The 131949-nt window shown below is 36.1% G+C and overlaps 1 protein-coding gene across 1 annotated transcript; it reads right to left on the minus strand.

Annotated features, from left to right (window-relative positions):
• Positions 1-25719: 25719 nt before the first annotated feature.
• On the minus strand, positions 25720-121579 carry Nrk (Nik related kinase). The gene is made up of 29 exons (XM_035450262.1): positions 121523-121579; positions 113958-114023; positions 79151-79207; positions 77934-78005; positions 74175-74300; positions 72549-72659; positions 71313-71403; positions 68897-69027; positions 66680-66734; positions 65277-65355; positions 64291-64466; positions 62498-62561; positions 60918-62082; positions 58348-58446; positions 55538-55605; positions 53623-53717; positions 51266-51363; positions 49495-49862; positions 48139-48359; positions 48050-48102; positions 46098-46275; positions 45093-45164; positions 43448-43591; positions 40267-40425; positions 36251-36351; positions 34223-34372; positions 30970-31105; positions 28555-28694; positions 25720-25815 (listed from the first exon to the last, which is right to left on the minus strand). The coding sequence occupies exons 1-29, from the start codon at positions 121577-121579 to the stop codon at positions 25720-25722; spliced, it is 4428 nt and encodes a 1475-aa protein (XP_035306153.1).
• Between the last annotated feature and the right edge of the window lie 10370 nt (positions 121580-131949).

The following is a 131949-nucleotide window of genomic DNA, read 5'->3' on the forward strand; positions in this document are numbered from 1 at the left end:
GAATCCTCCTCCTCCTCCTCCTCCTCCTCCTCCTCCTCCTCTTCTCCCCCCCCTCTCTCCCCATCCTCCTGTCTCTCTTTCTCCTTTGCTCCCTCCTTCCACCCTCTGTCTCCCTTCCTCCCTCCCTCACTCTCTTTTTGAGGGTGTCCTAGTTAACTGTTTAAGGTTCTTATTTTTATGTAAATGCTTAACGTGGTATGTTTTGATCATACTCTTTACAGTCCCTCAACTATTCCATGTTAGACCCCCGGAAAAACTCAGGTCTCTGGGGTCCCAGGCCAGGACCTCGGTCACCCCAATCACCAGGCAGATTTGAGAGCTTGATGCAAACTGGATGAGGCTTTATTGTTTTTTTTAACAAGCTAACCCCGTGTTAGCTTGGGTCTTTCACCCACCCACCATGGTGGATGGCTAGCAAAGACCCCTTGAACCGGCTGCGGAGTGATCTTGCAGGGCAGCGTAAGGGGAGTGTCTAGGGGTACGCACAGGCTCAGGATTGGTGTGCCTCCAGGCTTGGAGGGCTTGCCCTGTGTTGATTGGCCAATTGATTGTAATGGCCCATAGGCCCTCCCAGGGTGGTTGCTATGCTCTGCGCATCATTGCTGTGCTCTTGTCCATAAAGCACACCCAGAGTCGTAAAGCATAGTGCCACCAGCTAACTTCTGATTGGTTCCTTGTCATGAAGCAGGCACCTAACCTCTAGTGACTAAGGCAAGGTCATAGCAAGCACGTGTTACTGTCATGGCTGCCAAAATGGGGGCCTGGTCCCTTCATTCCCCCATTTTTTTTTTGAAATTCCAATCATGGAATTGCTGTCTCTCCAGTGCCCCCATGCAAGGGAGTCCCTTCTGACTTAGCATTTTAACCAGGGAAAATGGGTGGCGAATTCTTTCTCATGCTACTTCCTGCTGACTTTGGGATGAAGTTAGGGACCCCAGAAGGTTGAAATGCTAGTCAAAAGCAAAAAAAGGAATTTGGGAAATGGGAAACCCATCAGTGGCTGTTGGCAGACTTTGTTGCAGAGACAGGGGTTGTCCACATCAATTGGACTGGTTCACATCCACAGCAAGTCCAGGGTTCGCAGTCTACTTAGAACAGCCTGTAGTCAGCAACTGATACTCCGATGTCTGCCAGAAGCAGAAACCTGTTTAAGATATGTTTAAACTAGGAACAGAGGTTAAAACTTATTTACTGAAGCCCACAGTGCAGAAAAAGCCGATATCTGGATATCTGTTCAAACAGCAGGAACATATTTATAACTTTGAGTCCTAGCAAAAACTACAGATTTGGGCTATAAGCATGTACATTTTTCTTCTGTCCAGAGAGCCAGGTATGGATTGGACAGAGGTGCTTTTGGCCTGATTAAAAGCCCTTTAACTTTGTACTTAGATGACAACCAAAATAAACCTAAATACCTTGAGCTTGTGCCTGAACAATAGATAGTCACTATTTTATCAGCTAACATGCTGACTATAGTCTATAGTGGATCTGACTGTCTGATGCTGCCAAGTTGACAACCATTAATACTTCAGAGATCTGAGAAGGGTATATTCTATCCGAATCTACTAAAAAGTGACAGAAGCCAGTCCATATACACTTAGCCACACCCAAGTTTCTCCATTACCGCTGGAGGCAAATGTCTCAAAGAACAGCAATCTTCGCCAGGCCTATAAGATGAGAGGTTTTTTTTCCTCTCTGTGGAAGAAGGGCATGGAAAAGACTGACCTTGTTTTGTCTAGGCAAAAGGGGTGCAATCAATTTTCCAGTGTCCAGCAGCTTTGTCCACAGTCTCGGCCAGGTCCTGGCAGGTGGCAGGTATCACATCTGAGCATCTCGCTCACTGGTCCAGGTGCAGGAACTGGAGTGCCTCATAATCTTCTTTGGAGACTTTGTGTCACTGTCAGGATCTGGCAGTCTGTCTGATATTATAAACTTTAAAGATAACAATTTAAATGCCATATTCTGCAGGTCTCTGAAGCATTAGAGGTCTGTCTGTCTGTCTTAGTTACTTGCCTTAAACACAAGAAACATACAGGTGGCTAGGTAAGGTCTTATTTCTGTAATTAATTTTCAGCCTGACTGTAACTGGTTTTAACTTAGTAAAATATTTGAAACTTAGAACAGCTGAATTTAAAACTGCATAGACTTACCTTATAGTCCTTAAACAGTAGCTACATGTACACATTTTAGCTGCTTTGTTTAAACTTAACTTCTTTCTGAGACAGGGTTTTTCTGTGGCTTTGGAGGCTGTCCTGCAACTAGCTCTTGTAGTCCAGGCTGGTCTCATACTCGAGTGCTGGGATTAAAGGCATGTGCCACCAATGCCCTAAACTTAACTTCTGAAAACAAAAACTGTAACATCTTATAGTAGATTAGCATCTTTTATAAGACAAGAACTTTACATTGTCAGGCTTTGCTTAAAAATGATTCTAAATTGAAGCTCTTTAAGTATAAACATTAATAAAAAGACATTTAAAAAATAAACATTTAAAAAACTGGTTTTTAAAAGAAACTTAAATTCCCTTAATGTCTTTCTGTAATATGTAGAAGCATTAACATTTTAAATCTTAACTGAAAAACTTGTTTCTAAGATGGTACCTCTAATTTCCATGCAGTCACCTTTAGTCAAGATGGCGGTTTAAGTATCTTTTTTCAACTTTAGCAAAATGGCTACCAGTCATTTTGTGCCACGTGGCTGACTACAAAATGGCAGTGAACCTCACCATTTGTTTTACCTACATGCTTGTAACAGAACTTAGTTATGCCAGGAAACAGAATATTTTAAAACAAGTATACATAAATCGCTTGAGAAATAAACAGGACTTTTTAAACAGAATTAGCTTAATATGGTTAAAATTTTAACTTATATTACCATTTTTTTAAAATTTATTATTTGTAAATTAGAAATCATAACAGTTTACATTTTTCTCTTTTAATAATCTTTTCTCTGACCTTCTATGACTTGTTTTAACCCTCTATAACTTTCTATATACCCTTGGTTTGTTTACTCCTCCGATTTTCTTAGATATTCTTAGACAAATTTCTCTTTCCCTTTTTTCTTTCACTTTAGTACATTCTCTCTCATTTCTCAGTCAACATAAAAATTTTTATCGAAGTCCTTTCCATAGTTTTTAATAACTTTAAGGCCGTGTTTTTTTTTTTTTTTTTTTTTTGTCATCCAAATCAGATGAGATAGCTCACCTGCCCGAGCTCCACATGCTCAGGGAAGAGACCTGGGGTGGGGGTGCTGCTGGTAACCCCAGACCCTCGGCCAATGCAGGGGTGGGAAAAAGACACCCCCCCCCGCATCAAGAAAAGACCCCTGACCCATGCATGCCATGTGTGTGGGCAGTAGGGACAGAAAGAGATGTTTAACACAGACTAGGGTCCTATTTGGAATTTCAGATGGCTAGCCCCATGGAGATCAACTTGGTCTGAAACCAAGCCTCCCGTATAGATTTCGGAAGGCTGCCGCCCGAACCTCTGCCCTAAACAATTTTTGTAGGCCTACTCACAGATGTCGCCAGAAACTCCAACATAGGACCTCCACATCCACAAAATTAACAGAAATAGTAAAACTGACACACAAGCAGGCGGTGAGGGCGTGGACTGCAACAGATCAGATAACAAACCTGCTCAGTCACCCAGCCTGTTCCAACCCTCCAGGCATACAGAAACCATACAGAAACAAAGACAGGAAAAGAAAGTTACCTAATGTGGTGCCATGTGACTCAACGAAAGGGGGTGTCGGAACTTTAACTGACTAACTATAGTCCTTAATGTCCATCCAATGGTCAAAAGTCAGACTGAGGGGGCATGGTTAGTACGGAGACAGACACAAACAGCAAAAACAGGACAGACATCAGACAGGACAAACCTCGAGGCAGAGGAATGGTGCCCCAAACCAAAATTACAAACAACCCTTGGACTTTTGTCCAGGGCAGAACCAAGGGTTCCAGAAACACTTCTGTTTCTGTGCACGTCTGCTTTCCCTATGGTCCAAATCAAACGACCCTCGGACTTTTGTCCAGGGCCGTACTTCAGAGTCTAAACAACACGTCTGTTTCCCCCTGAGGTCCAAATTACAAATTCCAAATGCAAGTAAATAAAAGTATATGTCCTGCGCAGGTACAGATCAAATTCAAGTCATGGCACCAAACCAACAAAACAGCAACAGGCATACAGAACATTGAACATAACATTGAACATATAAGTTGCAAGCTTGAATCATCTTACCTCCAAGATCAAATCCACTCTGCTGAGGGGTGGTCGCAAATCCCAGACGAGCCCCCAAATGTTAGACTCCCGGAAAAACTCAGGTCTCCGGGGTCCCAGCCCAGGACCTCGGTCACCCCAATCACCAGGCAGATTCGAGAGCTTGATGTAAACTGCATGAGGCTTTATTGTTTTTTTTTTTAACGAGCTAACCCCGTGTTAGCACGGGTCTTTCACCTACCCGCCATGGTGGTTAGCTAGCAAAGACCCCTTGAACCCACTGCCGAGCAATCTTGTAGGGCAGCGTAAGGGGAGTGTCTAGGGGTATGCACAGGCTCAGGATTGGTGTGCCTCCAGGCTTGGAGGGCTTGCCCTGTGTTGATTGGCCAATTGGTTGTTATGACCCATAGGCCTCCCAGGGTGCTTGTTATGCTCTGCACATCATTGCTGTGCTCTTGTCCATAAAGTACACCCAGAGTCTTAAAGCATAGCGTCACCAGCTAACTTCTGATTTGTTCCTTGTCATGAGGCAGGCACCTAAACTCTAGTGACTAAATCAAGGTCATAGCGAGCACGTGTTACTGTCATGGCTGCCAAAATGGGGGGCTGTTCCCTTCATTCCACATCCTCCCTGCCTCTCTAACCTCCCAACTTTACATTTGTTCTCTTTAAAAAAGACACACACACACACACACACACACACACACACACACACACACACTATAGGAACCAGAACAAACTCAGTAAACAAAAATCAAAGCAGAAAATCTAAAGAAAGAGAAAAATCAATAAAACAAAATAAGAAAGGAAAAGAAAATGCATTATAAACTTAAATACTCTGTTTTGTGTTGACCAACTACTCCTGGGGGTGGTCCTGCCCTTGAGTGTGGTTGATAAACCCAATGTCACTGCATTTGAGAAAAGTGATTTTTTTTTTCCTATTCCAGAGGATGTAAACTGGAAATAGCTTCTTGGTTAGGCATGGAACTTTGTATCTACTTCCCCTTCTCAGTCCTGGGATTTTGTCTGGTTTGAGTCTGTGCAGGTGTCCCATTTGCTGTCTCAGCCTCTGTTAGTTCATATGTGTATCTGCCTAGTGATATCTGGAAGATGCTGTTTTCCTGGGGTCATTCACTACCTCTAGCTATTCAGATCTTTCTACCTCCCATTCTGCATCCTATTCTGTAGGCTACCATGTTGCTGGGATGACACTATACTTTGCTGTTTAAAAATATAGCCCATGGAGGCTTGAGATGAAGGTGGCTCAATATTTAAGAGCACTGACTGCTCTACCAGAGGACCAGGGTTCATTTCCCAGCACCCACATGCCAACTAACAACTTTCTTTATAACTCCAACATCTGATAGCCTCACACAGACATACACACAGGCAAAACAACAATGCACATAAAATGAAATAAATTATAAGAAATATAGCTCATGTATATAGACAGACAGAAGTGTGAGATATTTAAATTGTTGGTGAAAAAAAGAACAACAAAAAACTTAAAATTCTGTAACCAGCAAAATAAGATTAAAGTAAAGCTCAGCCTGTTGGTACAGGTCTGAATTTCTAATTACTCTGAGGCTGAGGCAGGAAGGTTGTAAATCCAAAGCCTGCTGAGGCTACATTGTGAAATCAAGACTACTTGAGAACCTTAATGAAATCTTGTCTTAAATAAGTTAAAAGCTATGGATTTAGCTCAGTGGTATAGTGCTTGCCTACCATGGGATAAGGCTTCAATAAATCTCAAATATCACAAAATAAAGTAAAATAGAAAGGTAAAACAAAAAATGAGAGAATTCATTTTCACTCGAATTTCATTTCGAGTGGTTCTCCCCCTGTGAGTCACAACCCCTTTGAGGGTAGAACGACCCTTTCACAAGGGACACCTATGAACACCAGAAAATACAGATACTTACATTTCAATTCATAACAGTAACAAAATTACAGTTATTACATAGCAACGAAAGTAATTTTATGGTTGGTGGTCCCCACAGATTGAGGAACTGTATTAAAGGGTCCCAGCATTAGGAAGGTTGAGAACCACTGCTCAAAGAACATAAATATGTTTTCTTTAGGGACAAAGGATTTCTAAAAATCAAAAACCTGTTTTCATATGAAAATGGGAAGAATTTTAGAAGAATATATTAAAATGATAAATGACAAAATCTTTTGTTTTCCTTAGCTTCTCTAAAAGGCAATAGATTGATTAAATAAAGACAGCACTGTATTAACAGACTTGTTGTATATGGAGATGAGAAAGGAATGGTACAAGTGCCATGAAGGACAGGACTGAAGAATTTGATATACTCTATGCCAAGGTATGTGTGAAGTGGCAAAGTGTTGCTTAAAGGCAGACTTAGGCTACTTAAGATGCCTATTGAAACTTAAGGTTACGACTTAAAAGGTTTAAAAATAACTGAAATATAAGCTCAAGTATAACCAGAGAAGACTAAATAGAGCACATGCAATGAATGGAAGATAAACATGGAAGTTACTACTACTAATCGAAATGTACCAAATGGGATAAAGGACATGTCCTGAATACACCAATTAAAACACATAAAGTCAATGCAAAACAGGTCCTGAGTACATATTGTCGATAAAAACTTAACTAGTTTATTAAGCAGGTCTTCACAATGTTGCCTGGACTGGTCACATACTTCTAGACTCCTCTGGTCCCAGCATGCTGAGGAGCTGATACTATGGGGCCTGCTCTCACACCCAGCTAACAAGACTATCTTAAATATGAAGACAGCCAAATTGAAAGATAAGGGATGATGAAGATGTATGTGAATAAAAGAAAGCTGTACTTTCTATTAATTTCAGTAAAGTGAATTTCAGAATCAGGATGATTATTATAGATAGAAACAGGCATTACAGGTAATAAATGTGTCAGTTATCTAGACATAATAATCCTTAAATTGTATTCACTTAACAACAAAACATCAAAATAGGAGACACAAAACTGCTAAAGCTACAAATAGCAATAGATAAATCCACCTCTATTTTTGGAGATGTCATAAAACTGTCAGCAGTCAATAGATTAAGCTTCCAGAAGGTTGGTAAGTATTCAGTAAATCTGAAAATCACTAGTAAAATCAACTTGAAGGAATTGGCATTAATGAGATAGTCTCTGCAGTATCCCACATTATAGGCCAGAAAGTACGCCTTGAACTAGTACCTAGCAAAACAAAGATGGCTGGGAAATTGTCAAATCTAAGGAGATTAAACAATATATGTATAAATAAAACATGGATCAAAGAACTCTAGAGGGAAATTAAACATAGCTTGAATTATATCAACATGAAAATAAACCTATATTATTTAGTTAAGCTTCAATATCAATGTTCAGGTGGCATTCGATAGATACATATTGCATGATGTAATTAATATCTAAGGATGGGACGTTAGGGAACAGGAGATGATGGGAATACTAACAACCTAAATGGAAGATGTATGAAAATCTTTATGAAAATTGACTATGTTGTAAGTTAATTTAAAAACATAATTTTGCTGGGTATTGTACCACATGTTTTTCAACTCAGGACTTGGAAGGTAGATGCAGGCAGAATCTGTGAGTTTGAGGCCAGCCTGGTCTATATAGCAGTGTTCAGGACAGCTACTGCTGCATAGTGAGACCCTGTCTCAAAACAAACAAACAAACAAAAAACAAAAAATAACAACAACAAAACCCAAACCACAAAAAGTAAAACAAAATACAAAACTTAAAAGGTAACCTGAATGGAGGTACCTTGCATAGGTGGAAATGTCAGAAGCCTTCATAGACTCACTTGTTTTTCTGCTAACTACAGCCACATCTAAAAATACTGACTTGGCTGATTGCAACTAAGGTTTGGTGCAATGTTTTGAGTATTCAGGTTGTAACTTAAAGCTCAAGGCAACAGTAATAAGAATCCAGTATCAGGCTCTATAAGGATAGAGCAGCTTCTAACCTAACTGCTCAATTAATTTACTTCTTGGTTACACATACATGTAAGCAGTTAGTCATTCTCTCTCCCTCCCCCATTTCCTCTCTCCAGAGCATTGACATCCTTTCCTTTCTAGATACAGTAACTGTTATGGGAGAGAAAATATGAGATAAGATGGCAGTTAAGAGCATGCACTTGATTCCATTCGATTTTGCTGTGACTTTCAAACTATTCTATACAGTATAACAGTGTGATCTAGTAATACTCAAGGAAAAGAACATTTAAAGGGATGGGATGTAGCTCACGGGTCCTTCTCATGAATAGCATGTGGAATTCCCTGAATTTGATCTCTATAGCCACATAAAGAAAGTAGCCCCTGAATTTGGGTAGCTGTAGTGGCACGCACCTTAAATCCTAGCTCTTCAGAGGCAGATATAGGTGGATCTCTCTGAGTTCAAGGCCAGCCTGGTCTACAAAATAGCCAGGGCTACACCCCTTCTCAAAAACAAAACCAAAATTGACTTCAGAATTAAAATTGGATGCTTCTCATCAAATTATTTTACTTTTGCAAAGCTTATTTTGCTCACTATGAAGCTGAAGTTACCACATAAACTGCAGAGATTAATTTGCTGTAATTTTGTCACAGCGATGTTTATAAATTAACAATTCAGTTTCAATAAACAGGAAATTCTCTATTATATGTATACATACTTATTCACATAAAACAAGGGGAGAAGGGGAGAAGGGGAGAAGGGGAGAGGGGAGAACAGGAGGACTGAGACAGGGGAGGGCAAGAAAGGAGATTCCTTGATAGAGAGAGTCAGTACAGGTTTGGAGAGAGGTCTGGCACAGGGAAAATGTTAGGGGATCCACCGGGATGACCCCAACTAAGAATCTAGGCAGTGGTGGAGAAACTGCCTTTGATGCCCTTCCCCTATAATGAGATTGATGACTACGTTGGTTGCCATTCTTAGAGCCTTCATCCAGTAGCTGATTGAAGCAGAAACAGGCACCCACAGCTAAGCACTGAACCATACTCCTGGAATCCAGTTGCAGAGAGGGAGAAGGGATGAGCAAAGGAGCCAAGACGGGGCTGGAGAAAACCACAGTAACAGTTGACCTGACCTAGTGAGAGCATGGAGACCCTAGTCATAAAGCTGGGGAAACACCATTGGACTGGACCAAGCCCTCTAAATGTGGGTGCCAGCTAGGAGGCCTGGGCAGTCTATGGGACCTCTAACAGTGGAGCCAGTGTTTATCCCTAGAGCACAAATGGACTTTGGGAGCCCATTCCCTATGGAGGGACACTATTGCAGCACAGATATGGGAAGGAGGGACGGGGCCCTCCCCCAAATGATGTGAAGGACTTTGATGGTAGACGGCCTCACTATCCCTGCGGAGTGGGTGGGGGTGGGTTGGGGAGTTGGTGGGGAACATGGTAGGATGGGATGATGGGAGGGTGAGGGAATGGGGAGAATGATAGATAACTAAGAGTGCTTCTAAATTAAAAATATTTAAAACACATACATGTACTCATATGTGGTGCTTTACAGTGAAGAGATTCAATATGTTTGTAGCATAGTGAATATTTTTTTAGAACATTTGGCTTTCTAGAGGGACATTAAAATCAGGAAAATTTATTTAAAATCCATTGCCTTTGGGCATTTATATTAATATCCTTTCTTCATATTGAGTGTATTTTGGAGGAAGGTCTATGCAATCCAGTAGACATAGCTTATAATATTAACCTTTTAAGTAGCTGGGATGACACATGTATGTGACCCTCTGGCTGAAAACAAAATCAAGCTTTTTTTTCTAATCACTGGACTCAGGAAGCAGAAGCAGGAGGAATAGAAGATCAAAGTTATGGCAGGCTCTAATAGCAATACCCTGTGTCAAGAAACACCACCTACACTACCAAAGCTTCTTTTTCTTCTCTTTACTTTTTATTCTTATCAGTCAGGTATATATTATATAATGAGCAATACATAATATTGTATAATGTGTTCCCACCACATCCTTCCTCTTTTCTCACCCCTCCTAATTCCACTTCTTCACCACTTTCCATTCTACTTGTGCCCATTTCCCCCATGATATTTTCATTTCTACTTTTGCTTAATATATTTGTTCATGATTTTACTTGACTCTATGAAATCTACAAATGATGTATGAGAGAAAAATATGATGAATGTCTTTTTGAGACTGGCTTAATTCACTTATTCTTTTGACATTCTTCCCTATCTATATATATATATATATATATATATATAATATATATATATATATATATGAGACACACATACACAAGCATGTGGATATGAATGTATACTTGTGTCTGTGTGTGTCTTTGTATGTATGTGGGTAAGTCAGAACTTCACATTGGAGAAGCCAAAGATTGATGTCCCTATGTCTTCCTCAATAACTCTGCAACTTCTTTTTATTAAAACAATTTATTAACCAATTATATGAGATTAGAATTACCAAGGTGCCAGTAGTAGAGATTAAGACAGAAGCATTGCTCAGTGTGTACACAGTACGATAGGAGAAATATATATATATATATATCATCAATCAGTAAATGGAAATATACATGGTATCAACAAGGGAACAGACTACATTGGTTAGATGCAAGCCAGAATAAATGACTAAGAAGGGAAGATCAAGACTCTAATAGCATCCCCATCAGAAAGGCCACCTCTGCATGCTAAAGAGTGGATACCCCCCTCCATATGCTCTGTTTTCTTCTGTATTCTATGTTCTCTGTGTCTGATTCATATCCTGTATTTCTTTTTCTCTCTGTTAAGCATTATCTTTCTTGTTCATTTGTTATGATAAATCTTTTTGCCAAAAGCCGCTGAGCCCCACTGCCACGTGTGCACTTTACGCCAGCTGCCCACCCAAGTTAGGGCCCAAATTAATACACAGAGAGACTTGTATTAGGTTCAGTGCTGTTTGGCCAATGACTAGGATTCTCATCTGTTAGCTCAGTCTCAATTACCTTATAAGACTTATCTTATTGGACACCTTATTGGCATCCCTCCTTGCCGGTGGCTCACATCCTGCCGCTGGAGGAGGAAGGGGAAAAGGGGACACTTCCTGTTTCCTCGCTTAGATATGAGTCTCCTTGCTATGTCACTTCCTGCCTGGATCACCACTTATCTACTACATTTCCCAGAAGCCTCTTTGACTCCTAGTCCTGTCCAACTTGCTGCCATTGGCCAAACAGAACTTTATTTAACAGTCAATAAGATAAACATACACAGTACATTCCCCGTCATTCATTTTTTATTAATTTATTTTTTACATCCCAATCCCAGTCCCCACTCCCTCATTTCCTTCCACTCCCTGCATTCCCCCCTCCTCCCATCTGCTCTACTGAGAGGGTAAGGCCTCCCCTAGGAAGTCTACTAAGTCTGTACCATCATCCAGTTGAGGCAGGACCAAGGAACCTCTTCACCCCCAGACCCCTGTGTCTTGGCTAGGCAAGGTGTCTCTCTGTATAGAATGGGCTCCACTAAGTCAGTTTGTACATTAGTTCAACTTCTTTTTTGAGACATGGACTCCCACTGGACCTGGAACTCACTGGTTCAGCTAGAGTAGCTGGCCAGCAAACTATAGTGATTTTCCTGTTGCCTTCTCCTGTGTTGTGATGAATTCAGGAACTCAGGTTTCTGAAGAAAGCAAGCAGTTTACCAACAGACCTACCTCCCCAGTGCCCCTACTCTTATTTACCTCCCTCCCTAGAATCCTTCTCTCCCTTGGTCCTACTCTTGGATATCAATAGCACCACCTTCATCCAGTTGTGGCAATCAAATTCTCCCAAGAGTAAAATGCCTGTGAGACAATCACTAACTAAATAGGAAGATACTGAAAATTGAGATGAAAAATAGAGCTTTCAATTACAAATCTGAGGGAGTTAACAAAGACTTAGTAAATATAATATAAATTTCAGGCATTTATCCCTTCAAGTCGTCTATTATATGAAATTTTTATATATGTTTTCAATACCCATAGAGCATAAGAAAATTAAATGCAGTAAGAATTAATTTTAAAATAATAAGACAATATTCTTTAATGTTGCAATTATATTACAATCTTGCAGTTATTCTTAATAATGTATGCAATGGGATCATGATACTAAATATTCCTTGTGTCTTTCACCCCTAGGCCATCTACATGGTGATACATACTACTCTCAAGCCACAGCCTCTGATTACTCATTTCAAACAAGATGGTGATATTTTGGGTGGAAACCAGCCTATGGTTTTCTGCTATGCCCAAAGAAGTCTAAGTATCATTATATGTAACAGAAAAACTGAGCTCAGGATTCATGTTCCTCAAACATGAGCTTATAGCACCACTTAGTGGTTTACATAGTTCATAGACGCAGGTCTAAGAATGATTTGAAAAAGGTTCAAGTGGTGCTAAGACTAAAGACTGCTTCTATCTTCTACATTTGGTCTAACACTACTTAAAACAAGCTACAGTAGAACCATAATATCCAAATAGCAAATAGTTGTCCCATGAGAGCCCAGATGAGAATCATGTTCACCCTTGTCAGCTATCAGTTAGGTAACTTCTCTGTATTGCCCTATACTACACCATTCCAACAACTAGAATTAAACCAGTAGGGGAGTTATAGAAAGGACCATCAAATATTTGGATAAAGAAGCTTTGACTAAAGAGACATTCTTCAATCATACCATGTAGAATACAGAAGCAGGACTTTCTCAGGAGATAGGAGTTTCCCAATATTATATCTAAAATAATACTTAGGTTTTGGAAATAATTTTGAAAATTAAAAACAATAAGAAAGCTACCCCTCTGCCCTCTGCCCCCTGCTTGAGGTGAGTGTGGGTTTTGCTGGGGCCCAACTTCCACCATCCCCACATTAGAACTTCCTGGACCTGCTCCTTGTGTAGTGGACCTACCCTGGTAGGACTGACCACCTGGAGTCTGGGCACACCTCAGTCTTGCCCCACCCTTCTGCCCTCTGCTCTCTGCCCTCTGCCCTCTGCTCTCTGCCCTCTGCTTGAAGTAAGTGTGGACTCTGTTTGGACCCAACTCCTGCCATCTACCCATAGAAGTTCCTGGGACTGTTCTGCATGTACTGGACCTGTCCTGGCAGGAAGGGCCACCCAGAGTCTGGCCACACCTCAGTCTTGCCCCCCCTCTGTCCCCTGCCCTCTGCTTGAGGTGAATGTGGGCTCTGCTCTTACCCAACTCCTGCCATCAACTCCTGGGAACTTCATGGGTCTGCGCCAAATATAGTGGACCTGCCCCGGTAGGACTGACCACCTGGAGTCTGGCCACACCTCAGTCTTGGCCCCCCTCCGCCATCTGCCCTCTGCCCTACTCCCTCTGCTTGAGGTGATTGTAGACTCTGCTCAGGCCCAACTCCTGCCATCCCCTCCTTGGAACTTGCTGGATCTGCTCCACCTGTAATGGACCCACCCCAACAGGATGGACCACCTTGAGTGTGGCCACACCTCAGTCTTGGTAACCCCTACCCCTTCACCCTCCACTTGAGTATTGGTCTGCCTATGCCAACAGGAGACAAGAGGAAGGGGAGAGACCTCACCTGTACCCACTCGAGGAAGGGATGGGAAGACAACAGCATAAGAACACACTCAACAATAGAGAGAACAATATGATACCACCAGAATGTAGGGACTCCACACCAGCAAGATCTGAACATTCCAACACAGATGAAGCAGAAGAGATGACTTAAAAAACAACTTTATGCAGATATTAGAGATCCTGAAAGAGGAAACAAGAAAATCCCTTAAAGAAATGGAAGAAAAAACAAACAAAAATACAGGAAATGGAGGGAAAGACAAAGCAAAAGAATTCAAGAAATAAAGAAATCGTTTAAAGAATGCAAGAAAGCCAAGAAAACACAACCAAACAAGTGAAGGAAACAATTCAAATAGTTCAAGGCTTGAAAGCTGAAATAGAAACAATAAAGCAAATACAGAATGAGGGGATGTTGGAAATAGAAAAGGTGGGTAAACAATCAGGAAGTACACATGTAAGTATAACCAATAGAATTCAAGATATGGAGGAGAGAATCTCAGGAGTTGAAGACTCACTAGAGGAAATACAGTCATCGACCAAAGAAAATCTGAAGTCCAACAAATCCCAATAACAAAATATCCAGGAAATATGGGACACCATGAGAAGGCCAAACCTAAGAGTAATAGGTATAGAAGAAGGTGAAGAACTACAGTTCAAAGGTACAGAAAACATATTCAACAAAATCATAGAGGAAAACTTCCCCAACCTACAGAAGGATATGCCTATGAAAATACAAGAAGCTTACAGAACACCAAATAGACTGGACCATAAAAAGAACTCCCCTCAACACATAATAATCAAAACACCAAACTTACAGAATAAAGAAAAAATATTAATAGCTGATGGGGATGTCCTTCTGTGGGGATCATGACAAAACACAGAATTCTGGCAGTAGTCGTCTATGACTGAATCATCTCAGCTGTTTTGCATGTAGGATGAGTTGGGTCACTTCTTCAGGGGGTCTTGCTTGATCAAACCATATTAGTCTACAGTTTTTCATTTTCTGTGAAAACACAAGCAAGAAATCTTTTCCCAAGTAGCCTGTCTTTGACTTCAATTTTGAAGTCAAAGCATTTTTAAAATGTATAAGTTGGATTACTTCAGCAGCACTTATAATTAAATGTATTGTAGCAGCTGTAGCTCTTTCCTCAGAAATCAAACAATTTAAAGACAACAATCTAGCATATAGTATCCAGACTCTCTGTGTATTTTCCATCTTTATGTGGCTTTCTTTATTATTCTATTTCTTTTACTTCCTTGTGTTTTTTCCCTAGACAGGGTTTCTCTGTGGAAATCTGCCTGCCTCTGCTTCTGGAGTGCTGGGATTAAAGGCATGTGCCACCACACCCAGCTACTCTATTTCTCCTCTTTTTAAAGAACACTTTATCTTATTTCTTTTTCGATCGCAAGCCTAGGTATATTTTTAAACACACTGTAAACCTTTAGAGGTTTTTCTTCATCTTAATCTATCTTTATTGTAAATCTTTACCTTTTTCTGGCCCCGGAGTCTTTTATCTGTTAAACAACACTGCTAAAATCAAAGAAGCGATATTTTTAGCTGCTGTCTTTCCAAGATGGCGGCGGGGGGGGTATGCTTACTACCAGCACTGAGAGCTGTGCTCACTGCCTTGGTCTATGCTGCTATCAAGAAGCAGGCTGCCGGCTTGGAGATGTGGTCACTGCCACAGCCAGCCACTCCAACACGCCATCCAATTATCAGCAGGGCATCTTAAGTGCCCTGCGGTTTTTGCTGCTTATGCTGAGTCAGGAAACCTCTCTTAAAGGGGCCACTCAAGTCTCTGCTTGTCTGTAGCAAAACAGAGCCCACCTGAGAAAATGCTGCTACCAAGAAGTTGTGCTTGTCTCTGTTCTTTTGCTCTGTTCTTTTGCTTTTATGAAGTTTATGTGGAAGTTTGTAACATTACTGCCAGCGGCCTGGGTTCTGCCACCCCTTGACTAGTCTCGGGAAAGCAGCTCGAGGTGCCTGGTGGCTCACAGTGGTGAGATTGCAGAATCCTACCCCCTAGAACTCTCAAGGGCATGTCCCATGAGCATGGGACAGCAGGGGCATATAGGAGCTGCTTCGATGCTGTGCAGCAGCATGACAGGGTGGGCTGCGGAGGCAGGTTCTTCGCTTCCTCTGGGAACCTTGGGGCGTGGGGTGATCCCGCTCACTGACACCATTTTCCAACGATAAGTCTTTCCACCTTCTGTGTTTTATCATGATCTCTATAGCATGGACATTGCCCCCAAGCAGCAGGAAGCAGTTTGGAATGAATGACGCCCAAATCTCAAATACTGTTTATAAATGTTTATTTTCATTTAAATGGAGTTGGTTATACATGGTAATGAAAATCCTTTTTTTATTTAGACAGAAAAGAGGAGATGATGGAGGAGGTCCTTCTGTGTATATGTTTATCTTATTGGTTGTTGAATAAAGCATTGTTGGCCAATAGGGGAGCAAGATAGGTGGGGCTAGGAGTCAGGGAGAATTCCGGGAAATGTAGGAAAGAGAAGTCTGGTGATTCAGGCAGGAAGTTACATAGCAGGCAGATTCAGAATTTAAGCAAGGAGAAGCGGGAAGTCATTCTCTTGCTCTTCCTCTTCCTCCTACTCTCTGCTCTGGAGCCACCATGTGATCCCGGGAAGAGTACACCAGCGGAAGGCATCCTTGATAAGATAAGTTTTATAAAAATATAGATTTATGATAATTAAGACTGAGCTAGCATATAAGAAATCCTAGTCAATTGGCCTTCTAGCAGCATTGTAAATAATATAAGTCCCTGTGTATTATTTGGGGCCATAACTCGGTGGGCAGAACTCAGGTGGCTGGCAGAAAGATTTATCATTACAAATAGCAGCAAAGGAAAAAAGGAAAAAGGCCAAGTAACATATAAAGGCAGACATATCAGAATTACACTCGACTTCTCAATGGAAACTCTGAAAGCCAGAAGGTCCTAGATAGATGTTCTACAAACTGTAAGGGAACATGGATGCCACCCAGACTGCTATACCCAGCAAAGCTTTCAATCACTTTAGACAGAGAATACAAGATATTCCATGACAAAACCAGATTTAAAAAATACATATCCATAAATCCAACCCTACAGAAAGTACTGGAAAGAAAACTCAAACCCAAGGAAGACAACTACACTCAACAAAAATATAGGCTATAGATAATCCCACTTTATCAAACACCAAAAGAAAAAAGGGGGGAAATCCACACACAATAACACCACCACCAATAACAAATCTAAAACAAACAAGAATTAACAATCAATGGTCATTACTATCCCTCATTCTCCATGTTCTTAACTTGCCTATAAAAAGACACAGGCTAACGGAGTGGATATGAAGACAGAATCCATCCTCCTGCTGCATACCAGAAACACATCTCAATGTCAAAGGCAGTTGTTACCTCAGAGTAAAGGGTTGGGAAAAGATCTTCCAATCAAATGGACCCAAGAAATAAGCAGGTATAGCAATCCTAATATCTATCAATTTAGACTTGAAACTAAAATCAATCAAAGGGATGAAGAAGGTCATTTCCTTTTCACCAAGGAAATGTCCATCAAGACGAAGTGTCAATTCTGAACATCTACGCCCCAAATACAAAGGCACCCACATTCCTAAAAGAAACATTACTAAAGCTCAAATCACACATAAAACCTCACACAGTTATAGTGGGAGACTTAAGTACCCAACTCTCATCACTAGACAGGACCACCAGACAGAAACTTCACTAAAAAACAAAGGAATTAACAGAATTTATGACACAATTGGAATTAACAGACATCTATATATCATTCCATCCAAACACAAAAGAATATACCTTCTTCTCAACACCACATGGAACCTTCTCGAAAATCAACCACATTCTTACTCTGCAACATACCAAACCTCAAGAGATACAAAAAAAAAAAGACTGGAATAACCTCCTGTATCGTATCAGATCACCATGGTTTAAAGTTAGAATTCAACAACACAAATTGCAGAAACCCTACAAACTCAGAGAAGTCGAATAATGCACAATTGCACCATTCCTAGGTCAAGGAAGAAATAAAAAAAAAGAAATCTAAGACTTCCTAGAATTCAACAAGAATGAAGATACAACATACTCAAAGTCATGGGACACTTTGAAAGCAGTGCTAAGAAGAAAGTTCATAGAACTAAGTGCCCACATGAAGAAACTGGAGAATAGTCACACTAGAGAATTAACTGCACATCTGAAAGCCTAGAACAAATGGAAGCAAACTTTCCCCGGAGGAGTAGACGCCAGGAAATAATCAAACTGAGGGCTGAAATCAATAAAGCAGAAATTAGGAAAACATTACAAAGACTCAATGAAAAAAAGAGTTGGTTTTTTGAGAAAGTCAACAAGATAGACAAACCTTTATCCAAACTAACCAAACAGAGAGAGAGAGAGAGAGAGAGAGAGAGAGAGAGAGAGAGAGAGAGAGAGAGAGAGAGAGAGAGAGAACAAGTTCAAGAGCATGGCTCACCTGGTGCAAACCTGAGAACCCATGACCCATGTAAAGATGGAAGGAGAAAATTTGATTCCACACAATTGTCATTTGATCTCTACAAATGTCATACTGATATCCACAAATGACATATCACAGGGGTGTATTGGCACACTCATGCCCCCTACATCATACAAAAAATAACAAAATCTTTTAAAAGGATAAACACTCATCATAAAGACCATAGCAAATCAAATCATTATCCCAACTCTAGTTCTTGAACGGAATGAGAGAAGACTAGCTTCTTCCCTTACTCTGAGCTGAACTGTGGCCGTCCTACATTCCACGTGCTTATAATAGGGGAGCCTAAAGAGGGGCCATGCTCCAACATTTGAAGACAAATGCCCTCAGTTTCTGGTGTTAAACAACTTGTTATTTTAAGCAGTTTAGACAGGTATTTGCATATACAAGCAAGCACATTCTTTGAAATGAAGCCCATTATATAACCTTACTTAACCTTGTAGGTGATAAACAGTGACGAATGCAGAACTGGATATGTCAAATGTTACCAGTGTGTGCACATGCATAGAGACCAGTAAGAAAAAGATGTACTTGTTGGGGAAAATAGCTACCTTCCACTTCACTTGCCTCTCATGACTTATTTCTGCTCTCAACTCTAATTCAAGAAGAAAATACCATATTTCCTAACTCACGCTATCTGGTAAGTACCAGGAGAGCTAATGACAACTAAACATGTCATAGAGGCATGTGTGGCTCTGCTGCAGCAATGGAGGATTCTGTGCTCTCTTTTTGTTCCTCACCATACCCAAGGCATTCCATTCCATTCCATTCATTCATTCATTTGGTCAGTTTTTTTTTTTGAGGGCATGTGATTGTGTGTGCAGTGTTATGTACCTGTGTGCATTCTATCAAGTGTGCTCACCTATGTGCTTATGGAGGTCAGAAGAAGGTCTTCTTGTTCAGGTGTCTTGTTCTAACATTCCCCACCTTATTCCCTTGATTCAGGGTCTCTCACTGAACTTGGAGCTAGGCTGGCATCTAGCAAACCATGAAGCTACTCCTGACTCTCCCCGCCATGTCTTGATTTTACATGAGTGGTTAGAATTTCAACTCAGGTCTTAATACTTGCACAGTATGTGTTCTTACCAACTGAGCCATCTCTTTAGCCCTCACCAACCATACCTATGGTTTTAATATTAAACAGTGGGATTTAATGCCAAGCGAGTATAAGCTTATCCTCCAACAACCGACAAGTACATGAAAACTTGGATTTCTTAATGATTGTTCTGAAAATGATGTTTTTGAATAGTATTGATCTTCATTTCTTTTCAGTTCTAGGAATGCCACACTGATGGGGAATGTACTGTGTATGTTTATCTTATTGATTGTTTAATAAAATACTGTTTGACCAATGAGACAGCAAGTTAGATGGGACTAGGAGTCAAAGAGGATTCTGGGAAATGTAGTAGAGAAGTGGTGATCAAGGCAGGAAGTGACATAGCAAGGAGACTCATATTTAAGCGAAGGAGAAACAGGAAGGGCCCTTTTTTCCCCTTGCTCCTCCTCCAGCAGCACAATGTGAGCCACCGGCAAGGAGGGACGCCAATAAGGCGTCCAATAAGGTAAGTCTTATAAAATATATAGGTTTATGATAATTAAGACTGAACTAACAGATGAGAATCCTAGTCATTGGCCAAGCAGCATTGTACCTAATACAAGTTTCTGTGTATTCATTTGGCCCTAACTCAGGCAGGCGGCTGGCGTAAAGCACACATGTGGCGGTGGTGCTCAGGTGGCTTTTGGCAGAAAGATTTATTGTAACACCACACCTTTTGAATTTACAATCCCAAAAGAATCCACAGAAATGAAGCTGGTTGCATGATCACCCACATCCAGTAACTCATCACTCAGGTTTCTGTATTCAAGATCAGGAAAGTCAATAATTCATAAAGCTGTATGGGGTAGTCTGTCATTGAGGTTCTAATGGAGCGAATATATATTTATTCATTTTCCCTACAACTCATGGAGAGGTACTTAAAAATCTTAGGCATTTAAGGGGTTATATATTGGAATATGAATCTTTTTAAAAGTCTAAGTCCATTGTCATGATTATATTGGGTTATTCTTAAAAGTGAATAGAAAGAGATGCTTAATTGTACATGGGATGGGATGGGGTACAGACAGAATTAAAGGATTTACTGGAGAAAGCTTCATTGGGAGTGGGAAAGACTAAGAGGAACTGCAGTTTGCAAAGCTGAAGGAACCCATATGTCCACAAGACCCAGGGAAGCAGTAGGGCCAATTGGATCTGACCCAAGGTATTTGGGCACCTAGCCCAAAGACTCTCATGGATATTCATGCCCAGGAAACCCCCAAACCACTTAAAGAAATCAAGTATCTATTTGGATGAGTGCAGATAATAGACCAGTGGGGAAATAACAAATGTAGTCCTTATTTTACCAGCTTGTCTTATAATTTAATTTTGCCTATGGAAAAGAAGTATATTCTGGTAATTCAATCAGTTTTGAACTCCATTATATTGGTTGCTATTTCAACTCAAGAGACTCATCTTTCACATATGGAATGTTTGTTTTAGTGGCTTCCTCATTAAAACTAATTTAGTTACTAGAAAGGAACCTTCAATGAATGCATGGAATATATTTGTTTATAGTAACATAAAATTTGTGGATGAAAACGTATTCAAAACATACTGAAAACTTTTGAAGACACTTAAACATATCTCAGGATGCTACAATATAATTTGTGACAAACACCACATACAAATGTTTGTATGAAATCAGAAATTAAATGTCTTATTTTTGTGATGTTCGATGTAGCAAGTCTTGAATTATATAAAAGTTTAGTGGCCTCCCTTTTGTTTCTTTTCAAGGTAAATAATAAACTAAGAAATTAAATAGTGACCTATTTAAAATTGCAGGTTTGTGAGGATCTTTTGGAATGAACGAAAATGTGTCATATCCATGCAATCACTGATCGAATGATACATTGATGAAACAGCAAACACATCTCTGAATTTTAAGTGGTTGAAAATAAAAGAGGATGTAGGATAATCTCAGCCTCCCATGGCTGATGCCCCCAATTTTCCTTTATCTCATGCATTTATTGAGCATTTTCCCTGTGACAGGTACCAAATGAGGTACTTTAACTTATGGAGTGGTAAAGCTATAAGACAGCTCTGAATCTGATTTTTCCATTTGTCTACAGCATTGACCAGCTTCTGAAAACATAAATCCATATAAATTCATTTTATTTCCTCTGGACCTACTATTTGGAATCAGGCCAATATATTTCTGAATGTACACAACATGTAACAATGCCATGATTATGCTGTCATTTGTTTTCTATTATGAGCTTTTACAAACCCCTTTTTGATTGCTAATTAACTATAAATATGTACTCTCCTCTTTGGATAAGGTTCCTACTTTTCATTCACCACCAGACATGAAGATACTGGGATGAAATATGAGGGAAGGTAGTATTAAAATTTGGCTGGGTTTACCCATACCAAATGACTCTATATATGTGTGTCCACCAGAGTTCCATGTGTACCCAAAATGTGTCATACTCTATCCTATGTGATTCTATACCTACATGCCCCACATACCTAGAAAAAGCCCTATTAGGTTCTAATTTCACAGATTATTTTGCTAGGATATTGTGTGTGCGTGTGTATGTTTCCTGTATGTGTCCATGTGCACTTGGAGGGCATAAATCAACACTGGACATCTTCTTCAGTTGCTTGACACCTTATTTTTTTGCCATACTGAACTGGAATCTCTGAATTGGCCATACTGGCTGGCTAGCAAGCTCCAAGAATCCACTTGTCACCCCTTTCCCAGCACTGGGTTTGTACCAGTTTTATTAGTGCTTTGGGACTCTACACTGACACTTTCATTCTTGAAAGACAAGCTCTTCACTGACTCATAGTCCACTCTACAGAAAAAAAACCTCTTTATTAGATAAATACGTCTTTCCTTAACCAGAACCATACAACAGAGAGACCCTTGATTATCTCCTAATGGGTAGATTCTTACCTACTTTAAGGAAATTATTCCTGAAATGAGCCCAAATTCCAAGACATTGTGCTTGTGTATACCAATAATGACACCAATCAATAATTGAAAATTTTTATTTAAGAAGCCAATCAATAATTCATTACAGAGTTTCTGATCAAACAATTAGTCCAAAGATGAATTCCATACAAGTTGAATGTAAGTGATTCAAACAGGCACATATCTTGAAACAAATCAAAACATATGTAAAAGATCCCATTGAGAGTGTGTGGCATTATTTCTTATCTTGTGGAGACTGTCTCAGATGAATGAATTGTGTTCTGTGTGTTTGTGCATGTTTGTGTGTCCCTGTGTATGCATGTGGTGTGTGTGTGTGGATGCACGCGCGGGCGCGTATGTGTGTGTGTTATGTGTGTTACATGTGTGTGAGAGAGAAAGGGAGCCTGATGGTGGGAGGGAAGGTGGGAGGGAGAGGAAAAGACGAGAAGGGAGGAAGGGAAGGAAGGAGAGAGGGAGGGAGGGAGGGAAGGAGGGAGGGAGGGAGGGAAAGAGCAATCAGAGGATAACATCCAGTGTCATCCTTAGCAATAACATCCACCTGTTTGGAGACAGGGTCTCTTACTGGCCAGAATCTTTCCAATTAGTTTTGACTAGCTGGCAAGCAAGCTCCAGAAATCTACTTGTCTACCTTTCTTCAGCACAGGGATTCAAAGTATCCACTACCATGACTGGAATTTTTATGTGATTTCTGGGGATTGAATTTAGAGCATCTGGCCTGGGCTTTACTAATCTAGCTATCTGTCCAGCCCTCAAATAGATGAAAACATCACTTGGTTTTCAATTTATCTCAAGAAGTATTTAATCTTTGCATTCTAAGTTTTGGGTGAAGGGATGGGAGTGTATGAGAGATACTGCTTTGCTTATTTTATTGCTTTGATGGTTTTTGCTTCTTGCTCTTGCTCTTAGCATCTTACTTTGAACTCATTCAGAAATTTTGTTATCAGCCCTATTCTTTTAGCACTTTCTAGTTTCCAAACATTTCACATGATATCATTTATTACAAGTGATTTGGTAACAACAAAACCGAATCCACCATGAAATCAAACCATATTCTCACCAGTGCTGCTTATAACCTGCCAGAATGTTCATGCTTCAAACCATAATTCTAGTTACACTGGCTTTCAGGGGTGCCTCTCCACACTTTTGTGATGTGCTGGGCCTTCTAGGTACAGTTCCAAGGTATAGTACATAGTCATTCCTTCTATTACAACGTATAATGACTATGAAATGACATTGTTCCACCTTTCTGATTCACCTGCCGATGTTATATAGAGACCACATAGATTAACACCTAAATTGGAAATATTCATTAGTGACACTGATTACTAATGAATTACTTCAAATATTTTGTACCTTCCTACTTGACCACCCAAGGTTTAAAGCTCCCTTTTCCTTGCTAGGTGCCGAACTTTTTCATTAACACACTAGCCTTCAAAGCACGGGATTGCATTGGCAATCTGTCCTGTGTGGTTGCTTTGGGACAACTTTGTAGATTCTGATATTTCCTGTGCTTGCTGGAATAACTGCCACAAAGAACAATGGGAGTTGAGTTGCTAAAATAGTTTTTAAAATGTATTACTGCCTTAAACATATGTTTGTAAGATAAAACTTGTTATAAGCTTAACTTTGAGTAAATATTATGAAGAAAAAAATTCTTAAAAGGCTTTTCCTACATACTACTTAAATGAGAAAAAAATTCAGAAATTCAAACATAGCAAGCTCCATTTGCTCAGCGATGAGGTACTTGCACCAGGTTCCCCATGGCCTTTGGTGTACAATTTTTTTTAAAAAGAAAACTACTTCTAAGGTATTGATTTGACATTAAAGTTTGTTTATTGAAAATAACTAGTGAACTTAAGAAAGTAATTTGAATTGTAAACACTCAAGGATAAGCCAGTTTTAGGATCACATTATGGTGTCACAGTAACAGCAATGTGAGTCACATTTAATTTGTAGACTCAGGTTCTCCTATAATCTCAACACTGAGCCACTACACACTTGATAGAAGCCATAAGGAAAATCCAAATCTTCCTTTCTGGCACAAAGTTTCCAGGAAATGATGTACTATAAGGAAATCACACGAAGTCAGCTGCTTTCTGTTTTGGTTAACCAGGTAGTTTAAAAATCATTATCCCACTAGCAAAGTCTTCAGACTTTAGAAACAGAACTAGAGGACTCACTGAGGTATACTTTGTGGTTGGTTCTGCAGCTTTTTCTCTTGCCCCAGAACTAACCATGGCATTGAGGATGGATAGGTATAAATCATGCTTTCTTATCAGGTAGCGGTTACCATAGGTGAACAACTATCACCTATTTTTTTGGCGTCTATAAAATATTTGGGTATGGACTAGCATGAATTTCACTATTCCAATTTTGTAGACTTTTATATCCAATGAATGTTATCTTTTAAAGACTTATGATTTACTTGCCTACAACAAATGACTAAATTTGAGATTATTGCTTGATTACTTTCATTTCTGTTTGTAGTGATAGAAATGTGAGAATGTATTAGCTATCAATGTTCTTTTCATTTTGCCACATTGTTTTGTTTAATAACTGGAAGGGCATTTTATATAGTTTAATATACGACTGGGAAATATTCGGTGCTGTCTGATGGTAATAGTATTGGCTAGATAATAAACTTCAGAACTCAGCCAATCATGGGAACAGAATTTGACGCCTACTTTGAAGTATTGAAAAAAATCTTTCTACAGTACATGTGTATTGGAGTTCAGTCCTGTATTCAAATTGGTAAATATATTGTTTGGTAGATTGTAAAAATGGCTATTGCACACCTTTGGGGCTTCAGGAAAGGGGAAGCAAACATGTGAGGTTTTCTTCTTTCCTTCTAATATGGAGAAAACCAGTTGAACAAGGGGTAGAAAAAAATCACAGTTGGTCTCCAACTGTGGATTCATTGTGAAAAAGAACTGGATGACATAACCCCCTTGATTACTGCAATTTTCCTTGTACATGCAGGTTGTTCAACCTTAGTCTGGGCAATAAAAATCATTAGGTTTCTGTGTCTTAATCTAACATTTGCTTGGAAATTACATATTTATTGTTTTTTTTTAAAGCTTACTTAGGGCCAATTCAATTGTAGTGTAATTTATAACAGGTTTCTTTACTCCATGTTGTAAATCTGAATACAGATACTGTCCAAACTGTCCTAAGAGTAATGTCTGAATTCACAGTAACAAAAGTTACAAAGTTAGTGCAAAAGATATTGTACACCATTGGAGTACATAGAGCTTGCTATAGTTAACTTTAGTTATAAAGCTGAATTTCTCATTGAAACTATTATGTGCTACATTAAAAGCCTCTGGTTAAAGTGTTTCTAATGGTAAAACTGAAATGTTAGGATGCAATTGCATGTATGTGATGGATGCAAATGTAGGAAATCATCGGGACCATTTAAACAGCATAACTTCTTTGGAGCTCTTCAAGTTTTCCAAGGGTCATAAAGTAAACCCGGCTGTGGTGATTGTTCAGTATGGAAGTAAAGAACAGCTTTAAAAAAGAGAGAAAAGCATTATCAGTGAATTTGTAATCCATTTTAGCTAGATAATTCATAAACAAAAGTGTACAGTAATAAAAGTATGATTTGGTATAATTAAAATATTAAGCCATCTTGTTTGGAACAACTTTGCTCTATTTTAAGGAATATAAATTTGATTAGTTTGGAATTTACATTACATATTTCACAGCAACCCTCTCACCACAGTCTATGTAATTAGTTTGGCTTTGTTTTTACTTTTAAAATCTGTCCTTTGAGACTTTCGTCCATCCACACAATGAATTATGATCACATGATCACTTGGTCAATTCCCTCCGGACCCCCTCAACATGTTCCCTCCCATCTTCATGTTCTCTTTTTAAAAATTATAACCCACTTGGGCCAAGCAGTGCTGACCATATGGGCACAGGTGGAAGGCCATGTACAGAACATTGGAAGCTACCAGTGCCCTCCACAAAGAATAATGATTTTTCTTCCCTTAGTGACTACTATATTTATTGTAGGTAGTTTTCACCAGCTGAAGTTGCTTATTAGTTTTGGTTAACAACACTTTATTTTAGTTGAGCAAAGGTGACACCAATGGACATGCCACATTGGATTGGGGAAATCTCACAAGACCTCAACTCTACACACAAAACTACAGGCAATGGAGGAAAGCTGGGAGCTGGGATCAGGAGAGGTGGTCTTCCCCAGGGAAGAGCACACCAATTAGCTGTCCAGTGCCAAAAGGTCAGCCATGGATATCTATATACACACAACAGTATGTGGAATAAACAGGTTATATTTAGGAATATATGTGTATACATATATGCATTGCAATAACAATTACTGAAAAAGGGACTATGAATTTGAATGACTGGGATGAGTATACTGGAGAATTTGTAGGGAAGAAAGGGGATTAAATTTTCTACTTTATATGATGTCAAGTCATTTCACTGAAATAAAAAAGAAAATTTCTATATCTTCTTAAATATAAGCAGAAGTGGCAAGTGACGGAAAAAATGTTTTCTTGCATTAAAAAATTTTGAATTAGAATAAATTTGTTTTTATTTTTTGAGATTATAATTGAATTGCAACATTTCCTCCTTTCCTTGGTACAATGTGTTAAACCCAATGGGATAGAGAGGAACATGTATGAACATGTGTTTTTCCATAATAAGGAAAATCAGAACAGAGCACAGACATAAATATCAAAAAGAAGACAAAGATTTTTTACACCATCAAAAGTTATACTTAGTAGGCTATTCTGATGGTGATGAGTGTAAAATAAATCAACTACCCTTAACACATTTTATGTGCCAAGTCCTCTCTAACATGCTTACTGCACACATATTATGTAAAATTTTTACCTTTGCTCATCCAAAAGTTATTAATTGTTCCACCTTAGAGATAAAGGGATTAAGTGGTTTTTTTATTTTTAAATATTAAACAAGGGTTGGTAATGTGGCCCAATTGTACAGTGTTTGCATGGCACATGTGTGCAGTCCAGGGTTCCATGCCCAGAATTCTCCCATCCCCTGACAAAAGAAAAATACTAAAGATCCATTAAACTTCTCTGGTTCTCACATCTTGTTAGGTGACAGAGCCAGAACTGCAACCCCAAACTCTGACCTCAAACTCTGGTTCTTAGCATTACATTGCAAAATTGGGCAACTTTCCTTGACATGAAGTGATTTTGCCATGATTTCTCTTATATTAGCTTGAATTCTGTGTAATCCTTAATCATGATGCTTAATCCTATTATTTCTTTCAAGTATTATTTCTTAATATACTAACTTAGGTGATAAACTTTCCTACCTAGCTATTTTAATAGTTAACACTGATCAAATTTCACAGAAAATTTCCAAGTCTCAATTTTAGTTTTCTTTCCTGTAAAATAGTCATCATTATAACTATGTGTGAGGATAAATTTAGACAGCTTCTAAAATAGCAAGCATAAAGCCTAACATATAATTATATATTCAACAACATTGGTCAGAACCCTAATAAAATTCCCATGTATTCTGTCTCTCACATATCTTGGTATGTATCATAGGAATGGTACCAGCCTACCCAAGATATCCATATGCCATGGTTATTGGAGCACTATCTGCAATAACTTTTGAGTCAATCTAGGTACCTGTTAATCAATGAATAGACAAAAACAAAACAAAACCCCAAATCATTCATTTGCAGCAAAATACGTAGAAGTAGAGAACTTATGCTATCAAAATAAGCTAAAAAGAAAACATTAATGATTTCTTTCATATATCAAAGCTAAAAGAAATCCATGTAGAGACTAGGAATGACATTGGGATTAAGGTAGATTAAAAGGCATTTAGATCTGATTAGTGCACGTGGAGGGCATGCACTGAAATATCACAAAGAATGTCATTGATATGTGGGATTAAATTATGGTAATCAAAACCAAAATATTTAAATCATCCTAAGGAGGCAGATATGCTCTCATATTTTTCTTAAATTTCTTGGTATGAAAACAAAAATGATTATGGATCAAAAAATAATGCAAGTTCTTGCCATATAAAATATCGATGTTTAATTGGGATATAACTAGATTTATATTTAATTTATATTATATCTATCTAAAATTGGGGTATATATTGTTTTTATTGATACTGTGCTATTTAAAAAATATAATCTAATGTATTTATGAGCGAAAGGAAATGGTCAGAAAGTCTAATTAATGTCACTGCCTAATTTATTTCCCCTTTACTGAAGGGTGTAAACTGTACCTTGTCACCACGGGTACACAGGAATCTCAGTTTCTTGATTGACCTGCGCTTCAGCTCATTCTCGATGATGCTGGACTGCAGGGACCGCACTTCAATAGCCTTTTGGTCGCACCCGGTGATTCTCTGTGTACACTCAAAAGCTACAATACAAATGGAAACGTCAGCAGAACATTTCATTTTGTCAGCAGGGGGATAAAAATCATAACCACAGTTAACTATTAAGAAGTTTATAGTTACAGGAAAGGTTAAACTCATCTGTTTTTAACCTTATTCTAAAGTGTGCCATTTTGGACATTTTGCTGCTTAGGCCTGGTTTTCACAGTTGTTACCTGTAGGTCCCACAGTGATCAACATTGACTTGCTAGGTCTTCGTGAACGTTTGTGTTTATATACTGTAAGACCACAGACTAAGCCAAGGGTTAACGACTTTGTAAACATTCAGATCAATCCATGGCTTTAAATAAAATGTAATAGTGTAGGTAAAGTACAGTGTCACATCAAATATGAACTGAGGGGTCCCAATAAAGAGCTGTGTTGTAACATACGTGGAAAACTGACTCCAGAACAAATTAAAACAGGGTTTGCGATTTAGTTCAGTGGTAGAGTGCAAGACTCTGGGTTCAGTTCTCAGCCCTGAAAATATTAAACTGTTACATAATGTCTTATTCAAACAATGACTTTAGTAACACATTTAATTGAGAAAGTTTTCCTGTTACAAGCAGACCTGAGCATAATTTTATATAGTTAAAGCCTTTTCTTGTTGAGGGAAATTATAACCATTTTAAACTTTTTTTGTCTGTTTTATAATCCTTTGTGATGATATCATTTATGAAAATACTATCTGAAAGCAGATTTATTGTTATGAGAAGTCCATCTCTTTCACTGACTCTGTGAAGTATGTTATGGCTGAAGTAGTAATATTCGTAATTGTTTGACTTTCAACTTCCTATTCTTTATGAAATTTATGGGGAGAAAATTTCCATATATAAATTAAATTGTAGCATTTAAAATGACACAAATTTTAACTGAAATTAAAAAACAAAATGTGGCACTTTGATGACTGAAAGCAGAATTCTTTAATTAATCTGAATCTTGGTTTTCCTTTATTTTATAAGGGAAATTGGCATTAGTATAGCTATGTATGTTTGTAAATTACCCATTTTTATCAAATGTTCTCAGGTACTCCTATTTAAACTAAAATTTATCTTCAGTAGTTTACATTAAATTTACATAAAATAACTTATGGAATACTATTTGATGTAACTATATTACTCTTCATTTAATTGTCTCTGTCTATTTATCATCAAAACCAACAGCCTTTACTCTTATGATCACCTAGTGGCTTGAATATTAAGGTTATGCTCAGTTTCTCAGTTGAACTTAGCTACCTGATTTTCGTTTCTGGGTTCACATACTTTTTGACATTCTGGGGATGCATTCTTTCCTTGGGCTGCTTAACATTATTCCTGAAAGTATCACTATAAAAGATATAACATGACTCATTGCTTTTACTTTCTTTTGCCCTAGATCCATCAATTTGTACCATAAGCATTTAGTGTCTATCATTTATAATGGCTTTAAGCCCTCTGTGAATTCTTAGCTATTTGAAGAAATTAGAGCAGGTTTTCAGGACAGTCCTTAACATTGACTATGTCTAAAAATTTAAAAGATTCTGCAGATGCAATGGAAAAGATTATCACCCCACAGAAAAATAGTTCAAAATGAGTTCTTTCAAATTTTTTATTAAAGTAATGTGGGTGTTACTTTTCTACCCACTGTATAGACATTTTAGAGGATGCTGGCCTCTGTTTGGACAAACAGCTTTTCCTTCCCCTTCCCTTTCTTTTGTATAACCCACTGTCTCTTTAAACACACACACACACACACACACACACACACACACACACACACACACACACACACACACACACACAAACGACAGGGGGGTTGTCATTTATGTTGTCATTCTACTCTTTACCCTGACTAATAGTTAACTATTTGCATATATTCTCTTTTTCTAGTCACTACACATTGGAAACATAAAAAAGAATCTGAATTTATTTAATTTCCCAGACCAGCATCCCTAGACTATTTAGAGAAATTAAGTGCACTAACCAGAAAAAAAAATGTAATTCTCCATGTTGCCACCTGGGTGGCCACTAACAGGTATTTCAGGCAGTTCTATCTATCTTTTTATATATAAGTTACTTTACACAAATACCACTCTCTATATAGAACACTGATGACTAGACAAAATAGAAGTACTTTTTTAAACATGGAAGACCTTAAATTACCCATCCGTGATTTAAGAAAAAACAAAAAACCCTAAATTCCAGAAACCCTATTTTAGGTCACAATTTCATTCTCTTAAAGCTTCTCTGGATCATCTGGGAGGAAAAAGAATTTAGTACGTACCCACGGAAGATGGTATGTCTTTCCACACATCAAGGATCTTCTTGAAGAGTTGTTCATTTGCTTCCTCGGAGGCAGCTTCAGCATTGAAGGAGAGCATCACGCCAATTCCCAAGCAATCAGGTAAAATGATGATGTTCTGTGATGTAATGATTACCAGGGACAGGGATTATGTTTCATTAAGACTTTTGTGTCCAGAATTTTATTACTATTACATTAACCGCAGCAACTATTACTTTAATTGAAGACCAAAAATGCTCAGCATGCAGGGAGGAAGGTAATCTCTGTTTCTAAATTCAGCAGACTGAGATAAACTAAACATTTGCGAAGAGTTGGTTTCCATTATGTCACAAAGCCATAAGTTTTAATATTCTCTATTTTTGTTTAGATAATAATTTTGGAAAAAAAATTGAGCTGTATGTACTTCTAGCACAGAGAAATTTCTTGGAATGCCACAAAAGTCTTGTGTATTATATAGGAAAAAAATAATATAGCCCTGAATTTAGGATTCATTTCAGAAATTAAGCAATATTTTCATAATGAATGTGTGAGCCAAGTAACACATCATATACATAATTCTTGGTCATTAGCAAATTCATGTAAAAAGGAAAATAAACCTCAAATAGCTTGAGCTTCAAATATTTTAAGGGTCAACTTTTAATACTGTTCATAATTTGTTTTATTATAATTGTCCCCCATTCAAGAAAACGTAGACTATCTCATTCAAGTCACATCATGTTAACACAGACTCAATATGCACATTAAGAAGTATTGATTGGCAGAATAAGGAAATACTAAGAGATAAGTATGAATTTGTAAATTTTCAGGTTCATAAATGGGACAGAATCTGTTTAGAGCACAGATATTATGCCATTGACAGTATTTCTCTAATAATTTTTAAAAAGGTGTGTTTTACTGTTTTTCCAAATTAGCAAGTTACGGGGGTGAGGGGAGGAGAGGTCAGAAGCTATACTTGCCAAAGCCAGCGTACTCAGGCCAGTTGCTTGAGGCCATGTCTCAGCAACAACAATCCTCAAAACTAAAATGGGAATCCAGAGGCGAAACGCAATTTTAATGTGTTCCCTGGGTACTTGCATGAGCAGTTGAATCAGAAAACAGATAAAAGAATGAAAGAAAATGCAAGAAATAAGGTTGTCTCAAGAAAATCTGTTTGTAATAAAAAGGGACTGCTGTGAACTCAGACAGCCTCTGAGGTAATTCCCCTGCTTCTTGGATGCTTCCTTAAGCAACTGGGTACTCTTCAGCATGCGTGGCTCCCCAACACTGTGAGAGCCTTTGTAATCTAGCACTTTGGAGAAAATATTATTTTTAGGATATTCTCTTTCAGAAGACACCCTCCTCTCCCTTATATTAGAATCCTTTCTATTTTAGTGGGTCAAGACACTAGGGAATTTGTCTAAAAATATGTTTGCGTACATATGAGGTATCCTAATTAGGTCAGAAAATGATTTTTGAAATCTCTTCCCTCATTCTCATTTCTGTAGTAAATAATTTCCATGCTTATTATTTAGATTTAAACATCTTCAATGATTTTATTTTCAAGCCAGTGTCTAGTGTACCCCAGGCTGGCCTCAAATTTGCTAAATAGCCAATGCTGGCCATAATACTCCCAAACATCCTGTCTACACCTCCAAAGTTATGGGTTTATGTGTGTTATGTGTGCACTAATATGCCAGATTGGGTTTTTCAATAAGTGTAGACTTAAATCAACATTCAAATATTCCTTATTGCACTGGCTTCTGAATAAAGGTTGTCTGTTATGATGATAAATAGAAGACACATGAAGCTACAGAGACAACTTAAATAAAGAGTAATATAGTTACATCAAAATTATTTTGTTGTTTTGGCTGAGAATGTGTTTACTATTACCACAGTAGAAACAGGGTAAATTGTATATTTAGGCAACTACTGGGTCATTAGCTACTGATTGTTAGTTTCACCAAAATATGTTGAAAGACGTCTTCACCAATGTTCTGCTGTTTTATGTCATTGTTTTAATTGCATTATTAGAGACATGGGCTATATTTCTAAAACTGTTCAAAATATCACACAAATTGAGTGATTTAAAGTACATAAATTATTGTACAGGGATTTTACATAATGATAAGCTGCTGAAAATTTAATATTTAATAAACTGAGTATCAAGAAAGGGTGAAGCAAAAAGCAAAAAGAAACTGCTGGTAAAGGCATTCCTTTCAAATATAACTTTCAACTAGGAAACCATCAATTCTACCATCAATATTTTGTATGATAAATTGGGAGTTGTATGATGTTATTGCCAAGCTCTTTGTATTTTTCTTTTTCTTTTCGGTTTTTGAGACGGGGTTTCTCTGTATTGCTTTGGAGATTGTCCTGGCCCTTGCTTTGTAGACCATGCTGGCTTAGAACTCACAGAGATCCTCCTGCCTCTGCCTCCGGAGTGCTGGGATTAAAAGTGGGCACCACCAACGCCCAGCTTAAGCTCTTTATATTGATGATGAGTGTTTGTACAAGCATTCATAATTTAAATCTTGGGCCTTATTTACATGTAAAATTGTAGTGAATTTACTGTAAAAATACTGAATCTTTTCATCAGAAATTCTCCAAATTAATTAATGACATAAATGAATTTTAAAGTAATTTGCTGTAGTCTATAGATAATACAATAAAGAGGGGACTACACATAATTATGTAATTCTCCTATTTCTTAATAAAGTATATTAGTATATTACAGGATATAGAAATACTAAAGCCAACTGAAAAAGCATCCTAGGGCCAATTAGATAAATGCACAAAGATGAATGGATAGTGAATGTAGAACACAAAAGTCATTAAAAGGAGGCAGACCTCAATTAGTTCCACTTGATAATGGCCAGATGGTGGTATGGGCTTGAGATTCTCAGGTCTGGTTAATCAATAGAACTCTGGATTTTAAAGGCTACATGTATTTATTAATAACAAAATCATTATGGCCAAACAAAATCTGTCTGCAGACTGCACTTAAATATTTGTAGAATGAAACCATTAGTGATTTTTATTTATGTAGCAACATTCTCTGCCATGCTAAACTTACCTGTTAGAACCCTACACCCTCAGGCATACATGCACATGCAGGCAAAACATCAATGCACATAAAATAAAAATAAACATCACTTTAAAAAGTAAAAGAAATGAAGGGAAGTTATACTTAAAACTTTTGAGAGTGTGTTTCAAAGTGCTTATAATAAGTTCTAGAGATCTGAAGGTATTATCTTACGTTATTTGGCAAGGTCACATCAGACATAACTTCAGATTCTGCATCAATCATGTGATATCCATGAGCTGAGCTGAAGAAAATCTTCAGTGTTTTCTCAGAACCAACAGTCAGGTCAACTGTCACCGGCTTAAGATCAGGGGTTGGAAACACCTGAAAATATAAAAGCAAATATGGCCAAAAGGCCATAATGACATTCTGACTAGGCAAAAATTTCCCTATTCTTTTGCTATATTTACAAGTTTAGCAAACTCAGGTGGCTGTTTGTGATTGGTTGATTAACTCATTTATGATCTTGGGAATTGAAAACTAGGGCTACCTACAACCTACAATGACCAAATTGTTATGACTCTCTGAACTGCATATGTCCTTGTTCTCTCTTTAGCTGTCCTTAGATTCCTTGCCTTGAGCTTCAGCAAATGAAGGAGCTCATCTGGTCTCTTAAACCGGTTCGCTGGATCAGCTGCCTGTATTTTTGCCAATATTCGTATATAGGCTTCATAGGACATGTAGTCTCCTTCGGAGTCTGCTGATTGGTCAATGCATACTTGGTAAAGAAGGAAAAAGGCCATACATATTAACCTATGGTAGACAGACTATTCTCTAAGACTCCTATGGTTTATAGTTCAAGGAAACAAAAGGCCAAACAGGATTCGTTGCAAAGATCAGATCATGTAAAGGACTAAGCATCATGGGATTCACAATGACGTGGTCACAAGGCAGGCATCAAGAATGGAAATGAGGACTTAGACAGGAACTAGTTAAGACACACTGTTGGTACTTATTTCTTTGTTTTCCAGTTCCATACCAGGTAGCGCTGACAAGTCAGCAGACACCCAAGAATTAACCATATCCAAATGTTGGCAGCTGAGCCAAGACCCAATTTAGGCAGATCAGATGAGGGATAGTGTGTCTGTCATGGTAGACTGATTGTCTGTATAGTAGCCTATTCTATCTAGAAAGAAGCTACAGGATACTGTGCAGATGGTACAAATAATGCTTGAGGAGTATTCACATGTATTTTATCATGATCAATGTATACATGTGAAGTTTGGGCCTAAAAATTAGAACATGTAAATAGATCCTGATCTAAGATCCAGATGTATTTCATGAATACCTTGAATTCTATCAGCATGTGCTCCCATTAGTGCTTTGGGAAATCTGTATGTGGACAAAGTAGTTCAGGATCATTGAGAGCATACATTTGTTAAAATATGATTCTCAGGCCCCACTGCAGACCCACTAATGCAGCCTGGGGTTGGGTCTGAGATCTAAACATTTAACAAATGTTCCTACTGATTCTGATGCCTATAAAAAGCATAGTCAAATAGCTACTTGGCTTTAAAAAAATACTGTCCTATTTCAATAGAACTCAACTTATGGGAAAGGAAAAAAATCAGCCGTAATTTATTTCAGCCATTAGATGATTAGTTTCCATAGTTAATCCATATAAGTTCTGAAGATCTAAAGTGTACCAGTGTACTTACCCACTATTGTCCCAGAACAGTTCTACCGAGAAGTGTGTTTCAGATTGGAAGAAATATAGACCCTCACTTCCTTCCCCCACCCATCTATTGTAATGATAGTTGGAGCAAAGCTTTTATCTCCCCCCTTCCAATGTGGCTTCCTCAGTATCTCCATCTCTCTTCTTACCTTCCCTCCACTCTCCACCCCCCACTAAGAGAAAATAGGGACTTTTCCAGCTTCAAGTCATTGGGGTGGCACCTGAAGCCTGTTTTTGGGCCTCTAGAAGAGAAGATCTTCATGTTGACTACAGGAAATGGGAGTGAGGAGCTGGTGGGGATGTCCTGTAAGGGGAGGGGTTGGGGACTTCCCTCAAACTCTCCCTTGCTGTGGTGCCTGTGGATTGTCTAAAAAAGGGTTAAATGATAATTATTGACATGATATATTCAAATTGCAATAACTGTCACCAAATGATATATATATTTCCACATCTACATTCCAAACTATTTTGTTTACAATGTCTTCTTTAGAGAAAAACGATATGATGCAAATGAAATGGTTACTCACTTTAATAGCAGTGCTTTCGTCAAAGGATTTTGGTGCCCATGCGTAAAGGTGAATTGATGATTTCAAAGCAACTGCAATGTATGTTGTTTCTTCATGTTGAACTATAAGGGCAACGTACAAAAAAGTCATATCTCAAAATTAACAAGCAGGTGTTTGTATTTATTATCACAGTTGAAATAAACACAATGTTAAGAGAAAAAGCTGTGTATTTTTAGAATGGCTACTTGGCTGGAGTTGTATTCTCTTCATTCAATATTAATATCTGTGTAATTCATGGATTGTATTTATTAACATTCAAGTGCATTTGATTCTTATTATACACTACTACAAAAACAAGGAAAAAATAAAGCTCTAGTAAAGCTGAGTGGCACCTAAATTTTATCTTAGCCCTTGGGAGGCTCAGGTAGGAAGACTGAATTTGAGGACATCTTAAGGCTACATACCAAGAGCCTATCTGAGAAATCCAAGGGTTGTGAGTGTGGAGTAGTGGTGAAGTGTTTTCGTACTATACACAAGGCTTGGAGTTTCATTCTTAGCAGAGAATAAGATATTTAAAAAGTCAAAATAAATGGAAAAACTTCCCATGTTCACAGGTAAGTAGATTTTCTCAATATGTAATTATCTAAAATAATCTCTACAGATGAAATGCAATCCATATTGAAATCTTAATGATTTGTTCTGTAGAAATGAAGAGGCTATTACTAAATGTCACACAGAATCTTAAAAATATTCAAACTCTTCAGAAAAGTCTTCCCAAATGCCCAAAGTTAAAGTACACCCATTTTCTGAGCTCAATGTTTACTATAAATTATACCAGTAGACTTACTGAAATACCATTCAGTCATAAATAAGAATGAGATTATGTCATTTTGCAGGAGTAGATATAGCTAGAGATGATTATATTAAGTTAAAAATCAGATTGCAGGAGACAAATAGTACACATCTTTTTCTTACAAATGTAACTTGTATTTAAGAAAAAGTAAAGGGGCTGGTGAGATGGCCCAGTGATTAAGACAGCAGACTGCTCTTGCACAGGACCCAAGTCCAGAGACTGGCACCCTACTTGGACATCTTAAAATTGCCTGTTAATCTAGAATCTAGAGTCTATCAATGGGATCTTTGCTGACCTTGTTGGGCACCAGATACACATGGTGCATAGACATACATGCAAGCAAAATAGTCATACAGATAAAATATTTGTAAAACAATACAAATACAGACAAACTGAATACATTTGAGCTTCAGCAAAAAAAAAAAGTCATTATATCTAAGCTCAATGACCCATTCAATAAAGAAAAAATAGTGCCTTAAACGAGCAGTCTTAGAACATATTGTAAAATATATGCAAAAGAACAGAGCAGCAGACTGTGTCAGAGCAGACACAAATTAAGTAAAAATGGATCAAAGACCTAAATGTCAGAGCTTATGCTGTAAAACTCTAAGCAATAAACAAAGGAATAAAAATTAATAACTTTCAATATGGCAATATATTTTTATATTTGACAAAATTCTATGTAAATGATACAAGAAAAAGTAACTTAAGCTTCATTCAAATTAAAAACTTTTCTGCATCCTAGGTTCTAAGAAAGTGAAATTGGCTCTGGTGGTGCAGACCTGAACACTGACCTATGAGGAAGTCTTACAAAAGACTTAGGATTACAAAAACAAGGCCAGTCTGTCCAACTTTGTGAGACCCTGTCTCAAAATATAACAATGGCTGGAAATATGTCTCAATGATAAAGTTAAAGCCTGATATGTACAAGGAAGCCTAAGTTAAGTTTTCAGTACCACAAAAAAAGGTAAAAGGGGAATTGAAAGAAGGAAGATATACAATCCAGGTACTAAAGAAAAGTATTTGCAATTACTTATCTGATAAGAGTCTAGTATACAGGATTTATAAAGAATTTCTACAATGTTATTCAACATCAGGGCAAAAAGACTAGAAAGTAATTTCTCTAAGAATAATATACAAATGTTCAATAAATACATTGAAAATATGGAAGGGCATTACTAATCAAGAAAAAGAATATTGAATTATGAGGAACTACTTTAACTCTGCTAGTATGACCAATATTATAAAGAGACACAGACACATATGAGTGTTCAAATGGATACAGAGAAAATGCAGTCCTTATATATTACTGGTGGCAATGTGAAACTCTGCATCTAATTTGAACAGAGTTTAGGAGTACTTCCCAAGAGAAAAAATGATGCACATAAATACAGCAGAATTATTGTTATAAGCCTGAAAGTAGCAAGCATGTACATGTCTACTAACTGATATGTGAATAAATACAAGTGGCATCTATATAATACATTAATATTCTGCAGTTTGAAAATATGAAATATTGAAACATGCTTTGTGATACAACACGAATGAACTTTGAGAACATTACATTAAGTAAAAGAAATCTGTAATGGAAGACTACATAATACATGGATGTATTTCTGTTAGCTTCTGAGATAAGGCAAATATATAGAGAAAGAAAATAGGTCAGTGTTTATCCAGTACTTGACAAAAAGTGGGAAAGTGGCCAGGCAGTGCTGGCACATGGAGTGAGTTACAGGCCAGCCAAGGCTACACAGAGAAACCCTGTCTTGAAAAAAACAAACAAACAAAAAAGTCGGAAAGGAGAAAAGGAAGGAAATACTGAAGACCTGTAATGGAATACTCATTTCTTTGGGGAGCAAAATCAGAACTTTTATGATCATAGCAATGGCTATTGAGTTGTTCACTTTTTAAAAATCTACATTTTATAGTATGTAAATAATTTCAATAGCAGTATTGATAGAAAGTAAAAGTTATGCAAAGCATTTGCTTATTTTATGTAACATCCCTTTTCTTTGGCTAGAATACTGTCTCTGTTCTGATTTTCTCCAATATTTTGTTTTTTGATCACATATTTTCCTCTTCTTTTATTTTACCTCTCCTACCATTCTACTTGTCAATGGAAGAAATGACTTTTGTCCAGGATAGTACTATCATTGATTCGTAATGGACTCAGCTAGGAAAATGGACTCTACTTGCCCATTCACTTAGAGTACAGATTTCCAAGATCTTTGTAAAGATCTGTCATTGAGGTAAATTGTGGCATCTCAGTAAGAGGTAGTTGTACAATATAAGCTCCTGGACTTATTTATATAATATGATTGCAGAACAGTGGTGGTATCTAAAGCTAGAAGAAAGAATTTTCTTTTACTGTAGTTTTCTAGATACTAACTGCTTCATTTAAAGATGTATGTGCATATATGTGCACACATGTGAAAGCAAAAACTGTCAGTTATGATGTAAATATTCTCTTGCAATTGATATAATGTGATTTCAGCAATCTTTCACCTACACTATCAATTCTGCTCTAAGGGCCAATTTCTTCAGTGTAAAAGGAAGCTGAGAAGAGAGGGGATTTGATCCAGAAAGGAAAGAGACTGGGATAACATTACTTTATAGTTGTCGACAGCTGAGAACAGTACTCTGAGGATATAGAGGGTTATTATTCTATTTTACAGAGATATTTATGGAGAAACACAGGATATGAATAAATTCTATAATGAAACAAACTATTCGTAGCAACAGTCAACAGATCACAGACATACTCAGATAAATTTCCTGGTCAGTATTAAATGGAATCATATTTTTTTGTCATTCAAGGGAAAAGAAATGCATACTTCTATGGAATCATATTTTTTGTCATTCAAGGGAAAAGAAATGCATACTTCTCAGCAAGTTGCTGCAGATACATCAAGAATAGTTATAGTAAGGGAAATATTGATTTCAAATTTTATGAGTGACTAGGAAAGAAAGAAGTAAACCAAATTTAACTTCAAAAGCTATTTCAGCTGATTTCTATATGATTATATAGAAAAGGCCCTGGAGACACCTCAATGACATTAACTCATCTTTTCATTCAAAATTGGAAATTCTCTCCTTTGCTTGCCTTGTCTTTTGCAATTGTGGACCTTTCTACATGAATGGAAGCATAAACTATACAGCAATATTAAATGTGAAATGGACGTACGGACACTGAAGTGTTCACAGCCAGTCAACTTATCAATGGATTTACAAGCCTCCTCTGTCTTCAGCATTTCCTTCTGCCTTCTCTTGCTTTCTGGATCATTATTCAGAATCTTGTTTCTCAGCCAAGTCAAATGATACACGCGAAGTCTGTTCTTGTGGCCTGGTAGGAAAATGTGATGGCATTTCAATTCTCTATCTCCTTTAACATTTTAGGAATACAAAGAAGTAGCAGTGTGCTGCTCTTTAAATCAAATGTTCATTAAACTAAAAGTCACCATTAAAAACATGATATTTCTGTCTTCTGTCTCAGTTCCAAGAGACAGTTGGATTCTATTGCTGCCTCTGTGCCTATCTGAAGTGGATCTAACATACTCCACTAGGAGAGGTTAAGAATGTTTCTAGTCAGTCAGCCCAATGATTATCCATTCATTTGAACTTTCCTAAGTCATGGTTTCTGTGTGGTTCCCAGACTTAGAGGCTGTTCCTGGTATTATGTATGAGTGAGAAGATGTCTGAGTGCTGACTGTTTGGGCATTCGGGCCAGGAAGATGGATCTCCTTAGTTCTCTCAACCTGGCATGTTGATAAATGGATTGGACACACTTATTAGTTCTTCAATAATTTTATCTTTAAAATTTTTATCTGTCTTTTAAGGCTTTTATTTTTATATATTTCTGATGTATAAAGTATTTTTATTCATGTAGACTTTGAGAAATAAGCATATTTATCACTTAAATTTTGAAATTTTATTTATGGTGAGTACATTCAAATTCCTCTCCTCTATTTTGAGATACATGTGTTATTTTTCTTATATTCACCCATTGTGCCATATAAATAACAACAAAATGTAGCACTCTTATTTAAATTTTACCAAATGTGTACCTGTTGCTTTATATTGCCTTTCTTCCCCCTTTGTACCTAGTCCAGATGCTGGCAACCACCAATCTATCCTCAACTTCTTGGAGGCAATGTTTGAGTTATTTCTTTTAGGTTTTGAGATCATAATAATATTTACATTATTTCCTCCTTCCCTCCAGTCCTTTCACATCCTCTCATATAACACTCTTTTCTCTCTTTCAAATCCATGGCCTCTACTGTCATTAATTGTTGTTACACACACACAGGTATATACATGAATATTCATAAATATATAAATATAATGTGTTGAGGCAATTTTTATATTCTACTCATGAGTGAGATAGTTTTTATTTTTAATTTAATAATTACTAATCGTATCATGTTCTTATAGTTTATTTAAATAATAAAGGCACTATATAATGACTTTATTCATTTTTTAAAATTGTTATAAAATCCCAATATTAAGAATCCCAATATTGAGACCAGGCTGGCTTCAAACTTGGAGATCCACTTTCCTTTGCTTCCTGAGTGCTGAGATTAAAAATGTGTGCTTCCATGCTCATCCTACCAGCCAAATTCTTAATGTGATTAATTTTACTGTGTTTTTATAGGGAAATTTTAAAGAAGTGTTAAAGACACTTATGGTCATTTTATCCTGGATTGGTAGAATAAACTACTGAATAACTTCACATTGCATCCATGTAAGTTCTTTTCAGAGTACCCTTTGAGGATGCTCATCTGAGGATGACATTTTATAGTATTTGACACAAAAATAATTTGTAGGCTGAGGTGTGCTTGCTTACCATGCACAAGGCCCTTAATGTTAAAACCCAGTACCAAAGCAACAACAACAACAAAGAAAACAAAACAAAACAAAAAAACTCCATTACATTTGGGTTAAGTTTAAGGGTTGTAAAATATCTACATGGTTTGAGAAAAATCAGACGAAAAAAAATCTCTCATCTAGGTGTGTATAGTTGCTAAGCTACCCAGATGTTTCCAAAACTAAGTATTGCTTCTGTGTAGCTGAAATCATTATAGATGATTGGTTATAAAATATGATTAAAATATTATGAAGTCTGAGTTTATCTCTAAATCGATTTGCCTTTAATCAAACCTTGAAGCCAAATCAATCTTATCCAATCATATGGCAATTTTCACACTAATATATATTTCACATATATCTTATATGTTATGAAGTACAAAAACTCATATAAATATCAGTGTTTGGTATGGTTTTATTTGATGGCCAAATCTTATGTTAACCATTCCCATTAATTCAGTAGTTGTCTTTTGATTTCCTGATACTATTTCCTGTTTAGTGTTAGATCTCAAACTTAGGACAAAGGGCTAAATGAGGAGCTTAATAACATACCAAAGCAGACACTGTCTGCCATGTTTTCCCAGCATCCCTCAGTCCCTATCTGTTACAGGGTCTTCCTTGCTGGCATATCCTGACCCTTACCCTGAAGTCTCCAGCCCAGGAGCAGGGCTGCCCTTCTCCCAGCTGCTCTTTCATAAATAACCCAGCCATTTTGGTTATACTGGTTGTTTCACTCTTTCGCCTTTTGGTCTCCTGGCCTCTTGGCTGCCACTCCAGGTTCCCATCTTTTCCCTGCCCTCTCTCTTCATATGGACTATTGGTCTGCTGGTCATGTCCACTCTGGACTCTCCCACATGCCTCTGGCTATGCTCTCCTACATGCCTATGATAAACTTTCTCCTCTACCATGCCCAGGGGCAGTCATGTCCTCCTTTTATTTATTTATTTTCATTCACTTAGTAGTCACAATTAATTTAACACCAAATCACTTGCTTTTTCATAGTCAAAGTTTCAGGCTCCAATAATGAAAATCTACTACTTTTTGGGAAAGGTGGAGATGTTTTTCCAGAATCCATTCTTGTAACTAATCTTGTCTGTTTGCCCTTGTAATATTAGGTGGAGACAAGGACAATTCTCTTTTACCCAATTCCTTATTCACTTGTGTTTTAGACACAGCAAAAGCTAGATGGTGGATATCGGTGTAGCCCCTTTGAATGTGAAATAACAGCTCTGAAGTTTTGGAGACAGCTCTGAAAAGAACTTCTAAGGATGCAAATGTAGTTTTCTTGATCTCTAACCTAGGTTAAGTGCATCAAGATCAAAGGGATTTTGTTTAGAGTGTTAATATACAAGAAAACACAAGTAGGAAATTTTGCTGTCCCAATTACAGATCATATTTAAAGTGTTTTCCCATGAATACTTTCACCTAAGAAAGCCTTTAACCTAGTTTGCAGTTCAATTACTTTGTATAATTACTCAGTTAATTTTAGGACTTAAACAAACCAGAGATGGTAATCAGCAAATTGAGTGGCTCCACGACTTGGATCTGGCGGAACGGTCTTCGCTTTATAAGTTTAATGATGTCTGCCTTTCCACTTCTGTCCATCAGGTACAGACTAGATCGGGTGCCCAGCAACAAATTGACTCCTGTTAAGATATAGAAAAGTGCTGTAGTAGCTGATAATTTATATTAGTATGTATTAATTTTACAGAAAGGGTTTCACTATGATGTTTTTATACTTATCTGTCACATAATTTAATCAAAATCACTCTCTTCACCCTCCTGTTTTTATACTTATCTGTCACATAATTCAATCAAAATCACTCTCATTACCCTTCCTTATTTTTCCTTCTCACTCTTTCTGGGTCCTCTTCCATTTCCCTAATAGTCTCCACTAGACTTTTAGGACCTTAAGAAAAATAAAACTAGATTTGGCATGTGAAGGGAACTGTGATATTTGTCTTCACATATTTAGTTTACTTCAATATCCAGTTGTAACCTATTTTCCTCATGATTATGCACTTTTTCACAGCTGAATAAAACTCTAGTATGTGTATTCCACATTTCTTTACACTTTAACTACTGATTTTCTAACTAAATATATATGTATAATTACTTTTGTTATTGCACTTTGCTAATCTATATAAATATGACTTTTATCATTTCAGGCTAATATTAGCCTTGTTAACATCATACTATTCAACTATGTACATTCCTCACAGAATACGTTTCATTAAAATGTATGAAGAGATGTTTATACATACTAGCAATATTCTATTGACTGCTCTCGAGTGTGCCATCTAACATAAAGAATATTAGGTATGTCATAGCACTATTTCTCAATTGCCACTAACATTTCCAGAATCAATCAGACTTTCTGAATATTGCCTTTAAGCAAAGTTAGTCTACACATTTATAGTTAATTTTGGTTCATTTTCTAGACATCATCTACATTTCCAGGTACTTGGAAGACTCAAGTGTTCATGCATTATTGTCTGAGCACTAAGTTAGAAAATTATTGAGGATGACTATTTTCTTCTAAGGGCTCAGTCCCTATAGTTAAAGTTGCTAATTCTTTGTATTTCTCTTTTAATACCCATCTTATGTTCAGTCATACATAGAGGCAAAAATCTATGAAGTATTAAGTTAGAACTTGGTGTTTACTTTGGACCCTGGTTGCATTAAGTTATTTTATAACAATGTACTGTGCAGACTAGCTTGGGACAACCTACATATAACCTCAGCCCTACTGCAATGGTCATAAATTTTCTGAAACAAAAGGTTGAAAAAAACCTGTCAAATTTATGACTTCACAGAGAGATCTTATACATCCTCTACACTTGAAAATTGCAAGATCCTGCAGAAATCTTTCTTGTACTAAGTATATACTTAGAAAATATTAAACTCAAATTGTCAAATAATAATGAAGTCTAATTTTTTACTCCAGTTAACACAAGTTAAAAAGCATACAAAAGTGCAAGGTATTAATTCAACATGCCAAATTAGCCTTGAACCAATTACTATATCTTCATTTTTAATCGATTGGCAATGCTAAAATATTTTACTCCTACAAGCTTCACACTTTTTTCTACACAAACATGGATTAAAAAAAAACAACAAAACTCAGTTTCAAGAACTCCAACTCACCCCACAAAGAACCACAGCAGATCTCAGATGTGAACTCCTTTTCATACATATGGATTAGTGGTTTGTTGCATGCTGGGGAGACACAGAATGGGTTAACATTTATTTCAGACAGTAGCTGAGGTGGTTTTTCAGGAATGTCAACAAAGCCAGCATATACTGCAAAGGGAAAGGCACTGCGACAAATCACTGATCTATTTAATAAATGTGTCAAGTATTTCCATAATGAAGATGACCCTCAAAGTTTGGTTTCCTTGTCCTTTATGCAAGTTTTAGTAAATTCTTAATTCATTAGAAAATACAAATTGTAGTGGTTAAATACATTGCTGAGTATGGATATAATTTGTGGTTTCATTATACTGCAAAACCAATAATTGAATGAAGCACTCAGTTTATGAGTTGCAGGCCAAATTTAGTCACCATAAAGATTCAATGATAGCGGGGTGTGATAGCAAGGGCCTGTGATCCCAGGAAAATAAGGAAGTCAGTGCCAGTAAGAGCTATAGAAGGCCATCCTGGTTACAAAAGACTCCCAAAAATCTAAGGAAAAAGAAAAGATTTTCACCGAGGAATAATTACACAAAATTGTATATTATTTACTTATTTAGGCACATATGTTGTGGTTGGCTCTTTCCTTCCACCATCTGGGTCAAGTTAGGCTTGGTGGCAAATACATTTACCTTCTCACTCATCTTGCCAGTCTAAGGAATACATTTTTTTTTGGTTCTTCGAGACAGGGTTTCTCTGTGTAGCTTTGGAGCCTAACTGGCACTCACTCTGGAGACCAGGCTGGCCTCAAACTCACAGAGATCTGCCTGCCTCAGCCTCCTGAGTGCTGGGATTAAAGGCGTGCGCCACCAACGCCCAGCGAGGAATACATTTTTAAACACATTCATAGATCTCATTTTATACCAAATGTATAAAATTCCTTGATTATTATGAAGCATGAATTACTGTATGAGCCAGTGGAAACATTCAGCATGGGAAGATCACACCAGAAATACTCACAGTTGGTACTCTCAGTGTCAATATCAGAAGCAGAAGCAGACCTTCCGGAAGGTGAGTCGATGATAGGAAAACCCATTGTTGTTGATGACTCTGATATATCATTGGGATTCTCACCATCAAGTACGAGGGATGTATCATCAAAGGCAATTGAGTCTGAGGTCTCAGTCCCACCATCTGACTCCTATAAGGAGAACAAAGGCCATCTCTTAATCTATTTGGTTAATAGCAGGAAACAAATGCTAGGGATGACCTGAAAATTTGAATGGAAAATTTGTAATGCATAATCCTTAAAACTAATATTAAACAGTCTCATCAGAGAAATAAGCTACTATTGAGATAGTATGAGGGATGAAAGAGAAGGAGCATCAAGTTGCCAAATGTACAATTTCAGATCTAATATTTGTGGCAATATTTCAGGTTCTATAGTAGCAATCTTATTTATGTATCTCTATGAACATTTACCACAACATAAAAAGTTCCTGATTTTGCTATAAGGAAACAAAAAACTTAGAGAAATGAAAAGTTTTCTGTATCAGAGAGCTGGTAAGTAGGGGATTTAGGGTTTGAAAGGAATCTAATCCCAAATTGTATATGCCAAATAGCCACTTTGAAAAAAAAGCACACTATGAGGGTATTTCATCCATTTGTTTAAGATACCTACAGAGCTGGGTCTTATGGGAAATGCATAAACTCATGGCACATGCAAGGCTCTGTTCATGAGTCTGGGCTGCATATTAAGTTTCAGGCTAACATGGGCTTACAGATATAGGCCCTGGCCCTAAAGTTGAAAAACAAAACAAAAACAACAACAACAAAACAGACAAAAACTATGACAAAGCAATACAGAACAAAAAAATGAGAATACAAGAAAAAAAGACGGCTTAAGAGAACTGATAGTAAGAAGAACCATGGGGGCTGTGGTTCAAATGATCAAACAAAAGATAGACAATAAAAACACCAACTTAAAACAATCCTAGAATAAGCATATTTTCCATAAATCTTACAAGCTTCTATTAATTGAATAGACACTCAAGGAATAAAACCTCCGTGTGTGACAAGTCTAGACTTCTTAATATGTGGGAAAAAAATATCAACTCTGTTGAGAATAATGAAGGTCAAGGGATTAGGAGTTAATTAAATCTATCCGCCTAGATGTCTAACAGATTAATTGGAAAACAGAAATATGCTGTGTACATATACACAACACAATTTTATTCAGCCACAAAGAAAAATGAAGTTATGCAAATTTCAAAATAGTGGATGTATATGGAAATTATTATATTAAGGGATAAAATTCTACTCGGAGAAAAACATACTTCTAGTTCTTTATGGTAGACACACAGATTCTAGATTTTAATGTTTGTGCCTGTGTGTGTATGTGTAGAGTAGAGAACTAGAAGAGACCATCAATGAGAGGGAGAAAGATTCTAATGAAGGAAGAGTAATGGGTCAACAGAATACATGTGACATGAGTTGAATGGAGGGAAAAGGAACAGTTAAGGGGTCAGGGGAATGGAAGGAAGAGGAGGACCAATGAAAACAAAGTATGTGTGACAATGCTGTAATATAATCCATTATTTTATGTGCTATAAAATGTAAATAAATATAAAATGCTAATGGTTGCACAATATTGTACATGTCTAAAATTCTAGCGATGTGAATACTTGGAAAATTTCAGTATGTATATTCTACATCTATAAATAATATTACCAGTATTTTGAAATGCTTCCCCAAGTACATGATCTTACTTAAAATAAAATAAATCAAGTTTTGTCCTTGGAGGTACATACTGAAGAATGTAGTGAAGATACCATGCACTTACAATTATATTATTTATTTCAGGATTCGGGATACAAGAATATAATCAATATTGAATAGTTCTAATGTTATATATCATGTGCTGATATAAGTTTACAAGAGAAGTATATTCTTGTCTTCAAATGCTTCATTACCTCTTGTTCATGTTCAAAATCCTGAAAAATGTGTTCATCCAGTCCTGCACCATCTTCCTGTGCGTGAGCTTCTTCTCTATAGAATCCACATGCTCCATTCTCTTCACTGCTTTCATTGAGTCCTCTGTATCTGTTTCCTCCATAGGCTCCATGTCCATCCAGGTCTCTAAAGGAAGCACTCGCTCCAGCAGCACTGTTTCCTTGATAACCACTGGCTCCACTGTTTTTATAGGCTCCAAATGCTCCCTGCTGTACATTATTTCCACCACTACCAGCTTTCTTCAATATTCCCTGTCTGCGATAGCTTGCACTGTTAACAAGGACAAATGAATGAAAGATGGCCATTCAATAAAAACACAAAATCAAAGCCAGAAAATGAAAGAGAAATCCGATTTTATACACACATACAGAGACCCATATAAGTTATGTTCAGGAATGATTTTGCTTTTTGTAAATGCTTTTGGTCTTCTATACACATGAAAAATTCCTCAATGCTTTGCCAATATTAAGTACTGAATTAACATGATAGCCACTGTCAATATTTTGTCATCATTATGGAGGCAAAGGGAAAAGAACTGAACTTTAATATTAGGTTCACATGACTGGTTAGTGCATAAAATACTCATTTTTATTAAATAACTGAATAATTTATCAATAAATTCTAGTCATATTAATGATCAAACTCATAGTGATATTAGAATATTTTTCAGTATTCTAGATTCTGTCAATTTTAACATGGGCTTTCATTTATTTACATGTATACCAACAGCTCTGCTATAGACCCTTGGTCAATATTCTCATCAAAAAGTCCAAGTCATATTGGCTTCATATGTTAGAGGACGATTAAGATAATCACATAATCAGGGTTTATAAATGTTAAGTTCTAAAATGCCCAATACTTCATTTTGCATGGAAGATAATATTGAACATTATGTCCCTATGGTGATCATAAATGAAAATCTGTGTGAAAATGGAATTATTTATAGATCTTCTATTTGGGGAAAAAATCCAAAAGATCTTTTGATAACTTCTCCACCAATTAAACTAATAAAGATCATCCTAAGTTGATGATATACATGGTAAAATCTCAACTCTCTGTGAAATTCTTAGCTATTTTTCAGATAGTGGTATAATACTTCATTTTGTACCCCATTTCTCATTGTGATTTTGTAGGGGAGGGAGATTTAGTGGAAATAATTTTAAGAGAAATACTCAGACAATCTCAGATATCAATAAACTAATAACTGAATTTAAATTGTATGTAAATAATTCATAATTACATGTTCTACATTAGAAAAATTGAAATTACACTACTGAATATTTATCAATATGGAAAGGCAATTCATTAATTCTTTTAATGTTGTTTTACATTTAAAAATAAACCAAACATACCAATAGTTCTGAACTTATAAGCACCTATGGGATAATAACAGAGACAAACTAACCTTGGCCCATTGGCTGCAGAACCAAAATTATCATCTATGTTACGAGCAGATCCATCTTCATAGTCACCTTCACCACGGACTTTATAGACATTTGCCTGATCACCCTGGTTATTCCAGTCACCATGGCCATTGACACGGTCATAGGTATCTTCTTCATAAGCATCGTAAGCAGCTGCCTCATCACCATCAATATTAGCACCAGCATCATAGAGTTCAACATAATCACCATCTTCTTCAGGTGGCTGAGCACCAGGTGTAGGAATTAACCAGTCATCCCAGAAGATTTCAGAGAGTGCATTGTAGCCTACCCATTCATTTGTCAAGTACACAGGGGGTGATATTTTTCCCACTTTAAATCCATCTGGAACCTGTGTGCACAAGAAAGGTTAAGGTAGTCTCTAATAGCTTCTCATTTTCTTTAGCTATTGGAAGTTTACAAAATGACAACACTTAAAAACATGTTAAAAGTATATTCTTTACTGAAACAAAGATGTCCACAAAGAACAAATATTTTAGTGAAGATGAGTTGCCCAAATCCAAGCATTAGTAATTAGCAGTAGACTGTGTAGATTACACAGCAAATTTACTCACTGTTTCATTAACTCTACTTGCCCGCTGAGGAGTAGATATTTGCTTTTGACATTGGAGAGTATGCTCTAGACAAAGTCTGTTTTTTCCTTTTGTTTTATCCTAACACTGAGATTAAAGTAAAGCTCTTGAAATGGATAGGTTATTTTCCCAGTTTTGTCTGAATATGCCATATATTATCTTAAATTATTTCAAATGCCCCCAAAAAGCAAATGAATACAAATGCAATTCTTTTTTTGTTTTGTTTTGTTTTTCAAGGCAGGGTTTCTCTGTGGCTTTGGAGGCTGTCCTGGAACTAGCTCTTGTATACCAGGCTGGTCTCGAACTCACAGAGATCCACCTCCCGAATGCTGGGATTAAAGGCTTGCACGATCACTGCCCAGCTACAAATGCAATTCTTATATTAGGCATAAACATATATGTGATAGAGTAAGGGTGTTATGAAAATAAAATGTGACCTGAAAGCACATTGTAGAAGTTTAGGGATGCCTTTTACTTAGACAATCAGAAGACACTATTTTCACGAATATTTTGTCTCATTATCTAAGGAACACTATTAAACAACTGTCAAAAATTTGACATATACATCTTGGTCATAGCTTAGGTTTTAAATGTATCTGTTTGTCAATCTTCATTCCTACATATTCTATCTCTATTTTGTGTGGTACTGGGATTGAGTATGCTAGGCAAGCATTGTACCACCAGATTATATCATCAACACCTCTCATCAACATATTCTGACTAAAATGTGAAAATACAATATTGTCTGACCAGAAAAGTACTTTTTTCCCATTTCATTTTTATATTCAAAATTTTATATTCTGAATACTTGCCCAACAATATGATCTTTGTAAATAAAGACTAATATGACACATTTAAACTCTTTTACTCCTCAATTTAAAAATATTTTCTCTGTGTGTATGCCTGTGTGCATATGTGTGCACCTTGTGCCTTCCTGGTGCATACAAAGGCCAGAATAGGGGGTTAAATCTTCTAGAACTGGACTTGCAGGTGATTGTGAGTCACCATATTCATTCTGAAAAACACACCCGAGTCTTCTGAAACAGAAACAAGTGCTGAGCTACCTGTCCATGCCTAGCCTCCGTGTTTTAAGATCAGAAACAATTGGCCAAACCAAACTGATATTAAAAATAGATAGAAACGCATCATGAGATAAACCTACATGGATGTCAATCAGTAACTTCTGATCAATAGTAGAATAAGGTGGTGATGATTGGGACTTCCTCCTAGTCACGGGACTGTCTTCCTCAGACGATGATTCTATGGATTGCCAAAAAGGATATTAGTAACAACAGAGATTTCACAACTACTTCAGTTTGTATAGTGTGTCAATCCAACACCTTATTGTTTTTCTTTTAACATTTGTCATCCTATTATGGGAGTATCACCTCATATTAAAACCTACTGTGGCTGTGATCCTGAGTTCTGCTTTCAAGGATACTAGCAAGCTCACATTTTGTTCATACTGTAGACCTACAGGCATTTTTATCTTCAATAATTAATGTACATTTGATAAAATCTATCAACCTGCCCAGATTTAACCAAGTTATAAATCCCCAAATATTTTGATAAAGATTAAGAATAATTAAAATTATCAAACTTAACTGTGTATCACACAGCTGGAAACTTTATAATAATTTGTGAAACAACTTTCTGAAGTGATAGAAATATTCCATTTCTTTTTGGCTAATGAACATTCCCGAGTACTGAATATTAACCACTGGACCACCAGAGTAGCTACTCAGCATTTAAATAGAAATAGACTGTTAAAATGTTTAGTTAATTTTTGTTTTGGTTTTCATTTTAATAATCACATGTGGCCTGGCTGTTTTTTGTCACATGGGATAGCACAATTCCATTAGGATGATATTTCTACTTAAATAAAATTATTTCAATTTGTAAGTACAGGTTTTGAAAACTGTCATGTGGTAAATAATAAGCTGCATTAAAAGTTCAGTGAGAATATTTAATAGGCTCAGAAATCAGTGGAGTCTAGGTGAACATATTTATTATAAAAAGGTTTCCCAAAGGAATACTGGATCCATGTTTATTTCTATGAATATTAAGTATAAATGCTACTGCCCTTCTTTTATCTGCAAACTATATATAGTCAAAGTCTAGATACTACATATTGAAAACCCTTATAATGTATACCTCATATCCTACAATGTGCATTCTTGCCTTCTAGTGTTGTAACTTTGGTATTTATTTACTTTTTCAGAAAGTAATACTTTCAGGTTGAGTGTCCGATGATTTCTCTGGCACATTGACAGTGAGGTGATTTCCTTTGAGGAAGCCTAATCTGCTGGAAATCTAAGATACTCTGTTTCATACACATAGCAGTCTCAGCCCTGAAAGATTTAGCTCTTATTTGCAGAAATAGTGTTGCTTCCTTCTATCAGTGGTTATGAATTATTTTATTTCAGAAAGGCAAGAGACTGAACTGTAAAAATGATGTGTTTGCTATGTATTAGCAAATTTGTACCCTACCAAACCAGAAGGAAAACATTCTGGGAATCCCTAATACTTTGCCTTATCTTTTTAGAACATCATTTCTGTGTGAGAGTACACTATGAAAAGAATTCCTTCCTACTCTCCTAAGCTACAGTAGGGTTTTAAAGTTAAAAAATTTGAGTATTTGGTTTTCTATATCTCATATATATGTATATATATATATATATATATAAACATTTTGCAAAATTCATATAATACATTTTTATAAATAATGTGAGGGCTTGGTCAGGAAATGTCCTCTAATTAAACTTATGTTGTATGCTTAAAATTGTGAATTGACTAATTTTGTGGCCTAATGCACAATTTTTGGATTTTCCCAATGTGTAAAAATGTGTAACAAATTAAAGTCTATTAAATGCACGCCATCACTAAAATACTTGATTGAAATTGATACCAAAATTTGAGAAGCACTCTTGGCATTACTTTATCAATTAATTTTTCATGTATTTTTGAAGAAAGCTATTGGTTTGCAGCATTTAAGAAATATTTATGTGATATCGTATATACCATATTTTGGAGAAATGAGAAAAAATGACAAGCAAAACCAGTGTAGATTAGAAGAAAGGACATATGATAGGTAAGATTTTAGTTGGGGGGTGGTAGAGGAGGAAGGGAGGGAGAAGGGAACTGGGATTGTCATGTAATTCAATCTTGTTTGTAATTCAAATAAATAAATAAATAAATAAAAACTTATTCTCACAGTTATTCTATTTATCTTATAAAGGTAGCCTAACAAATTTTGGCTAGTTAAAAAATTGTCTCTCAAGTTATTTAATATATTAAATCATGTTGTATAGGAACTAAATGAAATGATCACTTTCTGTTTCTCAGAGGTCACCACTAATCACTCAAATACCAAATCAAATCAACTGCCTGTCTTAATACTGCCTGGCCTCCTTAATAGTTTTCATTCATTCTTTCTAGAAACCCTTCTTTACTTCTGAAATATAAGCTGTTAAGTATTGGGCCTTTGTATGACTGTTCTAACTTTGAGTTTTGAATCACCTGATGCTGCTTCGTAATTGTGAAAATTTAGAGAACTCCTCTGTCTGATGTCCATCGGCTGTTGAGCTTCTTCGAAAATAGGCCTCTGAGAGACACTACAATGATAAAGAGACAAAAGGTTTAATGAAGAAATGTGTTTAATCATGATAAACAAACTGTGATGTTACCTTCATCTCTTAAAACCATCTGTGAAAGAAAGGCAAACCAACCCAAAGGAAAGACATGAAGGCATGTGACACATTCTAAAATGCTAGATAGTTTTATTTGCTTTTGGGTTTTCTATCTAGGAAGTAGTTCCTTTGTTAATTCAAGTTGATAACAGACAAAAGTATTAGTATGGCCCACCATTTCAGGAGAAAATATTCATTTACAGTAATTTTATGATTTTTGTTTGCAAGTTCATTACAGCTTCACACTTTTTATAAATTATAGAAAATGTATTTGTAGAAAATATATTTATTAATCAATTAAAAATCTGTAAAGTTACCAATCACTCTTAAGTTAACATTAAATTTAAATTGTATATACTGAATTATATTAAAATTATGTTCAATGGCACTAAAATTTATTCACAGCTAACCTGGTTTCTTCTCTTTGAGGTTAGAAGTATCAAGGTAACTCAGGAATTGAGTATAGAGAAAAAGAGTTCTCAATCTTACTTCCTAACTTTTAAAAGTTTCTCCCTCAGGCTTTGTGTGAAGATAGAGTCACAAGACTTAAAAATAGTGTTATATGGCTGTGATTATTATGTATGAACTCTCTGTCATCTGCCAATACTGTGCAGTCTCTTTAATTTTAAATTTTATTTCATTTGTGTTTTTTCTTGACTATTTTACTACATAATATGATGAGTATATAATTACTAAAATCCAAATTAATTTACTTAGGGGCAAAATTGTTTGGAACACTGGTTATGACATAAATTTTCAGGGTGTGAATGTGTGTATACATGCACCTGGAAATAAAAACATTTCATGTCACACATGTGGAAGTCATAGTGACAACTTGTGGAATTTTGTTCTCTCTGATGGTGTGGGTTATGGGAACTGAACTCAATCCATTAGGCATGATACAATGTGCTTCTGCACTCCTGCCCCCACCCAAGGCACCTCACTGTTCCTGTGTAATAATAATAGGAATGGTCAATAAGTATTTACTGAAGGTCAGACTGAAAAGAGGCTTACTTTTGAGTTTGATCCATTCTAAAATTGTCATTCACATCTGATGCATGGCACAAAACACCTGACTTATGGAACATAATCTTTGAAAATTACAATGAATAGTTTCTGTGTTGTGTATGTCATCTGTTTATAGGACAATGATTTATATATTTGATTTTGACCTCAGAATACTTTGAGGCTTCCCTGTTCTCTGGCATTAGCTTCTGTACTTGTGAATAATTTGTTTTATCATGTTGTATACATAAAAACTCACCTGACATCAAATCATACTGATAAATTATTAGTATCAGTTAAATTATTGTGATTACTTTTCTTACTATATTTTCAAAATTGTTAGGTAATTATTGAATTGAAGCACATGGAGAAGACTATGAAAGCTATTATTATTGCATCACTGAAGTTAGGTTTTTAAATGTAAGCTGATTGTGGCTAATTGTCATGGTGTGAGTGATAATTTTGTTTTGCCTAAATATGAAAATTAATTTCAAAGAAACAAAATTTTGTTGTTCTATTGTTGTTGGTGTTCCTCAAGACAGGATTTCTCTGTGTCATAGCAATGGCTGTCCTGGAACTCACTTTGTAGACCAGGTTGGCCTCAAACTCAGAGACATCCACCTACCTCTGCCTCCTGAGTGCTGGGATTAAAGGCATGCGCCACTACTGCCCCGCCAAAATTTTGTTTTTTTGTTTTTTAATCTCACAGTTACAAATAATTTGAAAATGGAAACACATACCTTGAAGAAAATTTCACACGATGGGTACGATTCTGGTTGCAAGGCATAGAAGCAGATCTCTCTTGGACCTTAGAGATACAATGCAATCAATAGTTTGATAAAGTTCTTGAACATAAATTCTTTTGTTATTTATTTGAAAATTACTTTCTTCACATATATTTTCACAAAAATTGAACTTAAAATCGCAGTTTTTATAAACCCATCTTATTTGTATGGTTTTTAACCTTACAACTTAACAACCATAATTTCTTATGGTTTCTTTGAACATTAGCATAGATGTAGACTCTGGAAATAATGTAATCAAAACTTTCCATTTTATTATTGAGCAATTATTAGCCTACAAAAAGATACTGGGTTTTCTAAAAATTTACAGGTCAAAATAAAATCTAAAACCAGTTTGATTTTCAACCAAAAATTAAGAATTTAAGTTCAAACTCATGCCCATCTAAACTAACTCTAGATTTTCACATGTAAAATTCAATACAGTTTCTTTGAGAGAGTATGTCATAATAAGTGTTCCAAATGATTTTCCCTCTAAGTAAATTATTTTGAGTTTTAATAACCATACACTTATTTAACATAGTAAAATATGCAAGAAGAGGACATGCAATGCTGGCTTACTTCAATGGAGTAAAATTTCTTTCTGTTAGCAATAGCAGGCAGATCTCTTTCTATTAGTAATATCAGGCAGATCCATTGTCTGTTGCCTGCTTAATTTAATTTTAAGTCACTAAGTTTTTACTTCCAGTAATTTTCTTCTGTGTCCCCCAGTAGGCCATTCTAACATGCAATAAGAAATTCACTAGACTCTCTAAAGAGGAAATGACATCGTTACACTTTTTAAAAATCTAGTGTATTGTAAAAAAAAATTCCTTTAATTCCTAGAAACAGTACTTACCCTTCATACAATAGTTTGCCTTATGAAGTGACTTATCACTTATTTATATTTTATATTAGGTCTCCCAAAATTTCCAAACTCTAATGATCCTCCCATCTCTGCCTCTCCTATAACTGAGACTACTGGTATGTACTGCCACCACAACAGGGTCAAGAACCTAAGTGACACTTATTAAATCAAGTGTCAAAAATCACTAAATGTGTATAATAGCAAGAAATGAAAAGACAAGGCTTGTTATGAATTGGCATTCTTTGGTATGAAAAATGGGAGATGGAAAACAATTAGCGAGAGTACATATATTATGTTCCAAACCAAACATTGCTATTCACTGCATGTCTTGCTTAGTGTCAAGCTAAATGTAATAAGTACCATCTGGGAATATAAGCAAAGCCAAGTGTTAAGGCAGCAAGGGAGACATTATTGACTATTCTAATTAACTGACACAATCCCACTTATCTTCCTTCTGTAAATACTTAGTATTTATAAAACAATAATCTTAACTAGTCAATCAGGACTTAGTATCTAAGAAACTATATCCCAAATGTCTTGAAAAATTTCATACTAGAATTCTGTGAGGTATCTTATGCTGATTAAGTACAATAATGTGACTCCTAAATCACCATCACCAGAGGAATGTTAGTGTTATTTATTTACATACTAGATAATTGCAGTGACCAAAAGGAATTTGGAATGTTGCCTGTTAGGAATGCAAGTCATGATAATGCTACCATGTCTCTGTAAGAAGTAAACTCACGTCAGTCTCACAAATATGTGTTATGAATACTATATTATTTGATGTGGTCATCTAAACAGAAGTCATCCTGACATGTAATCATTTAAATTTTTGTGTGTGAGAAAATGAGTCATAGATTAACTGACTCAGATCTGTGATAAATAGTATACCAGGAAGGGACATAATCAAGGTAAAAAAAGGGCATGTGGTTATGTTACACAGCAAACTACCCACATTTTGATATAAAATGGTATACTTTAAAAAAAACACTGAAAAGCATTCTTACTTGAGTTATGTGCATATGATAGATATTTTAAATGAAATAAGTTTGCAAACCTAAGAAAAATCAAAGTGATATCATTTTTCAGCAATGATAAAATCATGAGCTTTAAAGGGAGAATTAGAAATTGTAAATTAGCATCTGTTACAGAGTAGTTGACAGCTTATATGAATACCCAGTTACATTTATGGTAAAATTGGTAGTGATAGTAAAAAGTGCTGTTTTGATATTGTAAAATGGAATGCAAACTTTTGGGAGAATCTTTATATACAGTGAACTAATATTTCCCAATTGATGAATAATGAATTTGGAAATCATATATAAGTGAACTATCTACTTATAGTACAAGACTTAGCAGTGGATTGTAGTATCCTTAGTTCTACAAAATTTTATGAATGTAATTTTATATTCTATTTGTCTAGTTTGGGCATGCTACCAAAGAATATGCACAAGTATCTGAAGGAAAATCTACAATAGTTACAATTATCTGAAAATTTTATACAAAATTCCCCTTTCTAGCCATCTATAAGTAACAAGCCAGCTCTTTTCTGCAAAACACCATATGGCCACAGATTGAATTATGAACTAGATTATGAATCCAGCTGTTTTCTATTAAGCAAGACAGATTAAAAAGATATGAAAATATGAGACAATGACATCCCTATAATAATATTTTGGGCAAGATAAACACTTTTCATTTGTATTTATTTACCATGTTAAATGTATTTGTACCTTTTTGGTTTTAATTTTCAATAAGTTAGGGAGCAAATGACATAATGAAAAAGCTTTACAGAAGTCTGAATATTTAAGATTATAAAGGGATCCTGAGACCCTTAAGTTTAAGAGGCACTTTTCTAGGTACTTATTAATGTCATAACAACTCATATTGAGAAATTTACCTCATTTCCTGTAGGATTTGGAACGGATGGTTCTATTTGGACTTCAGCCTGTATTGAATGAAACACTTCATCATTGTCTGATGAGTCATCTTCTTTATCCTTTAAAACAAAAATCACAAATATTTAAATGACTGTGAGAGTGCAAGTGATAGGAACAACAGAATTATCTTAATTTGTAACCATAATGAATAATTTCCAAATGTTTAAAATTATTTAAATGAGTAACATCTAACAGCTTTTGTTAAAGACCCCTTTTGAAGCAAAGAAAAGGTACCAATTGGGCACATAAAACTGCATATAGACACACATATTTGCATAGATTTTCAGGGGAACTGTTGAGTTTCAGAAGCTTTTCTATGGGATCCAAAATAAGAATCTGATTTAATGCTTGATTAGCACATAATCACAACCTAAACTTTCACATTTGGTGAGCTGTTATAACTCCAACATTTGGTCCTGAGTAGAGGAAGATCTGTGATACAGAGGTGCAAATATTCCTCCTAAATTAAGTTCTCAGAGTTAAGAAATTGTTCAATCAAATGAATCAACCACCATTATCTCTTCCAATTATAAGGAAAATGTATGCAGTTTTCTCACTAGTATGGCAATGCACTCAGACATGTTTCCAAATTCTAATTAAATTTCATATCTTTCAAAAGAACTATGACTTTGATTTTAGTAGGAAGAATTTTCTTTCCTTTAAGTTGTTTTTAAGGAATAGATATAAAGATATGAATGCCTATGTAAGAACCTAGGCTCATAGGACAGTAACAATTGTTCACTGACTTATTTACATTTTGAAATAGTTTCATGTATATAAGATATTTGGATATTCACACAGACACACACACACACATATAAGTATACACACACACACACACCAATCACAGTATGTTTTCTGCTTCTAGTATTAGGCATATTTCCAGGATCAATACAAGTCTTGTTCATGGATGCAAATCCAATTAGCTCTAATTGGTTAAGAGAGTTCATTGAGAATAGTCATTAGCATAATAGATGCCTTAATTCCTGCCACACATCTCCATTTCAGACTCATCTCTCCCCTTCTGTGTATGATTTCTATCTCTATATTCTGGGAGTGATGATATCCATTTCCCCCTTTGAGTCATTCTTTTTTCTTGCTTTTTAAATTCTTTTCTCATGTAAATGATCCAGGGAATTATCAATTGTTTAATTGATTTAATGTGCACATACCTAAATAATTACCTATCTAGATACTCAGGCAAGGTTCATTTGTAATTACTACATCAGTTATTATTTAAGTGGATCTGGTTAACTGTTTAATCACCATATAATAGTTCCTTTTATATAAATGAATACTAAAAATTATTAGAAAACAACTATTCTATTTTTCCTGACCTGACTAATTTGTTTATCAGACCTATAAACTATTGATTATCAGATTAGCATTTCCAGATAAAATTCAACAAGGCCTGTCAAATTTTAGCCCCCTCTATATGAGAGTTTGGAAGTAGTGAAGTTTTATTGTTTAATCTTCAAAGAGAAGTTAAGTTCCAAATTGTTTCCTGGTCTGTGCAGGCACATCATTGAATATTTGCATAAAAATGTGGGAGCATTAAGAAGACAAGTAGTAAACATGACAACTATATACAAAAAGTGCTTTAAAATTAGTTCTGTTTGCATTTTTAAAAGATGTTTATTTTTATTTTATTTGTATATGTACTTTTGGCAACATGTGTGTCTGTGCACCATGTGTGCACAGTGTTTGTAGAGACCAGAAGTAAGTATCAGATCCCCTGGAACATCATTGTCAGATGTCATGTGATACTGGGAACTGAACCTGAGACCTCTGAATGAGCAAGTGCTCTTAATCTCTGAGCCATCTCTCTAGCCCTGGCTTTTTGTTCTTACTTTAATCTCAACTGAAATGTCCCAAGGTACAAATAAATGCAATTTACACAAGTATCACACACAGGTCAGCATTCTATGGCAAGCTAAAACAAATAAACAACTTCAAATTAAAATAAAATTATTTATTTTGTTTATGTGTTATATGCCTACTCTAACTCATTTGTACCACATGTGTGCAGAAGCCCATCGAAGACAGAAGGTCACAGGCAGTTATGAGCTGCCATGTGGGGTTCTGGGAACTAAACTTCTCTCTGCTGCAGGAGCAGTAAATTTTCTCATCTGCTGAGCCATCTCTCTCTAAGCCTAGATAGTTACATTTTAGAGGAATAAAAGTGGAGGCAACTTTGGAATTTTAAATTAGGAATATTTCAAGAGTCAAAATAATGATTTTAAGTGTTTGTATGTTATCCCTTCGCTGGTAAGCAAAACAAGCCCCTAATAATTAAGGTACAACTCGTACAGAGACACATTAAACCATTACTTGTATTATTAAAGCAATTTCTCCTCTTGATCTCAGTTATCTGGTGATATCAGAATGACTCATTTGAAGTGCGAATTAGTAAATGTTTGGTAGAGCCTGGGCTATTCATCTCATTGTGCTTCCCAGAGGAAAAATGTAAGCATTAACTAGCACACTTTATTACTAGTTTTCACTCAGGAAAAATATCAACATCTCTTACATTTCCAACTTGTCTCAGTTCCTCTTCATGCTGATTAAAGATTTCCTCCCATCTACGCTGGCGCCGTCTCCTGCTGGTTTCTAAGTCTGAAAGTTCAAACTCCTCAATTCTCCATAAGGACTTTGCCCTGAACCTCTTGGGTGATAGTCTTTTCGCCAGTGCTTTCTTTAGACTAGAAACTTTTGACTTTTTCTTCCGCGTCTGTTCTGGTTGAGTGTAAAACTCATCTGCTGACAAATTTTCCAGCAAGATTTGCAGTGGACCAAGTGGTTTTGAGATATACGCATTTGGTGCTTGAAGCAAGTCCCTTGATAGCCCTTCTATCAGTGCTTGAACTGCACCAATAGCCTGTGAGACCTCTGGAGCCCAGCCCTGAGCTTGAGGTGGCTCTTCATTTTGTTCCCCTACTGGAATTAGCACCTGTGTGTCCAAGTGAAGAGGCAAGAGCACGTGATGGTTCTGTGACAATAAAGGCAGGAACACCTGGGCATGTACTTGTATTACCTCAGGTTCCTTATCCTCAATCTCAGCTTGTGGAGGCTCCACAGCCTGTTCTTGCACCTCTGGCTGCTCAGGTGCCCTATTCTGCTCCAGATGCTGGTCAGGATCTTGATTCTGCCTCTGCTGTTGTTCAGCAGCCTGACCCTGTCTTTGCTGTTCAGATGCCCTATCTTGCCCCTGAAATTCTTCTGGCACCTGGTCCAAATCTTCAGGATGCTCTGGTTCTAATGCCTCAGACTGGGCCTGCTGTTCTTTGGGTATGGGGGCCTGTACCTCTGGAGAGCTAGGTTCTTTATCCTGAGTAGGGAGTGGTGTGTGCACCTGGACTTCTCTCTTTAGTTGGGGAGGTGCCTGAATCTCCATGAATAGAGGCGTAGATGCTGTAGCTTTAACCAGAGCCTGTAGTGGCTTGAACACCTGAGCTGCCCCATGTAGGCTCTGTGGTGCCTGAGCTTGCTCCTGTACATGCCCAGGTGTATTGTCCTGAGCATGTAGAGGCATGAACCCTCTGGCTGCCCCCTGCAGTTGCTGAAGTGCTTGGAGTCCTGGCTCTTCTTCATCAGGTAACCACCTTGGCTGAGGGGGTTCTCCATGCAGGACTCTAAGAGGTCTGCATCTGCTACTAGTTGGCAGTGTCAGAAGTTCAGGAGTGCAAGAAGGTCCTCTAAAATAAACACACAGATGATTGTCATATGGAACTAGGTCATACATGAGAATTAATTTTTAAAAGATACAGCCTTCCTCTACAAAAGATAAAAAGTAATTATGGAGTAATTCTTGCAATGTCTGAAATAGTCTGGAGGTAATATGTGCAATGCTAATGGATCAAATCCTTAATGTGGGTTGGTATTCTACTCCATCTTTCTGTTGCTATGTATAAAGCAATATTTTGGAATAGTAACAACAATTCTCAGTATTTTCACACAATATCTCATAGAATGAGAAGTCTGCTGGGTTTTTGGGTTGTTTGTTTTATACCAGAAAAGATTAAGTTGTCTTGAGCAGAAGGCAGTAGTATTAAATCTATTTCTTAGGTAACATGCTAATATCTAATTATATATTCAGTTTTCCCAACAAACCTGAATCTGCTCATGGTGTACTGTTGCTTAACAGCTTCTTCTCTTTCGAAGACCAGAGGTATGCCTTATGAAAAAGAGAAAAGGAAATAATGCATAAATAGAGTATGATTCTCCTTAGTCACTTAGCAGCTTCTAAGGCACAGGATGTAGAGAGACTTTGTGCAGGTAAGACAGTGTCAACACTCTAGGTATACTTTTGAAACCAGTAGAGATAGTTCAGGCAGATTGCTTTCTCTGGACATAAGAAAGAAAATTGTATCAATTGGATTGCTGCATTTCTGAAGAGACAAAAGACAGAATGAAATAAAGGGGTGGGGAGGGACAAGAACAGCTTTATGGTGTGGGTTTGACCAGTAGAGCCATGAACTATTCCATTGATGCTCCCAAGTCTGCTCCAGAAGAGGTTATTGTGCGCAGCATCCCAAGCCTGTAGTGGCATAAACACCTGACTGTCCCTGAAGTAGTTTAAGTGCTTTTCACTTAGGTAACCTCCTTGACTGAGGGAGTTCTTCATGCAGGGCTCTAAGTAGTCTGCTTTTGCTTGTTTGATACTTAATATGTAGCATTCAGCTTCTTTTCTATCAGCTGTGCTGTTTCTATTGAAATGTGGAAGAGTTTTTAGAAATGGAAGAGTTTTCTTCAAAATCCCTGTTCTAAATTGCTTAGGACAGCTATAATTACATTTGTGGAGTAATGTCCAAGAAAATGGGACTTCCCTGTATATAACACTTTTTTTGAATCCTTCTAACTTTAAATTTCCACAAATTATGGCTGATGTTCCTGTAGCAATTTGAGAATGGCTGACCTGTATGATACTGATCCCAATAACTTCATCATCAGAGGAGCATAAAGAACCCTGTAGCTCCCTATTTGGAAACAGCTCACATAATATTCTAAATGGGACAAGCAACACTGCAGTCACTCCTATGGTTGATTAGATCTTAGCATACTTTCTATCCTTTACAAGTTCCCTGTTCTTCACTCTATAGTTACTCGGGCCTCTGTCTATGCTCCCTGAAATTAAATGCAGAACATTCTAGAAAATATGAATTGCAGCTTACTGAGCATTTTCTCCTACATTGAGTAAAATCATCTTGTCACTTTTGGCATCAGTAAGTGAAAGCTTACCTTTGTGTAAAGAAATTAGCTTCTTTAATCACATCTCAGAATTTGTGATTAACACATAGAATTAACTTCACATGATATATACAAATTATTTCAAAACTAAGTCATTAAATGTGCAGCTATGAACACATTTATCTCTAAAGACTTGATTACATTTCTTTAGTTAGACGTTCACTTAAAATAATACAGCCATGATCCATAGTTCTATTTAAATATGAGGTTTAAGTCTTGCAAATGTGAATACTTGATATGTATAATAGGAAAAAATGAATAACCTTATAGGTAAATGATAACAAATGAGGTAATCATATGAATTAGTGATATACATCATTAAAAACACTAAATGTTAAAGGGCTTTAGGTTTTGAAGTTTCAGACTAAGGTGTGTGTGTGTGTGTGTGTGTGTGTGTGTGTGTGTGTGTGTGTGTAAGTGCATGTAAGTGTGGGTTATTACAGAAGGCAGATGTGTCAGAGCTACTTGCGGTGGAATGGAAGTTGGTTATGAGCCATCTGACAAGGGTACTGGGAACTGAACTCAGAACCTCTCCCCTGCTGAACCACCTCTCCAGCCCCCACCAACTAAAATCTTAAACAAATATGAAACTAAAAACAACAAATAAATATAAGGGCCTCTCTTCTCTGAATTATACAAAACTTTGTTGTCTCTACCTTTCTTCTGTCTCTTTTTAATGATTCCAGTAAGATGTTTTGTCAATGACTCCACAATGTGCTGTTCGTTTCTAATATTCTCAACAAATGGGTGATGAAGCATATTTCCAGATGTAGGACGAAATAGGAAATTCTTTATCATGCACTTTTCCATGAAATTGTGGAACTTACGGGACCTGAAATAAATGAAGCATAAAGAGGAAAGACATGGTCACCTGCTGCACTGTTCCTACACTACTACTGTGCTACATTCAAGATCAAATATTCTGAAAGACATGTTACATTTATATTTGTCTTTCAATTAGCAAATATCCCATGTCTTAACAATATACGTCATACAATGAGGTCATTTAACCTTTAGAAACAAAAGTCAACAGACTTTACTACTCAACAATAGAAATTTCAATGAATTTGGCAGCCCATACATGGTAAAGCTCATGTAATAAGATGTCAATTAAAAGATTAGTGTGGCCTACGTTGCCAAGGGAGTATAGACTGGTCATATGTTGTAACAGTCATTCTCTGGAGTTGGAAAGTTTTACTTAATATAAACAATTATAGCCACAGAGGCTTAACTATAATTCCAAAAGAAGGTATTGATAACCAGGACAAACTAAGCTTGTAAAATAGCATGCGAAAAGAGATGCAGTCCAAAAGCTTACATCTACATAAAGAGTTAGATTCAGAAAAAATGCCAACAATGAAATAAAATTTACACCTCTTACTAATCATAAACAAGAGTTTAACTGAATTAAACAGCTTCATGGTTGCCTGGTTTGCAGCACTATGGATGTTTAATTTAATGGTCCACCAATAGGACTCTATATAAGAATTATTGACTGCATGTCAGTAATTTAGACATCCAAGTCAACATACTGGAATACAGGAAATTCTGTCCAACAAAAATGTTGAAACAAGAATGACCAAATGAACGAAAACTTTGTTATTAAATACTAAATCAATATATTTAAGAAATTCATGTTTACCATCCACTGGATTTGACTGTGGGGGCAGATTCCCGTAGAATAACGAAAAGGGCTTCCAAGGGCTGAAGGTTACACAGAGCTGTTAATGAAAACAGAAGAATTTAGAAATAAAGTAAAGGGTAACTGCAGAGCCTACTGCTCATTCCATAGTCTTAGTGTTCATTCACATATCCCGTTAAATAGACACTAAGAGATGAACAGATATATAAATAAGTGTATAACTATTAAAAGTAAAAATTTTAATAAAAACATTACATTGCCAGTGTCTCCATTACCAGGCCTAACAGATCAATTAAAAATAGGCTACTAAAAATGGTCAAAAAATTTTAAAATACTTTATACAATATCTAGGAGAATGCAAAAATCAGGGAACATATGGCGCAGAAAGTAAACTGGCCTGGCATACAGGAGGAATTTGGTTCATATTCTGCTTTGCATCAATGGTCACAAAAAAAGGTGGAGCCTAAGAAGTACATCTCTTCAGCTTCTGGCCTATGGTGCTATGGTGTTTGAATGCTACTATAAATCTTCCAGCCTTGGTATCAAAATCCCATATAGCTTAAGTCCCCACTACAACTTAAGAACTAAAAGAGGTCCTGATAGCCAAAATTTTCTATTGTTAAAGCACCCTCTCCCTGCTAAGATTTTCCTCTTCTTTTTCTCTGTTTCTGTGTGAGAGCCTGATGTACAAAAGATCAAAGGATGATAATTTTCTTACCTAAATCTTGGAAGACATCATCTGATAATTGTGGTTTTGGAAAACTATCCCCTCTGAGATGACAATTATCATAACCTAAAAGATTGCTGCAGTTAAATTGACGAGTATCGTTTTCATGCAGAGTAAATACTCCAGGCAATAAAGGATAGTGGTAAAAGAGAAATTTTTGAAAGGGAGGCTATCTAGAGTTGCTTATGACTAAAGCAATTTTTAGTAATTATCTAGGCAGAGCGCCGATCTCCTTGTGAGTTCAGAATCTCCTGGCCCTTACTCATCTTTCCAAAGAAGCTCGCCATTTGCAATTTCTATGAAACTTCTTCTGCCCTCCTATATGTTTGTTCTTCAGTCCCTTTTCATTCTGTTACTTAAAATAAGATTAATGCCAACTATCACATTCTGAATTTGAAGAGATGAACATAGAAGTAGATATCAGAGGATAAGTTATAAGAAACATAAAATAATAAGATATATACCACATATTTACATATGGTGATTTTTTAACAAAAGCATCTGGTCATCATTGAAAACATGACCATGTATGGTTTGGTACATTATATGTCACATGTGTAGCCAGATAAAAGCTGACTGTTCCAAGTGTTAGCATCACATTTTGAGAGAGAGAGATTGTATAGTATACTTCCAAAATCTTTGAAATAGATCAACTGTATCAAACATTTGTACTTACGAGGAGCCCCTTCAGCCATTTCAATAGCAGTGATTCCCACAGACCATACATCACTCTAAAAATGATAACAAGAAACCTACTATTAAAATGGAAAATTAGTATTAAGAATCTCAAATTCATTTGTGCTGGGATGGGCTATCCATATGAGAGCCAATTCATGGATTTTCTAAAGGAAAGCTTCTTAGAGACTGAAGTTACAGAAAGGTTTTATTTGAGTTTGTAACCAGCCAGCACCTCACTGTACCACAGGTTCATAAAGAATGATATTCAGTGAAAAGAAAGTTCATCTTGGGTGCATTTCTATTGTTACTACATTTTAAATATAAAAAGTTAAATTTTTATTAAGAAATATTAATGAATACACATGTGATTTTGAGTGATTTAATTCTATGTATCTCAATTTCATTTAATGTAGAATGCTTTTGAATAGTACCCAGTTCATAAGATTGTTATGCATGTGTATGTACATGTAAATATATGAGTATATGTACATATAATATATATTTAATAAATGTAGATATGTTTAATAGTTTATGAGTTAAACAATAATATGAAAATTATACTACTTATAAGCTATATTCACTGATATATTTTACATAAATTATTGGATACGTATTTCAATAACTTCTGGGATATAATCAATTGAACCTTGAATCTTTATGAAGCTCTTATAAATTATCTTCATCACTATCAGCTATACTTGCTTTTTCAAAATATAGAAAAGGGGCTGAGATGGTTCAGAGGGTAAAGACATTTGCTGCAAGCCTGCTGAGGAGTTCAATCATCAGGATCCACATATTGAAAGGAGATAATTGACTTCTACAAGTTTTTCTTTGAACTCCTCTACACACACACAGCATGGAGGTGCATGCATACAGATACCATACTTGGAAGACTGTAAAATTTATACAGATATAAGTCAATATGTCCTGCAGTAAATGAGTGAAAGAACTTTGTTTCCATAGTCTTCATAGCTCCCAATGTAGTGCAGAAATTCCAATGAGCTCTCAGTAAGTAATTTCTTTACAGAACAAGCAAAGAGCATTGGAGGAAATGGCAAAGAAATGAAATGTATATTGATCAATTTCAAGTATTGAGTCCTAAGTTCTACAAGAGGAGAACTCAGTGAATTGTTTAGAAGATGTGTGATGTGGCAAGTGAGTGAGATTTCTCTAGTTTTTAGCAAATGTGGAGTTTTGTTCCTTTCCATGATGACTCTTTAGAATATGTGTTTGTATACATATATTATAGATGTGCACTTCAAATTGAAATTTCAGTAGAAATTTTAATATATACCACAAATTGTTAATTTGTCTATTCCACTGATTTTCTGTGGTTTTGGAGATGAGCCAAATGCCAAAGATTTCTCTCCAGTATTTCAAGTAATTAAATTATTATTTTTATTTTTGAATTTGTAAAGGTTAATTATTTGCCTTATATTTATTCTTTATGTGTGGAACTGATGATTAAACTTAGGGCGTTGTGAATGTTAGACCCACTAGCCAGTATCATCAACCCTATCTGTCACCCTTAATTTTGATACAGAGCTGACCTTATACTCATTTTGAAGCTCACACAGGCCTAATACTCCTGCCTTAGCTGCCCAAGTAATTGGGACTACAGTCTTGAGGCCCCAGTCCTGGCTTCATTTCATTAAGTTTAGAAATTCCTCTGTTCTTGGAAGTTAAATTTCCAAGTGAAGCCATCTAATATATTTTTACAAAGAAGTTGCCAACAACTTGAGCTAGATATTCCCTCCTGAATCTGAAAAAGTGCCAATGTTCTACTTTGTTTTCATTATTAGAAAATATTATTTTTATGCATACCATGAAACCACATATAGAAATAGAGTCTACTATTTCTGATTAGAGGGTACTTCAAAGGAAGACCTCCCTTTTCTCATTTTATCGTTAAAGTAGACGTATTTGGGGCTAGAGAGATGGTTCAGTAGGTAAGAGCACTTGCTGCTTAATCATGAGCACCTGGAGTCAGATACCAGCACTCATGGTCACCTGGCTGACAACTAATTGTAACTCCCACTACAGGACATTCCATGATGTTTCCTGTCCTCCATGGACACCTGTACACAAATGTGTGTGTATACTCACGCAGACGCATACATACATATCAATAAGATAAATCTTAGAAAATAAGATAAGATAAATATTCTCAACTTTTTTTTTCAAACTTGAATCCTCACTGAACTATCATACTCACTCTGTAATCATAGGAGCGGCTTGGGTCCTCATCACAACCAATCACCTCAGGGGCCATCCAGTATGGTGTACCAATGAAGCTATTCCTCCTTCCATTTGTTCTGCTCACTTGGGCACTCACTCCAAAATCCACTACATATGTCAAAATAATTCATCAGGAACACAAATCTCAATAAGTTATTGCTTTAACTTGGAAAGGCAATACAAAAGCCACAATGGATAACAAATTTTCTTTCTGGCCCAGAAAACTTTACCATGAAGTCTTCTCCAGGAATACTGGGAAATGAGCTTTAGCTGCTATTTCTGTTGGAATGAGACCCAACAGTGCTGTTATAAATTTAATGCAGGTTTGGATAAATGTTTATCATGAATATTAAAAATAAAGTTTCACTGATGGCTAAAATGTGGCATATGGCATATGTAGAGCCTGGATCTGCCACCAAGTTGGGGGATGAATAGCACTGTGAGCCACATCTTAGTAATGTAAATCCTGTTAACAGTTAGTTAGGAATCTCATGCATGACATCAGAAACTCCAGTCCCACTGATAAGAAAAAAACGAGCTTCCCGAGAGAAGTTTAATAAATATATAATCTTCTGAATCAGGTACAAATATTATCTGGACTATATCTCAGTTTTGTGCTATAAATTTTAGTTTCTAACTCATCTGTGGGATATGTTGTAAGAAAATATTTAGTATGGTATCCTGAGAAACAGACAGAAAAGGGCTGAAGTAGACAGGGGTTATTAATTCCAAAAACAATAAGACAGGGATGAAATATGAAGTAGATTTTCAAATTTATAATGGTTTCTGGGAATCTGGAAGATGGTGAACAAAATAACTGAAAAGCAGCTTGAATAATTTAGTGGAATCAAAGAAAATGAAACAAAATTAATAGTTTAAGGCAGTCTTTCAGGGAGTACCTAACAAGAGGGAATATTCCAAATATTTTTGAAGATCATTGGTCTCATTATCTACACTTTAAAAAGTATTTTTTTACATAATAGCTCAACATTCCCACTTTAATAGCCAACTTTAAAAGTCAATAAATAACTAGGAAAGCCATAAACTGATATATCCCATATATGCAGGGAAAGAAATTGGGCAAAATCTAGAAGAAATAATGACTAATACAAATTTAAAAAGACAACTGAAAACTCAACAATGAAGCTGGCTATGTTGATGCACACTTTTAATCCTTGCACTCAGGAGACAGAGGCAGGAAGATCTTTGAGTTCAAAGCTAACCTAGTTTGCAGAGTGAGTTCCAGGACAGCTGGAGCTACACAGAGAGACTCTGTCTCAAAATAACAGTAACAACAACAATTAGAACAAAATCAAACCAAAACTCAACAATGGAATAATTTGTATTTTCTTTAATGATACAAAGAACAGATTATGGAGATTATCATCATTTTACAATCTTTCCTGCTGTCACTTCCTGTGGCTATGATTATGTTCATGTAGGCTGCATAAAATATACTGTTGTCTGAAAAACTGAAGTCAAAATGTGTAAGGATTATGTGTCAAATAAGTATGATTAAGCTAACACTACTAGGTTTTGCCTCATGAATAAAGTACATCTACATTAGTGAATGTACTTTGAAATAGATATTTAAAGACACTTCGTATTTGCAATTTCTGTTTCATGTTAATGTTTGGTGTTACCAGCAACTTGACTCAAGCTTGTGAATATAGGATACATATAGCTTGGCAATGAGTTTCAATCTTGCATATTTGAATGTGACATCTATATGCATTTTATGTATTACAGTCAGTGCAGTTTATGTTGCTAGTTTTGTAGTTTATGCATATAAGTCATGATATGTTTTCTCAAAACTATTGTTATTTTGAGAATTAATGTTACTATCTCATTTGTTCCACAAATATTCAATAAAAATATTCTTAGCGACAGAATCTCTACTCTGGTTCTGCTTAGCTAGCAAGAAAATTCAGAATTTGGTTCGCATATTACTGCAACATCTCTTCTGATCAATATAATTTGAGAAATAAATGTAAATAAGCAATTTATGTTTAAGCAATTGAAAGCTATTTCATAGTCCTCAGAATATGGCTCTATTATGGGTAAGAGTATTTTTAAATGTTTAATAGTTACCATGATTCAATCACTGAATTAAGCGTGACAGCTATCTCTAACATAGTTTAAAGCTTTAAATGACCAAAAAGCACAATTCCTATTGTATTTAAATATTATTTATCTTCAGTTTCAAAGAAATTATTAGGTATTTCCTTTTTACTTTCATGCCAACTCCCTGCCAAAGTTTCAAGAAAATCCAGATAATATATGATATGATATGATATGATATGATATGACATGACATGACATATGATATGATATGATGAAAGGCATTCTTCTTCACTTTCTACCTCATCTAACCCGTGTAAGAATGAACTTACCTAATTTTACTTCAGCATTGTGAGTCAGCAGCACATTTTGGCCTTTGATGTCCCGGTGAATGACTTGGTGTGCATGAAGGTGAGCTAAGCCCTGTACATACATACACATTTTAAAAGTCAAGTTAAGTATAAAGATACATTTTTTTTCAGTTTTCTAGTAGTGCTTTTAAGTGCTTTTTGGAAAAAAATCTTTTGTTAAGAAAAATGGTCCACATTTGGCCTTTCAAACAAAATTCTTTCTTTAGGCTGGAATGGCTACAACCAATTCCCAGAAATACTACTTTTGGCTATAAGGAAAGGAAAATAAATCAGAATACTCATGAAAGAAAAAGAACATAAAAAAGTAATATTTATATAGATTGAGAAACTTTATCCTCTTTTATAGCCTCTATATTTCTGACTAGCCATGACAATAAAGACATGGACATCTTAACTATTAACTGTTTTGTTCTATTTCTTATCCAAATATTTGTTTAGTCAAAAATATTTTCCGGTGAGGTCTTTAGGCCTAGAATTTGAGTGAATATGGAAATTCATTTTAAAGTGCGTACAATTTGTGTTGGCTTACCATGTTGGCTCCAGCCCATTCACCGAACCCCATGGCCTGGCTAAATCATGACATGGTATGCAATATTATACTTCAGTGACATCATGCCAGACACTAGTTGGGCATTAATAATACATTTATTGAGCTTATATTCTGTGCCAGAGATTGTGCTAAATGTTTAGATGGAGTCATTACTAAGTTATCCCAGAATCCTTTTGTTGAATATGCTATCCTCCTATATCATGGGTAAGAAAAATGAGACCTGGGAAAATCAAGAAATTGATTAAAGGTGAGACAACTAATATGTGATTATCTGAAATCCAAGCCTGGTATATGATTTGCCCTCTTAAAACAGTTGTGTTATCATAAACAAATCAAACAAAATGAGAAGGATGGCATACTCAAAGTGGTGAGGATAATCTTCATTTTATTAATATCAATCCCAGTAGCATGAACACAGTAGCATGAATCTCAAATAGAGCCATTCAAGGCTATGATTTGAGCTTAGGGTCTTTGGGGATTCCTTATCCACTAAGGAATCACTAAAATTCTTAGTCAGATATATATATTATAAATACTTATATATAAGTGTGTGTGTGTGTGTGTGTGTGTGTGTGTGTGTGTGTGTGTGTGTGTGTTAAAGTTAGGTTCCTTTAAGATCAGGGGCAAAGAATTATGTAACCACTCACCTGAAGAACTTCTCGACAGATATAAGCAATCCAGTCTTCTTTTAAACTCTGATTTCTTGTCATCCTCACCACATCAGTGACTGAGCCTGCTGCACATAACTCCATCACCATCTGCAGAGGAGCCGTAAAAGCATGAAATATTTTAAAAATTACAACAGAGGAATGAGATTTGTGAAGGTAGGTAAACCAGGAAGCATATTCGCATGTTCCATTAGCAGGCAGAATTTGAACTAATCTATGACATATAGGCTTTGTAGGTTGTGGTTTGAGACACTTAGAAGGAAGATCCTCTAAGTTTGTATTAAAAAAAAGAACCAATGCCCTTGACATTGCAAAGGAGTTTGTGAGGAGGAGACAGCTGACTGTTGACTGGAGTGGAAAAGAAAAGAAAGAATATTTGAGATATGGAGGGTGTTAAAAGAATCGACAGATCACTGTTAGCATTAGATTTGTTTTCTTTTCTTAATGGGCTAGAATGATTGAATGAGTACTATTATATCTTAAAATGAGAGTCAATGTTTCTAATATGCTGTGTGAAAGCTAAAGTTTGTAATATTTTATGAAAATATGGCATACATGGAAATATTAAATACAGTAACCATAGAGCTGTGGAACAATATTTAATAAAATTTCAACTATGATTGTCAGAGAACAGAAAATTTAGTTACCTGGACATCCAAGAAAAATAGGGTTAATCTGAACATCTCTAAATTTGATGGTCCTAAGCATGCTGTTATTAAACTAGAAGCATCACTGTCATCTATGGACTTACTAGAGTGTAAAAACTTCACACACATTTCAGACCTACTTAATTTAAACGTCTGTGAAGGTGGCTGAACATTCTGTGCTGTAGAATGTTCTCTAGAAGATCCTGATTCATGCTAAATTTGAATTTCATTGTAATGTGTTGTAAGCATTCTCTGGCATCAGTTGCCCTAATTACCAAAATCCATTATGTAGATTGTAATAGGACTTTTTATTGACACTAGAAGATCCTGAAAACTTTCTGTTGGTACTCTTTAAAAAAAGCCATTATCCCAGTTTAAGTCCCAAATACTCTGTTTTTAAAGATATCATTGACTAAAACTCAGTATCTAAGATATTGAAGCATTGTAAAAAGTCTAGTAACTTAATTAGGCTAAGTTCCAGTTACTGATATTTATATTTTTTTTAAATCTGGAATTCATAATAGTCCAACCATGATGACAATTCAACAAACCACTTGGCTGTATTTATGCATAAGTGTACATATGTCAAAATACTTAATATGCAGCTATCTGTTCATGTTGAGTACCAATTCAAATTTATCCTCATTTCTTTATTATCTCTAGCTCATAAAGCCACCTGATATGAGCAAAAATAAAAACAGCAGAGCTATAATTTACAATTTGGATTTTAAATTAACAGTGTTCACTGTATCCTCCTTCAGCCCCACTGAAAAGTTCCCAGCCAGGCATTTAGCTTATCCTTTCAATTTCTTATCATGGTATCTCAAGGAGCCAGAATGTATTTTGCGATACTATCTTGAACAGTTGATAGCTTAAGTTTTCTAGTAGAAAAGCAAACATCACATCTCAACTTCTTAACTGTTCTTATGGAAAAAGATCAGGGCAAAGAAAAACATACCCAAAGTTGGTGTCTATGGCCAGGAGGACTCAGTTTGAAAAACGCACCATAGAAGGACACAATGTTTTTGTGGAAAGAATACTTCCTCAGCAGATTGAGTTCAGTCCTGAGATCCTCCTCTTCATCCTAAGTAGTAAAAGCAGACAACAAAGCTTTAAGCTATGTAAACTGTTGGCATTTATATAAATATACATAATATATTTATAAAGCAAAATCTTACAGTAACAGTATATTCTATAGTAATTCAGAATAAGATATCAAGAATAAACAATGATTGGAAATCTCTGATAAAATTACAATGTAGGAGCAAAATGAAACAGTAAACTAAAAATCTCTTAATTGAGAAGTTCTTAAAATTTGACCCTGGAACAGCAGCACTCACTACACCTTGAGAAAGTATTCAGTAAATGGTGTCCATTGTTTTTGTAATCTTACTGATGTACAGTTCACACATTATAGAATTCAGTTACTTAAAATGTAACACCCATTTTTTAGTAACTTAGATAAATATTAATGTCACCACAATCACAGAACATTTTTCCTCTAAAATGATACTTTACAAACTTGAGTTTGTAGCCTATCCCCAATTCTAACACACTCATCTTAGTTCTGAGAAACCACTGATTTATATTCTATCCAAAGTAAATAAATAAAATTTTATAATATGTAGTCTCTTAACACTAGCTGTTTCTGAGGCTTATACTTGAAATGTCCATTCATAAAGTATCAGTATTCCAAACATTTTGGTTTACAATCAATCAAATGATGGGAACATTGGTTGCGTCTACCTTCTGGGTACTGGGAATAATGTTTCTATGAGCATTCATGTGAAATTTTTGATGTACATATTTCATTTCCCTCTGATATTCTAGTATGTTTAATAATATGATTAAATGCCAAACTCATATTCAACAGCAACTGAATCACTTTGCCTTATCAACATAACATATAATGAAACTTCTGATTGTTCTGTTCTCACCAATAGTTGTTATATCTGTTCTTTGAGAGTGAAATGATAATATCATGTGGTTTTGATTTATAATACCCCAGTAAAAGTAGTTTCTGATTATAGTATTAATTTCTTATTGGCTAGTTTGTGTGAGGTGTGTATGTGTATTGCAAAATAATGAAATAAAAACGTTATTTTCATGTTTGAATGTTTGGTTGTCTTTTCATTGTATAACTGTAAGGTTTTTTTAGATACTATAGATACAAATTCTTTATTAGATGTTGGATTTGTAAGTATCTTCACCCATTCTGTGAGTTGCGTTAAACTTTCATGTTTTCCTTGAAACATGCATTTTTACTTCTGATGAAGTTCAACTTACTATCGTTTTATTGTTAGTACTTTTGGTTTTATATGTAAAGATTCATCATCAAATCAAAATCACAAGCATTTACCTTTATGTTATTTTCTAAGCATTTTATAGTTTGTAAAAACATTTTACAGCTCTCATGTTTAGGTATTGGATATATTTTCAGTCACATTTTTTCTTGTACATTTATAGAGTTAGTAGCAAAATGTTTTGATTAGCCTTTAATACATTTGAAAGGCATGGGTTCATTTGATGTTAATCTTGTAAAGCGAGTACATCATGTCTGGAAGACAAGTAATGATCTACTCTCACTGATTACTTTCAGATTCTCATTAAAAGGTTGTAGTATACGTTCTGTCAAAGTTTTGCATGCTAATAAAGTACCTAGAGACTGAAGAGATAAATACACAATGCATACATGTAACATATGATACATACACACTATAGCTACAGATATGCATATGTGGAACCGGTTTTAACCTAAACAATTGCATATTTTTCTTTTGAAATTTTTTTCAAGACATTAACACATCTATTCATAGCAATGCATACTTATATAACCTTTGGTGGCAACATAAAATGATAAATAATGGAGATATGGTTCTTGTGCTTAGGGGATGTTTAGGATTATCAATTTATTGATAACTGAATTCATCTGGTTAGTCAAGACTATTGGTTGAGGTGAGAAGCATAGTTTCAAAGGACAGCTCTATCAAAAGGTAAACTGATGTTAGCTAGAAAAGAGCAAGTATTCAGAATACTTCTCTTTTTTCCATTGATTTTCCATAGTAAGAACCCACTTACTCTTACCAAGGTTCCATTTACTTAAAAAATACAGTAGAAGACAGAACATTTTCCTGTCTTTAGAGAAGTTCTATGTATGTGCAACTAACACACTTTTTAGCCAAAATAATCAAGCTGATTTAGAGACTCTAACTGATTAGCTAGCAACGATGTTCCTTTACTAAAACATAATCACAGAATTCAAAATACATGACTTAAAAAAATAAAACTTCCAAGAGTGGATTTCCCACATAAATGTAAACTCTCCCAAAACAAATAAATGAAGATCAGATATGTTTGGAAAGCATTAGTGTGTTTGCCACTCTCAATTAACGGGAAGTTGAGCTTGTAAGAAACACACAAGTACATAATATCCATCAGGCCAAGTGGGTAATTTAAAACTCTCACACATCTCCCAGTAATATGATGCTCCAGTGTTTCCTGGCTCTGTGCCAGCTGATCCCAGACTGGCCTGAATACCCTGCTTTTTGTCAGAAGGCAGCTCAAGGATGCCAGAATTTCCTTTGTAAATTCACCAATGCTACAATCAAAATCCACTTTTTATATGGAAAAAATACCAAAAAGGTCTTGGAGACCTTAACATTTTTTATTAATATAGACTTTTGAGGAAAACAGAATTGATTAAATAATTCTAGTTTTCATTCCTTTTGTTTGGTGTGTTTTTGGTCTACCAAAGCCACTTATAGCTGCTTCCTCTGAATATGTTTCTACTGTTATGACATTTTATAAACAAAAAAGAAGCCTGTGTGTAACAGATAAATCATGAAGGTATTTGGCAATGGGTTTTTCATATACCTAGAAAGATTCTAAATGTGTTTGTGTGAGTAGAAAGGGCTATTTTTAATGTACATGATGCTATCTTTACTAAGGCAAAAAGGCTGAAAATATCTAAACTTTATTTGGCTGCAGAAGAAAAAATAGAGAAACTAATCAATGATTTATATTGTTATGAACAATAATTTTGGATTTATGCTCATATAATATTTTGATAGAAAACTAAGGTCTTTTGAAAACCATATTTCTGTATGCCTAAACTTATTCTAAAGTCAGTGATTATTAGGATATGGGAGATCTCAGAAATTCTGAAAGGAGAAAGTGTTTCATATTCCTTCTGAGTTCAAATATTGTTGACAAGTCTATGAAGAGTGTTAGGATAGATGTGGATACTGTGGGCTTTCTACTATTATCTTTGCAATATAAAAAGTGGGCAAAATTTGGCTAATATACAATGATATCTGTAATCAACATAATTGGACAACAGTGATTCATTCTAAAGAAGGGGTGCAACATGTAAAAAGGACATTGCTAAGGTCAATTTTAGAAAAAAGTTATTCTTGTTACAATCAACTCTTCTTCTGTTATTAGCCAATGAGAAGGTTCTATACTCTGTAGATATACTCAAGATTTCCCCTACAGCCAGTTATTGGCTACACAAAGGACCATTTCTTCCAGATCCTCTACTTTGACAGATGATAGCAATCAACTATGGTGAGTGAATCTATATGAATAGTAGAAGATATACATGTTAACATTTCCAGCAGGAGCATTTAGAGGGAGCCTATGTAGAGATAATGATGAACTGAAACCTGAAATTGAAGGAAAGACTATGGATGTGCTAATGAAGACATTTAGTACTCACACTGTATCTCCATCCAACAGACTTTTGATATTTATTCACTCGCACCCGCCTCCCTATTTCAGGCAAAGGAGTCTGGAAAAAAAAGAAGAGAGATATTATTGGATCTACTACCATAATTTTATAATCATTTATGGCAAAGTATTTTGTGCTACTTTAGAATTAAATTGTAGATGAATAAAACATCATTCCTTTCTTGCTTCCCAATAATAGTATTAATCTAAAAATTCAGTTTCTTATGACATGTGTAAACTGGTCACTAAATTCATGTTAATGTATTTGACCAAAACATTAATGGGAAATTTTTCTCTGACAAATGCAGACAATAAATATTAAGCATCTGTAGTCTTTATTTTTAAATATTTCAACAAAGATTTAATGTTTTTCTAGAGCTCCTAAACTAAACTATGGTTTATAAATCTACAAAACCCCAAATCCTTAGAATCTCACATTGATTTGCAACATTTGACATTTACTGGCAAAAGAAAAGTGCTTGACTCTTTCTTCACTAATTTTAAAGTAACATTTCACTGAAGGATACAGCAGTTCCATAACTCTACATAGTCTTTCAAGTATTATTCCTTTAGGATATAATGAAATAAAAATTTCTTAACTTCTGTTATGTTCATGTTAATATTATTTTGAGAAAGTGAATTACTCAAACTAAAGACAGAGGGCAGAAATCAGTCCTTTTCAATTCTTTGACAATAGATTATGAATTGTGACACAATTTTATGAATGTTAGCAGGAACAGTGCCAATTAAATTGTCTCTCTTGCTTATCTGTAAGGAAATATATGAAAAATGTGCGTCTCTGACAACTTCTTTCCTTCTATCTGTCATTGAGGATCTAATGGCCTCAATTCTCAAAAGAAATTATTGGAGAAAATATGACAGAGCAGCTCAGTATTAACACAATGCTAAAGGAAATATCTTCTTTGCTATCCCCAACAACAGATAATGAACTGAAAATAGGTATTTTCCCAATTGGCTTATCATATAAAATATTTAGAATTTATGGTGGGAGTGAATTAATGTGAAAATAAAACAAACCAGTAAGTGTAATACATTATTAACTGTGAGTATATGACTATAGTTATTCTAGATTAACTCTAACTAATGTATAAAATAAGACTTCAAAACAATGCTTTTGCAGTTGTTTATGCCATGTACACAGTGTATTAAGTGTGCAGAATACAGAGAGGGCACAGTATTGATTACCTTCCGGGCATTCATTACTTTAATAGCCGTGAATGAACCGGTTTTTTCATGGAGTCCCTGAAAGAAAGGATAATGTTAAATGTCAAATGTTTGCTATTTACCCAGCTACTAAGAAACTAATAAAGAAAAATACATAATTAATTAAAGTCAAGGTCATAGCATGTTAATACATAGGTAAATGTGTTCATAGTGAATATATCTATGTTATCAACATTTACATAAATCCAAAGCACGTCACTGAAAATGAAACAAGTTTATTAAGCACTTAGATGTTTGTACTTATGCCATTTTTGATCATCAAAAATTATCATTGATTTAATATAATAGTCTTGCTTTGTGTTCCAGCAAAGAATTCAGGTGAAAAGTGCAAATCTTCAATTAAAGATAACAAGAAGACATTTTACTCTACCTTTTGTGACCTACATGCATATGATACTGTGCAGAGATATCTTCCTGTTGAAGATTTCTTCAAACATACAATTTCTTCCATAATGATCACTGGTGAGAGTGATCCATAATTAATTCAACAGACTCTAAATTTCTTAATGTATCTTGTGTCATAGGAACCAACACTTAAGAAATAAGTTCTGGAATATTTGTTTTCTTACTGGAATAACAGTGAGTGATTTCTAATATTATATTCTTAGCCTAAGTCATAGATTTATAACAATATTAAAGTGAACATATAGATTATTTTAAGTTCCAGCTTATTTGTGGCTTCTAATTACAAAAAAATCCCACATCATGCTGTGATAATAGAAAAATTCCAGTACAGTGTTACTATGAGTAACTTAAGTGGAATGCCTTATATGATAGTTCTCTAGCAGAAATTATTCTTGGACTATATACTAAGTTGAACAATATTCCCCCAAATTCCAAGTTCACCTTGTACTCCAGATTGTGACCTTATTTGGTTATACCTGCATTTCTTGGTATACACAATGACTTACAACTTTCCTTTCTTTGTTTCTAAGAAGTTATTCATGGGTCAACCTGCTATTCTGTGTCTACTACTATTCTGTTCAATATAAATAATTTGGCATACTAGCAAAGATATAAACCATATAGCATCATCTTTGATTGATAGTAAAAAGTAAAACTGGGCAAAATTTGAACTCAGTCACCACCATACTTGTGAAAACATATTAGTGAGGTAATTGAATGCCAGTTAAGTGCTAGTATTCATGGTCTAAAAAATCAGTTTTTTAATATCCTCTCGATCTGTGATTGACTCTCATTTCAAAATTGAACACAATTATTTTGTAGGACAATTATACACTAAAGTGGAATTTCAAGAATTTATTCACTATTCCTGAAGGAAACTAGACCTTGGGTCTTGAAATCATTTAATAGGTTAAGACACAACAATTACAGGCTTCCATAGATGTCTAGTGTATTCAAAAATGCATTATTAAAAATTGCCGCCATTAAGGTAACATTTCCAAGTTCTCACTTGTACACTGATTTTCTTTTCACATTTACAAAAAAGTAATTTAAAAGTCAGAGAATAGTTTTAAATCTAACACATAGTTCCTATGTATTCTTTTCCAGCTTTCTATAATGTTAGTAAATTACATGTCCACAGTATAATAATAAAAACAGTCAACAACTATTGGCATGATACTCCTTTAAACTACATTACAGTTTATTTGTGATTTTATTGGTCATCCATTTTGTATACTGCACCTCAGCTTTGGTTTGTATGATGCCTTCTTGTAATTATTTTGAGGTTGCACACTTGTGGGAGAAGGGCAAATAAATGAAATGTCCCTTTCATCACCTATATCAGGGGGAAGAGTATTACAACATAACAATAATGATGTTTTGACATTGATCACTTTATGCAAGACCTGTGAAGTTTCTTCACTATCAAGTCACTATTCTCCATGCCATACTGTAATTCATTGGAAGTGACTGTCATTAGTTTTGAAGAAGGATACACTTATTCTTGACCAGCTATTTAGAGACTCTAGAAGGCACCTTTCTGAAATAAATTAATTGTTCAGTAGTGCCATCTTGTGGTTTTCTGATTATGTGGAAAATGTTTTCTGCTAAGGGGTGAAGGCTATGTTATAATTAGAGAAGTGCAGCATTTGAAATGTGGAGTTTGGTGTGCCCTTTCCTTTTTCATGTACAATTTATATTTTATGTGTGCAAATTTTTCTGTAAATATATGTTGAAAATCCTAAGAAATCAGATAAGCTTTGTACTCTAAAATATTAAGAGTTGTCATAGGCTCTACTGAGTAATTAAAAGCCCAAAATTATAAACTGGATTGTGGTGTCCACTTTCCCTGTAGAAATATCAACAATATTCAGAAAGCACTAGTTGTACCAGAATAATAATTCTTCTTAAATTATAAAACACTCAACATACTAGAAGGATAAACTAGAGTCACAATTTTCAAGATGTGTATGCCTATAAAATTTAAGGAAAAGAAAAGGCAAAGACTTGTTACTCACATAAATTCTTGAATCCCTAAAAAGCTGTTCAAGGGTTCAAGACAATGAATATGGAGTACCATAAAAAGACATAAATAAGGTCTAAAATAACTGCCCTCACAAATTATAATACCATTACCACTAAACATGTATTCTTTGCACAGATCTATTTGAAGAAACTCAGTAGAGAACATAAATCCTTCAATATGCTAATTTCAACTTGGCAGAGATGTGTGTTCTTAATTAATTTAGGTAATCAAATAAGCAGCCTTATTTTGTTTGCTTCCTCTGGGAAAAGCAGAGTTCATTATTGTGCTGTTCGTCTTCACTTGCTTGAAAATTAGTGCCAGCATTCTGAAATTATATAATATATCTTATTAACAGAAAATGCTACATACTCCTAAATTTAAGACAGTTATCACATATAAACATATGGATATGTATGTATGTATGTGTGTGTGTATGTATGTATTTGAAGATTAAGCCTTGATATACATAAAAGTTAAGGGGAGATCATGAACACAATGTTGAGAGTTACAAGAAAAGTTTCACTACTAGTTAGTAGTCAAGACTCCTTCAATGACTTTGGGAAGTCAAATTATGGCACCAAAGAATAACTACAATTTGGGGAAGTATCTTGAAAATAAGAAAGTAAGGCTGATTTAAACACTAAGTTTCCAAAAGCAAATTTCACTGAACTTATAACTACAGAAGAAATACATGGATTATTGGGGTCTTGATCACCTGACACTTAATCTGACCAGATTCTAACTGACAGATTAGTCAACCACCTTTCCAAGCCTGTATTTCCTTTCTGTTGGCACAGATCTTTTCAATAAGCGTTTACAATTCTTCCCTTTGCCTTTGGGGCTATTTAGGTGAAAATGAATGTCTCTCCTAGTAACTTGCTGATTTCCACTAGAATAGTTGGGAAACCTTCATGGAAGTGGTACAGATGTCAACTGGAACATGAATATGTCACAGCATTTGAAAAGACAGGGGATTAAATCATGTTCTCAAGTGGATGGAACTTCATAAGCAAATATGATCAGGCAATGCTGAAGAGAAACACTCACCCTAGTAAAAACAAAAATATTAGGAAATGGGGGATGACCATACAGCAGAAAAATAAAAACAGAATGTCAGAGCACACCTGCTTTAATCATATCAGAAATGTCAGTGAAAAAAATAAAATCTTGCTGAAAGGGAGAGAGAAGACATCACTGATAAAATAAGCCATTAGTTGTGTACTTCATGACGGGCTTTTTAAAGCTAATAGTCTGATGCAAGCCTCAAAATTGGTAAGGCACTGAAAAATCAGCACTGAATTGCAGCAATGATCAATTTCTTGGGGATTATACATTTTAAACCATACCAAATTATTTAAAATAGCAGTTGTGACAGCTGTGTTGGTAAAAATCCATCATTCTGCAACAGTTAATTACTGTGTTTTCCCCTAGAAAGAATGTAGGATAGTTCTTGATGGCCTTGTAATTTTCATTAGGCAATTTTTATATTATGTAGTTAAAGAAATTGTTGCGGGGGGTGGGGCAACTGCCTTCTCTTCAGCCATCCATTCAGAGTCCTTTCAGTCATTTGTTTTGGTTTCAGCAAACTGAAACCACACAATCTGCATGACATTCTTTCTTTTCAATTGGGCTTGTAGTAGAGAATTACCACTCAGCTACTCTCACTATTCATGTCCATTCTGTAAGTGTGTGGCTTGATTTTTATTCACATAGGTTTGTCTTTTGTCATTTGTTTTGATCCCTAGCAAAACATGCAACTGATCTTTGAAGGCCACCACAGGGGCAGCTATAAGCAGTATCTGGAAGTCCTTGTTGAGACAACATGGCAAACGTTTCTATCAACAGGTATATGCAGAAATATATAAGCAGGTGTTTGGTTGAGGGCTTTCAAAGATTAGCAAGGTATATCCTTCCTTCCAAGCATGTCCTCCCAGTAACTATCCCTTCAGACTGCTAATAATGGCACTGCTTCTTACACGGATGTTTTCTCATTTTGTTTTCCTTTTGATCCCTCATCATACAAGCCAGCTCAAGAAGCCCAAATTGACAGATGTGTTCAGAGTAATCAGTGGTTGGAGGTTTGATGAAAATCAGCAAAGATACAGAGAAGACAGAGGGCCATACATGAAATATCAATCACTCTCCAAGAAGGAGCTGTAGTATATTTTGGAAGAAAAGTGAATTTTATGAGCTTCAAATTTAGATTTTTTTAAAAAATATGTTAAGGAACTCAAATATGTAGATATTAGATAGGTGATAATTACTAAACTACAAAATTATTAGGACACACCCATTTTCATTTCCACAAAGTCTAGTATAGTGTAAGAACACACACTGTGATCATTATATTAGACTGAATGGCTGCCAGAGAGCATTTTGTGGAATACGTTATTCAATATTTGCATGAGCATCTCATTGCTACAAATGTTTTGGCAGAGCATGTGTATTAAAATTGGAAAAGTCTTCTTCCTAGGTGTAATCTCCCCCCACACCACTTTAAAGAAAACTCTGAGTAGGCAAATGGTTGTGGCTAGAAACATGTGGAGCCTGAAGCTCAATAAATACGATTTTAACATTGAAGCCTTAAGATTTAAGACTTTTATAATCAAACTACTACAACTTTCATGGAAGGCATTGCAAGTTAAAGGGTGAGAGTAAAAAGGAGTCATTTTCTGTTAAGAATTCCAATGAAGAAACTTTTTAAAGATGTTATAAATATTACTTATAAAACACTTATTATTTACAGGCCACTACAAAGCTAAGACACATCTTTGCATAAAATAAGGGCAAGTTTGTACTTCAGTTACTAAGTTACAGAAACCTCTATTATATAATCATAATCACTTGAGACTTTGTGTGTCTGAGACCTCATACATTCCTTTTACCTAATGAACCATTTACCTATCCATCTACTACTAGATGACAGATGTCTAAGGGAAAATTTCATTTTTATTTAATTTTATGGTTACAGGAAGTCAGCAAATGTGTATTTGGCTAAACCAACTTAATTGCAATGACTATAAAAAGAAAGGGGATGAGCCAAGTGGTGAGTGTAGACATGTGAGTGGTGGTGGGAACACAGATAATTTTTTATGCCATACAATTAGGAGAAAATTTAGAGGGACCATAGTGCCTAATAATCACTACAATACACTGAAGTTTCCAGACAAAGCCTGCTAAATGCTACAGTGTTGCACGGTACTCCAGGAATCTAAAGGGCCTTGATTATCAGTGAATCAAGAAGTGAATTTCCCTTCTTTAATCTTCTCTGTCGTTCCACTGTGAGGCTACTCAAAGTTCCATGCAATTCTCCTAAGTTAGAAAGCCTCCAGGCCTGAAAAGATACATGCTCACCCATGTCAGAGGGCAGTGACCTATTGAAAGTAAGCAGAGTCAAGGCTCTTGCCAAACCCACACAAGGTTAATCTGTCAGGTAGTATTTCTTAATCTTCATCTGTGCCACTATGCTGAAACTTTCACTAAATATTTGTGGTATATACTATATGTTAAGAATATACATATATACACACATACATACATACATGCATATACAAATTGATATTGTGGTTCTGTCAAGTCCAGCAGGGTGAACTGGTTGAGAGTGCCAACTACTTCACCTCTTTCTTTCATAGCAAACCATCCAGTTACACAAACCTTGGCTGGCTGTCGTAAATGGATTCATACTGCACAAGACTTTATAAGTAAAAAGCTACAGAAGCACCAGAGTAACCAGACAGACTAATGTTTTTCCTATTCCAGAAATCTGGGACAGTCATGGTCATGCTTACTAGAACTGTGAAACAGTCGAAAGAGGGCCTTTGTGGTTCCAGTGGCTTTGTAGCTTAGGATCTGCCCTGTAATTTGAGGCAGTTATGTGTGCTTATACAGCAGCTTCAACTGACTTTTATTACCCTTGTTATTACTCCTGCAGGGAAAAATAGGTCAAAATATGTAGTAACATCATTTGCAAATGGAGCTGCTCTCTCTGACACAATAACACTCAAACAGCAAATTGTACAAAATGGACAATAAAGTCCAATATTTTGGCTAAAATTGTGTGTGTGTGTGTGTGTGTGTGTGTGTGTGTGTGTGAGTAGTAGTAGTAGTAGTAGTAGTAGTAGTAGTAGTAGTAGTAGTAGAAAATATATGAATAGTAGCTAGTAGGTAACTAAGAGATGCCCTCAGTAAACAGCTACTTTATAAGCTAGGTCTAAATGAGACACAAATACAAAACCATTGAAGTTCATTCTTACAATTAGGTGGCATCATAATATCTTCAATGATGGCCATTAATACAAATTTGAAGTCATAATCCACAGGGATGAAAAGTTGCCTCAGAGACTAAGAACAACAGCTGTTCTCTCAGAGGACCTGAGCTTGGTTTCTGTGTCATATCTGGTGCTTGACAACTACCTGCAACCCTAGCTCCAGGGAATCCAACTCCAACATCATCTTTTGGTCGCTATTGGCAGCTGCATATACATGTCATGTTCATACACATACTCACAGAGAGAGAGAGAGAGAGAGAGAGAGAGAGAGAGAGAGAGAGAGAGAGAGAGAGAGAGAGAGAGAGACTGAGAGAGAGCACATGATAGACAGATACAGAGAAAGGTCGTTTAAAATGTCAGTCTACAATCTAGAATTTACATGATGAGTAAATTATGATATGCATGAGCCTAGGACCCACAGTATCTCAATTCCACTGATCACACTTCTAAGCATCATTATTCATTAAAATGTAGTGAAAATACGATAAAGTAAAAGAGATCTACTTAGCTCTGTGTGTGTACACTTTTAAGTCTAACAATGTTTTTTCCTCAAAAGTACCATATATTGCAAAACTAAGAGGGAATTTGGATACCAGAAGCACTTCACTTTTCACATTCCTTCCTCTCCCTTCTCTGATAATATTTTATCTCACTGTCACAGAGTTCTTGATTTTTTTTTTTTACTAAGATATAACTTTGCTTAACCATGAGACATTGTGTCAGGGCACAAGCAAGGACAAATAAACAAATCTTTGATAAGCACAGGTTCTAGCACAGAATGGATAATACTTCATCACATATCACAATGTTTTAACATAAACTGCTTTCTTTATGCAATGCATGAATTAAGTAACACTCACACCAAATGTATTCCATGTGTTCTGACAGATGTGAGCTGCAATGGCTCCAATTCTATGAAGCAGCCCAACTAGTGAAAGAAAAGCATTGAAACAGCTGGGTGGTGGGTGAGGTGAGGGGCACAAGCCAAAGCAGCAGCTTTGCCTTACAAATATACCCACTCAAAAGGAGAGTCATAAGTCTTCCAAGTCTGAATCTAGAGGGTTAAGCACAACAGACCTGGGTAGGAATCTAAAGTGGATTTAAAGGCTGTCTATGGCTTCAAGTAAAGGTTTCATGTGGGGTGTGGATGAGATTTTACTTAAGAAATCATTGAAGAATGTCAGCTCAATTTAATAAGGTAATCTGGAAAAGTAAGGGAATACGAAAGAATAAGATGTTACTCTAAAGGAAACATACATTTATATAAAATTATTCTCAGATTTGGAATAAAGGAAGAAAGCTATAAAATACCATGGAAGCATAGAGAGTACAAGTTTGCCTTTGTTCAAAATTTTGACCTTTTTCTTTTCTACTTCAAATTGTTTCATAATTTTTTCTACTATATTCTTCACTACTAATCCAAAATTTGTTAGTCCACACCTCCAGTGACAGGATTAACAACAGATCCAAGATACAGTTCAAGAATCACTTCATATTCTTGGGTTGTTTTACTCTTTGAAGCTGTCTCTGTATTTTTTTTAAATTATTGCAGCAGGCCAGATACATGATATATAATCTAATGGTGCCAAAGAATTTGAACAAATCTGTTTTTACAAGTAGATTAAATAATTTCCCTACAAGTTACAATATTTTCTGTGAATTTATAATTGCATGATATGCATTAAATAACACAAACAAAAAGCACTATTAGATAAGTATCTAGGAAGACATGCTTTTGAGTTTATATTAAAGTAGTCATTTGCCTCCAAATAATAAAGACAGGCATGTGCTCCATTTCGGAATGCATCATAAAGACTTTTTTGTGCATTTTGTCATTGCTTTCTAAATTTTATTGAATTTAGTAGAGTGTGTTCTGTGGAATATGGCTTATTTGAAATGTAGTATTTCCTTATACTTAAGCATATAATAAGGGTTTTTAAGATGTCCCCCATGTGCATGGAAAGAATGATTATTCTCTACCTGTTCATATCAGAATTCATAGTTCAAAGAGATGAAACACCCTAATTGTATTCTTATCAATTTTTCTCAACTTCATCTACAAAACTTGAGACAGAGGTCAAAGACTTCTACTATAATTTTGGATGTACTGTATTAATATCTCCTTGTAATTTCATAATTCAACCTCACTTATTTTACAACATGTTTTTCTTTGTTTTGCCTAAAAGTTCTTATAGTTTAATATTAGAACAATAAACTTTAAAATTCAACTATTGCTTATAAAAGTAAATGTGAACCAAGAAAGCAAATCCATTTGAGACTTCACAACAGAGGTAAAGTCCTACCATCAAATATCTTCTGATTTCATTTCATTTTTTTAAAAAAAATGCACTTGACTTTTATTGTTAGAAAGCTGTACCAGAGGGAACTATGACTGAAGTGTATCTCGCAGTGGATTTCCACAAAACTGCTATTATTGACAAGATATAAATGAAGAGGAGATTCTACCATGTATTTTCCCACAGGCAATGCTGATAAGGGTCTGACTTGCTTCCTAAAGAATCCTTCTTTAGATTCAGAAATAGAGCTACAGTCTTACAAAGACGGGTTGCAAGGCAGAATTGTTTACTTTATTTTGGCACTCTGGTTTTATTTATAATTATACCAAATCCCATTAAGTTCCAGGCAAATTCCAGCTTTTATATGAACTGCAATTCATCAGTCTTTGACACTTGCATGGGCTTAAGCATTTGTTGCATACCCTAAGAACTACTGGAACATACTGCTATGTTTCTACTTCAACAGGACAATTAACAAACAACTCACTAAGTCTACATGTGGGATTTAGCACAGAAGTATTTGGTCTCCAAGGGTCTTTCTTGGTATTAGAGTCATGAGTCACTGTCAGCATTTTAGTTCAGAGGTTGTTCTTACTGTCAGTATTGTGTACTTTTATTTCATTGCAAACTATGACAAGTCGAATAATACCTATAGCCTTCAGGGGGATATACCTGAAAGACAGAGACTAAGGCCTCCTTAATGACTCTGTTTTCAGGCAAAAAATAAGTCTTCTCTCCTCAAAATGTACTCATACCTCCCACTGATTCCACATTCACTATTCTCATCCCACAATCACAGGTAATGACTTAGATGCCTTATTTTATTGTCACCATTCTTTAGTAGAATCCTTGCAAAATGTTTATGCAGCTGAAAAGGAATACAATAAGCAATTTCCAAACAAGAGGTTGGTGGGGTGGAGGGTGGGGGGACGGTAAACATCTCACAAGGATGAAGGGAAACACAGTGCTATAAAAGGAGAGGAAAAGGGGGCAGCTCTGTCCTCTGACTGGGTAACTTAGGACTGTTAAAACGTTGATTATCCATAAGTTGTCTTCCTGACACAAGCATTGGGAGAAAAGGATCCAGAGGGGAAAACAGGAATGAAGAAGAGATGAGAAAGAATGGAGAGCTTTAATCTTGTGCAAGGACTAAATCAGGCAGAGTTGGGGTTTTTATGTTAAATGATACTTGATGAATATCAGGAGACTGAGTAACATGTAGAGTCAAGTAACTTATGTAAGTACATCTTTTTGTTCTGAATTTGGGAACTGTATCTACTATTTTTAGCAAAATCTAGGTTCCATAAATGACTTAGTTTTATTCTACTAAATTAATTCTGTCCTGACTAAGTGTTCCCTTACAGAAAGTCAATCAGAAACTAGTAATATTTTGGCGAGTTTAGCCATCAAATGGAAACAGGGAAATTTTTCAATCATTGAGAAACATTAATATATGAATATGTGTTTCACTTTTGTGTATGTATTCATCCCAAGAATGAATAGGATATAATGTTTCTTGCTACATTTTATCTTTCTAATGACTAAAATCCTTACTTTCAAAACAACCACTTATCATACAGAAAGTTTAAAAACAGGTATGAGCTTGATATGTACTATATAGTGCCAGTCTGCCACAAATATATTGCCTGCTAGGAATAAGTTGAGCAAATTTGCTGAGAAGCATTAAAAATGGTGTAAATACAACCCTCCCTCTCCTGGTTCTAACATCTGTCACTAATTGTGTTCATCATAAATGTTGACTTAGGAACATTAAAGCCACAAATACATCCACTTTGGAGCCAACTTTTTCTCTATATAGTTTGTTTATGCACCAAATGATCCATATCCTGGTACCAAAATATTCTGTCACCCATTGCTATCCTTTGAAACATATCTCTGGATAATCTCAAAGGAAAATCAGGAGGAAGAAAATCTGAGACTTTAAAACCCTTTTTTAATCCTTTTAGATATGTGCAATGACTTTCCTGTGATTCTTGTTTTGTGAAATGTCTTATGATTAGGTTTAATTAGTGTAGGATAATTATCTGGCTTCCTTTTCTTTTCCTGTTTTAAATTTTAGTGGCTAATCAGTGAGGAATTCTTGAATTTTACAAACGGCACCAATGATGAGATTTATATTTTTTTTCCTCAAACTAGCTCCCAACTAAATCCAAATACAAGATTAAAGTACTGTAGATAAAATTAATTTACTTTAACAGAGACTCAATTACATTTTCTTTTGGGTTGCTGCTTTTATAGTTTTGTTTTTATTTTGTTTTGTTTGATTATTTTGAGACAGAATTTCACTATTTGGCCTAAGCTAGTATGAAACTAACTCTGTTAGCCAGGTATGCCTCATTCTGACGGCAATACTGCCTTGATCTTCAGAGTAGTAGTATTGCAAGTGTGAATGACATCTGGCCATATTTACATTTAATGTTAAAAGCCAGTGTTCTTTCATGAGCATAAAATTCTTTCAGTAAGTATTTGACACCAAGTAAGCCCACTTTGTATGCTACTATCTCATTTTTATGGAGGCAAAATGTCTAAACAATCTCCACAGCATGCATAAATAATAGCACTGACAATTACACACAATAAGTTTGATATCTTTATATTTACAATGTATTGGGTTTTTGACAAGAACAGCAGCACAAGTCAATGGAAATTGTTAAATTATTTCAACAAATAGGACTGAAACTATGTTTTTTAAAAAGTTTTACTTCTTCCTACTCTATACAAACACTATCTCAAAATGATTGAACTACGTAAATACAAAAGATAAAAAAAACATAGTAGAAGAAAACTTGTTTTTTTAACTGTGATCCAAAGCACAAATACGTAAGGTAAGCATAGATGAATTGAACTTACAAAATCTAAACTATAAGGCTGTGGGGAGGGAGGGTAGAGGCAAGAGTATATCCCTGGCTACATAGTATGTCTGAAGCCAACACTGGCTACCCTGTCTCAAAAAATTGTAGTATAAAGATGATTCATGGAATAGGAGAACATAATTATGTAGCTTCTCAGGGACTTGTATTGACAAAATATTTAAATGTATTAAGAAAGGTACACAAGAGGTCAATATGCTCAAAACAAGATACTCAAAATTATTGGTTTTTAGGAAATGCAAATTTCTTCATTTCTTGCTGATCATTAGTTGCCTCGGTGAAATAGGATGCCTCTTCCACAGAGGGTTGTTTTAGAAATTAGAAAGGAAAAGATAAATACAAAAAGTATCATAGTGCCTGTCCCATAGTAACCACTAAACCTTGAAAAATCAAATAGAATTACTGCATTCAAGGCAGCGTTCTAGGCTTGAGCTTCAAAAAGAAATTAAGTCAAGGATTTAATTCAATATCAAGTAGTATTTCAAAATTACCATCAACCAGTTTTGCATTCTTTCTACTTTCTGTATGAAAACGAAACCCCAACCAATGATTTTCCCCTCAGAAGTTAAATATACTGTGTTACATACCCACAGAAATACTACAGAATGTGGTCAAAATGTTTTTGCTTGTATGTATCTAAGTGAACATAAAACAGCAGGGGATACCCGAGCCACTTGAAAATCCATGGTATCGGCTATGAAAAATGATTTGTAAAGTCACTGAATTAAGTGTACTCAAGGGAATTCAAGGTCAAGCAGAGGGTGTACTTTGTCTTGGTTCTTATTTCCTTTTCAGAATCATCATTTTTAAATCATGGTTTGTATTTTGTGTATGCTTAGGAAGGGAAATCCTGTTCTGTAAGACATAATTAAGGAAATTATATAAATGCATTAATCATTTACATTTTGCATTGATGCAATTACTGTCACAGGTTTTCTCCTTTCCCTAAAGAGAGCCATTTGAACAAGCCAATGTAGGAAAGCAAGAAAGCAAAAGATTCAGATTCGGAATACAGTGCTTACTCATCTTAGCCACAATCTATTCTTTTGAGCACAATCGTCAAAATGATGGTGACTTTTCATTAATTAAATTTTCTTCTTCCCCTCCTAACATGAGAACAAAACCCCCAGAATTAAAGTCAAACAATTTTTAAAACTACAAAACTGGTAAGTCTCCCCCCTCCATGCACACTGCCCAAAATGTCCTGGGTCAACCAGATTCTGATTTTCGTAACCCGATACATTATTTCAACCAGGTGGCTCCATCTTGACCCAAGCACTGTTATAGGCAAACAGATGTTTCTCAAATTTCACATGACATTATCCATTCCACCTGTTTTTGTGACAGATGATTTACTTTCTGATACTTAAACAATTCTATTCCCCCATCACCCTACAAATCAGGTCACCTCAACAGAGAACCATCTTAGCTTAATAAGATTCTAATCAAACCCTTTCAGTTTATACACGCATAATCAAACTACAGAAAAGGAAAGTATCCTGATGGTGCCACTTGGAGGACGTATGTTACCAGCCAAGCATGACATTATGCCTGTGGGAATCTCAGTCTCAATTCTTTCATATGTCAAATTTTATTTCTTACTTTTATGGGTTAGGGTCTTGCTGTTTTGTCCAAGCTGGCCTCAAAGTCCTGGGCACAAGCAATCCTTCCCAGCCTTCCTAATTGTTCCCTGAGCAAAGAGGCGCACACTACCATGACTGGCTTTGGAATTTTTACATTCTTACCATTTTGATTGTCTGTCATTAATTCATCTACACATCTGTCTCACGTCTTCATTTTTTAAAATTTTTATTGATATCATTTCCCCATCCCTCTTCTCCCTCCATCTCCTTGAGTAGTGTTCTCACACATCCCTCTAAAATTCATGACTTCTTGTTCTTAATTATTGTTACATACATATATATGTATATATATATGTATATATGTAAATGTATATATATATATATATATATATATATATATATATATATATATACACGTGCGTGCGTGCGTGTGTGCGTGCGTGCGTGCGTGTGTGTGTGTGTGTGTGTGTGTAATTGCAGCCTGTTGAATCCCTTTAATGCTGTCATATGCACATGTGTTTAGGGCTGACCAGTGCAGGACTAAACTATATAGGGGGCTTGTCCCTGAAGAAGACTGATTCTCCGTCTCCCTCTCTCAGTAGCCATTAATTTCCTGTAGCTTTTCATGTAGGAGTGGAGCATTGTAGGTTTTCCCCCATCTATATTGGCATGTCAATTGATATTATTATATTTCAGGTCTAGTTTAGGCAACTGTATTGTTGAGATTTCATGGATGCAACTTCCCTGTTATATATAGTAGATACTACCTTACAGCAAATCTCCTGGTTATTTGACTCTTGTGCATGGTCTTCTGTAATCTAGGCTGTCCTTGAACCTCTGATCTTCCTACCTTTACCTCCCAAGTACTGGGGTTAAAGGTATATGTAGCATTCCTTGCTTCATGGTTCAAAATTATTGGATAGGTTTACTGAGTTATAATTGGGATGGGTTAATTGAAGGATAATTTACATCCATAAATTTTGGTGTACATTTTTGAGTTTAAAGAAATAGTGCAATCATGTAACCACTGTCACATTGTATACATATATATTGTGTGTCTTACTATATTACAGTTCTGATAATAGATTTGCCAGTTAATTGAATTTTCTATTTTACCAAATCTTTAGCTTAAAAGAGGGACAACTCAAATATTTTATTGTCCTATATTTGTTGAAAGTTTTCTGATATGTCAGAGTTCATTTGCTTCAGAGGAGAGGAGAGGAGAAGGGAGGGGAGAGGAGACAAGGATCTCACCAATAAAGAAAACAATAGGGACAAGCAAAAAAAGCAGAGGAGGAAGGGGCAGAGAAGAGGCATAGAAGCAATAGAAGTGGGGTATGAGGTAGCACCATGAATGTTGATTGTTGACATATTTTGAAATGTCTGTCTTCACTATTGACTTCAGACACAGAGGTTATGAGAAGTGAAGCTGAATTTGTGGCTGGCCACCTATCCATAAATACATGAAAATAGTTTTTAAACTTGTTTTGATGTAGTTCTACTTGTTTTATATGTTACGTAATAAAGCACCTATGCCCAGACAATTATGAGTCCTTTTGATTGAGCTTAACTAATTAAGATTTGACCACAAAACAATTAGCTATTTTTCTCTGAAGAAACACTGATTCTCTGTAAACTGATATAAATGTCAGAAAAGAGTTTTGATCTGCTACATAATGATGCTTCTGCATATATGAATGTGGCCCCATAAAACTATAAAAATTATAATATAGCTAAGGACACAATCTGTGGAATTTTAACATGGAAGACATTCACTAAGGGCTTTTCTCTCAGAATGAATCACCATCATTTAGTGATGCTTGATTGTAGTTATTCACCCATTCATTTAGAATATGAGAAAGCCTAATCTATTCTATTCTACTATCTCACTATTAGGTTAGATTCTTGGAATAATTTGCTTTATTCTGTTTTGGTTTCTTATCCCTCACCTTGATACTGTAGATATTAATATTACAAATCACTTCCAGTCCTTTGACAAACAGCAGGGTTGGATTTCTCAGCTGTTTACATTCAGTTGCTTGATAGTTGGCTATGAAGAGAGTTGTGAAACCACAGGATCTGTATTAAGCTTTTGCTTCTTAACCAACTGCCTGTACTTTAGCAGATTAAGATACCAGCCAAAGATAGTACAATACTGTTTTCATTTTTATTACTGATTTACATTAATATACAAAGTAATTGGTTTCATTATAGCATAACACCTCCCTCACTACTCCCCACTTTCCTGTTGCTGGTCTTTTGCATTCTTTAATAGTCCCTCTCTGCATTCATTGTATATGCATCCTATTACCCTATCTTTTTTGCTCTCCCCTCATTAAAGATATGTTTTTTTTTCACAAAAAGTGGAATAGAACAGCAAAATAAAGACTGCATTAGAAAGGAAATAAACACTTGAATTTCCTTTGATCTGGTTAATATGATATTGTATTGTCCCACATTTCTTCAAAATCAGTCATTAGATTCAATTAACATTGCCAATGACAAAAATTCTGATGGCTTATTACATAGCCTGTTAGTTCTAAATTCTGCTACATAAATAAACTCAGTTAAAGCTTAAGACTACTTGATAGGCCAAACCATATTTACACCCACTTTGCAGATGAGGAAAGTGAAATCACATAGCCAACACCATACACTTAGGTGACACAGCCGATACATAGATCCAAAACATCTGGCTCCATATCTCAAGTTTTCAACCATTATGTAACATTCCCTTTCATCATATGTTTAATCACATTTGTTAAATGTATTTGATTCTGTGTCTAAGAAAATTGAACATTTAAATCACTGTAAGTGGTTCCAAGTTCTCTACTCTTTTTCCTAAAGGGACAGTAGTACTGTGGTAATGACATCTTAGTCTAGTCTATTTTATTCCCTTTTACCAAAATTAGAATGGAATGTAGTATAGTGAACATTGATATTCTTTTCATTTTCACTTTTGATTCCTTGAATATTCTTCAACAGCTAGCATGTGCATAATAATATAAATTCAAATATATTCCATGCAAATATCACCAAATATTCATATTTTGGAATATGATATTTTCCTATAATTACTGAAAGCCAACATCTGAGTAAACTTAAGAACCTTTAGCAAATAGCATATCCATTTAAAATATTATGTGCCAGAATATAGTGAGTCTGCATTCAGTCAACTTGGGTGAAGGTCAGGAAAAATAGAGGTGACATATTCTAGAGTATATAAGGGTTGGAGCTTTAGGTGACTAAAATGAATATGCTTCATCTGAAGCTCATTAACTAAATATAATATTATACTCATATGGTTTAAAGATGGTAATATTGCCTCAGTTTCTTACCAGGAATATAAAAACTTCAGCAGTAGCTTGAGGCTATGCATCTTGAATGATATATTCAGCCAGTGTAAGCTAACCAAGAATTAATTTAGTCAAATACGTGTTTTGACCAAAATTCTCTCTGTTATTCCCCTATTTACTCTTAAATTGATTCACAAAGTTGACTGGAACAATGAACAAATATATTTGACAAGAAAATAACAAAAATCTTCAGATCATCTCCAAATTATCTCTTTGTAAATCTTACCATGCGAGCTTACAACTTTTTCTATCACCACTGTCAACTTCTGCCCTTTCTAAAAAATTCTGCCCAGGTTTCCAGATCTGAAAGTTCTGCAGAAACATTTAGTACATTCTAAGCCATCATCACAGAGAAATTTACTGCAGAATGCTGTTACACTATTCCAAACCAGTGCATTAAGCTGCCATCACTAACTTGCCAAGAAAGAACTTTGTGAAGACTGTCCCAAAATGCTACTCAACTGTGTATTAAGATGTAAGGAACAAATTGCTTAAGTTTCCAATTCACTAACAGAATACATATGCCAAGCAGAGAAAAGTAACTAATTCTATAATCAAAACCAGGGCTGCATGTATTTCTAAACTTTTAGGGATTTGTGGGAGCAGGAGAGTCAGGGTGTTTGCTTTTATCCATGCCCAAAGACATACTTTCATGGCTTATAATTTATTTTTATTGTGAAGGAGGGTCTTACATTTCTTCATCAAATCTATATGTTCTAAGAGCTTAACCTGGAAATTTACATGCCTAGTTCATCTTTTTTTTTTCCTTTTTCCTTTTCCAAGTGGAAAGAAGACAATTCACTTTCATGGAATGCTGGGATTTTAAAATAATGATAAATATTTTTGTTTTCTGAACTTGCGTCTTTGCATGTGTGAGTATGCATACTTGTGCATGTGTGTGCGCACGTGTGTGTGTGTGTGTGTGTGTGTGTGTGTGTGTGTGTGTGTGTGTGTGTGTGTGTGTTTGTGTTGTTCTTGTGTGTTTGAATTTGTGTGCTCCACATAGTCATGAGATTGTGAAGGAACTTAAGTAAGTTTTGCCAAGTGATCTTGAAACTCCATGAAAAATGTGTTTTTCTTTTGTTTAGTATCTGATTCTAACTGAAGGCTAGATGTACAATGAAAGGGAAAATGGTACCTTCAAGGGTGGAATACAACTAGGAAATGTTTTCAGTGGTGAGTCTCCCACTAGGTGTAAGCTCAGAATGACATCATTTGTTAAAGCAAGCAGCCTGCTTCACCCAGTTGGAATTCCCAACTCTATTTATTTCAATGTTACTGGAATGGACCAAATATTCTGCATTTCTAACAAGTTTTTGGGTGATACTGATGCTGTTGGTGACCCAGTAGCCTGATTTTGAAAATGAAAACATGAAAGTAGAATCTGCTAATTAAGCACTCCACAGGTCATAAATGAAAAACTAAAAGGATGACCACAGTGGGGCACTGGATGTTACAGGCTTAGCCAGAAGAGAAGGGGAAGAAACACAAGTAAATACCCACTTCTGTAATTCCATTAGTTGGATGATAGATTTCCAAAGGATGTAATGGGGTATTCAAAAATTTTTGAAAGACACTGCATTCCTCCTTCCTTTATCATCAGGACTTAACATCTTAGGGCTTCACAAACATTTCAGCAGATTTCCAGTAAATCCAAAGTGACTAGATTTTAATTTTGTCTTATTATCTGCCAAGGCTTTAGCACTGGCTTCTGGGCTTCCCTTAAGAAAGTGGTCCACATGCCACTTAAACTGGCTTCCTTAATTGAAAACATTGGTGATGCTTTAGGGGATAGATGTCTAACATCGGAAGGGAGGAGTAAGTTCATGAGTCTGGCTTGGTTTAAACCCTGCTGCTTAGATTTGATATGTGCTTTAATCCTCCTTTTACATGGCCAAATATGAAAAAGAAAAAAATATTAAAGTCCAAGGCTCAAGTTAACTGACCAAAAAGAAACTGTATGATCCAAGAATGGATTAATCAAAACCACATTTTAAAGAGAACATAGTCTCTGAACTATATGTACTCTGAAGACATCCAGACAAACAGTCTTTATTGATAACTGGAAAGAGATTTAAAGGGGGACACTAAAAGTCATGGTTACCAATATCAAAGTCCCAAAATTCCATTTATATCCACAAACAGAGCTTCATCATTTCTCTCTTCATCAGTTAATTTAAAACAGCCTAATCTACATGAACATGTCTCCATTTCCTCCGTCCTTCAGCTTAAATCAGTAGCCTGTGACCACTTCAACATTTCACCATATCGAAGAGGTCTCACAGTATCTGACCCAATAGTCAATTCCCTTTCCAGCAGAACTTCAAAGGCCTCATAACTCTAAATGAGGTTCAGGTAAGCATATAAAATACCTCATGCAAAGAGATTGGGAAAGTTGTTTCTCCATTGGCTTAATGGAGTCTATTTTTCTGAAATGACAAATAAATTTGAGCAGTTTGAATATACAGTGTTTGTAGTCTCTTCTCTGAATTGGTCCGATCAGTCAGCTGTTTAATACTCTGTAACTTAAGGGCTAGGATTAAGTCCTTCAGTCTTTCTCTTACTGTTGCTTTGCATTTAAATGAACTAGGGTCAACAGAGGGTCAATCTAAAAGAGACTTGAGCCTGTAGGAGTTGGAGAACCAGGCTCCTTCCATCAAGGGCAACTGGATAACCTCTGGCAAAGTGTACTTTGCCTTCATCCCCCACCCCTCCCACAAAGCCCTTAAGGCTCTTTCCTTTTACAGAGGTGCTACATCTGGCTTTGCTTTTCTTGGGAGCAACTCTGCTTGTTACGAAATTCTCCCTCTTAATTCTCACACAGGCATCAGAAATAATTTACCTGCCTTGGACCTCATTTCCCTTGGGATTGAGGTGAGAACTAATCTCATGTGCTAAACTGTTAATCAGTGGCTTAATGCATTTCTTAATTTATAAAATGCACGTGAAAAGGTGATGTCTGGCAACAAGACTTAGGGTATGACTGTCCAATGATGGAAATTTGGCGAAATGTATCAAGTTGCTCTCTGGGAAATAATTTTGGTCTATCTTTCCAGCAAAACACATCATATTGAGTCAAGTCTCTATGGTCTCAAAACCTTCTATGCTTCTATTATCATTGTTTCTATTTTTATTATTTTTATAATGTTTCTAGCTTCTGAATAATCAATAAGCTCTCTCTGCGACTTCTAATTCACATCTGAAGTTTAGCTTAGCAGTAGTTCCCAATGGAAATATTTTCATGTAGACCTTGGACATGTGTTGGTGCAAATGATTCCTCCAGAGGATTTTGGTGTGCATGCCAATTTAAGAACTTGTGCAGTACAAAAATAAGGATATTACATTCCATTGGAGGAATGCTATTCCAGGCCTGCGACTTACTCTGCTTACAATGTTGCCTAAACAGTTTCTTAGTTCATATCAAATTGTGGATTACTCTGGAAAGAATGAAGTACTGAAATTTCCTCCATTTTATATCATTCATTCTCCCTCTATTACTGCCTCCTAGTCCCAGGGATATCAGACATTAGCAATAGACCCAGACTTTCCTCCTTTCAAATGACCATCACCATCTAATCTAGCTAGGACAAATTACCTAAGATTTTACATAATAATACATAACATATGGACATAAACGTGGTGGAAAATGGCTGTAGAAAGCCAGGAACAAATTTTCTCCCGATATTTTCAGATTCTTTCCAGAAAAATCTGAAGCAATTCATGGCAGTTGAAGTTTTTCACTGTACTAAGCAGTATTAGTATCTAAGGAGAATAGAGTCAGGAGAGAGGCTACAAAACAAAAGAACTTATCCATGGGAAGATGCATGCAATTGGAATAATGTATGCCAAAGATGGAAGACTCTTTTATTTCCTCCTTGAATTTTAGTGAATATCAATAACATTCCTTTTCATAAATTAATTACTATTGTTTACTCGTGGTTATCATTCAAAGGATCTCAGAGAAACATTTGAATGACAACTAATTTCCACAGAAATGACACTCTGCTGGTATAGTAACAAAAGCTAGCACTACCAGCCTGCATTAGTATTTTAATGGTTGACAATCTGGTACAAAAGCAAGAAAAAGTGAAATATTTCACCTTCTTCTCACTGGAAAGAGGCAGCAAATGTAGATCACAGCTGCCTGCAAATTGGAGTATTAATTAATATCTGGAAGTTTTGACTGACTGGGTGGGAGTAAGTTAGCAAAGAACATGAAGTTTCTATAAAGCATGAAATTTGTACATCCTTACTTATCTGACCTTAAGCATGTAGTTTTGCTGCTGAGAGCTTGGGTTTTCTATTTGTAAATTAATGGTGGACCTATAGCATCTAAGGAGTTCTTCCCACTCTGACCTGCAGAGTACAGTTTGATTTTTTCCAATCTATTTTAGCTTTCAGAGCAGTAATTTTTATTTTATTTTTGAAATTATAATATAACTACATCATTTTCTTCTTTCCATTTCCTCCCTCCAACCCCTCCCATATGCCCTCTCCTTCTCTCCCTCAAATTCATGACTGCTTTTTTCCTTAAATATTGTTACTTATACACACACACACACACACACACACAGACACACACACACACACACACACACACACACACTCGTAAATATAGCCTGCTCAGTCTATGTACTGTTACTTTTATGTATGTTCTTGAGGCTGACCATTTGGTATTCTCAGCACTCTTCCCTGGGGAAGACTATTTTTTCCATTCCTTAGTTGCCTGTAGCTCTTTCATTTTCCCCATCCTCAATGATAACAATATTTTGTACAATTTCTACTTTTGGTGAAAAGTTTTTGCAAATTCTTTCAGGGATACTAACAACTACATCTCATAATGAATTTCCCTGTCCCCATTGTTTTGTAAAGCTGAGTTTAAAGGAGGTTAAGTGACCCACCCTCTAGCCATTCCACTCATGAAAGTCATTTAACTCATAAAAAGTTAAATTCAGACTTGTGTGATACCAAAGCATGTGCTCCTACTGTGGCATTGCGACTAGAATAAATTTGATTACAGAAAGGTGAGGCAAAGTAAGTTTTTGCATTAATTTTTGTTAGGGCCATAAAATTTAATCACAAAACAGATATCTTCCTGGGAAGAGCTCTTATCAAGAACATTAGTTTCTTTTATTTTTTTGGTTTTTTGAGACAGGGTCTCTCTGTGTAGCTTTGGAGCCTATCCTGGCACTTGCTCTGGAGACCAGGCTGGCCTCAAACTCACAGAGATCCGCCTGCCTCTGCCTCCCCGAGTGCTGGGATTAAAGGCGTATGCCACAAACACCCGGCAAACATTAGTTTCTTAAGTAGTATATATATCTAAGGTCTAATTGTTTGAAGTTTTTCCCTTTGAAACTTTATAGCACAATATCAATAGCATAGCTAATTCATTTCTGTTCTGGTTAGTTTCTTTCTCTCTCTCTCTTTTTTTTATGACAGGGTTTCTCTGTGTAGCTTTGGAGCCTCTCCTGGCTCTTACTCTATAGGCCAAGATGGCTTCAAACTCTCGGAGATCTGCCTCCCTCTGCCTCCCAAGTGCTGGTATTAAAGGTGTGTGCCACCAACGCCTGGCAGCTTCTTCCTAAAATTCACAGGTACACTACTTTTCTGGAGGCTGTCAGTTGTACTTGAGGGAGCATCTCTGGACAATGCTTGTATAATTTTGAGAGGGGTGATGTAATAGCTAGATTCAAGAAGCACTGCTACTAATCTCTACTCCATGCTATTTACAAACTAATGATGTCTTGTGTGGGTTTCCTTAGGTTAAAGGTACTATGGCCATATGTAGAATATGTGATTTATCACAACCCAAAGAAATGGATTGTATCTAATTGAGTTCTAAACAACACTAATCTTTGGTGGCCAGTCTGCCTGTTCTCTGTCACAGAGTATATGGTCTTTCAGCAGAAGAAAATTCAGCATTATTGATTTGTATTTGTTGCAATTGAACTAAGTGATTGAACCCACATCAGGTGCAATTAAGCTGGACAAAAACTGATGATTTAACCAGTCCAGAGCCCAATCTACATGTACAGTAAGAAAGAGAAAAACACACTGAGTAGCTTAGAGAAACTTGGATGTCTTCTCCTGACTAGTAGACTGAGCAGACAAATGTTCTCCTTAGTAAGCAAGGTGAAAACTCTCCTTTGCTTGACTCAGCCCTTCCTTCCGTGAGGAAAGAATTACTCACCTGGACTTAGTACCCCCTACAGCTGCCAGCAAAGCAGCTTTGCTATGGAGCTCCAAAAGAAGCACAAGACAACATTTGCTAGAAGAGGGGAGGAGTAGCAGCTGTTTTAGGACTAGAAGAGCTACCAACCCCACCCTTTGGCAGCAGTTTCAGTTAAGCTGATTCAGCATTCCTTGCCATACCATAGCAGGTGGGTACTACAGGGCCCCTCTTACTTCTTAATATAGAGCTAGCAGACAATAAACTTTTGACTGGGTAAAGCTGGTTCTGTATAAAGCTGGCAGGTAAAATACAGAACTTGGCCAGCTAAATTCTAGTTTCAGATGGACAGCTGTGCTTGCAGTGTAAGTATACATTTGGGGGGCATACTTGAACTCACAATTATTTTTTTAGTAAGATTCAAATTTAACCGAATGTTTTGCACTTGGGGATCAAATTGGCAACTCTAGTTCTAAAGACCCTTAAAATCTTTTATTTCTATCCTTTTAGCACACAAGCTTTATTTTATTTTGTTTTTCATTTACTTTTTGCTCCCAACTGATCATCAATGCATTAAAATACAATATTTAAATAAAACCAGGAAATATACAATTAACCAATGAAGTTTTTGACATAATGCTTCTGCAGAGAAGATTAAAGAAGTGACATATGTTATCTAGCCCTTGTCCTCGTGGCTGCTTTTCAATAAGCGTCTCAATTAGAAATCAGCAAAGTTACTGTATTTACCCATCATTCTGCATAGTTTAATGCCTATAGAAGGCAAGCCCTATAAACCTAGAGATATATCCTCAGGGAATAAATCTTTATTGCTATAACCTACGCATCTGAATTGTACTCTTCCCTCAAGTGAGAACAGTCTCCAAAAAAAAAAAAAAACCCACAAAAGATAATTGAAAACACCTACAGAATCCCAAAGCCACTAATATTTGCAAAGGTGAACGTGTCTACATAAAAATTGGTGTAGAAAAGCAGGTCATTTGCCTCCAATAATACTGAAAACATACATACAAGTAACACTATACAGTCTGGGCAGATTATCTTTTGGTATATACATGTACATATGTATACACATAATAATGTAACAACAATCAATGAAAAAAGAGACCATGAATTTCAAAGGCAGCAAGGGAGTCATATGGGGAAGTTTGAAAGGAGGAAAGGGAAGGAAGAATTGTTGTTAATTATATTATAATCTCAAAAACAAAAAGTTAAAAAAATACAAATTGTCCTATTTTATAGTATCTGAAAGGTCTTATATCAGTTTTAACAGGATTATATGTATAGTTATTTTGCTATTTTTCTAAACATTATCTTGCATAGATTAATTGGCCATGTTTCAATGGATTCCTGTAAACTCTCCCAACTTCACATACTCACACATGTAATTGGTACTTTCAAATGTGTGGAGGAAAGTGGGAAGGTTTATCTAGAAATCCTGGCCTCATAGCAGAGCATCCCATCTGAAGGGCCTCGGGGATGGAATCTGACAGTACATTAATGTTCTGGAATCTACTTCTCTTGTGTCTAGGCATTCAGGTTTGCCTGAGAAGTCCCCCAAACCATTTTGGGTGCAATATAAAAACATCTATGTTCCATTTTAGTAAGGCTATATACACCTGGTGCCAACAAACATTTTAAATAGTTTCCTTCAAATAACCAGTCACTTAATTCTATTATAATTTCAGGGGTGGTGTTGTGTTGAAGAAATCAGTTGAACTGATTCTACCCTGCACTGTTTGGAGTAATTATGGACTCTGCACCCTACCAATATCACTCTTCTCTTTTATACTTCAACTAGCTTGTACACTTTTGTTCATGATAATCACTTCAGCCACTAGTGCATTGAGGAGTGGATATGTCTACTTCATACCAAGTACAATATGTTTAAAAGTGTGAAAGGGTCATGAATCAAGCATAGGTAAACATGAACACACACACACACACACACACACACAGAGAGAGAGAGAGAGAGAGAGAGAGAGAGAGAGAGAGAGAGAGAGAGAGAGAGAAGGGGGAGAAAGGGAAAGAGAAAGAGAGAGACTTTGACTAATAGTATCATCCCAGGATATTACAGCTGGAAAAGCACCCAGTAAACCAAGACCAGTTTGTTATCAATGGAGAGAAAGAGTAGGGAAGAGAGTGAAATAGGGAGAAAGGGAAGGAAAGAGACCAAAACAGAGTGGGGAAGGGAGGTAGGAGAGGAGCAGGTATTAAAAAATCTACACTACTACTTCTACACTACTAAATCTTTTAGAGTTTAATATTTTGGGCCATTTAATTTCTTTTAGAGCGTAATAAAATTTAGGATAGTAAAGAAACTGGCAAGCATGGATAGAAGGTGAAGGGAAGCAAGGACATTTGTATGTTCTTATTTATGTGTTTTTCTTTCTAATGGCTGCCAATTTTCCAAGTCAGGAAATATTTGTACATGTTCTAGACATCTTCCTGAAGGTATGAAGCTCTCTTGAAACCATCTCATTTGGCCATGCCAACAACACTACAGCAAACTACAGTACCCTGAGAAAAAATATACTCTTTCAAGCTTCCTAAATGACTCATTCAGGAGAGAGTAATAAAAAGTTGGGCTAATATTTCCATCTTTTGGAAATATTTATCTCTACACAGTACCACCTTTTTAAAAAAGTCAGAATAGAAAGTTACTTAGGTGGTGCAATTTGAAAGTCTAAGCAGGGTGTCGTTAGCCCTTTCCATTAAGGCACATTTGAAGTGAGCTCCCAATAAAGTGCCACTCGAGAGGAAGTCCCTTCTGCAAACATCCTTTTTACTCCAATAGAAAATGCACTAAGCACCATGTCTATAAGGTACCATCATGCTTGTTCCAAAGAGATTATAAAACTAGTTAAAACAGATTTTCTGGATGTTCCCTTTTAAAATCATAATCTCTTTGTTAAATGGTAATTTTTACGATAAAATGGAAATCTAAATGTAGACAATAGAAAATGGACCAGGAAATTTTCCCTTGTCACTTATTCCTGATGTCCTTTTCCCCTGACATGCACAATTCAATTTATTAGGTACTCCAGGAGTAGAGTCAAAAAAAGAACACCTGGATCCCTGCTCTCTATAGAATTTGTGTAGCAGTTTTAAAGACTAATCATTAGATAGCCACTCTAAACCTTCTAGCTGGTTTTATGCTGTCACTGCAATACTATTTTGTGACAAGGTGGGAAGAATTTCGCTGATTACAACTCTTGTAGAGGTTAACCACTAGGGAAACCTCAAGCACTAAGTTCTATTGAAACTTGCATCCCCATCTGAAGGGAATATAAGAGACCTTTCAAACAGCACACCTGGTTCTCATCTCCACATTTGCATTGCCAAAGCTTTACACTCTATGGCCACTTGCTCAGCTCTCATCCTCTGCCACATCTAACCTCTAACCACTTAACCCCTACATGTAATGTTTTCCTGTCTTTTCTGAGAGAAGTTAAGTTCTTTTGTTTTTGATTTTTTTTCGAGACAGGGTTTCTCTGTGGCTTTAGAGCCTATCCTGGAACTAGCTCTTGTAGACCAGGCTGGTCTTGAACTCAGAGATCCACCTGCCTCTGCCTCCCAAGTGCTGGCATTAAAGGCGTGCACCACCAACGCCCAGCTCGAACTTAAGTTCTTAAGCAAAGAAAAGAGTCTAAGTTTTCTACAGCCTAATCTTTACACATGTTACTAGAAGTACATCGATAGATATATTTAGTACATACATGTAAATGTTGATTTTATTTTTAATTTTATTAGTTCTTTGAGAATCCCACTTAATGTCTTTTAATAATATTTGACTTCCTACTCCAAATCCTTCCATATCCATTCCACTTTGTCCTACTTATCATCATGCACCTCTTTTAAAAAAGCATCAAGTCAAATTTGTGGAGGGACACATCCTCAATGGTCTTGATGGTGACAAGAGCTTGGATTTTTTTTTGTAACATAGGTATTTTTGCATTTGGCACAAACATTTATTTTTACCTGATGTCTGGTAGAATGATTTATTCATATATATATATATATATATATATATATATATATATATATGAGAAATTATCCAAAAGAATGGAGAAATTTGGGGTTTACTTTGCAATTTCTAATTTACTCCTTTGTAACTTTTTCCATTATCTTGTCCATCTTATGTTTCCTAGTGTGTGAATAGGCAAGGTACTCATATCACAGTGCTCTTACAAGATGTAAAGGTAATAATGAAAAGTAAGAGCTAGGGACAATGTAATAACTAAAGCTATATGTGATGTTTGGACCTTGAGGTCACAATCTCTCAAAGCAGATATTTAAATCATATATTACAGTATTTTTCTCAAAGTCAAGAAAAGCGGTCCTTCTCCAAGGACTCTACACCTGTGCTTTTTTAAGCATGGTGGTGCCTTTTTTCCTGGTTTTTTGCTCTTCAGAGTTAATGATTTATACAAAATGTCACTGGCAGTGCTTAGAATATAATCAATCTTTTCTCCCCTCAGGGGACTCTGGACAATCTAACCTTCTTTTCCTATTCATAAAGGGACTCTGCCTAAACAGACAAACTTATAAATGCTTTCTTATTTTGTGATACAAATGACGCATAAGCCACCACCATGATGCCATTATTTCTCCAATTTAAATAGCACAACAATTCAACTCTCATTTTCCTCTTCTTTCTCATGCTTTGGTAGAGGAGCAATTTATTTTAACATAGGGTGGATAAGCAGGGGGAAATAAAAGTGTGTCATAAAGACCTGTTTGTATATTTTGGTTGTCCTTTATACTTTCATTTAATTTTGCTAATAGGTGTCTCTGTAGGTTTTTACCATTGCATTTGCTGAGCAAAATAAATTTCTAGCAGCTTCCACTTTTCTTTTTACACCCCTCAGAGAGTCACAATGACACATCAATTTCTAAACACAAATTTGGCACCACTCACGAAAGTACCTTATACATCAGCACACAATATGATAGACTGTTGAGAAGCCCAAAAAGCAATTATGACTTGTTCTTATTTCACTGCATTATTTCACTGGTGTTTTACAAAGTGTCCATTTAATAAAATGTGATGGTGACCTCTTAGGAAACTACTAAAAAAACCCACCAAAGGAACTGAATTTTCTCTGTAATTATGATATATTATAGTGAATAAATCAATGATATCTTAGAGGCAGAAATTCACACATGACTTATTCTTCGCTAACTATAATTCTAATAGCTTCTTCCTTCATCAGGTTTAATTGAGACACAGGAGTTTTGATAAAATAGGTGGGAAAAGGCAAACATAAAATTCAGAGGCCTATCCTTTCCCACAGTTTGATAGATGTCATTGCCATGATAGAAAAACATCCTTTTCTCCAAGGTCTTTAAGAATCAGTACTTGCCATTAATTTGGTACTGAGTCTCAATTTAGTTGGACTGTGCTGGTTCTTTTCACCACCACACTACAAATATTCAACCTCTGTTCTATTATTATGGATAAAACTCTTGGAATATCATTGATAAGAAGCTTAATTATACTTTCTACATCCAGTTAAAAAATAAATAACAAAAATAACATTCCCATTTTCTCTTCTCTCTTGCCCACTCTAATTCATCTCTCTATTTTTCTTCCTCATCACTATTCCTTTGTCGAATGTGAGGTCTCACTTAAGTAAACCAAGAAAACTTGTCTCCCAACAGGTTTATGATTTTCTTATCACATTCTACACAACACAGTATAAGAGGCATAGTATGTATTCAATAACAATTTGGAAATTTCTATCATGAATGTTTTAAGCACTCAAAACAATGGTTTTCTGTAATAGATACATTTAACATTTCTAATGCTAGCTCAGTCTGATGTTACTTGAGGAAGACCAATCTTTACATCTGAAGCATATTATCAAAAAGGAGCAAGGTCACAGAAGGAGGTGGAACCAAGGCACTGCTCTGGAGTTGTGATATTACATTAGGAAGACACAATAGCTTGGTAGGCCTATGGCTTCAGCTCAGCTCCAGCTTCAGTGCCTGCTCCAGAGGCTTGCAATGTATGATAAAATACCCAGTGTTGTGTTCTCTGTGGGCACTCAAGTAATATTTGTTGGCTGACTTAATTGAGCTATATTTGCAAAATGGCAAGGATGTGAGGAAACTTTCCTACCTAAAAAGAAAGCATTCACAGTGCTAGACATTTGGTAGGCAAATAAACAGTATAATTTCAGCCTAAAAGGAAAAATATTCACTCTCCCATCCAATAGACCTAGTGGCTAGGCAACTCAAATGTCAGCACCATATTTCTGGAAATTAATTTTAAATATCATAAATTGCATGTCATCAACTTTGAAGACATTTCTTTCCTTCCTTTCTTTTCCCATTCATTGCTCCAAATTCAAATGCTGAAAATGTAACTAATGAACCTCAATCTCACCTGGCTGGTAAGGTTTACAATGTTTCCAGAAGTGTGTACAAAAAATTTAAATTTTAAGAGCCATGCATTGGACAGTGTTTTTAAACAAGATGTCACAATTAGTGGTGCATTGCCAAAGCAAAAACAAGTCAGGAATTTGCTCATGACTATACTGTCACACTATTATTTACCTGAATTAACCTTCTGACTACCAAGGTCTCCACTAAGGTCTCCTAAGGATCAACATCCAAGATAATCTTCAGTTTCAGAATTATCCATGTAATTTTTTTACTATATTCCAGATGAATTTTCCTTTGATGAAATGGTTGCCTCAAATCATTTAGCTCCTTTTATTGTCTTCATCATATCTAAATGGCAATGTAGGAGCAGGTTTCAGATGTTAACAATTCAGTTGAGAGCTCATGAAGCTCAAGGTCATTTTATCCATTCTGAAAGTTCAATTGACTGTTTTGCTAATATTACATACCAATGCAACTTTGCATTCTTAGTATGCCTACTGCCAACTTTTACCTGCGCAATGGATAATAATTACTCAGCTAATTAACAAGCCTATCTTGTGGTGAAATAGAGGAAGAAACAGAAAAATATGCTGAAGAATATTTTATTGAGTTAACTGAAAGGTGGAACTACTCCAATGAATTACCATTAGCCAGTAATCAACTTCTAGTGTGTGAGGAGGTGAAAGGACTACAGGATTGCTGTCATTATATTGTTGATAGTAGCTTACATTATATGTGGTGTCTGGCACTATGTGAAGTGCTATAATCTCAAAGCCACAAGAAAACTGTAGCAATTATCATGTCTAGATCATTTATGCTATTGTTGAATAAATATGGTCAGAAAACTCAAGTGCCATGCTTAGTGTAAGAAAGACTGTCAGTTTGCCAGTTTCTACCCTTCCTCCCTAAAGGGTCTTGTTCTCTTACTTAATATTTCATAAAATTATTGAGGCACCTCTGTGTACACTGCTCCTTGAGAAATTTGAGTTTTATCCTGTATCATTAAGTTTTATCCTGTATCTTTGGAGGGTTGGGGATCATTACTTATGTACTATGGTGTACATATGGAGATTGCAGAACACCTTTGTAGATTTTATTCTTTCCTACCTTCATAAGGGCTCTGGGGATTGAAATCAGGTCATCAGGCTTATGCTTCAACCACCTTTACTCAGTGAGTCATCCATCTTAACAGCCCATAGCCTATTTTCTTTCTGCAGCTATGCCATCCCATGGCCAAATATTAACTATTCTTCTAATTGAAAATACTAATCAGAAGCTATGGGACTAGTAGTTAAAGGTAAGGAAAAACTACTATTTCTAAGCCCACTTGAGGAAAAGGGGAAGAGCAGTACTTGTATTTCTTCTAAAATGAAGAAGGAAAAGGAAACCCACAATTTCAAGTGAAGCTGATATTGGCAAGAAGAGGGATAGGGTGGGAAGATAGGTGTCTAATTAGAAGAAGGAAGGGAAAAGAGTTACAAGGTAGAATAGAGTGAAACTCAGTCTTCATTTCTATGTGCACAGACCTCAGCAGACAGCTGGAAACCTGCCAGAGAAGGAGGCCTTGGAAACAAGCTGGAAGACATTGGAGAGACTTTAACCAAAACAAACAACAGCAGGGGATGTGGTTGGCAGTACCAAAAAAGCAAGGGACTCTGTGAGTCACTCTCACATTAACTTTGAATGGTATCATATTTCCATTTTGTTGTATAGGTTAGTTGTTTAACAGCTGCTATTGTCTAATATATAATAGATGTATACATCTATGTAAAATATAGACATATTTTATCTCAATGATGTAACATTATAGACAGAAACTACAATCTTTAAAAAACATGAACTAGAAAAACTATCCAATATCTTACTAATCTAATAGTTTTATTCAATATTTTTCAGCTGCATATTTAAGCACATGTATAATTAAGATGTAAGTGTAATAATTGATATGTTATTTAGCACACTAAGTATACATATGTTATTTTACTAAATATTGCTTTACAAAACAGTGTAATACCAAGTATAAGGTAAGTCCTTATTGTTTACTGTATTACTGAGTTTTTCTTTGTGGAAATGATAGCAACAGTAACGAAAGTAATAGTAATTTTAACAGAAATTGACCATATGTTAGACATTCTATAAATACTGTTTCTAAGTTTCATCCACGTTTGCAAGGTAAATAGGATGAACTCTGTCTTATAACCAAAAAGAAATGTGTAATCAGAGGTTAAATGGCTGATTCCCTGCCATAGCTCTAAGCACTGAATTAGATCTTCCTGGTTCAAAGGACTATGCCCTCACCAAAATATGCCAACTTTTCGCTGCAGGGAGTGTCTTTATTCTTCTAATTTGGAGTGTTTTATTATAAACTTCTAAAAGTAGAATTATTAGTGCAAAGAGGATTATCCCTTTAAAACTGATGACAACTTATTCCATGTTGTTTTCTACAAGGGTAATATTAATGTATCTTTTTACAGAAAGAAATTAGAGATATAATAAAAAGGGGTAAAGTTACAAGTGAGTGACAGAAAAATATCTTTATGTTGTAAATACAACTTTAAGCATAACTATCTCAAAACTGGGCTATGCTTAGAAAATCTGAGAGTGGAAAGCACTTTTAGCTCTGGATCTAAATAGGTTCACATAAAATTCTTAGAAGCTGATGTGTCCTACCATACAGTGATTGACTGTATTATAAGCATTTATTTAAAAGATATTTACATAGACTTCTCACTTTGCGTGAGGATATGAGATCCAGAAAGAGAGCCACTCTTAGCCTAACAGCAAGAAAAAAATCAATCTACAAAAATCACATTTTTTGAATCTAGAGAGGAGTTCAATGCCATCAACAAGCCTTAAGTCTGAAGAAACAGTATGTAATTACAGACACACAGGCATCTCCATGTGGATTTATGGCACAGCCAAAATGAAGGAAGATACAACACTACTAGGACAGGGCAAGCAAAAGAGAGAGGACATCCTGGAAACATACACACACACACACACACACACACACACACACACACACACACACACACACCAGAAACTATGGAAACCAGATGGAAATGGAGGAACAAGTTTATATTGCTAAGAGAATATGTCAATACAGCCTCTATGCCTGTAAATATTTTCCAGAAGTAAAGAAATCATGCCTTTCGTTAGTAGAAGCCTCAAACTATAAGAAACATTAAAGTCTTCAGTCTTAAGCTCTTCATGCCAGGTATAAAATTGGGTTTTCACAAATAAATGAAAATTCTAGAAATGGCTAAACTAAACTTTAATATAAAAGGCATTACTTTTATTTTGTCTAAAGAAGTAAACCACCTACCCCCCAAAAAACAGTAAGTATAGAGTCAGTATATTCAGTATAAATAAAACTTATAGCACAATTGAAGGTTTATATTACATGTAAAAACAAAATTTATAATAATCATAATCATTGCATGTCATTTGGTATACCATACAACTAAGTGTAAGTGCACTGCTTGACTTGCATTAACATAAAATCTATATTTAAGTCTTCATTTGTGGTGATAGCTAAATGATTATAAATACTGGTTTAAACTCATGATTATAAATATTTGCTTAAACTCATGAGTAAATTTAATTAATTATATACTAGACCCATAGTTTTAAAAAATAAATTTTCATGCATAACATACCTTTTTCGCTTTTTGACTCTTCTTCTGGTGAGGACATCAGAGCTCTGATGAATGTTCAATTCTTACCTTATTTCCAACATTTGGTGATGGAGAAGGCGGTATGCTTCTTAGAAGAATTACAAATGCATATATACATATACACCCGTCTCAGGAATTGAAATATTTATAGAATATACAAATTCTAAATGTGTCTGTCATTAAAAGGTATTTTGCTACCCATGTATAATGTATTTTATCATTGCATTAGGAGGCAAGACTGAGCAATATGAAATTAAACATGTCATAGCCAATGTACTTGGCTCTATTTCATTATTACTGTCTGTAAATAATCAGTTCTGTTTATGTGGAAGATCAAAACTATTTGAAGAACAGGAAACCTTTGTCCTTTTTGTTGTCACTCTCTCTGTTCCCTATACTCGTTAAGCTTCTTTCTATACTTAGGGCTTGCCTACATTGCTCTTGCTACTATGTGGAATGTGCTTTGTTAAAAAATTTTACAAAGTATCTCTCTCTCCAATGTGGACAGATAAATTAGACAAGAAGCCTCACTGGGAAGATGCTGCTCCAGACATGTCCTATAGAGGGCATCCTTGTCTGAATGGGTAAGATGTTTCCTTTAGGTCTAGATCAGGGCATTAATACAAGATCCATATAAATATGACCTGTGGTCAACTGGGCAGTAAATTTAGACTAGGTACAGTAACATTGGTTTCAAGGGAAAGTCCTTGTAAAAAGAAGTGCTTCCTTGTATAAAACCTTGTATATTAAAACATTATAAGATAGATAACATAGAAGTTTACCATATTTTAGAGTACAAGAAACAGGCTTGACTAAGGTAACAAGGTTACTTGCAACCCCTTAATACTGTCCTTACCTCCTGGAATGTCTGAATATCCACCTCAACGACATCTTATTTTTATCCTCCTGATATCAATTTTTAATTTTTCTGGAAGTACGTCAACATTTGAACCTCCAATCTAAATGAATTTCCCTGTTTTGTACATCTAGATTGCTATGAGTTTCTAACAGTTAATACTTGACAATTAGAATTGTATAGCTATGTGTTTATTTGCATACCATATGTGGGTGTTTTAAACAATGATTTATACATATGCACACTTAATGATATGTTTCAATAGTATAAGCCCCCAAGAAGAGTAGAAACAACATTTGTTCCATTCATTAGTTCATCCCAGGGGATTGTCACAGCTCCTAGGGCATACTTAGTTTGTAATATACAATTATTAAATAAGTGTAGTGTTTCTTGAGAAATTCTTTAGCAAACTTATCTATACATTTGCAAACTCGCGTGCACTAATAGTCAAATAATGAAGTTTGTCTATGAATAGTAAAACATTCAATTTAAAGTTGAATGCAGATGACTAAAATCCACTGATATATATTATAAAACAAGTGATATTATTATTTTCGTACATTCTATTTGATTTTCCTCTTTTAATCAATGAGTTTCATTTTTGCTATTAATGTTGCATTTATGCTCATTGGTTCAACATAGCTTTTCCAATCCATTTTTGCATTAAAATATTAAAATTTAAAATCTCAATGATGTATTTTAATTTGATTCACCTCTCAGATTTATGTACTATATTTTAGCAATATTTTATTTACACTGTTGGGATTTTTGACTCACAATTATAGTTGTTATTAGAAAATTTAACATGAATTAATAACCTAGTTTCACTTACCAAATAGATTCTCCCATAAGTACCAAGACCAATGGTTTTATCTAGTGAGAATATCCCAGTTGGATCCTACAAAAAGTAGAACAAAAATCATAAGTTTTCTTGAAAAAATTCCAATCCTCATTGTTCTTTTAGAATTCACAAAATAAAAGGCACCCCCTGAAACATGTTGTTTGATGAACCCATTTCCCAAAAGAATAGGTTTCAATATCCTTAGATTGAGTATATTAATTTGTTTAAAAAAACACTAAGAAAATATGCAATCATAATTAAGCTGTATACAGGTAAGTGTAGTGATATACTATTTATGATATATTAAAGCTTTCCTGAAAGTAAATTCTTACCTCTAAAAGGGCTGGGGCTTTCCTATTCTCAACATGCCTGGAGAATGAATGTCTGACATTGAGACCTTGCTCCTGGCTTATATACCTCCCTAATGCTATTAAAGGTGCTGAGATCATCTTTGTGTGAGCTGTTTCTCTTTAGGACTGGATTAATCTTGTGTAGATATGGGTGGCCTTGGACTCAACGAAGATCCATCTACCTCTTAATCCTGAGTCCTAGGATTAAAGATGTGTACCAACACCTCCTACCTTTTGGCTGCTAGGATTAAAGGTGTGTGCCTGGCTTCTATAGTTTGTAGTTGACCTTGGTTTCTGAATCCTCAGGCAAGCTTTAATAAATTATAAATAATATCACCATAGGTAAGTAATTCTGAGTAAACTACAAAGATATAAGTAAGACAGAAATAAGTTCAGACATTTGCTAAAGAAGTATTCACTTATTATCCCTTTCTGAGTTCTAACAAGATCGATTAAACGTTTAACATTCATGAAGGAGGGGTAGATATTGGACAAAGTCTAATTAACTAATTTATAGCACAGAAACACTTAGAACTACTGTTTATATATATGGACAATAAAGCACAAATCATGGCATTAGGAGTGTCTGTCTAAAACCCGGAGATAATGTTGGTTTTGCTTCTTACATTCACAATTATATCAACTGTCTTTTCATGGCACAAACTGATCAATATTCTTTTGACTCTCCATACCAAATAAAATATATTTATGGATACAGTGCTAAATCTTTCCTACTCATCATCGAGGATTATGCTCTTACCTTGTCATGTGAGTATTATCTTCCTGTTCACCAAAAATGATTCCATAAAGTTTGATTTTTAATCAACACCAGAGATTTAAAAAAAATGTATGAACCATGAGTAGATGTCAATTTATACAAATAACGGTAAAGGCACTGGCAAATACTTAGAAATCCAGAAAGTGTACAGAACACAAATATTTAATGATGTTATAAAATAATTTTATCCCTGTGAAAAAATGCAAGATAAAAAAGAGTAAACAGCTACTTAGTGTAAAGAACATACATGAAGAAAGTCATAGATTTCTTAAGATTTGTGTGATGTTTATGTGATCTAGCAAAACTGTCATAGTTAAATGACAACTCTGGATTAATCTTAGTCAACAAGTATACAAATGGATGGACAGTCAGGAGAAGTGAGTTTTGGCTCCAGAGTTGTTAATAACTAACTATACAACTCTGGGTGACATTTATTCTGTTGGGTTCCATTATCACATGTGGAAAATGAAGGCATTGTGTTCAGTGATTTCTGAGTTCTAATATTTTGCAGGACAAATTATCTGGTACTTTCATCCAAAAATCCAGATGTTTCCACAGAATTGACAAAAGCATTAAGGCAGCAATCCAGAGTTCTCTTTTCTTAAAATACTCATTAAAATGAAGAATAACACAATAAAGTCATGATTATAAGAAAGTAGATCAAGGCATATCTTCCAGCTGAAAATAAAAATATCTTTAAATGACAGCTTTTAGTACTTGAGAAGCAAAGTATATTTAATATCTTGTACAGAATTTTTGCTATGACTCTCTGGAAGACTTATGGGAAAAGGTAAGCAACAAAAGAGTAGCATGTTTCTTCCAAACATATCATTGAAAAGTTTATTTACACCGTTAACAATTCTAGAAACAACAACTGCTCACTTTATAAAAATGCATTATTTATTTATTTATTTATTTATTTATTTATTTATTTATTCTGTGATGTGTGGGGGCACATTATGCATGCCATGCTGCACATATGGAGGTCAGAGGACAGCTTCTTGGAGTCCGTGCTTTCAGCTTTCAGATTCAGGGGATGGAACTCCAGTCTTCAGACTTGGCCACAAGCACCTTTACCTGCTGAGCCAATCTTGCTGGCCCAGGTTACTTTTTAAAACAAACAAGCTATCTAAATCCTATTGGTAAGCTATTACTTTTATATGCACAGTTGTGTTCATTGTGATAAGATACCAGGTTTGGGAACTCTCACATTGTCTGTTGATATGTAGCTGGAATCTCTGAATCTTCAGAAATGTATCTTATCCCATCTCTGCCCTTCAACCATAAGCATATCTACAGTGGGGTTTTAAGTCAGTGTCTAATTACTCAAAAGAAAAAGTGAGGAAGTGTACTGTGAAAATCACAGAAATCTTGTTTTGGCTTTGTTAATGTTGTCAGAAATCTTTGTTTTCTAGTCACAAGGAATGAAATCATCTTACTTACCCTAATGTTCAATTTAAATAAAACAATACATTTTTAAATTTCAAGTTTTAAAAGCATATCAAACTTAGTATTCCTATATTCTAAGGCTATTCCTTCCATTCATTCCGTGTGCTCTTGTTAATCCTTATCTCACCTCTAATCTGTTCTACAACTAAATGATTTACTAAATTCATATAAAAAGAGGAAGAACTGTGCTGATTTTTAAACTAATGTACAATATTTATATCCCATTTTCCATTTTTAGTCAGTCCATATGTATTCTGGACAATAAAATAAGATACCCAAATTCCTAGATCTTCCCTCAAAAAGTGAGATGGAAAAAAAAAAAGTCAACTTATTTCTGAGCCAGAAACTTTTAGGCAATTTTTAAAACTATTTTTCACATATTTCTATATATCCAAAATTATCTCCAGTAAATTAAAATCCCTAATGCAGCTGTCCTTGAAAACTGGAATTTGAGAGTTGTTTCTTCTGAAGGAAGGCAGGAGAAGGAAAGACTGAGCATCCCAGTGGTTAATTTTCGTAAGGGTGTGGAAGAATGAAGCAAATGAACCACTAGAAGGCAGTGTTTCCTGGTCAAGGAAGACACATTTCCTAGCCTGATCAATAAAACTAAATGCGCCTATACACCAGAGGAAAGAAAAGCAATACTTGGTCAACACAGTAGCAAGAAGTTTCAAATGTACTTCCATTCACTTAAAGATTAGGGAACATGTTCCACTGGTTACATAACAAAGGGGGTGAGAATAAACACTGAGTATAGAGAGTGTTTTTCTTCCATTATTTTTAATGTTACAAATAGTAATTTGATGAAAAGACCTTTTAGGTAGAGTTCCTAAAACGTTGGTTCTAATGAGATAAACAGTAGAGTGAAACTCAGAGACAGTGACAAGGATGAGCTTCCCAATAGAATCAGAGCTTACGAAGGAAAAATCTGTATAGATCTCTACTTCATAGTCCATGGGTTGAATATATATTCCCTTCATGAGACTCATATAGAAATCCTGTTTAAAACGAAAGAATTCTCATTATGAAATCACAATTCCCTTGGACAATTCTTTTAAGACACCCAGAGGACTCTCAACACACGTACCCTGCCTCTGTGCACTAAACTATGGAAAAACGCTGTTCTGGAGACAGGGAACGTGCCTCAGAAAATAGATTGAATTGCAATGTCAAGCTGAGGCAGTATTCTACATGTAATGGATGATATGCTGGATATTTCAAACCTTGTGCGCTTGAAGGCAAAATTGCTTTCACAGAGCAGCTAAGGGGCTTGGTAAAGTGGGAAGCTTCTCATGACTGAATGCGGAACTCAGGTTTTGCCTTCGTAGTGAAGACTGGGAAAACTGGAAGTTATATTTAACAGTAAACCTAGTGTATTTCAAATATAGTGTTTAGATCATGTACTATTTCAGATCACCTCTGCCACTACTGTCCTCAAAGCCTGTCTAATCCTGACCCCAATATAGATTAGGAGTATACATGGCAGTGTCAAATACCAAGCCCAAATCCACAAGGAATGTCATTACCATACTGGGCATAGAAGGCTTGAGAGACAATCGTAGTGCAAGACCAGCTAGATTTGGCAGGTGAGAATTCTATCACTGAACCACCAATGCAACCAGCTAGATTTAGAGAGGAAGAAGATTGAGTTAGGAAGGCTTACCTGTCCTATATATAAATATATATATATAATAAATTATAAATTAACAAAAATGTTATATGCAATTATAACACAATACAATTCTCTGCAAAGAAAGGAAGCATAAACTACAAATCTCTCTACTTTTCTTCTCCTATAGGAAGTATATATTCAATTAAAAATTGGGAAAAGTTAGAGCAGGTCATTGACAAGTATGATTCTGTGGTGATCTATTTTTACTACCAGCACTTAGAAAATAAAGGCAGAAGAACCAAGAGCTCAAGACCAGTGTCAGCTATATAAATAACTGGAAGCCTGCCAGAGCCACATGAAACTCTGTCTTAAAAACAAGAGCAAATATGATTGAATTGACCTATTCACTGATAATTGTAATGGCTTTCTTATCTATGTTGCTAAGGCCCTATACAAGAGGCTTTATAATTGCATCAAAATAGCATTTACAATTGTGAAATTTATGTAATTTCTCTCTGCTAATTTCACTACTGCTTAATGTTTTAGGCGTAAATATTATCTAATTAAAAATATCACATATATTTATAGCACTTGTCCTTTTGGAAGTTCAGGCTATTCTGGAACTCACTATGCAGCCAGCACTAGCCCCAAAATCATGGTCCTTCTACTTCCATGACTCAAGTTTCCATCTGTTTCTTTAAATCCCAATTTATACTCTTGTACAAGCACATGCTACATTCATTTAATTGATCATAAAGAGTATGTAATGTATAAATCCCAAACATATATCTAATTATACTTCTATACTCTGAAAGATTTGTATATATGTTTGTGTGTGCTACGTAATATGGGAATTGAACCCAAGACCTGTGCATGCTAGGCATGTATTCTAAAGCTCAGTCAGTCCATACCCAGGCCTCCAAGATTCTTTTTGATCAAGTTGACATTTGAAGGTTATAATCTCCCCTCATTATCTAGCTGTTTCTAAACTGTTACACTTAGCAGGGACGTATGCCAATATTCTGTCCTTCACATGTGTCCTATTGAAAATAACTATTGCAAGGGACACTGCCCTATGCCGTTTTTGTTTGTTTGTTTTGCTTGATCACATCTCTCTGCATCAAAATGTAAATGTCTATCTAACTTAACTATCAATTCATCTATTCATTTACTTCAAAGTCTTCGAAATACAAGTTAAATGTAAAACAAAACAACAAAAAAACTATAGCTCACTGACTAAAGAAACAATGACTTTAAGTCTCCAAACATTTGATATAAAGAAAAAATTGAAGAGTATGCTGCTTGCAGCTATATTTCTTTTCTTGGAATTTGAATCTAAGGAGAGGGGAGAATTACCCATGATTTTCTCAGATAGTACAGAAAAATTACTCTAATACAAAATTCTGAAATATAAGAATTTTCCTAAATTGAACCTTCCATGATTTAAAATGAGGGAAAATATCATTTGTACCCTATGTTTATGTGTCTTTCCCATATTCCCTAAAATTACAAACCAACTTCATCTTTTTCTCCTGTATCTACTGCCATCCTCACCCAATCTTGAGAACAGTAATGCTTAGTGAACTATAATATAAAGATTTCAGCCTTTTTGCTTATCTCATGGACTCTCATCAGATCTGTATGTCCCAAAGCCATGACTAGGATAGTTAATGCAGGGAATTTATCTCCAATGTTTGTGGTAATAGCACCTTTACTTTTTTGTGGTTGTTGTTCTTTGGGTTTGGAGTTCCCTGTGCTATCATTTCTATAAGGTCTTTTCCATCCCCTAATGTGGTCATTTTTAGACAGCAGTTTATTTCAGCTTGTCCATGTGTGCTTACACACACACACACACACACACACACACACACACACACACACACACCAAGAATGATGAGGAGACGAGCAGCTCACTCACTGGCTTTACAGTCTTATTCAGGAACAAATCAATCGTAATCTGAAAAAGAAAATTCTGCTCAAAAGGCAATCCACCAATTGAGTCCTCCATAATCCATAATATCATGTATACATCCTGGAAAAGAAATGGTTTCAGGTGCATGTGGGATGAAAAAATGGTTTAATTTTTTTTAATGTTTGGTCTTATTTTATGGAGTTGCAACAATAACATTTCTAATTGTTGCCATTCAACAGTTTTGACTTGAAGTATGTGCTCTTAATGATTGATTGATAACAGTTTGCTAAAATATTACCCACGTAGATCACTTCCCCTCTCCATATACCATACCACTCGCAAAATTATAAAAGGAGGCCTTGGGAGTGTCCCATTTTTAGGGAGGCAGGTATCTGCCATCATTAACAACCCATATATTTAAATGCCAAACATACACAAAATTAATTAAGGCAAGATGACTTTGAGTAGTCCTATAACCTCACAGTTAATATTTAGCTTTACTCAAGGCAAGGAGGCCAATGCCCTGAACTACACATGCTTGGCGATCATTCCAGCACAGCGCCTGCTTAGTTCTCCTTTGGAGAGTCCAGGGGCCCTTTGCATTCAAGAGAGGGTGCAAGTGAAATGCCAATCTAAAAAGGGAACTTGAAAAATGGATTTGGGTGGGATCCAGTATCAGCCAGAAACCAGATGCCAATGAAATAAACGGTGTTATTACAGTAGTAAGTCTGCTGTTTATGATGCCTTTAATAGCTCACCAATCAATTTCAACTGGACATGGAGTAAAAGGAGACCCTGCACATAACCAGGAACAAAAAAATATATTTCGTTATCTAAGGGACATAATACATTGTTTCAAAAATTAAAAGGCATGTACAGAATTCAGTTCTTATCCAGGCGCCGTCGAGTTCTTCCCGCTCCAGCAATACTAAATCGAGAACATTTTCCTGGTGAGAATAAACTTTTAGAAACTACTGCTACAAAGTGAGAGCAGTGTGACTCAATGCTTCAATTTTCTAGTGCTCATTACTTTTTTAGGGGTCACCCATAGGTAGAGATTTCTGCTGGCAAAAGAAGCGGGGGAGGGGGGCGCAGCCACTTGTCCTCTCCACGAATGCTGTTATTACAGGTACCCGTACCCGGGCGCAGCTAGACAAAGCGGGCTCTATTTAGAAAAGGCCCCACCCTGTAGGACCCACTTCTTTCTCCCCAACGTCACCCTGTCCTTTTTTTTTTTTTTTTTTTTTTTTTTTTTTTTTTTTTTTTGTGGCCTTCACCTTAGCCAGCAGCCCAGGGACGCTGATTCTGTTCAGGAGCTTTCCTGGCCCATCCTGAGTCACAGTCCGTCGAAGTCCTGGCCTAGGCTGCTGGAGGGTGTGGCCCCCCCCCCAGGCTTTCAAAAGCCCCAGAAAGAAGCGCATAAGGAGGGCGGTGGCCCGGGGGTCCTTTACTCACCGGTAAGTGACCCAGATCTGTCACCTCCTTGTCCCTCCAGCCCCCAGGTCCTGCCATGACTTCGAGAAGAAGAACTGGAGCAGGAGACCGAGCAGGAGACCGAGTCCAGCAGGAGCGCTGGAACTGAGTCTCTGAGATGAAGGAGGAAGAAGAGTTTAAGGGGGTCCCGGGAAGGGAGGAGGGGATGGGAGAGAGGAAAGGGGACGTGGGTTTGTGGCGTGGGAGAGGAGGAGAACGGAGTGGAAAAGAGCGAGCTGAAGGGAGGAGGAAGAAGAAAGTTCGAGTTTTCAAGAGGCGGGAAAGTAAGTTTGGCTAAGGGCAAGAGAAGAGCTCCAGCGTCCGTCCGTCTGAGAGACGAAGAAGCCAGAAGGGTGCTCCGCAGCGAGAGCGCACTGCGGCCGGGGCAGGGTGCGCCTTTCAGGGTGAGGAGGGGGGCGGTGCAAGGCGCAGGGGCCCGGAGGAGCTCGAAGGGGATTGGTGGAGCGTCACGTCGCCAGGTGGGCAGCCGCTCAGCAGGGAGGCGAGCCAGGGGGCCCCGGGGCTGAGCGAGCCTCTCTAACGGTCTTCGGGCCAGCCTCTTGCCTCGCGCACCCCGCCCCCGGGTCCTGGGCTGCGCCTGCCGCCCCGCCCCCCCCCCGCCGGCCACTGTTCCACAGGAAACTTTTGCTAGGCAGCTGCCAGCCCCGGAAAACCGGTCCCGCTCAGCGCCGCTCCCAGTCTGGGCCCCACAGCTCTGCCACAGTCCAAACAACCCGCACCATCGTCTCCCCCCAAAGAAACACTGTAACTTTCCTAGTGGTCTGGGTTCTCTTTCCCATTGCCTCTAATTTAATTGCTCCGTTGATCGGGAAAAAAAATCAGGAAAGAGAAGGAAAGGATTCGCCCGTCGGATTAGGGATCAGACTTGGGTGTGTGCTCTAGTGTGAATGCAGGAATGGAGTCTTTAGGTCGCCTACAACGTGAATTTTCAGAGCTACTAGCAGCTCAGTACAGAGCAGAAAGTTCCTTAGATCCCCCTGGAGGCATCTGCTTCTCCTCTAGCCCAAGGGCTAACTGGCGTCTGGCGGAGGAGGCTGCTCAGTCAAAAACACACCTGAGAACAGGTGTTTAGGTTAAGAGACACAGACTCAGTGTCAGCAGCCCTGGCTGTCCTGTGTCCTAAATTTGCAGGTTTTGAGCTTGCAGTGAGCTCAGAAAGTTTCTGCTTGCTTTCCAGCCTCCAGCGTCCCGGCCGGGTTTCATTCATTCACTCATTCATTGCAAAACTTTTAAGGGCTCCGAAGCTGTGCGCCTCGTTTCCCCGCAAAGCGCAAGGAGGCTGCCACTTGGTTCCTTCAAGCATTTACAGAAAAGGGAGCCAGTGCTTAAAACTAACCACGTTCTAAGCTCTTGCACACTACAAAGAACACTTTAGAAAATGTCCTGAAACTGCTTACATTCCCCGGAGCTAGCTTACTGTGCTCCAAGTCACAGTGCTATTAGGAATTTGTTTCCTGTTTCTTTCTTTTTTTTTTCTTTTTTTAATGAACAAAGTTTGTTAACTATCTTAAAGGAGATTTATACGAATAATTCCTCCCACTGTCCTCGAGTTTATCATTTCGGACTCAGCTTCCAAAATTTTGTAATTATTTCTCTTATATGCTAGTAGATTTTGTTTATTTTCTGTCTGTTTCAACGCTAGAGTTTGACTTCTTTACGATCCTTTATCTCAGAGACTCGGTGAGCTCTGTAATGGCTACAGCTTGTCCGAGGAACCCGGTCTCGCTACTTAAAGATTCTCTGTTAATGGCTACAGAATCAACCAACCAGCACCTCCTTCAAAATAACAAGCCTGGGTGTACTAACTTGAATCTTCTTCAACCAAATTTTACACACACACACACACACACACACACACACACACACACTTATCGCAGAAATTATACTTTTAAAGAACTTAATTCTTGACAACTCTGCCACACAAAATCCTATTCCTTTAAAAACAATTTAAGATTTCCTGAATGTCCAGTCAAATGCTTCTGGGTTTTCCTAAGTGGAAATTGGAAAATGAACATTCTGTAACTTTAAAAAGGAAGATTTGCATTTCATAGAAAATTACAATTTTGTATGTATGTCTTGTTCTAAGAAATCAAGCCAAGGAAATCAAGAAATACAATTACAGGGACTTTGAAGATAATCCTAAAATGATCTTACTTTTTCTTTGTTAAAGTGAAGACATATTCACAAGCTGACATTTTTACCTCCAATGTTTGCTGAATGTGGGGGTTGGGGAAATGCCTCTGTGGCCAACTGTTTCAGCCTAGGAAAGCAAATCCTGACCAAGCAAGAGAATCCAGATTAGATCTTTGTGTTTTCCAGTCGCATATTGGGAAACTGCAGGAGCTTCTTGACTCTACAGGTCTGGTTAAAGTGTCTGGATGGCCTCCTGTGGGTGGGGCAATCAGAACCTAGATGTTTAACCCGAACTCCGTACAGAAACTATTTATTTATTTATTTATTTTGGTTATGATTTTCAAGGAAAAAGGAGGAATGTGGACACTTTGCCTTTTAAGATGACATTATGGGGATTTTTTTGAGACGTACTTGGAGAAAGTCAACCCGACTACTGCACCAGCACATACGGATAGCACCCAAAGGCTCAGCTCAGAAGACAGACTTCAAACACAGCACCTGTTTTCCAACTCCAGGGCTTCTCTTCCCCTCACCCCACAGTCCAGTTTCCCTAACCCTGTCCCACATGCTTCTCCACCCTCCCTGTCCTCCCTTCCCTCCCTCCTGACCTCAACAGCCATAAAAGTAATCCTACTTTGTCCAAGGTCCAGGAATTTGTCAGGCTGTTTTTTTACCCAGGAATGATCTCTCAGCCCACATTTGAGGTCCCATGTTTTTCCACACTCTCTTCCTCCAACCCATTGCGTTTTCTTAAGTCCCCAGGTCCTTTTAAACTTCTGGTTGTTGATATATTTTATAACTAAATTTTATTGAAATGTTTACCATAGGCGCCAATAGCTTTGCATGTAATATCTCCTTCATTTTGCCAACGTTTTTCTAGTTTATTCATTATAGTCTTCATTGTTTAGTTAGGCAAATCGAGGCAGAGAGTTAAGAAGTGACTTGCTTAAAGCCCCACAGGTAGTAAATAATTAGATGATCCTGGCTTCCAACCCAGGCACTCTGACTCCAGAGACCACTTGTCAATTGCTGGGGAAGGGCTGGTGCATATTTTGAGACTGTATGAAGAGCAGCCAGATTCAAAAAAGCCCAAGGGTAAGTGAGATCAGATAACACTAGCTAGGCCCCTGAGCTATCCAGTTCCCCCTTCCCCCTTTTAGTACTCCAGCCCTCCTAAAAGAAGTATCATGAGCTTTATAAAAAGAAATGGGACTTAGTCGTTGCCTAAGCAAAGTCTATGATTCTCTGGGCAAAGAGCTCCAGGAAGAGTATCTAATACGGAAATTTCACGGATTTGAAGCTGAAGATCTGTCCAGAAAATTCACAAGCAACCTTCAGTGCCCCTAAAAATCCCCCATTAGAAGACATGCAGTGGCTCCTTAGTGGAAATTCCACCATAGATGGGGTGAGGGTTCATGAAGCCCTACCCCTAGGAGAGAAGCTATTAGCAGTTGTTGGCTGCTGGGGGAGGGTTAGACAGTTTCCTTCCTGGATATGGCCCCTGGTAAGTGGTCCATGCTCCAGTGGAGGTCCTACACTCACACACACATGGGCAACACTAACTGAACCCAGTGAGTTATAAAGAAAAGAGTATAAGCAGTTGAGAGGGAGACATGATGGGAGGGGTCTTGGAGGACTTGAAGAGCAGAGTCCACATGATAAAGGTACACTGTATACATGTATGAAATTCTCAAAGAATAAATAAAAATAGTTTTGAAATCCATTAACATTTCTCCCAGAGAGATTTTTGGCTGGGAATGAACTGTATTCAGTGAGGACTTGAAAGGAGGCTGTGTTTGTGAGAAATCCTCCTTAGCAGATGTGTCACACTAAATGCAAAGGAACAGCTAACTAGTTAGCCACTTGAGAAAAAAAATTGTAAAATGATGTAAAGAAAGGGTTTGAGCCCCCCAAGGGCCCAGTGTGCCTCTTTGGTCTTGATAACATCTCCTTTCTCACCAGTCAATGTGCCTTTTAGTAGAAAATCAAATTCCAAGTCAGTAATTCCATCTTTGTAAAAAGAACTACATATTCATTTTTTTCATAGACTTGGCTAATAATATTAGTCTTGAAAGAATAATACTAAAAACTCATGAAAAGTAATGGTTTCAAAGATTCCAAATCTCTCTAGAAGCAGAGGCAAGATGATCCAAAGTAAAACAATAAAAGATTTTCAATTGTTGTTCCCTTTCCTTCATTTATGCATTTACTATCACAAATATATGCCAATAGATATACAATGTTACCTTAAAGTTTGAATGTTATGAAATACTGTATTTTAAAAAAATTAAGTACAATACCACCTCATTTATCTTCAGAGAATATATTACAAAGCCCCCATTATATATGCACCTATTATTTTTTATACTTGATACCCATGAAAGAAATTATGAAACATTATGAAGCATAATGAAAGAAATTAACAATAACTAATGATACAATTATAATAACATACTTCAATGAAAGTAATTGGAAACTTATAAATCAATTACTTCTGGAATTTTCCAGTCAATACTTCAGAAGCATAGCTCACAGTGGTTAAGTGAAACCGTGGAAAGCTACTGAGGATTAAGAAAGACTGCTGTAAACAAAAGGTCTGTCAGTTATTAGGTTTCCTCTAAGATGTCACTTCTGAAAATGAATTATCTCAAAAATTCTATTAGCATGAGTTTATTGTGTACCGGATAGGGTCCTGGGAAGGAATAGTCAAGCAAGGGTATACAACACTTCTCTTGAAAAGAAGATCCACACATGCATAATTCAAACCACTACTGGTCCATTATCTTAAAATCAACATGGGGCAGCATATCTATCTGGAAATCTCAAGAAGTCCTAGTAAGGAGGAGGAAAACTTTGGGAATTGTTGTGCTAAAGACTTGATAAAATTTTGCTTGTGGAGGTGTATTTGGAGTGCTACAGTTTCTACAACAGTTCTGAACAATTTTGCTACCTTGCTTTTTTTACGTTTCCTACGTGCTCTTTCTCTGGGGAAAAAGCAACAATCCACACACTATTCGTCAGGCTAAAGGTCATGAAATGTGCCTTCTGACCATAGTTTGCAAAGCTTCTGTTGCTTGTCATGGAATGCTCTTAAGCTCAGCCTGGTTTGAGCTATGCTTGTTTCTAAAATGAGGCCCTGGAAACCTGATCCTGGATGAACATGGTTTCATTGCTCTTGAAAACTGGAATGCAACTCTTAAAAATAAAGTCAATTGTTTTATAGGAGAATTAAACTAGGACCACTGAAGCCAATAGCCAGATTTCTGAAATTGATCATCAAGCTTCCTTTTCTTCTTAGCCTTTTCTTGTTTTAAAAGATATACCATTCTCATCCTCAAATCCCCAGCCCAGCAACTTCAGGATACACATTTGCTATTGCTTGTTACATATACACACACTCGATCATGTTAATATGAAAGACTAAAGAATCCCAAACTTTATTGACCATTGTTTACGCTCTTAGAATAATCTAGTAATACTGTATTAATATTGTTATGTTCCTACTTTAAGTGAGTTCTCTAAATTCTGAAAGATTCAGATCTAATATTTTGGATTCGGCTAGGAGAGCACTATATATTGACAACATAGGAAATTTGAAATGTGTGGGTACAGAAAAATCTCCAATAATACCAGTCAAGTTTTTAAAACTAATTAAGGTTAGCAGTGCAAAGCTAGAAAATAACATTTTTTAAAAAAGGAGAAGACCACAGAATTCTAGCACTGAACTCCAAGATATTATCCATTTATGTAGAAAAGAAATTTATCTTAAAAGCAGGATGGATAGTATTTGTATGGAGATAAAAGAAAGCATACAGGAAACACATAACATTGTTGTGGGTACACTAAAGATAAAGAAAACTATCTGGACAAGATTTTCCTAAATATAGATCATTGTACTGTTTGGGAGAAGCAGTAATGATACCATGCATACATATGACAAAAATCAATTTTTAAGAACATAGGATTTTTATTCAAAATCAGAATATATTTATGCATATGTATGTAGATATCAGGAAATTGCACTCAGGAGATACACTTTAAGAAAATGTGACCCAAGAGTAATGAAAAAACAAATCACTGTAATTCTTTATCTTTTATATACTTATAATACACATACATTTATTCATACATATATTTTTTTCATCAGATAAAAAAGTGTGTTAATCCCAGCACTTGGGAGGCAGATCTCTGTGAGTTCCAGACCTGCCTGGTCTGCAAGAGCTAGTTCCAGGACAGCCTCCAAAGCCACAGAGAAACCCTGTCTCAAAAAAAAAAAAACAAAAACAAAAAAGTATGTCGTTTCTTAAAAATATTAAAGTGTTGGTTAACTACCCCAATTTTTTTTGTGTGTGTGTTTTGTGTAAAAAATGAACTATGAAGAGGAATCACATACTTTGGGGGGCTGAGTTTATGTTAGAATGCTAATGATCCCATGGCTTAGACAAGGTAGCATATATTCCAATTGTAGAGTCAGTGAAACATGATTAAGAACATTTAAAGCTCAATTTCTGAATGAATAATTACTGAACCAAAAATATAGTAACACAGTTTTATAGAGAAGTTGAAGAGGAAAAAAATTGATGGCAGTAGGCATTGTGTGTGTGTGTGTGTGTGTGTGTGTGTGTGTGTGTGTGTGTGTGTTTATGAACAAGTCTCTAGGCTCAGAAAAATAAAATACAATCACAATAAGAAAAAAACAACTAAAGATCCAATTGTTATGCTCTTTGAAGCATAATGGAAGGGGCACAAGTCTAGAAATAGGCAAAAATTAAACTTACAACCAGACACAGAAGGATTCCAGAAAGTATGGAATAATTAATTTGATATTGATTCTAGGAGATTTTCTCACAGAATACTGTAAGAATAGCTCCTAAAAATGCTCCCAATGAGAAAGCAAAAGTTTACTTGAGCCATGACAAACAAGCTAGTTCCTTTCTTGTTTTGAATGGTGTAAGTGCAAGCCATCAGTGTAACCACTAATTATTGCATGGGAATCAAGATTCAATAGACTCAGTAGAGGTTAAGTGAAGTTTATTCGGGGAGAATGCACTTACACAAGAATCTGGTGACTGCCACAGGTTCCAGCTCCAAGGATCCTCCCAGGCTGCTCCCTGTGACATGACCAGAAGCAAGAGAGAGCTCTGAGGTCCAGGACCCCAGATTTAGTCCTTTCCTCCATCATGTCTTCACCTGTGACCACGCCCAAATGGGAGTGATCAGTGCTACCGGTATGGGCGGGATGGATATCTCACTACAATTCTGCTTTTAATCTAAAGAAAAAGATTTAGGCTTGATACGAAACTATATACAAAGATAGCAAATATCAAGTATGCTCTAGGAGAAGGAAAAATAAGAACAAACACACCTAAGACCTTTTGCCAGTGCAACAAGAGCAAATGGCAAGAACTACATATCCAGTCCTAGGGTAAAGACATAACAGAGATTACTATAGGGTTGTCCTAAGCTGGAATGTTTAAGTCTTGCACTTAATATTTCTATCTAGGAAGAGAGAACAATAATTGTGATAGTCTAATCTTCAACCTCATCAAGACCTGAGAAGGAGGATAACAATACTAAGGTAGGCAGGAAGTACAGGTGAGCAACTTCCAAAGGTGCAGCGAAGACAGAAACAGCAGGCTATCTGGACAGTCACCCAGAGTCTCACAGCAGCATAGGAGCAACCAGCTTTGGCTAAGGCCTAGAGTATCTGACTGACCAACACAGAAGCAGGGAGGTAGAAAGGCTGTCTTACACTGGCTTGGCAAGGTTCAGCAGTCTTCTAAGTTTATCTCCTGCAAGCACAGTAGGACAGCATGTCCAAAGTCAGCAGTTGAGATGGGGACAGTTCTTTGCCCAAGAGGCCATTAGCTGAGGAGAGAACAGACTCCAGAACGAATGTCATCAGTGTCCAACATTTTTTCAGGAAAGCTCAGTGCTGTCAGGAGCAATTGTGTCTCATATCAATGGAGAACTAATATTAAAACATTTAAATGCCATTTTCTGCAGCTCTATGAAGTGTTTGAAGATCAAATATCTATGTCTGCCTAATCTCATAAATAAGAAACATGGGTGATAAAACTATAATTCTCAAAAACACAGTTGTACGATGTCTGAAGCTTGCAAAATAATTTAACCAGGAAAATGACCTCAAAATATGTAACTGTGTACATATATATAATTCTCAATAACAGAGATATAATTGAAATGTCTTGACTAGAGGTAGAATGTAAAGTGCAATATGATAAAATATCCTAAGTTGTATCAATATATAAAATGTATATACATTGAGATAGTTTTATATTTGTGTGCAAAACATTGTAAACAGAAAAACATACAATAATCTAACAATTTATCTACAGCTAACATTTGCTAAAGTTAGTTCACTAGAAAATATGTTAATATACCTATATCCCATCTTAACCATACCTTTCCCATCCATACACTTAAACTTATCTAAAAGAGATATCAGTCTGAGCATCACCTTCCATACCCAACCCTAAACAACTAAAACCAACCCTATGAAGGTGAATATTATCCCCTAAAGCCAACAGTAGGGGAAAGGGATATTGTTTACTTAGGATTACTTCCTGCTGAAATGGGACAAAAAACTCCAAGGGATACTGTAGGAAAAAAAATAGAACAACATAAAGTCTCCACTAGGGTAACATTTGTAGCTAGTCTCTGTGTGGCAGGAGATGCTTGACTGAAGTTCTAATCTGAAGGTCTGGCCAGAGTGTAATAAGAAGGTGGACTTTGGGAACCCATTCCACATAGAGGGATGCTCTCTCGGCCTAGACACATGACGCTGCTCCAAAGGATATGACAGACTCTGAAGATCCTCCATGTAAGGCCTCACCCTCCCTGGGGAGCAAAAAGGGTATGGGGTAAGGAGCTAGTAAGGAAGCAGGGGAAGCGGAGAGGGAGAGGGAACTGGGTTTGACATGTAAAACAATCTCGTTTCTAATTTAAATTAAAAATGAAAAAGAAAGAAGGTGCACCATTTCAGCTAGCTAGTCTTGAGTCATCTGGATTCTTATAGTCCCAAACCGGTTTTAGGGTGGCATTTGTTAGTTCAGAGGCATCAAGTTGAATCAAGCGGAATCTATGATGTAGGGCCCCTCTTCTTTCTGGAGAGTTCAAAGATTGCTGTTAGGAAACTCTTTTTTTTCTGCTGTGGAGGACTTAAACATTAATATCAGCACAGAAAGTTTAACTCCCATAGGTAAATATACCAGGAAAGGTAACAATAAGGATGAAATTAACAATGAGGAAAATTAGGATTTTAGAGAATACAGAGTTAAGACAATAGTAGTCCTAGATTTTGTTTTCTTCGGTCTTACCCCAATGGCCTTTTGATATGAGACAGAAACTCTGGATTTTATTTAAACAACATGTTTGAATTTGGAGAAGGAGGGCCAAGTCCAACTCCAAAGCCAGGTTTGATTTTTATGTGAGTAGGGACTATGATAGTGCTGGGAAGCAGGGAAATGGTTTAGTATAAATATTTTACCATACATCAGATTTTTCTTTGTATGATGCTATTTTCTGGATAGCTATCCTCTCTTCTTTAGGCATCTACATGTTTGGTGCCTTTTTGCTTTTTGGAGATGGGTTTTCCTGTTAACACAAAAACAAAACATTCCCCCCACCTTTGTGAGGTCGCCATACAACTCGTGGGATATACCTTGGTGGATGACCTATCATTTTTTCCTCATCAAGAGGTTTCTCCTGCTCAAACCGGATCTTGACCAACTTTGATGGTATCCAAAGCTTTTCTTCTCCTGTAGAAGCAAAGGAGGAACCCCTACCCCAATGTAACACATATCCTGGTTTCCATACTGAGATCAATACATCCTTGAAGTACAATGACGAATATAGTTCAGAAGTTTGTTTTTTTCTATTGTCCAGTGTCTTAATGGGTACCTGCATATATAAGGCACGCATTCACACAGACACTCCCATACACATAAATAAAAATAAATCTTTCAAAATATTATTCTTAGAATAAACATTTTAGAATAGCACTGTTCAAATTTTTTTGTATAATTGAAAATATTGTGAATATTGTGTATCTATCTTATATAGCCATGATAGCTAGAAGTATGTGGCTAAAGGCTTAGAATGTTTGAATTTGGGAATTAAAATTAAAATGTATTTCATATTAAGAAAAAATTAAATATATATAGATCCATAGAAATAGTAGTCTTAACTTAAGAGATTGTAGTCTTAGCTTAAGGTATTAGGTGTGCTAAACC

Source organism: Cricetulus griseus, chromosome X (genome assembly GCF_003668045.3).
Source record: "Cricetulus griseus strain 17A/GY chromosome X, alternate assembly CriGri-PICRH-1.0, whole genome shotgun sequence".
Taxonomy (NCBI): Eukaryota; Metazoa; Chordata; class Mammalia; order Rodentia; family Cricetidae; genus Cricetulus; species Cricetulus griseus.

Excerpts from the sequence above, each read along its gene's own strand:
- Nrk (XM_035450262.1), bottom strand. The coding sequence starts at position 121,579 with ATGGCAGGACCTGGGGGCTGGAGGGACAAGGAGGTGACAGATCTGGGT. Across the intron at positions 66,735-68,896 it reads GCCGCTCCTATGATTACAGA|AGTGATGTATGGTCTGTGGG; the intron begins GTGAGTATGATA and ends TATCATTTTTAG. Across the intron at positions 64,467-65,276 it reads ACAGTCAAATCCAGTGGATG|GTCCCGTAAGTTCCACAATT; the intron begins GTAAACATGAAT and ends CATTTATTTCAG.